Source organism: Oncorhynchus nerka, linkage group LG20 (assembly GCF_034236695.1).
Source record: "Oncorhynchus nerka isolate Pitt River linkage group LG20, Oner_Uvic_2.0, whole genome shotgun sequence".
Lineage (NCBI taxonomy): Eukaryota > Metazoa > Chordata > Actinopteri > Salmoniformes > Salmonidae > Oncorhynchus > Oncorhynchus nerka.
This window is the reverse complement of record NC_088415.1, coordinates 23,670,664-23,814,842: the sequence shown is the minus strand read 5'-3', so window position 1 is coordinate 23,814,842 and position 144,179 is coordinate 23,670,664. Positions and strand designations below refer to the sequence as shown.

The following is a 144,179-nucleotide window of genomic DNA, read 5'->3' as shown; positions in this document are numbered from 1 at the left end:
GTTGCTTCCAGAGGGGGTTTGGAACTCGGTAGTGAGTGTTGCTACCGATGACAGATGATTTTTACGCGCTACCCGTTTCAGCACTCGGCGGTCCCGTTATGAGCTTGTGTGGCCTACCACTTCGCGGCTGAGCTGTTGTTGCTCCTCAACGTTTCCACTTCACAATAACAGCACTTACAGTTGACCAGGGTAGCTGTAGCAGGGCATAAATTTGACGAACTGACTCATTCAAAAGTGGCATGACGGTGCCACGTTGAAAGTCACTGGGCTCTTTAGTAAGGTCATTCTACTGTCAATGTTTGTCTATGGAGATTGCATAGCTGTGTGCTTTGATATACCTGTCAGCAGTGGCTGTGGCTGAAATACCCGAATCCATACATTTGAAGGGATGTCCACACACTTTTGTATATATAGTGTATGGCTGTAATGCTTGATAATGTGCGGTACCAGTCAAATGTTTGGACACACCTACTCATTCAAGAGTGTGCAAAGCTTTCATCAAGGCAAAGGGTGGCTACTTTGAAAAATATAAAATAGATGTGTATTTGTTTAACACTTATTTGGTTACTACATGATTCCATATGTGTTATTTCATAGTTTTGATGTCTTCACTATTATTCTACAATGTAGAAAATAGTACAAATAAAGAATAACTGTTGAATGAGTAGGTGTGTCCAAACTGGTACTGACTTGTACTCTATGTGAAATGAACAAAGGTGACCTAAATATTGACCAACTTTTATCAAGATGCCCACACAAGAAAAAGCATAGAACTGTAACCAGCGCCTGCAACCTGGTTCAGGTTATCAGTCAACCTCAGGGCATTTACAAACAGCACAGGAATGAAATCTTCCACACGTATTGATCACATCTTTACTAATGCTACTGAAATCTGCTCTAAAGCAGTTTCTAAATAAATCGGATATGTTGATCATAATATAATAGCCATATCTAGGAAAACCAAAGCTCCAAAGGCTGGGCCTAATATAGTGGATAAGAGCTCATAAAATAAGTTTTGTAGTGACTCCTATGTTGAATATTTGCTGGTCTGTGGTGTGTAATGAGGAGTCACCGGACACTGCCCTTGACACATTTACGAAATAGTTTATTCCAGTTGCTAATAAGCATGCACCCATTAAGAAAATGACTGTAAAAACAGTTAAATCCCCATGAATTGATGCGGAATTTAAAAATGGTATGGTTGAGAGGGATGAGGCAAAAGGAATGGCAAGTATATTTTAATAGGGTCTGAATACTTATGTAAATAAAGTATTTATGTTTTATATTTTTTATACATTTGCAAACACTTCTGAAAAGCTATTTTCACTTTGACATTATGGGCTGTTGTGTGTCAATTGATGAAGAAATAAATACATTGAATCCATTTTAGAATAAGGCTGATATGTAAAAACATTTGGGGAAAAGGAAGGGTACAAAACAAGTGCCACAATTTAGATCATTTGAAATGTATTCAATATACTTCAATACTAGTACAATACAAATTAAATGGACATTAAAGGGATTTATAATTGTTCCAATTTAGACCATTATTAATATGCTTAAGTATGTTTATCACAGATATACTTAAATATGTTATTGAAGTATAATTTAAGTAGATATATATTTGTATTATTATCCACTTTGGAAGTCTGGCTGCACACCAAACTGAACGAAAAGAAGAACTGTACTATGAAACAAAGATAAATTATATAATTATAGTAAAAAGCTTTGAAGAACCTTAAATTAAACTTGGCTCCATCATTCATTGAATCAGATGGCTCATTCATCACAAAACCCACAGATATTGCCAACTACATTTTTTATTGGCTAGATTAGCAAACTTAATCATGACAAGCCAACAACTAATTCTGAATCTACACATCCATGTAAACTGACCAAATAATGAAAGACAAGCATTGTAATTTTGAATTCTGTGAAGTGAGTGTGGAAGAGGTGAGTTTTTTGTTGTTGTCTATCAACAGTGACAAGCCACCGGGGTCTGACAACTTGGATGGAAAATGACTGAGGATGATAGCGGACGATATTGCCACTCCTATTTGCCATCACAGGAGGTTGGTGACTGTCACGAACCGGCTCAAAGCCCGTAACAAAGGGAGACAACGTGGAGATAAGGAGTAGCAAAATATATATTTATTAACTAAAGCAACTAAGTATAATATACAATGGTGTGTGTAATCAGTAATCAGTAGTGTAAGTGAGTGTTTTGCATGCATGAATGTGATAATGCAGGGTGTTGAAAGGTGCCAAAGCAAACAAACAAAAGGCCACCAAGAACCACAACACAATCTACAAAGGTGTCTGCATGGAGAGAGTCTCTTCCATGAATGTGGAAGAGGTCTATTTATCCTGGGAGACACCTGGCCCAGGTGTTTCCCATGTAGCTGACGACCCTCTCAACTCCGCCCACCGGCATCCTAATAAGGAAACAAGAACAAAGACAGAATACGGCAGACAGAGTGGGAGGGTCGTCACAGTGACACCTTAATTGGGGAGGACGGGTTCGTGGTAACGGATGGAGCGGAATCAGTAGAATGGTATCTAATACATCAAACACATGGTTTGATGCCATTCCATTCGTTCCGTTAAAGCCATTATTATGAGCCGTTCTCCCCTCAGCAGCCTGTTTTCCATCTCTTCAACCTAAGCATACAGGATGGTGTGTGACCTCAGGCTTGTTTGACCAGATACAATGCTATTTCACAGTAAACAAATGAACAACAGATGTTCAACATGCTTAAAGGGAAGGGCATTCAACATGTACTGCACTTATACAAATGACTGATGATTGGCAGAGAGAATTTGATAATAAAAACATTGTGGGAGTGGATTTGTTAGACTTCAGTGCAGCTTTTGAGAAAAAACCAAGCCATGAGGTCAAAGAAATTGTCCATAAAGCTCAGAGGCACAAATCTGGGGAAGGGTACCAAAATAATTCTGCAGCATTTGAAGGTCCCCAAGATCCCAGTGGCCTACATCATTCTTAAATGGACGAAGTTTGGAACCACCAAGACTCTCTAGAGCTGGGGAAGGAGACGAGGACCAAGGTGCAGCGTGGTAAGTGTTCATATTTTAATAAACACTGAAAACAAAACAATAAACAACCAACGAACAGTCCTGTAAGGTGCAACACAACACTAAACAGAAAATAACCACCCACAAAACACAATGGAAAACAGGCTACCTAAATATGGTTCTCAATCAGGGACAACGATTGACAGCTGCCTCTGATTGAGAACCATACCAGGCCAAACACAGAAATAGAAAATCATAGACAAACTAACATAGACAACCCACCCAACTCACGCCATGACCATACTAAAACAAAAGACAAAACAAAGGAACTAAGGTCAGAACGTGACAAGATGAGTAATATCAGATATGTAAACATTATTAAAGTGACTAGTATTCCATTCCTTAAAGTGGCCAGTGATTTATAGTCTATGCCTATAGGCAGCAGTCTCTAATGTGCTAGTGATGGCTGTTTAACAGCCCTCACCTCCTCCCTGTAGGCTGTCTATTCATCGTTCGTAATCAAGCCTACTACTGTTGTGTCGTCTGAAAACTTGATGATTTAGTTGGAGGCGTGCTTGGCCAAGCAGTCATGGGTGAACAGGGAGTACAGGAGGGGGCTGAGCACGCACCTTTGTGGGTTCCCAGTGTTGAGGATCAGCAGAGTGGATGTTTCCTACCTTCACCACCTGGGGGCGGCCCGTCAGGAAGTCCAGGACACAGTTGCACAGGGCGGAGTTCAGACCCAGGGCCTCGAGCTTAATGATGAGCTTGGAGGGTACTATGATGTTGAATTCTGAGCTATAGTCAATAAACAGCATTCTTACATACTGTAAGTATTCCTCTTGTCCAGATGGGATAGGGCAGTGTGCAAAGTGATGGCGATTGCATCGTCTGTGGATCTATTGGGGTGGTAAGCTAATTGAAGTGGGCCTAGGATGGCAGGTAAGATAGAGGTAATTTGACCCTTGACTAGTCTCTCAAAGCACTTCATGATGACAGAGGTGAGTGCTACGGGGCGATAGTCATTAAGTTCAGTTACTTTTTCCTTCTTGGGTACAGGAACAATGGTGGCCATCTTGAAGCATGTGGGGACAACAAACAGGGAGAGATTGAATATGCCCGTAAACACACCAGCCAGCTGGTCTGCGCATGCTCTGAGGACACGGCTAGGGATGCCATCTGGGCCGGCAGCCCTGCAAGAGTTAACACATTTAAATGTTTTACTCACATCGGCCACGGCGAAGGAGCACCCACAGTCCTTGGTAGCGGGCCGCGCTAGGAGGTGTTTAGCCTGACTGGAAGCAAGACGTCGGTCTCGGTGACGTGGCTGGTTTTCCTTTTGTAGTCCGTGATTGTCTGTAGTCCCTGCCACATACGTCCCTGCCACATACGTCTCGCGACTCCACTTTATCTCTATACTGACGTTTAGCTTGTTTGATTGCCTTGGAGTGAATAACTACACTGTTTATATTCTGCCATATTCCCCATCACCTTGCCATGGTTAAATACGGTGGTTCACGCTTTCAGTTTCGCACGAATGTTACCATCTATCCACGGTTTCTGGTTAGGGTAGGTTTTAATAGTCACTGTAGGTACTACAGCGGGTTGTGTCAAGAACTGCATTCAGCTTGGTTTTTCACGCTCAACAGTTTCCTGTGTGTATCAAGAATGGTCCGCCACCAAAAAAATATATCCAGACAACTTGACACAATTGTGGGAAGCATTGGAGTCAACATGGGCCAGCATCCCTTTGGGGGGGTGCAAGTCAATATTAGGAAGGTGTTCTTAATGTTTTGTATACTCAATGTATTATCTGCCAACGCAAACACTAACTTGTTTCTGAGAAGTACGTATCAATGTAGAAGGAATAGGAGTCTGAGTGTTGGCACTGAGAATAGTGGGTCATGTGTAAAGTAGAGCCACATGGAGTACGAGGGGCAGGGAGAGGATGCCATCTGCTAAGACCAGAAGCCACTGTTTCCATGGCCAACTCCACCATCCGGCTTGGGACATGTACACTAACTCTGTACTCACAAAGAGGGGCAAAACTGAGTTATCTAGTCAAATGAAAGTGGCAAAGTTCAGTGGGACAGTGGAGACTCCTTGAAAAGCGAGTTTACAAGGCAGGTTAGGTCCGTACAGCGTAAGGGGGCATTCCTCAGTCATGGACAGACCCGACACAAAACACTATCTCTCCTGTATGTAAACCCAGACCACAGAGAAGGATCTTTCGTGGGAACGGAACACTGTCTCTCTGGCTGGTATCCCACTCATGCGAGGCCATATGGTGCTTACAGTATGGAATAGCTGGCTAAGCCAATCAGAGCCATGCTTCGGGCCTTGGAATCCCAGCACACAGGTTACCATAACAATTATATCAGTGGATGTGAGTGGGTTCTTTGAGTGTTAATCCTCGGACAGGGCGTTCTGTTTTTGTCACTTTGTCTCTATCCCTACACTATAGAGATGACATTAACAGGAGAGTTGTCAGTTTATGTGTGATTTACGGGTTTCCCTAACATGGTTGCATTTAGAACAGTGTTGTGAGCGAGAAATTACAAACACTATAATAATGCTAGATTTGTTTTTATAATGTAAAAATAGACAAAGCGTTTTATTTAATGTAACGATACATAAAAACAAAAACAATTGCTCTCATTGATGTGAATGGATGAATAGAACAGTGGAATCTTGAGATTTCTGTTTCGTGAATCCTTACTCTTCCATGGCCCATTGTGGTTAGTTCAGTCAAACAGTACTTCAGTGTTCTCTAGAGAAGAGAAGTGGGATGGAGCATCATAATACAATATTCTGTCTGTTCCAGTCTGATTTACAGTCTTTCCACTCTCTCTTTGTGTCAGCTTTCCACTCCTTCACTGTGCATTTACAGTAACAAGGACCAAACTACTAATTTCATTTCCTCATGAAAAAAAAAATGGTTTGAGATGCCACATACTATTTGGGATCTGTAATGCATCTTCTTCCTAGGAGTAAATTGTTTGGCTTTTAGATCATCTGCAATAAGGATCTTCTTCTGCCTCTTAATCTTTTTAGGGTATTATTCTCAACTTTCTGCATGACATTATTTTCGCAACCTAAGGTGTTCTTACTTGATTATTAATAGTGTGTGCTCACATCAAAGACAGACAATGATTGTCATGTCAATTTGTCCTACCTTTACCTAAAAAGGATCACCTCACCAACATGTTTTGAATATCCAGACATGATACCCTTATATTTTTGTGCTTTTGTCCTTTGGAACACTTCCAAGACAATACCATGTAGTCGAGAGGGTAAAACAGGACTCCTATAATCCCAAAGGCCTGCTACTTTCAACTAAGCTCCATTTCCATGTGGGAGGTAGTGACATTGTATGATTAGTTATCTCCTCAGAAGTACACTATAAACAACTGAACTACAGTTGAAGTCGGAAGTTTACATACACTTAGGTTGGAGTCATTAAAACTTGTTTTTCAACCACTCTACAAATTTTTTGTTAACAAGCTATAGTTTTGGCAAGTCGGTTAGGGCAATGTCTTGTGCATGACACAAGTCATTTTTCCAACAATTGTTAACAGACAGATTATTTCACTTATAATTCACTGTATCACAATTCCAGTGGGTCAGAAGTTTACATACACTAAGTTGACTGTGCCTTTAAACAGCTTGGAATATTCCAGAAAATCATGTCATGGCTTGAGAAGCTTCTGATAGGCAAAGTGACATAATTTGAGTCAATTGGAGGTATACCTGTGGATGTATTTCAAGGCCTACCTTCAAACTCAGTGCCTCTTTGCTTGACATCTTGGGAAAATCCAAAGAATTCAACCAAGACTTCAGAAAAACAATTGTAGATGAACCAACACAAGTCTGGTTCATCCTTGGGAGCAATTTCCAATTGCCTGAAGGTACCACTTTCATCTGTAACAAACAATAGTACCAAGTATAAACACCATGGGACCACGCAGCCGCCATACCGCTCAGGAAGGAAACGCGTTCTGTCTCCTAGAGATGAACGTACTTTGGTGCGAAAAGTGCAAATCAATCCCAGAACAACAGCAAAAGACCTTGTGAAGATGCTGGAGGAAACAGGTACAAAAGTATCTATATCCACAGTAAAACGAGTCCTATATCGACATAACCTGAAAGAAGAAGCCACTGCTCCAAAACCACCATTAAAAAACTAGACTACAGTTTGCAACTACACATGGGGACAAAGATCATACTTTTTGGAGAAATGTCCTCTGGTCTGATGATACAAAAATAGAACTGTTTGGCTATAATGACCATCGTTATGTTTGGAGGAAAAAGGGGGATGCTTGCAAGCCGAAGAACACCATCACAACTGTGAAGCACGGGGGTGGCAGCATCATGTTGTGGGGGTCCTTTCCTACAGGAGGAACTGGTGCACTTCACAAAATAGGGGGCATCATGAGGATGGAAAATGATGTGGATATATTGAAGCAACATCTCAAGACATCAGCTAGGAGGTTAAAGATTGGTCACAAATGGGTCTTCCAAATGGACAATGGCCCCAAGCATACTTCCAAAGTTGTGGCAAAATGGCTTAAGGACAACAAAGTCAAGGTAATGGAGTGGCCATCATATAGCCCTGATCTCAATCCTATAGAAATTTGTGGGCAGAACTGAAAAAGCATGTGCGAGCAAGGAGGCCTACAAACCTGACTCAGTTACACCAGCTCTGTCAGGAGGAATGGGCCAAAATTCACCCAATTTATTGTGGGAAGCTTGTGGAAGGCTACCCAAAACGTTTGACCCAAGTTAAACAATTTAAAGGCAATGCTACGAAATCCTAATTGAGTGTATTTAAAATTCTGGGGATGTGATGAAAAAAATAAAAGCTGAAATAAATTATTCTCTCTTACTATTATTCTGAAATTTCACATTCTTAAAATAAAGTGGTGATCCTAACTGACCTAAAACAGGATTTTTTTACTAGGATTAAATGTCATGAATTGTGAAAAAGTGAGTTTAAATGTATTTGGCTTAGGTGTATGTAAACTTCTGATTTCAACTGTACATGTAAATGTCAAGTCATTCTTGAAATGAAAATGAATTCATTCATTGTGAAATAAATCATAAAATATACAACTTGAGCCAGTTTTGATACACCAGGGAAAAAATTATGCTCCAACAGGAAATTTGAATTATCATATGGATTATAATTAATTGAGATTTATGTAGGGATTGATACATTTTTCATTAGGCAAATTAAGTCTAAAATTTCAAGGAGGAAATTACAAACCTTAGAATACTTTTTAAAACTAAAATACACTACAAGTTTGCATTTCCTGTTTTGCAGGAAATTTTTTAGCTATAAAAAGCAATCTGTATAAAACAGTTGTTATATCATGTGGATTGCTTTCATAGATCCATCATTTAGTTACCCTTTCCCTAGATCGTACACGTGCCATGTGATGACGTGCATCATCATCATTGATATTGGATCAATCAGTGGATCAATGGTGTGCACACACTCTGGACACAACCACTGTCAGTCTCTAGCTCCATGACAGCCAATTGGATAACAGCATTCCACACACACACGCACACACATTACATAATGTTGATTGATCACTGTCAGAGGTCATTGTTACAGGGGTGTAAGCATCAGGCACAATAGGAAAAACAGGTCATACACATCCTCTGTGTCTCTGAAACACAGATATATTACCCAACATGGCTCTTTAAGACATATAACCACACTGCAGTGTGTCTCAATGAGTCATCGGGCCTGTCTGAGTCACTCCCCAACCCTGCCAACTGCCTCTACACCACACCCAGACCCATTCATTCACAGTCACACACGACCAGCATGGCCAAGGGTCCTCAGATACAAATGCTGTGTTTCTATAAATTGCTAAATCTGTGAAAAAGCAGAGCTTTTAAAAACAAATTGCAACGGAAATGTATTTCACATATTCCTCCTGCTTCGATGAGTTTTATTGTACTCTAAACACACACACACACACACACACACACACACACACACACACACCCTGACTTACTCACAGGCCTTGTATGAATACTCCACAGTTACAGTAATATCAGAAAGAAAATGTCCCCAGTGGTTACTGCTGCCAAACAGCTTTCTTAGGGCCTTTCATTCATCCAGCCTTCAAGTCAATGTAAGATCTTAGTAATTTAGACCTATTGTAAGAGTGTGTCTGTCTGTATGACTTCCTTCTGTCTGTCAGACTCACCATCCAATCATTCTTCACATTCTCTATCTTATTGACTTCAGTCTGACCTGATTCTGGCTTTGTTTTAATCTTCTCTTCTCTTTAAACAGATTGAACATTTTATATATATTTTTTGTCGTTAATATTCTATTAAAGTGTTTGAAATTACTATCCTTTTCTTTGAAAGTAGGGCCTACACCTTGACCTCATTGTAGCTCACATGTTCATGTCTGAGGTTTGTATTACAGTTCTAGAGCGGTTACACTTGTTTTTAACAAAGTCAAATAACATCATTGTGTATTATGATATAGTAATTGGATATCATTACACTCGGGGACTGACATGCCGTCTTCCATCAATGATGATTATGGCCTCTCAGTGATTGAATGTCTTTCTACTGACACTTAGTGGTAAGAAAGATAACCGCACGATGTTGATCTTCTGAGCATTTAAAAAGCATGTCTGTCGCATGTGTATTCACCAGGACAGGTTTTGCCCACAATTAATACAAATTAGAGAGGCAATATCTATAGATGAATTTGAAGTTAGTGCATGTCAATGATTGTGACTACAGCAATCTGAAAATCTATTTATAGTTATTCAGTTAGTAGGGTCTTACATTTTCTGAAAAGGAAATTCCTTGCTCCTTAAACAGTACCCCAATATTTTCAACACTCTATTGAACTGAAATATCCAATCCAAGACAATGAGAACACTTGATGTCAGTATAGTACACTAACACAATGTCTCACAGGCTTAAGTATAGAGCATCTTCTTCTCTGGACTGGTCCTCTGCCTCATAAGGGCTAAAGGCATTTGATTGTTAACTTGATAGTCAAGTGATTGCCATCATCTGTGTTAATTGTCTGCACACACCTGGTTTCTATGCCAATGATAATTGCATGTGTCACATGATCGGGCAAGAAAATACATCAGAAAATATATAAATCAGTACCTAGTACAATTGTCGTTTTTGTTTAGTTTAATGTTAGTTTATTTAGTTAATTACAACCTGTAATTTAAATGGATTTTTACTTGGATTTCATGTAATGGACATACACAAAATATTCCAAATTGGTGAAGTGAAATGAAAAAAATTACTTATAAATAAATGTAAATCTGAAAAGTGCTGCTGCGTCTGTTTTAACCTCCTTTGCTATGAAGCCCCTAAATAAGATCTGGTGTTACCAATTACCTTCAGAAGTCACATAATTAGTTAGATTGCACACAGGTGGACTTTATTTAAGTGTCACATGATCTCAGTATATATACACATGTTCTGAAAGGCCCCAGAGTCTGCAACACCACTAAGCAAGGGGCACCACCAAGCAAGCGGAACCATGAAGACCAAGGAGCTCTCCAAACAGGTCAGGGACAAAGTTGTGGATAAGTACAGATCAGGGTTGAGTTATAAAACAATATATCCGAAATGTTGAACATCCCACGGAGCACCATTAAATCGATTATTAAAAAATGGAAAGAATATAGCACCACAACAAACCTGTCAAGCGAGGGCCGTCCCACCAAAACTTATGGACCAGGCAAGGAGGGCATTAATCAGAGAGGCAACAAAGAGACCAAAGATAACCCTAACGGAGCTGCCAACCTCCACAGCGGAGATTGGAGTATCTGTCCATAGGACCACTTTAAGCCTTACAATCCACAGAGCTGGGCTTTACGGAAGAGTGTCCAGAAAAAAAGCAATTGCTTAAAGAAAAAAATAAGCAAACACATTTGGTTTTCACCAAAAGCCACGTGGGAGACTCCCCAAACATATGGAAGAAGGTACTCTGTTCAGATGAGACTAAAATTGAGCTTTTTGGCCATCAGGGAAAACCCTATGTCTGGTGCAAACTCAACACCTCGCATCACCCTGAGAATACCATCCCCACAGCATGGTGGTGGCAGCATCATGCTGTGGACAATGACCCTAAGAATACTGCTAAAGCAACACTCAAGTGGTTTAAAGGGAAACATTTAATTGTCTTGGAATGGCCTAGTCAAAGACCAGACCTCAATCTAATTGAGAATATGTGGTATGACTTAAAGATTGCTGTACACCAGTAGAACCCAACACTCCATTGAACTGGAACAAGGAGCTGGAACAGTTTTGCCTTGAATGATGGGCAGAAATCCCGGTGGCTAGATGTGCCAAGCTTATAGAGACATACCCCAGACTTGCAGCTGTAATTGCTGCAAAAGGTGGCTCTACAAATTATTGACTCTGGGGGCGATAGTTATGCACGCTCGAGTCTTCTGTCTTATTTCTTGTTTGTTTCACAATCTTCAAAGTGGTAGGCATGTTGTGTAAATCAAATGATACAAACCCCCCAAAAATCTATTTAAATGTTGTAAGGCAACAAAATAGGAGAATGCCAAGGTGGGTGAATACTTTCCCAAGCCACTGTAAGCAGACATGCACTCATAATTAACTGTAGTAAATATAAAGCACCCACAAGCTATGGGTGTCTGAAAACACAATCATCGCAGGATGAACGAGTGATGAATTTCCGGCCAAGCGTGATCCACAATCATTCCTTCCTTCCTCGTCCCTTGCCCTGCAAGTTTATACTCGTCAGACATCATGACACGTCATCAGAAGTGCCCACTTAATTTGAGGGCTGAGGGGATAGGGTGTGTCTTTTAAGTGTTTGGACCACAGCCTGGGACTTATTTACATTGTGGTCTTCTTGAAATAAGATGACAGTATGACAGCGAGGTTAATAAAACACAAACATACTAGAAGAACATATATCTCATCATTGCGGTTACATCATAGGGGACATTCATATGGGCACAGCAGACATCAGTTTTTTCTTTATTTTAAAGCTGCCCAGAGAGGACGTTGTTTTATGGGAAAAGGCAAATCATTCCACTCTGAGGCTCCAGTTTACAAGATAGTACCTTTCCCAGCATTACTCCTGAACCTGTAGAAGCACACATCAGCTACACCTGATCTGGTGCTGTGATTGTGTGCATCCCTAACATGGGGAAAGTAATCCGTTAGATGTCTTTGCGCAGAACCGTAAATACTCCTGTAAACCAAACCCAGTCTAATCTGGGACACCCCAGCCTCTACAGGCAGCCAGTTGAGCTTCTGAAAGCAGCTCCTGCCTATGTGAGTAAGTGGGCTCAGCTTCAATACTACCCTGATCCGTTTCTTCTGGAGCTTCCCCTTCATAAACTTATATAAACACCCAAATAGAATGCCTGATCTAGATTATATATGAAAATATATATATATACACACAACACCACTAGGTGAGTGTATCAAACACAAATAAGAGGCAAGATACCAGTAACAGAAAACACTTCAATAACCATTCTTCATTCTTCATTCATGCCTGATGGAGAGTTTTTAAATAGAACATCCACCTACATTCTGTCTGGAGAAGACTTCATTCAAGATGAACACCCCTGCGTGAACCTTTTTATCTGCTGTATAGCACAGAAGGATATGGAGGAGACGGGGTGACCGGCCTCGGAGAAATGACGTGCGTTAGGGGACTTAGGTTCATTTCTCCTTACAGCAGTCCTGTGTTCTATAATATGTGTTCTTATCGGGCGACTGGTTTTGTCCAGATTCTGCTTATTGCATGGACAAGAGAGGAGGTATTTGACATCAGAAGAGCTGCAGGTAAGGAGCTGTTTGATAGTGTATTGTGAACAGACACAAATAGCGTGTATTGTTACGTTGTGTAACTAGATACTGGCCCTCCGACCATATGACTGCTGGAATATGTTCAACCTGCCACATAAACCCTGCAGAGAAGATCCTATGTGTGGCATCAAAATGTACAGTGAAATCAATTGAAGAGCGATGTGAATACATCAGAAGGGAGTGTTGGAGTAAAAAGTTCACAGGTTATGATGAAAGATTCTTACCAACTAAATATATGACCTTATTGAGCGTTAGCCCATTGTATACTTTTTAAAGTAAAGCTCGACAGCCCAAAACTCTCCATTGAAACAAACACTTTCAAACTAATATGATATCAGACAAACCAGATGTTGCTTTGGCTAACTCATTTATTACTTGAGTGTACATTCTTGGCATATGTATGGTAGGTACATCCAACACAGGCTTTCCAGCAGAGTAACTAGCCCTGAGAGAATATGTTAAACATACAACCATTGCATTATACCTTGTCTGCACTGTGGCTACATCACATTTGGTATCGGTGTTGATGTATTTGATTGGATCCCCGTTAGTAGTTGCGATAGCGGCAGCTACTCTTCCTGAGGTCCACACAAAACATGAGACATGACATAATACAGAACATTAATAGACAAGAACATCTCAAGGACAGAACTACATACATGTACATTTAAATGTAGGCTTAGACTACTAATGGGCTGAGTCTAATTACAGGGACTTCTACGAACAGATGCACTGTCCTATGACTAATAGGATGCATTTCAAACAGCATTCTGTCCGGCAACACAACGTCAACAGCTTTGAAAAAGAAGAGATGTGTAAACTGTGCACATGGCATTTGAAATAAAACAGTGATACATGGTTCAAGTAGCCAAACTGAAGTGATATGCGAGTTATGTTATTCTTTTCGGCTGCTTACATTTAAACAAATGCAGTCTATGGACACCAAAACGAGTTACAAACTGTATTGAAAACAATGCAAGAAATGGTCGTTCTAAAAATACGTAAGCAATTAGATAGATTGATTATTCAACTAAATCGTGCAAGTCGTTCAGAAGTTCTGCCGATGACATCCAAAAGTCAGCCTCCGGTTGTCAACAGATGTCTGTGATGTTGATGTGAAACGCAAAAATATCATCAAGGGCCAGGGGACTCTGTCGTCTATTGATGTTCTTTATTCTACTCCTTTCATGAACTCTAAAAACTCTGGAATGAAGGGGGGAGGGGAAGGGGAGTCATTTAGTCAACTACAATCTTAATTGAACACAAAGAAAAAACGATTTACTCACTTTGGTCACTACACTGCTTTACTTGTGAATAATATGTTACCATGCATCATTTATATTGACAATTTCCTTTCCAGCAGTGAAATATCCATGTTTTCAATTGCGTCATTATCATGAATGCAAGATCAGAGGAAGGAATGCTTCTGTCTCCATAGTATGTCATTGTCAAAACCTCACCGTCGTAGTCGATTTTCCCATCGTTGTTCTTGTCTCCGTCCTTCATGAGCTCCTCAATGTCGTCCTCAGTGATGGCCTCCCCTGTGGCCTCCAGCATTACCTTCAGCTCCTGCAGGTCTATATAGCCGTCCGCATTCCTGGGGGCATAGGAGAAGAGGATTATTTACACTGCTTTACAAATCTGTTCCTGCTGGGACCACCCATACAAAAATGCATGCACGCATGAATGTAAGTCACTTTGGATAAAAGTGTCTGCTAAATGGCACAAATGATTATTATTATTATATATTTATTTACCTGGCTACATGACTGTTTCTGTATTTAAAAGGCTTCATAGTTGCCAATGACAAGTAGGCTAAAAGAGAAACTAACTGTCACAACAAGCTACAACTATAGTGTACATTCATGTGTATCTCTATCCTGGTGGTAGAATTGCACCAACTGATCCAATAAATCTGATTTACAAAAAATGTGTAGTTATCAAGAATCATCTAAGGCAAAATTTCTCTTTTTTGGATATAAAAATCTTAAATGTTCAGCTGGAGTCTGTGAAGTGAGTGCTGCCATATATCAACCATGTGGGTTCTGCACATTGGTGATAGCAGGGTAAGGTACTCCTATAGAGTATTGAACATGTTAGTCCTGGTGAAAAGCACTGTATAAATATAATACGCTATAATCCATCCATAAACTGTGGGTTAGTTGGGTAAGACTATGAAGAGTTACTTTTCCAGAGTTCATCCCCCTTATGAGTCTCCTCATGTACTTATGAGGATAAACATACTTGTCAAACATGCAGAAGAGATCTGCCAGTTCCTCCTCTGTTTTCCCTTTGCTGTCGTCCTTCATGCACCTCACCATCATCACCAGGAACTCATCAAAGTCCACAGTTCCACTGCCTGCAAAGACACAGCAACAGGATGATGTCGCACAACGTTTTGGGTCAAGGAGCCTGTCTTTGATATATAGACCTTCATTTGATTACTCTTTTTTTGCTGAGAATTTTCCTGCACCGCAGGAAATGCATATGAGCTTTGGGATTTACATGAATTCACTGAAAACCCTCACCAACACATGGTTATATTAACCGTATTGCACTTTTCATGTAGCCTACTTTTGGCCAGCTAATAGCCTAACCACTGATCAAGCATTATTATGGACTAAACGTTATAATCCTGTTGCTGCAGGACTAGGAGCCTACCGTATGAGCTAAACTACTTCTATGCTCGTTTCGAAGCAAATAACACTGAAACATGCATGAGAGCACCAGCTGTACCGGAAGACTGTGATCACGCTCTCCGCAGCCGATGTGAGTGAGTGCCAGACGATTACCAGGATGTGTACTGTGAGCATGCGCTGACCAACTAGCAAGTGTCTTCACTGACATTTTCAACCTCTCCCTGTCCGAGTCTGTAATACCAACATGTTTCAAGCAGACCACCATAGTGCCTGTGCCCAAGAACACTAAGGTAACCTGCCTAAATGACTACCGACCCGTAGCATTCACGTGCTTTGAAGTGGTTTGAAAGGCTGGTCATGTCTCACCTCAACACCATCATCCCAGAAACCCTAGATCCACTACAATTTGCATACCGCCCCAACAGATCCACAGATGATGCAGTCTCTATTGCACTCCACACTGCCCTTTCCCATCTGGACAGAAGGAACACCTATGTGAGAATGCTATTCATTGACAGCGTTCAACACCATAGTGCCCTCAAAGCTCATCAATAAGCTAAGGACCCTGGGACTAAACACCTCCCTCTGCAACGGGATCCTGGACTTCCTGACGGGCCGCCCCCAGTTGGTAAGGGTAGGTAACAACACATCCACCACGCTGATCCTCAACACAGGTGCCCCTCAGGGGTGCTTGCCTAGCCCCCTCCTGTACTCCCTGTTCACTCATGACTGCACGGCCAGGCACGACTCCATCATTAAATTTGCCGATGACACAACAGTGGTAGGCCTGATCACCGACAGTAATGAGACAGCCTATAGGGAGGAGGTCAGAGGCCTGGCCGTGTGATGCCAGGACGACAACCTCTCCCTCAACGTTATCAAGGCAAAAGGAGATTATTGTGGACTACAGGAAAAAGAGGACCGAGCACACTCACATTCTCATCGACTGGGCTGCAGTGGAGCAGGTTGAGAGCCAAAGTTATTTGGTGTCCACATTACCAACAAACTAACATGGTCCAAGTACACCATGACAGTCTTGAAGAGGGCACGACAAAGTCCTCAGATCCTCAAAACTTTCTACAGCTGCACCATCGAGAGCATCCCGACTGGTTGCATCACTGCCAGGTATGGCAACTGCTCGGCCTCCGACCGCAAGGCACTACAGAGGGTAGTGCAAACGGCCAAGTACATCAAGCTTCCTGCCATCCAGGACCTCTATACCAGGCGGTGTCAGAGGAAGGCCCTGAAAATTGTTAAAGACTCCAGCCACCCCAGTCATAAACCGCTCACTCTGCTACCACACGGCAAGCGGTAATGGAGCGCCAAGTCTAGGTCCAAGAGGCTTCTAAACAGCTTCTACACCCAAGCCATAAGACTCCTGAACATCTAGTCAAATGGCTACCCAGACTATTCACATTGCCCCCCCTCCCCTCTCCACACCACTGCCACTCTCTGTTATCATCTATGCATAGTCACTTTAATTAACTCTACCTACATGTACATACTACCTCAACTAACCGGTGCCCCAGCACATTGACTCTGTACCGGCACCCCCCTGTATGTATTATTTTTTTACTGCTTCTTTTAATTACTTGTTACTCTTGTATCTTATTCTTGTTCGTTTAGGGGCTCGTAAGAAAGCATTTCACTGTAAGTTCTCCTACACCTGTTGTATTCGGCGCATTTGACTAATAAAATTTGATTTGATTTTACTTTTGATTATTTTGCTGTGACAATATAGGTCAAATTAAGATCCTACATCTGTAGCAGTTACATGTCACGAGATACTCTACTCAGCCATGTGATGTTTTTCATTCGTGTGTTTACGGTCTTACAAAGAACAGTGTACAACTGTCCCTGCTGAGGCATGAATTGGCCTTTTGATGAGCAGACCACTAGTGCTTGTCTTTGTTGTGTACCATTCTTGTCCACGTCTGATGAGCTCACCAAATACTCTCATACGTGAATCATTATGGGAACTATTGATGGGAAATAAATGTGCCTATTGTGATCATTTGAGTCTCTCTTTCATGTGTGTGTGTTTACCATCTTCATCCACCTCATCGATCATCTCCTGCAGCTCCTCGGGGGTGGGGTTCTGCCCCAGCATCCTCATCACCTTGCCCAGCTCCTTGGTACTGATGCAGCCGTCCTCCGCATCCTGGATAAAGATGTCAAAGGCCGCCTTGAACTCTGGAACACACAGCACAGCACAGGACCATATTTCTAATTCTTTTCCACCCCTCTGTTTCCATGACCAGGTCAATGTGTGGGCTACTGTAGTGTAAAAAATTGTTTCTCAGTCAATCATCTTATTTAATCCTCCTGAGAAATCTAACGTTTACTTTTAATTTTGGCCTGAAGGAGAGAATGGTACACATTTTTAAGCTTAATATTGTTTTAGATGTGATTCAATTGAGCGAAACTTGAGGATATATCCCACATAGATTAGCAAACCATAATGAAATACAAATGAATACATTTTACATACCGTTTTTCTGCTCGTCTGTCAGCTGCTCTACCTATTTAAGAAATGGAACGTTTTCAGAAGCAATTGAATCAATGTATTTTATGGAATCCATTCTTTAACTACAGTTGTACATTACTTTTACAAACCCAAATCATAACGTCGATTTACTGTTTTTACTGCATAATGTCTTATTTTTCATTCTTGCAATAACATGTATATGATACCTCTATTACCTATGTTCTTCCATTAATTTGAATGTTTTTTTGTGGAGTTTTCAGATTACTCTGTGAGAAAGGTCCCGTCCTAAATCATAAACAGTTGATAGAGAAATCTAGTGTATGAAAAGAATCGTTCAGAGGACTTCCAGTAAACTCCAGAGCGCAGAACCCATTCTCTGGAACAGTTCACCTCAAATGTTTCTGTAGTTTACACATAGCTTATTCACCCACCAAAGGTACAGTTTTGTTTGGTCCTTCACACTTGGTCATCCATCCTGGAAAAGCTACCACAAATGTGAGAGGGCGACAGCTGCTTATGTAAGAGTTCATTGTCTGTCGTCCACCACAAATGAAACACACACTCTGAACAATGTCCATCCAAACATCGATACACACACACACATTCCAGTGTAAATCACTTAAGTTCGACTCCTCTAGCTGTAATTTCCAGCTGAGACATGCGTAGTAGTCCAGGCCACCAGCCACCTGGCAACAGGCAGGGATAGCTAGGCAGATAAACATAAAGCCCTGCCAGCGCCTCACACAGATAATGGGGGGGGGGGGTATCTAGACCTGAAGCCCTCCTCTGACATCACAGAAACACACATGGAGGAGTCTGAGCAACTGGCCTAAATTAGCCTATGAAAAGTGGGACTGCTCCATTTGTAGTCATGAATTAACCCACAGTGTGGACCAAGGTCTTGTCCTGCTTCTGGCCCTGGAGTGCTCCTATCAACCCTGATAGGCTTCAAGAGGCACGGCATCTAGATGTATGGCGTCTCGCCTCACTCCTCAAAAGCTGTTGTTGTGTGTGTTCGTTTGACAGACACAGTTTGTTATGGAAGTTGAATTATCTGAGCAATATCAGAATTACAAATTGCTCAATTCTTGGACATTTTGCTGGGGAATATCCATATGTATATCATTTGAAATAATTGTTTATCCTAAACATTTTTACCCTCTATATTTTTTAAAAACTAAGTATTACAGGCACCTTTCATTAAAATCAATGGTGAATCCTGAAGTGTTCATTTGATATAGTAACCAAACTTTACACAGAAATCTGACAACAATTTTGACTTAACTTGGCAGAGACCACATAACCAAAAACTTGTCTCACCTATCACTGAAAATCCCAAATTGAACATATTTCAATCAATTCCTATATTATGACGCTCCGTACCAAATACAAACACTTTCACTGTCTCCCTAAACAATGTGCCCTGTTGTAGGAGTGAAGGGGGACATACCGCTGCTTTGTAGATGTCGTTCATGGTGGCGGCTTGACTTGGCCACTGCCCGTCTGTCCGTGGGGTGTAGTGGCAGAGAGGAGGGAGTTAGACCACAGCTAGGAGCAGGACACTGGCCCCATGCTGGGAGGGTTTTATAACTGGAGCCTGGCAGGGCCTGGTCCCTCCCTACCCTGCTTGCCTGTCCAGCCCTCTTGGTGTCTCACGTGCATCTGTGTGTGTATGCGTGTGTGTAACAATAACCAGGCTCAGATAAAAATGAGCCAACTCTTAGGGGGCACACTTTGGAATGGAATGAAGTGAAGGGGAATGCATGGCGAACCCTAATCTCCAGGGAGGCGGCTAGAGACACTCAACATTCCACCATTAAACTGTGACCAGAGGGGCAAAGGAGAGGGCCAGGGAAGGCAGACCAGAGCAAAAGGGGGCTTTGGGACAGGAGTGGGCAGAGGGTGGGTAACTGAACAGAGCATGGGGTTCAGGGAGGTGAGATGGGGCGGGGGCACGAGTGGGAGGCAGGGTAATTCACACAGGTGTGTGTTTGTGTGTTGTGGAGTGGGAGGGGTCTGTGGGATATAGACGTGTGCATCAGAGGAGGTTAATTGGGGAGGATGGGCTCACGGGAATGGCTGGATTCCATGTGTTGGATGCCATGCCGTTTACTCAGTTCCAGACACTATTGTGAGTCATCCTCCTTTCAGCAGCCTCCACTGGTGTGCATGTGTTTGTGAGTGAGCACGTGCATGTGTATGTCTGTGTGTGTCACTAATACACATTTAACTGACAAGGGTTTTGTCCAATTTTATATTATCTTATCTGACACGGTCCATTCAAAATGTCAGCTAACTCCCTCCAAATTGTACAGTTAAATGTCAATGTCCTCTAATGGATGAATGTATACATTGTCCTACTCATTGACTAACAGCATTTTACCAAATAGTCAATGTCCTCTAATGGATGAATGTATACATTGTCCTACTCATTGACTAACAGCATTTTACCAAATAGTCAATGTCCTCTAATGGATGAATGTATACATTGTCCTACTCATTGACTAACAGCATTTTACCAAATAGCATTTTGAAGAAAAAAAAAAGGTTTAAAAATATAGAGTTTACAATATATTTAATTATATCATACGTGATTGTGGGCCTATGAAGCTATATAAACTACATACAGTCAGTCAGCAGAGGGCAGTGTTGACTGTCTTGTTTTAATAGAGATGTTGTTATGCAGGTAGGTGTGCAACAGAATATTCCATTTATCAACAGGGGGCTCAAGTCAGAAATCTGGGTCAAATACAAGAACGTGAATTTGCCTAAAACCATGTGAAAACATGAATGAAATAAACACCTTATAATAGACTAAGGAAGATCATTCCTTTGTGCATTGTATATCATGGGTAGGTCTACAGACAAGCCTATTGTGGATGTGGAATGAAACAGTAGCACCTCAGCTCACCCCTCTGGACACATCTGAACCACAACAGAGTCAACCATTTTAGCCACAAAATATCCTATATATTCCTGCTACTGTGCTGCACTCTTTGCTATGCCACTGTGTTGGATAGGAAAGGACAGTCACTCCAAAGGCATCATACATGTACCACATGTGCCTTGTCAATATCATCCATTTGTATGCACACACCATTTCTTCTACACAGGAATATTACTCAGAGATAATGAATATGACCATCAGCATTCCCTCATAATCTTGCCATGCGTGATGGCTCTAAGACCCACAAAGTATGACCGTATTAATGAAGGTATAGTGCTGAGACAGGGACTTTGAGTTATTGGTGATCCTGCTGTGTTCTAATGGGATGCTAATGGGGACTGGCACAGTTTATGAACATCGTAGCACAACAACACAACAGCAGCCCAGAGAGAGAGAGCTTGACGCATCTCTCCTCGTACAACATTCACAGAGACAGAGGCCACACTGAAGCATCACCATCGTTCACTTTTATAGATGTTTCATAGCCGGACCCCACACTCTAGAAACATCACTCACCTACAGAGCATTCACACAGTGAGAGACAGGTTGGAAACACCATCATCACTCATGAAGACTAGCCTCAGTCACATACAGAGAGCCTGCACTGAACTAACATCATCACTGACATCTACAGCTTTCGTAGAGATAGAGCAGCCTGGTCCCATTGACTTTACGTAACATAGTAAAGTAAATCTGAATCACTCGAAGTAGTATGATATGTTACGTTTGGTATGGCTACTTAAGACAAAAACGAAAGTAGGGTGGTTGGTCGGGGTTGCTGGATGGGCATGTAACGCGAACGTCTAGCAACCCACAGGTTGCAAATTCGAATCTCATCAAGGACAATTTTAGCTAATTAGCAACTTTTCAACTACTTACTACTTTTTAGCTACATTGCAACTACTTAGCAGGTTAGCTAACCCTTCCCCTAACCCTTTTAGCTAACACCTAGCCTAGCTAACATTAGCCAGCTAGCTAATGTTAGCCACCTAGCTAGAATTTGTAACATATCATAAGTTTAGCAAATTCATAAAATGTAGTATGTTTTGCGAATTCGGGACATATAGTACGTTTTGCAAATTTGTTCCATTTAATACGGATTGTAATTTGTAACATATCATACAAAATTATTGATGGACATCCACAAATAAATACATAACATAATAAATTAAATGGAGTGTCTCGATTTTACGTACAGAATAATACAAAATGCTCTGAGACCAGGTTGCACAGAGGGAGAAAAACCCTCACCAACAAAGAAACTTCACAGAGAGAGAGACTGATCTGAAAAACATCAGTGATATATGTATCCATGGCTCTCACAGACAGATAGTTCTCAGTGAGACCCTGCCTGAGTCCAACAGCCATCACACTTTCTAGTGTGACAATACACAACATCGATATGAAGGAAACAAGGAACAGAATCTCAACATATATTTCTATAGAGAGAAGATAATATTGTGGTTATGTGTGTAATAAGGCTAAACTCAGGGCTAACTAGAATAAAGGATTATGGGAGATTGAAGCAGGGGATGCTGTCATTCCTATCTCTTCAGTCTTTCCTATTTGCCCTCAAAACGCATCATGACAATTTTCACAGTGATACGATGCAAGAAGTCCCCATTTTACCTGCTGCACCTCCCACCATTGACATGCAAGGTAAGCTGTGTGTCCTCATTGGTGAGGTTGGTTTCCTCTCCTGTTTGTTATCATCTCCCCTCAAAGCATGCTGATGAGTCTACAGTATCCACCAGACAGATGACCTGAGCGTATGTTGTTCCAGTATTAATGAGCATCTCTACAGGGGGCAGTAGATTCTAATGTAAAGCCTATCTCTCTCTCTGACTGAACCAGAAACACAGAGAAAGAAGGAAGTCTATCTACAGTGGGTTGGCATGCTGACAGAGCCTGGAGAAGCCCACATCAAAAAGAGCATATGGAGGGCCGTTTTCACTGGAGCACTCCACCAGTTTCCTCTTACAGAGGAAGGGGCTGCTGACGAAAGAGCTAGCCATCTCTCCACACACCGTAATCAGACAGCACATCTCAAATCCAAAATTCACTGCACACCGCTTGTTGAGAGGTTGCCATAGAAACTCTGCTGGGTTGTAGCGGGCAGAAAATGAGAGATGAGTGGGGCTATTCCTCCCCCTTTTGTACACACATACATATGTGCAAATGCACGCACACACACACGCACAAGCACACACACGCACACACGCGCACACACACACACACGCACACACACACACACACGTCATTAGCACAGACAAATGCACACACGCACACAAATGCACACGCATGCACAGTCCCGATGCACGCACACACACAGGTTTTGCAGTCATTATTTATTCCCTCATAACCTTAATGAGAACCATTTATGCAGATGTTATGGATGACTTAAAACACATGTCCAAATGATTATATTTCATGCGTCATAGTGAAGATAAGAATGAACTTCATTGGGTGCCTTGGCTTAGGTCGGATCAGGATAGGAATAGTATTCAGGGTCTACATTAGCCTAGACGGCAAATCGGTTGTCGTATGGTAAATCGTATGATTTACTCTGTCATTACATTACATTACATTTACATTTAAGTCATTTAGCAGACGCTCTTATCCAGAGCGACTTACAAATTGGTGCGTTCACCTTATGACATCCAGTGGAACAGCCACTTTACAATAGTGCATCTAAATCTTTTAAGGGGGTGAGAAGGATTACTTTATCCTATCCTAGGTATTCCTTAAAGAGGTGGGGTTTCAGGTGTCTCCGGAAGGTGGTGATTGACTCCGCTGTCCTGGCGTCGTGAGGGAGTTTGTTCCACCATTGGGGGGCCAGAGCAGCGAACAGTTTTGACTGGGCTGAGCGGGAACTGTACTTCCTCAGTGGTAGGGAGGCGAGCAGGCCAGAGGTGGATGAACGCAGTGCCCTTGTTTGGGTGTAGGGCCTGATCAGAGCCTGGAGGTACTGAGGTGCCGTTCCCCTCACAGCTCCGTAGGCAAGCACCATGGTCTTGTAGCGGATGCGAGCTTCAACTGGAAGCCAGTGGAGAGAGCGGAGGAGCGGGGTGACGTGAGAGAACTTGGGAAGGTTGAACACCAGACGGGCTGCGGCGTTCTGGATGAGTTGTAGGGTTTAATGGCACAGGCAGGGAGCCCAGCCAACAGCGAGTTGCAGTAATCCAGACGGGAGATGACAAGTGCCTGGATTAGGACCTGCGCCGCTTCCTGTGTGAGGCAGGGTCGTACTCTGCGGATGTTGTAGAGCATGAACCTACAGGAACGGGCCACCACCTTGATGTTAGTTGAGAACGACAGGGTGTTGTCAGGATCACGCCAAGGTTCTTGGCGCTCTGGGAGGAGGACACAATGGAGTTGTCAACCGTGATGGCGAGATCATGGAGCGGGCAGTCCTTCCCGGGAGGAAGAGCAGCTCCGTCTTGCCGAGGTTCAGCTTGAGGTGGTGATCCGTCATCCACACTGATATGTCTGCCAGACATGCAGAGATGCGATTCGCCACCTGGTCATCAGAAGGGGAAAGGAGAAGATTAATTGTGTGTCGTCTGCATAGCAATGATAGGAGAGACCATGTGAGGTTATGACAGAGCCAAGTGACTTGGTGTATAGCGAGAATAGGAGAGGGCCTAGAACAGAGCCCTGGGGGACGCCAGTGGTGAGAGCGCGTGGTGAGGAGACAGATTCTCGCCACGCCACCTGGTAGGAGCGACCTGTCAGGTAGGACGCAATCCAAGCGTGGGCCGCGCCGGAGATGCCCAACTCGGAGAGGGTGGAGAGGAGGATCTGATGGTTCACAGTATCGAAGGCAGCCGATAGGTCTAGAAGGATGAGAGCAGAGGAGAGAGAGTTAGCTTTAGCAGTGCGGAGCGCCTCCGTGATACAGAGAAGAGCAGTCTCAGTTGAATGACTAGTCTTGAAACCTGACTGATTTGGATCAAGAAGGTCATTCTGAGAGAGATAGCGGGAGAGCTGGCCAAGGACGGCATGTTCAAGAGTTTTGGAGAGAAAAGAAAGAAGGGATACTGGTCTGTAGTTGTTGACATCGGAGGGATCGAGTGTAGATTTTTTCAGAAGGGGTGCAACTCTCGCTCTCTTGAAGACGGAAGGGACGTAGCCAGCGGTCAGGGATGAGTTGATGAGCGAGGTGAGGTAAGGGAGAAGGTCTCCGGAAATGGTCTGGAGAAGAGAGGAGGGGATAGGGTCAAGCGGGCAGGTTGTTGGGCGGCCGGCCGTCACAAGACGCGAGATTTCATCTGGAGAGAGAGGGGAGAAAGAGGTCAGAGCACAGGGTAGGGCAGTGTGAGCAGAACCAGCGGTGTCTGTCTCCTTGGTTGAAGGGTTACTCTGAGTCCGTCCGTCTCTCTCTCATATATCTATCTATCTCTTTCTCTCTCCCTCTCTCCTCTCTCTGTCTCCTTGGTTGAAGGGTTACTCTGAGTCCGTCCGTCTCTCTCTCATATATCTATCTCTCTTTCTCTCTCCCTCATCTCTGTCTCCTTGGTTGAAGGGTTACTCTGAGTCCGTCCGTCTCTCTCTCATATATCTATCTATCTCTGTCTCCCTGGTTGAAGGGTTACTCTGAGTCCATCCGTCTCTCTCTCATATATATATATATATATATATATATATATCTTTCTCTCTCCCTCACTCCCCTTTCTCTCTGTGGTGTATTCAGAGTGAAGGACTAAAGGAGCTGTGGCTTGGGGCACTTACATATCTCTGTACGGCGAGCGCTCCTCTAGCCAGCATTTACCACTCAGAGGGGAGCCTGTACTCTCTTCGCTCTCAAACAGTGGCAAACATTAGCCTCAGATGAAGGGATTTGGCTTTAGAGGAGAGGGGTATATCTCTCTCTCACTCTCTGTCTCATTATCTTTCCCATTGCTGTTTGATGGCTCATGGTTACAAGGTTTGCATTAAGGGGCTTACTGTCATGCAGTTTTTCCATTGGCTCTCTAATGAGGCAATGGCCGCATTACCCTGCAGGTTGGCATTTATTCAGATGACTCATGCACTGGAGACAACTCTGCATGGTAGTCACTAGCAGGCACAGCCAAAAAGTCATAAAATCTGATTTTAAATGTATCCGTAACCTTAACCCTAACCTTAACCACCCTACTAATCTTGTGCCTAACCCTAACCTTATGCCTAACCCTAAACTTGTTTTCATACATTTTTACGATACTTAACCGATTTGGACTTTGCAGCTGGCCCGTATTGGGGAAATCGCTCAGCTCTGCCTCTAGGACAATAAACGTCAACCTGTCATTACCCAGACTGACAAAGCCACTCACTGTCTCCCCTGCCTGGTTTTCCAGTCCAGCGGACCACCAAGTCCCTAACCCACCCTCTCCTCTGCTTTGTCGGTGGTGAGACAACCAGCAAAGACAGACAGACAGCAGCTTCAGGTTATGTCCATGTGAGTGTCTTTATAGGGAAGTGTTGGACTGCAAAATGAAACACTACTGAAAAATGTACTTTTTAATATGAATGTTATAATCATCAGATGTAGTATTCTAATGAACCAGTGTCAAAAGCATTGTCTCCAGAGGGCTTCTTGCTCTAAACTGTCTTTGTTGATATTTGTGTGATAAATAAAGGTTACATTTAAAAATGTAAAAAATATACAAATATTTGTGTGAGGAGGACCTAATAAACGATACATCTCTCTTTCTTCAATGTACTGAATGTTGATAACTATATCAAAGATGTGTTTTCCTCAGTGAGCTGTTTGCCTGTGTGTGTTTGTGCCCGTGTGTGTACATATGGGTAGTATGTATGTGACTGACTAATGAGTTTGGATAAATATAGGTCTGAACAAGGATGACACGCTCTTTTTTCAGTGATCAGTGGTCTTCACAGTCATGCGAGTGTTGTGCGTCATCGTCATGACGGTGGGTTCAGTACACCACTGCCCCCCAGTTACAGACTTAACACCTTATCACCCGCCTCTCATCTCTCTGAGAGTAAAGTCCACATCTCCCTCTCTCAATTTCAATTTAAGGGGCTTTACATTGCCAAAGCAAGTGAATTGGATCATAAACAGAAGTAAAATAAACAATAAAAAATGAACAGTAAACATTACACACACAGAAGTTTCAAAATAATAAAGACATTTCAAATTATGTCTATGTACAGTGTTGTAGTGATGTGCAAATAGTTCAAGTACAAAAGGGAATAGAAATAAACATAAATATATATGTTTGTTCTTCACTGGTTGCCCTTTTCTTGTGGAAACAGGTTACAAATCTTGCTGCACCCAATAGATATGGGAGTTGGATTTGTTTTTCGAATTCTTTGTGGGTCTGTGTAATCTGAGAGAAGTATGTGTCTCTAATATGGTCATACAGTACATTTGGCAAAAGGTTAGGTAGTGCACCTCAGTTTCCATCTCATTTTGTGGGCAGTGTGCACATTGGCGGTCTTTCTGAATAGCAAAATAGCTTCTTCGCCACATTGTCTGTGTGGGTGGACTATTTCAGTTTGTCAGTGATGTGTATGCTGAGGATCTTGAAGCATTCCACCTTATCCAACTGCGGTCCCATCGATGTGGATAGGGGGTTTGCTGTTTCCTGAGGTCCACGATCATCTCCTTTGATTTGTTGATGTTGAGTGAGAGGTTATTTTCCTGGCTCAACACTCCCAGAGCCCTCACCTCCTCCCTGTAGGCTGTCACGTCATCGTTGGTAATCAAGCGTACTACTGTTTTGTCGTCTGCAAACTTGATGATTGAGTTGGCCAAAAGTTTTGAGAATGACACAAATATTCATTTTCACAAAGTCTGCTGCCTCAGTTTGTATGATGGCAATTTGCATATACTCCAGAATGTTATGGAGAGTGATCAGATGAATTGCAATTAATTGCAAAGTCCCTCTTTGCCATGCAAATTAACTGAATCCCAAAAAAACATTTCCACTGCATTTCAGCCCTGCCACAAAAGGACCAGCTGACATCACGTTAGTGATTCTCTCGTTAACACAGGTGTGAGTGTTGACGAGGACAAGGCTGGAGATCTCTCTGTCATGCTGATTGAGTTCGAATAACAGACTGGAAGCTTCAAAAGGAGGGTGGTGCTTGGAATCATTGTTCTTCCTCTGTCAAACATGGTTACCTGCAAGGAAACACGTGCCGTCATCATTGGTTGCACAAAAAGGGCTTCACAGGCAAGGATACTGCTGCCAGTAAGATTGCACCTAAATCAACCAATTATCCAATCATCAAGAACTTCAAGGAGAGCGGTTCAATTATTGTGAAAAAGTCTTCAGGGCGCCCAAGAAAGTCCAGCATGTGCCAGAACCGTCTCCTAAAGTTGATTCAGCTGCGGGATCGGGGCAGCACCAGTACAGAGCTTGCTCAGGAATGGCAGCAGGCAGGTGTGAGTGCATCTGCACGTACAGTGAGGCGAAGACTTTGAGGATGACCTGGTGTCAAGAAGGGCAGAAAAGAAGCCACTTCTCTCCAGGAAAAACATCAGGGACAGACTGATATTCTGCAAAATGTACAGGGATTGGACTGCTGAGGACTGGGGTAAAGTAAATTTTCTCTGATGAATCCCCTTTCCGATTGTTTGGGGCATCCGGAAAAAAGTTTGTCCGGAGAAGACAAGGTGAGCGCTACCATCAGTCCTGTGTCATGCCAACAGTAAAGCATCATGAGACCATTCATGTGTGGGGTTGCTACTCAGCCAAGGGAGTGGGCTCACTCACAATTTTTCCTAAGAACACAGCCATGAATAAAGAACGGTAGCAACACATCCTCCGAGAGCAACTTCTCCCAACCATCCAGGAACAGTTTGGTGACAAACAATGCCTTTTCCAGCATGATGGAGCACCTTGCCATAAGGCAAAAGTGATAACTAAGAGGCTCGGGGAACAAAACATCGATATTTTGGGTCCATGGCCAGGAAACTCCCCAGACCTTAATCCCATTGAGAACTTGTGGTCAATCCTGGACCAGGATTGGGTGAACAAACAAAAACCCACAAATTCAGACAAACTCCAAGCATTGATTATGCAGAATGGGCTGCCATCAGTCAGGATGTGGCCCAGAAGTTAATTGACAGCATGCCAGGGTGGATTGCAGAGGTCTTGAAAAAGAAGGGTCAACACTGCAAATATTGACTCTTTGCATCAACTTCATGTAATTGTCAATAAAGGCCTTTGACACTTATGAAATGCTTGTAATTATACTTCAGCATTCCATAGTAAACATCTGACAAAAATATCTAAAGACACTGAAGCAGCAAACTTTGTGGAAATGAATATTTGTTTCATTCTCAAAACTTTTGGTCACGACTGTAGACCCTGCCACGTACGTCTTGTGTCTGAGCCGTTGAACTCTGTCCCTATACTGACGTTTAGCCTGCTTGATTGCTATGCGGAGGGAATATCTACACTGTTTGTACTCAGTCTTCTTTCCCAGGTTAAATGAGGTGGTTTGTGCTTTCAGTTTTGTGCGAACGCTCCCATCTATCCACGGTTTTTGATTGGGGTAGGTTTTAACAGTCACAGTGGGTGCAACATCTCCTATGCACTTCCTGATAAACTCATTCACCATATCGGTATATGTGTCGATATTATTTTCTGAAGCTGGGTGTAGACCTCTGTGGCTATTATTGATGAAATTTCTTTCGGGAGATAGTACGGCCTGCATTTGATTGTGAGATATTCTATGTTGGGTGAATAGAAGGACTTGAGTTCCTGTATGTTATCACAATTACACCATAAGTCATTAACCATAAAATATATTTTTTCACCCGTCTGCTTCCCAGAGAGATGTTTGCGCGATGTATTGAGAACACAACTGGCTTTACAGAGTCAGACAGTGTATCTCGAGAGAGCCATATTTCCGTGAAGCAGAGTGTGTTACAATTCCTGGTAACTCTCTGAAAAACAACTCTTGCCTTGAGCTCATCAACTTTATTATCCAGAGATTGGACATTAGCAAATTTGTTGTGCAGGGTGAATACGTGGTCTGTCGTACAGTAATCTCTCCCTCTCTGTCTCTCTTTCACTCTTGTTCACTCACACACAAACGTACACACTTACAAATGTATGTATGCACACACACACACACACACACACACACACACACACACACACACACACTCACTCACTTACTCTCTCACAACTAATGACTAAGCTGTGTACTAAAAACTAAGTAGCCTTCACAAATGGTCGTCCTCATGCAGTCAGGTGAGATTGCAGAAGAAGCCTTTACCAGACAGATAGCGCTCAGAGGAAGAAGTCTTTACCAGACAGACAGCACTCAGAGGTAGAAGTCTTTACCAGACAGATAGCACTCAGAGGTAGAAGTCTTTACCAGACAGACAGCGCTCAGAGGTAGAAGTCTTTACCAGAAAGACAGCGCTCAGAGGTAGAAGTCTTTACCAGACAGACAGCACTCAGAGGTAGAAGTCTTTACCAGACAGACAGCACTCAGAGGAAGAAGCCTTTACCAGAAAGACAGCATTGAGGAAACGTACTCATAGACACAAGAAAATAATGAACATGTATGCTCCTCCTCCTTTCACTGCCAATCACTTTATTTTAACATCCCGACATCCCAACCAAGCATATTGTTATAAAGAGGAAAATGTGCAGCTTGGGTTTCTTACATAACAGGAATACTTTCATGTCTGCGGCAACAAATCTTCCAGACAGACAAAATCAAATCAGTTGAAAGAACACAGCTTCGAAGTAACAACGCTTTGGCTTTGACAGCTACAAAAGCAATAGAAGCAAACAGATGATCATTTACTACAAAACACACGTTTCTGTTAGTACCTCAAGATAAGCCTCTGATAATAGTGCTCAGTTTTACTGAGCAGGTTTGGGTTGTGTTCCTGTAATTGTGTAACCATTCTAGTAAGTGCAGTGTAACAAGTATTGTTATCACTCAGTTTGAGTCTTAGGGGATACTTGTTACACTCCTACCTACAAAAAACAATTATTCTCACAAGAATAATTACTCAGTCGTAAGAACAGTGAAAAGTAAACCGTTACCTCAGGAGCTTGTATAGGAAATCAGTGACTGTGGCTGGTTAGTCTATCATCCAGTTATCACCACTGCACAAATAAGCGAAATAACACAACATTAGATTGAAATGTTGCTGTGCTTTGATCGATGTCAGCTGTTATCATGAAGGAATGTACTACAGATCAAGGTAATTTCCTGTTGATATGAGCTCTAGTAGAAGGAATGCCAGGCTCCAACAACATGTACCGTAGAAAATGTCAGCATTATCTGCTGTGTGAGGTCACTTGCACATGCCCAGTGCTAATACAATTCATGAGACCCACTGGGGATTAAATGCATGGAAGAAGCCCATTTAGAAGAGGAATTGGTCCTGGATTTGTGGGACTTAGGACACACATTGGTACACAAGTGTTCCACACACACCCAAGTGAGCACGAACGCACACACACGGCAGTACGCTCACACACACACACACACTTACCACCGTTTTGTCTCCCCATTATTTTGTGCCAAATTGAGTCTACAGCGCATTCTGGCTTAAAGAGGAAGAAAACACCTATGCATCCGTCTGTGTGGCTTAAGTTGTGCCTGGGGCCGCCCAGGCTTCAGTGGAGTGTGCTGTGATTTGACAAGGCTGATGATGAGAGACACTGTAAATATCCGGCCCCTCATGTGATTCACTGCTTGGCCTCAAGGAATCCTCTGAAGGTCAATGTTTCATGATGCCATTGCCAACAACTAAATTAAGTGACTCCATCCCTGCTCATACATATGTCCTATTTTATGGGATGGATGGATTCAGCATTGTTTATTATCAAAGGTGTTGTATGGCACTCACACACTACACTGCTCATTCTGCCTTTTACAGGAGCACACCATATACACGTAGGCGCACACACACACACACACACACACACTACACTGCTCATTCTGCCTCCTACAGGAGCACACCATATACACGTAGGCACACACACACACACACACACACACACTACACTGCTCATTCTGCCTCCTACAGGAGCACACCATATACACGTAGGCACACACACACACACAGCTCATTCTGCCTCCTACAGGAACACACCATATACACGTAGGCACACACACACACACACACACACACACACACAACAATGCTCATTCTGCCTCCTACAGGAGCACACCATATGCACGTAGGCACACACACACACACACACACACACACACACACACACACACACACAAAAACACATACACGCTCACACAAAGACACACACCTTGCCATCTCTGTCTTCAGTACACACACAAGAAGGCACATGGCATGCACTAACAGCCTCTGGGTCCATCTCATCATGCACATCATGTCTGACCATGACAACAGTCGCTGAACATACAGTACGTGTCTCCATGATGCTTCACACGAAAAAAATTATGATTCACATTCAATATCTGAACACACACACACACTCAAACACACAGTGTAGTGTGACGTGATAAATGGACTAACTGGATTTGGGTTAAATGTGCAGAAGGGAAAAAAACGAACACATTTTGTGAATAGGATTACAAAATTGCATTTCCCCATTACTAAGACTCTCATTTCAGACTAGTATTTTGGAATCCAAAAACTGGAGGAAGATAGACTGGGGCTACAGCATCCTTTTTAGTGAGAGCCACTGAAATGGTATCTTTAAATCAAGCCATTGATCTTTCCATGTCCTCAGAGAAATAATACACTCATAAACATCTACAACCCTTTAATCCAACTGATGCTCATGAGAGAGCGAAAAAAAAATACAATAAAAGATTCAATGCATTGAAATTATCAATCTGCAGATGAATCCAGTCTTTGATATTGATTATTGCTCAGGCCTCAAAATGCTTTGTGAAACGACCATTGTAATTCCTCATTTTATGGAGAACAAAATTATGTTGGTGAAGGTCCATCGCTAGCTAATTTGGTTTCCATGAATGTCATGTGAAATCTACTGAGTAGACAAAACACCTGCTCTTTCCATCACATAGACTGACCAGGTGAATCCAGGTGAAAGCTATGATCCCTTATTGATGTCGCCTGTTAAATCCACTTCAATCAGTATAGATGAAGGGGAGGAGACAGGTTAAAGCAGGATATTTAATATGTGATACAATTGAGACATGGATTGTGTATGTGTGCCATTCAGAGGGTGAATGGGCAAGACAAAAGATCGTTTGATTGGGTATGGTAGTAGGTGCCAGGTGCACCGGTTTGTGTCAAGAACTGCAATGCTGCTGGGTTTTTCACAGTCAACATTTTCCTGTTTGTATCAAGAATTGTCCACAACCCAAAGTAAATCACGTCAACTTGACACAACTGTGGGAAGCATTGGAGTAAACATTGGCCAGCATCCCTGTGGAATGCCTTCAACACCTTGTAGAGTCCATACCCCGGGGGTGCAACTCAATATTACAAAAGGTGTTCCTAATGTTTGGTATACTTCGTATATGTTGTTTTTTTGTGTCCATATGCACCATTGGCTCAATCTAATATTAATTAGAGGGGATAATTGATCACTTTAATCAGTTAGTTGTGATTTGTATGGAGCTGTCGCTGTTTACACATTTTTGCATAACTCTCTCAAAACAATTTGAAAACTTGAGATGAACCAGAGAACCCACTTATGGAAATATAAAAAACATATTTGAAAACAGGTGGATCAGAAGGTAGATCACCATGACAAAGATACAATTACTGTACATACAGCTAACATCCAAAGGGACAAAGAATTAAATGATTTAGTATTTTTTTATTAGTAAGATTAACCATCCCCATCTGAGCGCTGTAGAAGAATAGAGCACAGAGAGCAGTGCTCTAGTCTAGCAGCAGACAGGAGAGCTCTTACCTCAGTGGCCCAGCTGATTAACTCCTGAGACTGACTGTGAAGACTGACTGATAGACATCTGGCCCAGCTCCAACAACCTACAGATGTTGGATCTTAATTTGATCAATCTTTTGTTGCTGAGAATTTTCTTGTGCCGCAAGTGAGCTTCGTGAGTTACATAAATTCACTGCAAACCCACACTAACACAAGGTTGTACTGCACTTTACATGTAGCCTACTTTTGCCCAACTAATAGTCTAACCACGATCAAGCAACATTATCGACTAAACGTTCAAATCCTGTTGCTGCAGGATTTCTTTGCAATAACAATATTGGTCAAATTAAATCATGCACCTGTAATTGCAGCAGGATTAATTAAAGATATTGTCATAATGCTAATTTCACCAATGAGTCAATGATTGACAAGGAACAAGGAAACGAACCCCAACAGGTCATTGTCCATTTGGAAGACGCATTTGCGACCAAGCTTTAACTTCCTGACTGATGTCTTGAGATGTTGCCTCAATATATCCACATAATTTTCCATCCTCATGATGTCATCTATTTTGTGAAGTGCACCAGTCCCTCCTGCAGCAAAGCACCCCCACAACATGATGTTGCCATCCCTGTGCTTCACGGTTGGGATGGTGTTCTTCGGCTTGAAGCATCCCCCTTTTTCCTCCAAACATAACATTATGGCCAAACAGTTCTATTTTTGTTTCATCAGACCAGAGGACATTTCTCCAAAAAGTACAATCTTTGTCCCCATGTGCAGTTGCAAACCATAGTCTGGCATTTTTATGGCAGTTTTGGAGCAGTGGCTTCTTCCTTGCTGAGCGGCCTTTCAGGTTATGTCGATATAGGACTCGTTTTAATGTGGATATAGATACTATTGTACCTATGCAACTTTTCAGGAAGTCAGGAACCAATATACTCAGTCAGTTAGGAAAGCTAAGGTTAGATTTTTCAAATAGAAATGTACTTCCTGTAGCACTATTTCCAAAAAGGTTTTGGGACACTAAAGTCCATGGAGAATTAGAGCACCTGCTCCCAGCTGCCCACTGCACTGAGCATAGGAAACACTGTCACCATTGATAAATCTACGATAATCAATCATTTCAATAAGCATTTTTCCACGGCTGGCCATACTTTCCACCTGGCTACCCCTACCCCGGTCAACATCTCAGCACCTCAGCACCCCCTGCAGCAACTTGCCCAAACCGGCACCCCCCCCCCCCCCCCCACACACATTTCTCCTTCACCCAAATCCAGACAGCTGGTGTTCTGAAAGAGCTGCAAAATCTGGATCCCTACAAATCAGCTGGGCTAGACATCTCTTTCTAAAATTATCTGCCGAAATTGTTGCAACCCCTATTACTAGCCTATTCAACCTCTCTTTCGTATCGTCTGAGATCTCCAAAGAATGGAAAGCTGCCGCGGTCATCCCCCTCTTCAAAGGGGGAGACACTCTAGACCCAAACTGTTATAGGCCTATTGTAACGGGGGGGGGGGGTAGTCAGACCGAAGCGCAGCGTGGTAAGTGTTCATATTTCTTTATTAAACTGAACACTGAATAAACAAAGACAACAAAGGGAAAACCTGAAACAGTCCTGCAAGGTGAAAAACACTAAACAGAAATGAACTACAACCTAAGATGGCAACACAGGCTACCTAAGTATGATTCCCAATCAGAGACAACGATCGACAGCTGTCCCTGACTGAGAACCATACCCAGCCGAAACATAGAAATACACAAACCTAGACATACAAACCTAGAATGCCCACACAAATCACACCCTGACCAAACGAACATAGAAACATACAAAGCAATCTACGGTCAGAGCGTGACACTTATATCCATCCTGCCCTGCCTTTCGAAAATCTTCGAAAGCCAAGTTAATAAACAGATCACCTACCATTTTGAATCCCACCGTACCTTCTCTACAATGCAATCTGGTTTCTTAGCTTGTCATGGGTGCACCCAAGCCATGCTCAAGGTCCTAAACAATATCATAACCGCCTTGGATAAAAGACAGTACTGTGCAGCCGTCTTCATCGACCTGGCCAAGGCTTTCAACTCTGTCAATCACAGCATTTTTATCAGCAGACTCAATAGCCTTGGCTTCTCAAATGACTGCCTCGCCTGGTTCACCAACTACTTCTCAGATAGTTCTGAGTTCATTGTGTCAAATTGAAGGGCCTGTTGTCCAGACCTCTGGCAGTCTCTATGGGGGTGCCACACGGTTCAATTCTCGGGTTGCCAAACCCACTGGCTCCAGGTCATCTATAAGTCCTTTCTAGGTAAAGCCCCACCTTATCTCAGCTCACTGATCACCATAGCAACACCCGTAGCACGCGCTCCAGCAGGTATATTGCACCGGTCATCCTCAAAGCCAACACATCCTTTGGTCTCGTTTCCTTCCAGTTCTCTGCTGTCAATGACTGGAACGAATTGCAAAAATCTCTGAAGCTGGAGTCTTATACTGTATCTCCATCTCTAACTTTAAGTATCAGCTGTCAGAGCAGCTTACCGATCACTGTACCTGTACACAGCCCATCTGTAAATAGCACACCCAACTACTTCATTGATAAAATAATTTATATGTCTAAAGATAATGATTAAATAATTTCACTCTGAAACCATATAATTGTATGAAATTTATTAGAATCATAAAACTAAAATCTGATGATGTGTGTAGTTATAGTCAGAATTAGAACAAGGACCTTTTGTTCCGGTTTAGTATGTAAGCAGGGTGCAAGTGTGAAACAAATGATAAGAGGAGCTATCGACAGACAAGCTGTACTACTGTGATATCAAGACATTCTGTCTCCACCCGTGGAGGGGAGAAAATGTTAGGCTTGCAGAAAATTATGAAACATGTTGCAGATTTAACAATGTATCTGTGTAGTGGAAAAACACTGACTGTCTGAGCAAGGCGTAGCTTAAGATTTGAGTGTGTTTTAAAGACTGTGTTTGCATTCTTGACTTTAGAACGTTCTCGTGAATAAATGTTTTGAATATTGTAAGCTTGGAAATCTGTTTCATTCAACCAGAATCTTACAAACTCTGGGTTGCAGACTGAGTAGATTAATTGAAGTTTATGAACATTGATAACAAAATTCTCATAACACTCATCCACATATTATTACTTACCTCTTGCTCTTTTGCACCCCATTATCTCTACTTACCGATCATCATCATCTGCACATCTATCACTCCAGTATTAATGCTACATTGTAATTATTTTCTCCTCTATGGCCTATTTATTGCCTTACCTCCCAACTCTTCTACATTTGCACACACTGTACATAGATTTTTCTATTGCGTTATTGACTGTACGTTTGTTTTATGTGTAACTCTGTGTTGTTGTTTTTGTTGCACTGCTTTGCTTTATCTTGGCCAGGTCGGAGTTGTAAATGAGAACTTGTTCTCAACTGGCCTACCTGGTTCAATAAAGGTGAAATAAAAAACCTGTTTCCTCCAGCACGGTCCTTTGCTGCTTTTCGGGGATTGATTTGCACTTTTCTCACCAAAGTATGTTCATCTCTAGGAGACAGATCGCGTCTCCTTCCTGAGCGGTATGACGGCTGCATGGTCCCATGGTGTTTATACTTACGTACTATTGTTTGTACAGATGGACGTTGTACCTTCAGGCGTTTGGTAATTGCTCCCAAGGATGAACCAGACTTGTGGAGGTCTACAACTTTTTTCTGAGGTCTTGGCTGATTTCTGTAGATTTTCCCATCATGTCAAGCAAAGAGGCACTGAGTTTGAAGGTAGGCCTTGAAATACATCCACAGGTACACCTCCAATTGACTCAAATTATGTCAATTAGCCTATCAGACACTTCTAAAGCCATGACATTATTTTCTGGAATATTCCAAGCTGTTTAAAGGCACAGTCAACTAGAGTGTGTAAACTTCTGACCCACTGGAAATGTGATACACAATTATAAGTGAAATAATCTGTCTGTAAACAATTGTTGGAAAAATGACTTGTGTCATGCACAAAGTAGATGTCCTAACCGACTTACAGAAACTATAGTTTGTTAACAATACATTTGTGGAGTGGTTGAAAAACAAGTTTTAATGACTCCATCCTAAGTGTATGTAATCTTCCGACATCAACTGTATATGAAATAGTGCCATTGTCACGCCCTGACCTTAGATATCTCTGTTTTTCTATATATTTTGGTTTAACTACCCCGAGAAAATATTTGGGGGGGCACATGGAGCCAGTCAGGGAGTCGAGTGAGGAGCTCAATGCAAGACTCCGGAGAGAGGTTCTGGCATTGAGAGCGCTGCAGAGGGGGCGTCCTGAGTTGTGTGTCATCAGCCCGGTGCCACCTGTACCGGACCCACGCATCAGGTCTCCAGTGCGCTTTGACAGTCCAGTACGTCCTGTGCCTCTTCCCCACACTCGCCCTGAGGTGCGTGTCATCAGCCTGGTACCACCTGTACCGGTCCCACGCATCAGACCTCCAGTGCACCTCGACAGTCCAGTACGTCCTGTGCCTCTTCCCCACACTCGCTCTGAGGTGCGTGTCATCAGCCCGGTACCACCAGTGCCGGCACCACGCATCAGACCTCCAGTGCACCTCCACAGTCCAGTACGTCCTGTGCCTCTTCCCCACACTCGCCCTGAGGTGCGTGTCATCAGCCTGGTACCACCTGTACCGGTCCCACGCATCAGACCTACAGTGCACCTCCACAGTCCAGTACGTCCTGTGCCTCCTCCCCGCACTCGCCCTGAGGTGCGTGTCACCAGCCTGGTACCACCTGTACCGGTCCCACGCATCAGACCTCCAGTGCACCTCCACAGTCCAGTACGTCCTGTGCCTCCTCCCCGCACTCGCCCTGAGGTGCGTGTCATCAGCCTGGTACCACCGGTGCCGTCACCGCGCATCAGGCCTCCAGTGCGCCTCCACAGTCCAGAGCTTCCGGCGACAGTTCCCAGTCCAGAGCTTCCGGTGACAGTTCCCAGTCCAGAGCTTCCGGCGACAGTTCCCAGTCCAGAGCTTCTGACGACAGTTCCCAGTCCGGGGTCTCCAGCGACGGTCTCCAGCGACAGTCTCCAGCGACGATCCTGCAGTCTAGAGTCTTCAGCGACGAGCTGCAGTCCAGAGCCGCCGGCGATGATCCACGGTCCGGTTCCACAGAAGCGGAGGGATCAGCGTAAGGAGGGGGGTCTGTGTCAGAACCGGCGCCGCCACCGAGGGTAGATGACCACCCGGACCCTCCCCTATAGGTTCTGGGAGTCCGCACCTTTGGGGGGGGGGGGGGGGGGGGGTACGGTTACACCCTGACCTTAGATATCTCTGTTTTTCTATATATTTTGGTTAGGTCAGGGTGTGACTAGGGTGGGTACTCTAGTTGTTGTATGTCTATGGCTTTTGTATGTCTAGGGGGGTTTGTATGTAAGGTTTTTTTGTATGTCTAGGTTTTGTATGTCTAGGGTTTTTGTATGTCTAGGGTTTTTTGTATGTCTAGGGGTTTTTGTATGTCTATGTTGGCCTGATATGGTTCCCAATCAGAGACAGCTGTTTATTGTTGTCTCTGATTGGGGATCATATTTAGGCAGACATTTTCCTCATTTGTGTGGTGTGATCTTGTCTATGTTTAGTTGCCTGTCAGCACTAGTTTGTATAGCTTCACGGTTCGTTTGGTTGTTTGTTGTTTTTGTTCATTCATTAAAAAGAGAATGTCCGCATACCACGCTGCGCCTTGGTCCGATCCTTATGACGAACGTGACAGCCATTATTGTACTGTTAATAATTATGATCATATTTATTTTACAGTTATAAGAAATGTGAAATCTTTTAGTAAGTCGTTTATAATAAATCCGGCTAAGAATATAACAGAGATGAAACTACTATTGTTGCAATGGCTAGATTATCACGTTTCACTTTTGATGAACAGGGGATTTCATAATATTTGTACTCTGTTCTTGAGCTTGTGTGCTCAAAGGTGAGTACAACTCAACAATGTTTTTTTTTCCAGAAAGGTGGGTTCCAGACCTTTCTAAAACTATTAAACATCTTCAGTTATTGTTTAAAATAATTACGTTTGGGTATGTCTATTTATGCGTAAATCTACATTTTGCCCTATCTATCATTCAACCACTTATAAAACACTGCATGCCCCACTGTGGCCAGAGATTCCACTCAGCCAGATCATTCTAATGCTGGCCACACTTTTGGCACTGTTATGAACAGATCTATGGTGAAAGCCACAAGAGGAGGAAGGGTGGTTTTCTTGAGGGCAGACTCATCTGTTTGTAAAGGCCGCAAATCAGGACGATGTTACATGTGAGTCCCATCAGCCAGTCAGTGTTTATGCCAAAGCATGGCTGACGTGTGAATGGTATGTCAGTGAATATATTACTGTGTACGATGTACTCGACTGTGCACTGTTTATGGTTTCATCTACCCTCTTAACCCGCCCCGAAACAATAAAGGAACACAAATGCCAAAATGTTTGTTTTATATTTCACCATGACATGTCAAACATTATACTGTAAGGACACATATAGTAAAAATGCAAACATAAAGTAAATATATTGTGCATATGCAAAGGAAGAAAAGTAGGCATTTTTGTACGTCTGTACTGTATGTTAGATCAATTGTGCGGAATAGATAAAGAAACTGTCAAAATACAGTAAAATCCAAATCCTACGTCAAATAACAAATTGCGAAAACAAAATCAGATATGTCTGTTGTTTTGGTCCGGCCACAGATTTTCATCAACATCACAGGCGATATTCTCCTTGGCCAGACAGCGGGGGAAATATCTTCTGGCATGACGCATCCACCCCTGACAGGACTGGAATGTCACCACAGGCCTCCTCCATGGCCTGGAGAAGAATCATACGTTCATGGGGTTTGCGATCAAACATCTTCTACCGCCATGTTGAAATGAACTCCTCAATGGGGTTGAGAAATGGGGAATATGGTGGGAGATAGAGAATTGTAAAAATGAGATGGTCATGGAACCAGTTGCAGACCTGAGCAGCCCGATGGAAATTCACATTGTCCCAAATTAGCACCTACATTTTCTGCTTAAGTTCACCTGGCCCACTCTGCTCTGGCTGAAAAAGCTTGTCATGTAAGGTGTTCAGGAAATGAAGGAGATGGGCAGTGTTGTATGGTCCAATGGTGGAGGACCCCATTGTGACTCATAGCTGGGCATATGGTGACATTTCTCCTATGCTGGCCAGGTACAGTTTCTCAATGATGGCGTGTTGACCAATGATGTTCCTTCCTTTCCTCCTCGTCTTCGCTAATTTGAATCCAGCCTCATCTATGAATATGTTCCTAGGGGATCGGACTTGCATCCAATTCCATGATTCTCTGAAATCACAGAAAATTGTTGTATAGTAAAGTTCACTGGCAACATCAGTGAGTTTCTAATGGTTCAAGAGTGTAATACTGGTACATGACTTACTTTCACATATTTGTACCGGTTATCTTTCACTTTTTGGGAATTAGTTTCAAATGGGACTCTGTAGATTTGCTTCATCCGGAGATGGTGTTTCTTAAGGAGTTCTGGCTATTGTTGATAAACTCAATCTGATACTATGGAAGATAGCAGGGATTTATTATTTTCATCTGCTCAATGGCAGCCTCTTGTTCGTCTGTAAATAGACGCCTTCTTTCAAATGCACAAAAACAAAATAGCATACAGTACAGTAAACACAACAGTAATACAGTATACAAGATACACATGTTACAAAGTAGTATAGCTCCCAATTCCATGCATACAGTAATACATGAAACATTTACTTTGTTTCCCCTTACAGTATGTATTGGAATCTACAGTTTTTACTGTGCTTTATGTTGTGTTCCTGTCAAGTAGTAAAAGTACTAGACAGGCCCAATATCTGCAGTACAAACCTATTCTAATGTTGGAATGTCCGGATGATGGATACTACGGTGAAGCGGCTTAGCCTCTCTGAAGCTCAAATCATGGTCCACTACTCCTACCTCCATCTCTACCTCTACCTCTACCCCGCCTGCACCCCCATCTCCACCTCTACCTCTATCTCTACCTCTACCTCTACCCCGCCTGCACCCCCATCTCCACCTCTACCTCTATCTCTACCTCTACCTCTACCCCGCCTGCACCCCCATCTCCACCTCTACCTCTATCTCTACCTCTACCTCTACCCCGCCTGCACCCCCATCTCCACCTCTACCTCTATCTCTACCTCTACCTCTACCCCGCCTGCACCCCATCTCCACCTCTACCTCTATCTCTACCTCTACCTCTACCCCCGCCTGCACCCCCATCTCCACCTCTACCTCTATCTCTACCTCTACCTCTACCCCGCCTGCACCCCCATCTCCACCTCTACCTCTACCTCTATCTCTACCTCTACCCCGCCTGCACCCCCATCTCCACCTCTACCTCTACCTCTATCTCTACCTCTACCCCGCCTGCACCCCCATCTCCACCTCTACCTCTACCTCTATCTCTACCTCTACCCCGCCTGCACCCCATCTCCACCTCTACCTCTATCTCTACCTCTACCCCGCCTGCACCCCCATCTCCACCTCTACCTCTACCTCTATCTCTACCTCTACCCGCCTGCACCCCCATCTCCACCTCTACCTCTACCTCTATCTCTACCTCTACCCCGCCTGCACCCCCATCTCCACCTCTACCTCTACCTCTATCTCTACCTCTACCCCGCCTGCACCCCCATCTCCACCTCTACCTCTACCTCTATCTCTACCTCTACCCCGCCTGCACCCCCCCATCTCCACCTCTACCTCTACCTCTATCTCTACCTCTACCCCGCCTGCACCCCCATCTCCACCTCTACCTCTACCTCTATCTCTACCTCTACCCCGCCTGCACCCCCATCTCCACCTCTACCTCTATCTCTACCTCTACCTCTACCCCGCCTGCACCCCCATCTCCACCTCTACCTCTATCTCTACCTCTACCTCTACCCCGCCTGCACCCCCATCTCTACCTCTACCTCTACCCCGCCTGCACCCCCATCTCCACCTCTACCTCTATCTCTACCTCTACCTCTACCCCGCCTGCACCCCCATCTCCACCTCTACCTCTATCTCTACCTCTACCTCTATCTCTACCTCTACCTCTATCTCTACCTCTACCTCTATCTCTACCTCTACCCCGCCTGCACCCCCATCTCCACCTCTACCTCCATCTCTACCTCTACCTCTACCCCGCCTGCACCCCCATCTCCACCTCTACCTCTATCTCTCTCTGCCAAGTTTGCTTCCTTTGTTCTCCAAACACAGGAGTAATCACCTGTGGCCTTTTTATCCATACCAAAGGTCTGATTGCAAAGTGAACATTTACGCCACTAGTGTTTGCACATGTGAAGATTGAAATTATTCAATTGGTAATTGAGCTTAGCTTGTTGAACACACAAATGCTTTCATTTGCACACAATAGGTTTCAGTTGATAAGGTTGTGCCAAAGGTAGAGAATTGTGTGTTGTGTTTTGGCAAATGTTAGTTATAGAATTACAATCTGAGTGTAAAGCAAAACATGTGCCAGATTTGGTGCTAAATGAGTTACAGGTTTGGGTCATTGGGCCAGTTGAAGTGTGTAAACCAACTGTAATGATAACCCTAACGATGCAGATCCGTTATTGTGCCTACTGCAGTCTAATATTGGGAGTAAATACGATTGGCTCTATCTCTTCTCCGAGGAGATGTGGAGGGGAGGGGGGAGGGGGTTGAGGGGTTGAGGGGTGGGTTGCGATGGATTAGGGTTGACGTCAACAGCACATGTAAATGTGATTCTCCAAGCTTTATGTAAAAGCCCTGAATTGGAAGCTTAGCTGGGGAATTTGTCCACATGCTCCGGCTCATTGTTGTCAGCGCTGGGAGGATTGCGTGGTCTCACTGATGGGCTGGTGGACCAGCACACTCAGCTTTGAAGCTGATAAACCTTTTAAAACCATGACCAATATATATTCCTCACGAAAGGCAAAGAAAATGTGCCAATCGTAAAACTACAAAAATGATTTCAACAGCCATAAAATGGGGTCACACGAATGTTCTTATGACTGTTTACTATTACGTTGCCAAATAACTCAAATAATGTAGACATAGAGGTTCCCTAGTCCTTTATGTAAGTAATTAGCATAATCATTAGATGATACTGTAGGTCTGCGGTTCTCATGGGTGAGGTCATAACATCAACACACACGCAGTATTACATCTGTTAGGCAGGAGCCCATCGAGTCCCTGGTCCTGACAGCAACAAGATGGCAGCCACCAAAAACCAACATGGCTGCCAAAAACACGCTTGTTTGGCGTTGCGATTGACAAGGTTCAGAACATATTTGCTCCGCAACCTGTGTGTAAGTCCGAGCCCCAGACATTGATGCATGGCACAAGTCAGGCAGGCAGGCTGCAAGAGCGAGCCTTCCAGTCAGTCAGTTAGTCAGTTTCCATAGTGATGAGGGTGAATAGGGGGAGATTTGCAGGGGCAGTGTGGAGCGGAGACATTGGAGACTGTTAAAATTCCTTTTCAGACAGCTCCATGTCTCTGCTCCTCCATATAGCTCTTACTTGGAGGTGATGCTAACCCCTCGCCCCCCTCGACTCTTCCCCCTTGTCCGATCCCAGCTCACCCCCTCTTCCAGCTCTCTCCCTGCTCTCCATTTCTCCCTGCTCTCTCACCCTCTCCCTGCTCTCCCCCCTTGTCCCTCTCCCTGCTCTTCTCCCTCTCCCTCTCCCTGCTCTCCCTTCTCTCCCTCTCCCTTGCTCTCCTCTCTCTCCCTCTCCCCACTCCCTGCTCTCTCCCCTTTCTACTTCTCCTGCTCTCCCCCCTCTCCCTCTACCTCCTCTCCCTTCTCCCCAGTCCTACTCCCTGCTCTCCCCCCTCCCTTTTCCTGCCTCCTGATTGTTGTCTTCAACCATATTTTGTTGTTTTCGCAAGGGGGTAAACGGTAGAAGAAACGCATTATCAGAAAAATTAGGTAAGAAACAGAAGATCAAGTACTATCAGAAAAGGTAGCAGTAGCAGTAGCAGTAGCAGTAGCAGTAGCAGCAGTAGCAGTAGTAGTTGTAGTAGTAGTAATAGTACTAGTAGAAGTAGCAGTAGCGGTATAGTAGTAGTAGCAGTAGTAGCTGTAACAGTAGCAGTAGCAGTATCAGTAATAGTAGTAGTAGTAGTAGTTGTAGTAGTAGCAGTATAGTAGTAGTAGCAGTAGTAGTAGTGGTAGTAGTACTATGTAGTACTAGTAGTATGTGTATTAGTAGTAGTAGTAGTATTTTGAGTATGGGTAGTAGCAGTAGTAGTATGTGTATTAGTAGTAGTAGTATTATGAGCATGAATAGTTGTACATGTAATACTAGTAGTAGTATTATGAGTATGAATAGTAGTATGTGTAATAGTAGAAGTACTAGTAGTAGTATTATGGGTATGAGTAGTAGAAGTAGTAGTCGTGGCATTGGTAGAAGAAGTAGTACTAGTACTTTTTTCGTTTTAGCAGTTATTAAACTAGGCAAGTCAGTTAAGAACAAATTCTTATTTACAATGACGGCATACACCGTCCAAACCCAGACGATGCTGGGCCAATTGTGGGGCTCCCAATCACGGTTGGTTGTGATACAGCCTGGATTTGAACCAGAGTGTCTGTAGTGATGCCTCAAGCACTGAGATGAAGTGCCTTAGACCGGTGCGCCACTCGGGAGCCCCGAGTGGTGGTGGTGGTAGTAGTAGTAGTAGTAGTAGTAGTAGTAGTAGTACATGTAGTTGTAGTAGCAGTAGTAGTAGCAGTAGTAGCAATAGTAGTAGTTTTAGTAGTAGTAGTAGTACATGTAGTAGTAGTAGTAGTAGTAGTAGTACATGTAGTAGTAGTTGTAGTAGTACATGTAGTAGTAGTATCAGTAATAGTAGTAGTAGTAGTAGTACATGTAGTAGTAGTATCAGTAATAGTAGTAGTAGTAGTAGTAGTACATGTAGTAGTAGTATCAGTAATAGTAGTAGTAGTAGTACATGTAGTTGTAGTAGCAGTAGTAGTAGTAGTAGTAGTAGCAGTAGTAGTAGTAGTAGTAGTAGTAGTAGTAGTAGTAGTAGTAGTAGTAGTAGTAGTACATGTAATAGTAGTAGTAGTAGTAGTTGTAGTAGTAGTAGTAGTACATGTAGTAGTAGTAGTAGTTGTAGTAGTAGTAGTAGTACATGTAGTAGTACTACTAGTTGTAGTAGTAGTAGTACATGTAGTAGTAGTACTAGTTGTAGTAGTAGTAGTTGTAGTAGTAGTAGTTGTAGAAGTAGTAGTAGTAGCAGTAGTAGTAGTGTAGTAGTAGTACATGTAGTAGTAGTACTAGTTGTAGTAGTAGTAGTAGTAGTAGTAGTAGTAGTAGTAGTAGTACATGTAGTAGTAGTAGTAGTAGTTGTAGTAGTAGTAGTTGTAGTAGTAGTAGTTGTAGTAGTAGTAGTTGTAGTAGTAGTGTCGTAGTAGTAATAGTAGTGGTAGTAGTAGGAGGAGGAGTAGTAGTAGTAGGGGTAGTAGTAGTGTAGTAGTAGTAATAGTAGTGGTAGTAGTAGGAGGAGGAGTAGTAGTAGCAGTAGTAGTAGTGTAGTAGTAGTAATAGTAGTGGTAGTAGTAAGAGGAGGAGTAGTAGTAGCAGTAGTAGTAGTGTAGTAGTAGTAATAGTAGTGGTAGTAGTAGGAGGAGGAGTAGTAGTAGCAGTAGTAGTAGTGTAGTAGTAGTAATAGTAGTGGTAGTAGTAGGAGGAGGAGTAGTAGTAGTAGTAGTAGTAGTGTAGTAGTAGTAATAGTAGTGGTAGTAGTAGGAGGAGGAGTAGTAGTAGCAGTAGTAGTAGTGTAGTAGTAGTAATAGTAGTGGTAGTAGTAGGAGGAGGAGCAGTAGTAGCAGTAGTAGTAGTGTAGTAGTAGTAATAGTAGTGGTAGTAGTAGGAGGAGGAGTAGGAGTAAATATGGAAATAGCCTGTAGTGACGACAGCTGGAGTGATATTAGTAGTTGCAGTAACACAGCTTTATAAATAGCTGCAACGATTAGTAAGTCAGCATCAACACAAGTATTATTAATGATATTGTTAGTCTAGTATTAGTAGGATTTCATTGGGCGGTAAACTCAGTTACATGATCCATTCAATCTTTGACGCAGATTTGTATTTTGATGTATTTCTGTGAGCCTATATTATTCCTCAACCTCAGAACTGTAATCTTGAACATCATTGGAGTTTTTGTAGAACTTAATTAAACATGTTCAATTGTAGCAGCACAGCAATCCCACAAGAGAGAGACATATAAAAAGAGGGAGACTGAAACCATTATGCTGTTGCCTAGCAACACATGTACAAAATGTGAAGCGATTTAGTGCCCCCATACTGGTTTATCGTGGAGGTCATATGTTTCCTAAACCCACATAAATGTGTGCTGGCTATTAGATGGGATTGTGGGGAATTCAACACTCAGGGCTGTGTCTCATTGCTAGGCTACTACTGTGGACATTGATACAGTACGTCAATGACCACAACTTTGTGCTCCCTTTAAACTGTCTTACTTAACAGATGTGTGGAGGCAGGTATGATGTTTCCTTTTTGTTGAATGACAAATGTTGCATCAAAATGCTTATCATCAGAGACGAGCAGACAGTCTTTTTGTAGCAGAGGGATTTGGCTAATTTGCATTTAAGGTGAAATCGGAGCCAAGAAACAAATCTGATTGACGCTTCCCTCCATACTCCCTGAATATGATTGGTCAACCTACTCCTTACGGCTTGAACACAGAGTTCAAGACTATTTTAAGCTATGGTATATAAGAAAGCTTTTTTGTTTTCATAAAACTGCCCTCAGCAGCTCTGTGTGTGTGTGTGTGTGTGTGTGTGTGTGTGTGTGTGTGTGTGTGTGTGTGTGTGTGTGTGTGTGTGTGTGTGTGTGTGTGTGTGTGTGTGTGTGTGTGTGTGTGTGTGTGTGTGTGTGTGTGTGGGTGCGTTTGTGTGTGGCGAGACAGAGCTGCTGAGGCATCCACTTCGCACCAATTTAGGTCATGCTAAACAAATGGTACTGGAGGAGGCACAGACGAATGGGAGAATGTATTATTTGTTTGAGAATATTTAATTTCTTAGCATGTTTACTGAGGTATATCACCACTAGCAGGGAGTTCATTTTGCGTTTGAAGGGATGTTTATATTTAATCAGCGGTGTTGTATGTGTTGAGACCAGTTCAATGGAAGATTCTCCTTAGCAGGGGTTTTCCAGGGATAAGCTCTTATACCTTAACTTTCAAAAACATAAAAAACTGAGATCTGTGTAAATTTTTGGCAGTACAGAGATAAACAAGTCTGTAACAATATAAATAAAATATGTGGAATGCTTATGATTAGCATACTAATGACTCATCATCATGGTAATCAGCTTGTTTGTGACCTCAAATTGCTGATTGTTGAAAGGAAGTATTGGGACAGAAAAATCTAACTGAAGACTGAGTGTGAGATGCTCTGATCTCACATCAAGCACTGTACAGAACAATACAACACAGATGTGAATGTAAGGTTGTTTAGAAATATGAAGGAACAAATATCAATCAAATGCATTTGTTACACTGTTGGCATCATCATGGGTGAAGGAATTATGTAACATCATTGGAGTTATATGGATGTTGACAATGGCGGGATCAAATCTAACATTAGCATTTTAATCAAAAATAAAATCATTTTCAACAAGCTTCAATTTTAGACGCTGATCATTTTACTTCCAAGATTATAGATAAACCCTTTCCGATGTGTCAATATTAACATTCAATCATTTACAGAGGTTATCTTTGTCAGTTGAATGGTCTCATTGTTGAATTATTCAATGTATTCAAATGAGAGAAAGCTTATCTACATTTCCAAATCCTCTATCTTTGCATTTAATCATAAGATGTTTATTATTTGGTGGAATTTTATTGGCATTAGCCATTTTCACAGGTTCATACAGTAGGTTCATACATTGATATATTTGCTTGCTGTAAAATGCAATCAGTAATCACAGATCATTTAATAGGATAAACTATAGAATAGAAAATATACCATTTTGTCATTTTCACATATTCCGTTATTGAAATAATTGACCTGGCACACACTGATCATAGACTTGTTCAGTATGTCTTTGTGTATAAGAGGGGAACAGAAGACCTCATGATGTTGGTAATGATCAATCACCGAAGATGATCACATAATGCCAATACATGTAAGGGCACTGCATATAATCTCCAGCTAATGGAACATGCATAATGGAACATGCAGGGGGATTCATGGAGTGGAACCACACAGCCATACTGCCTAGTCAAAGTGGAACCCTCAGGGCTCTGAGAATGGAACCCAGAGTTGAGAGGAATAAAAAACCAAAGGGTTCAGAGGTCAATAGAGAGAGCAGGCATGTCACCAGTGTCACCAGTCGTTGACATGTCTTTGTGTTGTACCAGCAGTAGTATAAATACGTGTCAGGTTTCACACTCCATGTCAGGAGGGCAGGCAACCCAGATGGGATTTTAATGCTACATTTCATGTGTTATCATTTAGTGGGTTAGTTCACCCCTCATTGGTTTACCATCTGCTGCCCTCTCAGCCACTCTGTTTTCACTGTCTGAATAGGATGTGAACATTCATACTCCACTGTACTCTACTCTACCACCATAATGCCCCTGATCTTACTGGGGACTCACTTCTAGCAATGGACTACATTCACCACATTTTACACAACTTAGTAAAATGAGTTAAATGTCTTTCAATAGAAACTGTCTCACAAATTTATCTCACCATTTTTTTATATGGATAAAATACTGACATTTTAAACTATTTAAGGTAGTATTATGACAAAATAAAATAACAACAAAGTAAGAACTCTTCTTTGTTTTGTGAAAAATATGTTGCAGGGAATGCCGACAAAAATGACTTAACCTGGTATGCTTCAACAGAATTCAGGCAATAATAAGAAATAGCTGTCAACCACAATCTCATCAATTATGCAGTGTCTATTTTACCCCAAAAACTTTTTTCACTGACCTGATATGGGGAAAAAATATTGATATATATGTATATAAAAAAACTTGATCTATGTATGATGATAAAGTTTTCTTCCTCTTTCGGAATACTTTCAATGCAGTTGATTCTTGACCTGCATCAGGGTACAATAATATTGTAATATAGGACTTACCACTGAAGTCAAAACTTGTTTTTGTGAAGAAGTCCATAGAGGCTAATGTTGTTTTCCTTTTGCCTTATTTATTTCTATGGTTACAAAACAATATTTCAAAAGAAGATACTTCATCTCAAACTCCGTTTGGCTTTTGCTGTATTCAGGTTTACGACAACCACATCTGTAAATTGTCTTGCAGTTTCAATTGTACAGCTTGAAGCCACACATTTATTTCAATTTGTGAGTTAAATTATTCTTCACAGGGTAAGTTTATTCCTCTTACATCATCCGTTCATTTCTGGAGACGGTAGGCTAAATCGATTACAGCCCTCCCTTTATTGACGGGGCTCGCTTTTCACACTTGTCAGAAAGCAGACATCCGCAGACTGGCCTCAGCTTCCAAATATGCTTATCGTGCAAACACTCCCCTCGACCTGTTTGCATTTTACACTCCGAGATTACAGTTCATTTGAGTAGGGTTGGGCTGTGTTGGGGTGACATATTTGGGGGTTGGGGGCTGGGAATAAGGTGTTTTCGAATTTTCCTCAATTTGAAGATCGTGACATTGTAAATTTAGTGTCAAATAAGGTGGTCAATAGGTTATTGTCCACTTCCACTTCAAAGGTGCGATATCGTTGGATAACCTTGCTTGTTAGCCTAGTGGTGAATCTCAAGTCAACTAAATCTGACCACTGCTTTAGAATTTGTCAGAATTTGCCCATTAGTAAAACAGAGAAAACAAAATGTCATGAAATATTGAGAAAACATGCTCCATCGCGATGTCAGTGTTGGATGTGTACAGGGGGGTCGACTTTCAGATGACATTGACGCTATGTAGATGGGAATTGAGCTCCCCCCCAACGTTTCTGGTTGTTGACGTTAGACAGTCGCGAAGCGGCTGCTTCTCGTGTTGATTTAGCCACCTCGTCAGCACCGCGCGCCGCTGGACAGCTCCCGGCAGCGGGATACGTGTGCGCTCTCCTCTAGGACACTTGTGGTGCTTGTTCCAAGTCTTTTAATGGAAAAACAATATCTTTATGTTCCAAGTAAAACTGGAAGTTTACAACTTCAGAGGGAATCTACGGATACCTCGTTTCGAGATTTGTGGCAGACAGCACATCCTCGGTGGCAGAGAGCGCAGCTTCATTGTGAGTAAATTAGATTATTTGATGTGTGTGTGAATTCCCTACCAATGCGTTTCCCGGTTTGACAATTACGTGAATCGTTTATAGTCAGGGATAAAGCAACAAGCAAGACGATGATTTAACTCGTAGTTTAACGTGACATAATGACTTTAGGTAATTAAGAAAATACACCTTGTTTTATAGCCAATTAAATGCAGAATAGACGGCTCTCCTGGTTGATTGAATGGTTCATATAACTGTGTACATGTTTTTGTCATATAGGAGTGCGTTTGGTTCTCTATTCCTCGAATGTCATTTGTGCAGCCTGGTGCGTAAATCTTTACGCTTTGGGTATTCCTTTGTCTCCCCAATGCATTTGTGATCCAGTTTGGTTGAGATATTGCTGTCGTTTTTTCTGTCTACTTAAATCAGTGCATAGGTAGTGCATAGGTAATTAGTAAGCGTATCTGCATGTGTCAGTTGCACGGCGTAATTGTTGCTCTTTCAGATTGGATGTGCATATGTAATTGTCGAATGTTATGTTGCGATGTTGCGTTTTGCGCGTGAGCTCGGTGGCTTGGATAATAACAATGTCTGAAAGTTGTTTTCTTTGCAAGTAATGATGCATTCGGTGATGTGCATTCTCGACATTGGACTGTATTCATTTGCCAATTGTGTTGGTTTGATTGTAAGAATATTGTGGGTGGGAGAGGTAGGCTTCATAGCCAATAAACAATCTACGTACAAACCTATCGTATGCGTTGTTATATGGGTGGAAAAGTCCTGTGCCATCATTAATGTGCCATTGTTCTTTTTTATAGCATTCTTGTGTTTTAGACTCTGCATTGCATATATTTGGTCAGACGTTTATTGGTGTCTAGAGTGGAGTCGATCGAAAAAATGTAACTTTCAAAATGTATTTTATTTTCAGTAATTTACAAAAGCCAAGGTGTGTATTGAACAGTCCCATTCTGTAGCAAATTTATTGTAAACGTAATCATGTTGTTTAATCAATTTCCCAATTTGAGTGCGCACACAAAAACCGACCAATCACTGTATTCACCGATTCCAGGTTAACGGCAACAGACTGTCCCTATAGCCTTCACCTGCTTTCAAACATTTGGTTCAGAGGTTTTGGCCAAAAACCGCGAAGCTGCTGTCTGCGTGGACTGGTGCTGAAGCTCCCCTTTCAAAGGCCAGGACCACTGACACATCGAAAGACATGGCTACCAACGGCACCAAAGCAGATGGACAAGTAACAGAACTTAACGAAGTGGCAACTAATGACAAACCCAAGTCACTGGACGTGAAAGGGGAAAATACCAAAAAGGATCTTCCCGAAAGAGAAACATGGGGAGGGCGATTCGATTTCCTTCTGTCGTGTGTAGGTTATGCAATTGGACTGGGCAACGTATGGAGATTTCCATATCTCTGTGGAAAAAACGGTGGAGGTAAACACGATTTTTAAAAAGTCATATCACCTACATATAAGCTTATTTTACTCTTAAGTAGGCCTAAGTGCTTAGTCAATATTGAGAACCCTAATTATTATGAAAAGTGATTACCACAATGTCCCTTGTGTAAGAGCACAGACACGCATTTTTCATTTCCTAATTGAATTAGCTTCCACAGTGTAAGTAACATTCAATTGCTTATGTGTCGTTTTATTTGGAACATTTATATTTGGTTTGATTTACTTGTGTCTATGCAGGAGCCTTCTTGATCCCCTATTTTTTGACACTCATATTTGCTGGGATGCCCCTGTTCCTGCTGGAGACGGCCCTTGGTCAATACACCTCAATTGGTGGGCTTGGAGTCTGGAAACTGGCTCCTGTATTCAAAGGTATACATTCTACTCATGCAATGCTCTTACTGTATGTCTAAAAGCATTTGTTTTGTATCAAATCAAATTCCTAGTAGTCAGGTGGTCCCTTGTGCACCGATCTTTATGTTCTTCTGTAAGTCTCTATGAATATGTTGGAGCATTAGAAGCATGCACAAAAAATGTCATCAATTTCCATCTCATAGGTGTTGGCCTTGCAGCAGCTGTCCTGGCCTTCTGGCTTAACATTTATTACATTGTCATCATTGCCTGGGCCATTTACTATCTCTACAACTCCTTTACCACTGTAAGTACCACACCTTTACCACCTACAACTCCTTTACTACTGTAAGTACCACACCTTCACCACCTACAACTCCTTTACCACTGTAAGTACCACACCTTTACCACCAACAACTCCTTTACCACTGTAAGTACCACACCTTTACCACCTACAACTCCTTTACCACTGTAAGTACCACACCTTTACCTCCTACAACTCCTTTACCACAGTAAGTACCACACCTTTACCTCCTACAACTCCTTTACCACTGTAAGTACCACACCTTTACCTCCTACAACTCCTTTACCACTGTAAGTACCACACCTTTACCACCTACAACTCCTTTACCACTGTAAGTACCACACCTTTACCACCTACAACTCCTTTACCACTGTAAGTACCACACCTTTACCTCCTACAACTCCTTTACCACAGTAAGTACCACACCTTTACCTCCTACAACTCCTTTACCACTGTAAGTACCACACCTTTACCACCTACAACTCCTTTACCACAGTAAGTACCACACCTTTACCACCAACAACTCCTTTACCACTGTAAGTACCACACCTTTACCACCTACAACTCCTTTACCACAGTAAGTACCACACCTTTACCTCCTACAACTCCTTTACCACAGTAAGTACCACACCTTTACCACCTACAACTCCTTTACCACTGTAAGTACCACACCTTTAACACCTACAACTCCTTTACCACTGTAAGTACCACACCTTTACCTCCTACAAACCACATGGGGATGAGACAAACATGTGTTCCAGCTTTGATCTATGCTCTCTGAGGATTGTAACATGCTTGTTGATGCCATGTGAGATTTCTCATTGTGTCAAGGAGGAAAGCATACATTACCCTTCCGTTTTTTACGTTATCCTTCTGTTTTTCAGGAACTTCCATGGAGCTCATGTGGCAATCCATGGAACACAGAAAAGTGTTACTCAAACTACAGTATAGTTGATAACACCAATCTTACCAGCGCGGTGATGGAGTTTTGGGAGTAAGACACTAGCTGCTTTAAAAAAAATGTTTGCTTCAGCTCAGCATTACAGTACCCTGCATGGCTGCTTGAGAAGTATAAAAGGACATTTCCTTTGCTGCAAAGCATTCTCCCAGTCTGTATAATAGTCTTATTGTTACTCTCTCTGATCTTATAGGCGCAACATGCATCAAATGACCGATGGCTTGGAAAAACCAGGGCAGATCCGAGCTCCACTGGCAATAACACTGGCCATCGCTTGGGTCCTAGTGTACTTCTGTATCTGGAAAGGGGTGAGCTGGACTGGCAAGGTAAGAGATTGGTTTCTCATGGCTGATTTAGGTGTATGCAAAAGCTCTCTGTCATCCAATGTGTGACAGTGATGCAATATTAATCGTTGTCATATCACCTTAATTAATCATTTATATTGCACTGACTATTGCCCAGATAGACTTTTAGAATGAGAGGAGAGACATCAAACCCTCATGTTCAGTAATCATATTCAGGCTCATGGGCCCTTCTCTAATTCCAATTCTACTGATACAGAAAATTGGGGAGAAATTTGATGATGAGGAGGAGGAGTGAACAAGCCCTCTAAAATCAGTTTGTTTCCCATTTCTCTCTCCCTCAGTTGGAACAATGTTACTCCCTGGTGTTGCTACGATTTGGAAATCGAATGTGTCATGTGATCATAGAAAATAACATTTGTTGTGGTCACAAAACCACAACATTTCTTGACTGGATTTCTGTTATTTATTTTCTTCTCTTTTTTTCTGTTCTCTGTGCGAGAGATTGGAGGACAATAAATCCATTGGTATTCCTCTCTAAAGAAAAGGCCTTTGTTTAAGAAGAGACTGAATTGCAAATGTGTTAATTCAATGGCGTATAGCGCATCTGCACTTGACAGTGTTAACATGCATTAATTTCCAGCTGATGGTGACTCATTTATTTGACTTTCTAGGTTGTGTACTTCTCGGCCACGTACCCCTATTTCATGCTTTTCATTCTGTTCTGCCGTGGAGTGACTCTACCTGGAGCTATGGATGGAATTCTCTTCTATATCACCCCTAACTTTGAAAAACTAAAAGAATCTGAGGTACTGAATGAATTTATCATTCTTTGTAAGACAAATACCTGTATGGGAGTCATTCATTTTCAGCCCCTTTGTCAAACAGCTAAATGGTTCTCTCCCCTTGTCAGGTATGGCTGGATGCTGCCACTCAGATATTTTTCTCCTACGGTTTGGGACTGGGCTCACTGATAGCTCTTGGCAGCTATAACCCTTTTAATAATAATGTTTACAGGTAAGATGGAGGTAGACTTCTATTAAATGGAAATATAATGTATCAGACAAGACCTGAAAAGGCAACAATTCGACCAGTATACCTTAACAGTAAATGTGACTGTAAAGTGGACCTTACTATCAGCCATGTACAATGAGAAGCCTAAATCAATGTTATTACAATCGATAAAGTATACTGAACAAAAATATAAATGTCATTATTTTACTGAGTTGCAGTTCATATAAGGAAATCAGTCAATTTAAATGGATTTCACATGACTGGGCAGGGGCACAGCCATGTGTGGGCCTGTGAGGGCATAGGCTCACCCACTGGGGAGCCAGGCCCAGCCAATCATGAGTTTTCCCACAAAAGGGCTTTATTATAGACAGAAATACTTTTCAGTTTCATCGGTTGTCTGAGTGGTTGGTCTCAGACGATCCCACAGGGGAAGAAGTCGGCTGTGGAGGTCCTGGGCTGGTGTGGTTAAACATGGCCTTTTATTGTCCCCAGCACAAGGTGCACCTGGGTAATGATCATGCTGTTTAATCAACTTCTTGATATGCCACACCTGTCAGGTGGATGTATTATCTTGACAAATGAGAAATGCTCACTAACAGGGATGTAAACAAATTTGTGCACAACATTTGAGAGAAATAAGCTTTTTGTGCATATGGAACATTTCTGGATCTTTTATTTCAACTCTTGAAACATGGGAACAACACCTTTACATGTTGTGTTCATATTTTTGTTCGGTATGCTATAATTCAGTCTCATATGGGGCCCTTCATATGGCTTTGGATGTGGTAGTATACATCAAATAAAATTAGCCAACAATTTCACAACCTCTTCCCCAAACAGCACATCCATGGTTCTAGGTCACACAAATTGCTCATCAGTTATACAATGATGCAGACTCAGCTTGCGTTTATTTCAATTCACTTGTTGTTTATTAGCGACCCAATATTATTTAGCTACAGGCCACACTTTATATGATGCAATTAGGTTTGTAAATAAGGATTGATTTTGGAAAACTCAAATAGGGGCTTGACATTCATTAGAAATGGACATTGCATTATTTAATATTTAGGTATTACTGTGACATTACATTTCTTTGGAAAAAATAACATTGTTCCCCATTGGAATGCTATACAAAAAGTAAATTGCACATATTTTTACAATCTCAGTGCACACCTTATGCGGCCAATATAAATATGTTACTAAGCGGGGATATGTTTTCCACTCAGAAATAATAAGGAATAAGCTCTCTCTCTCCTGAGAAGGGCCTTTTTAGGAATCCATGATGATGTTACAAAAGAGATCACAGATCACCTTAAGCTCTGACAACAGGACGTTTTCATGTTTCCTTTCCCCAGAGACTCTATCATAGTGTGCTGCATCAACTCCTTCACCAGCATGTTTGCGGGCCTGGTCATCTTCTCTATTGTGGGCTTCATGGCGAATGTGACTAACAGACCAATACAAGAAGTCGCAGCTTCAGGTAAACTCAATGCTCCCTCAGAGCACAATAGGGGAGTAATGTTGTCTATTCTGACTCCTGCTCACTGCCTCAATCCACACAGAGAAATGTAGCCCGGAGAACAGAGAGCTAATGTGGTGTGTTGTGTGTTTGGTATGCAGGTCCAGGCCTGGCTTTTCTGGCATACCCCGAGGCTGTGACCCAGCTGCCTATTTCTCCTCTCTGGGCTATCCTGTTCTTCTCCATGCTGCTGATGCTGGGGATTGACAGTCAGGTAAGGCTGTTTTCATTGACTGCTCCCAGATCTGTTGGGGCTTTAGCCCAATCCTCTCACTATTGTTGTCATGCCTTGTCAGGGGAGCTGGCTAAAGCACCTACAGATCTGGGACCAGGCTACTTAGGTTCTGACCTAAATGTGTTAGCACAGGTATATATGACACTGGTTTTCTCTGGTCTCTCCACGGGAGAAGCACACTGGCTAATATATTTTTTTCCCTAGTGGACAGATACACTGTAGCTGAGCCTTGACTTTTACTGTCAACTCCTTTTAATGCAACTATATCACCTCTCTCTCTGCCCCCGGGTGCTCTGTTCTCATGCTTTCAGCTTGTGTATGATATTTGGGTAGCCTAACTCTAAGGCCACTGAGTCTGCTAGCAATTATGCTAAATGCTGCTACTCCCGTTTACACAAAACAGATCAATCATAACATTGCACACTTGCGCTCTGACTATTTTTGTAATGGAAATGTAATGGTTCAACAAGATAAATGGCTATTTGACATGTTACAGTTATATTTTCGAGGTCGCTGCCAAAATGGGGTTGCTAGTGCTTAAAAACAAATGGAAATACACTATATATACAAAAGTATGTGGACACCCCTTCCAATTAGTGGATTAGGCTATTTCAGCCACACCCGTTGCTGGCATGTGTATAAAATCGAGCACACAGCCATGCAATCTCCATAGACAAACATTGGCAGTAAAATGGCCTTACTGAAGAGCTCAGTGATCTTCAATGTGGTATCGTCATAGAATGCCACCTTTCCGACAAGTCAGTTTGTCAAATGTCTGCCCTGCTAGAGCTGCCCCGGTCAACTGTAAGTGCTGTTATTGTGACCTGGAAATGTCTAGGAGCAACAACGGCTCAGCCGTGCAGTGGTAGGCCACACATGCTCACAGAACAGAACCACAGAGTGCTGAAGCTTGTAGTGAATAAAAGTAGTCTTTCCTCGGTTGCAACACTCACTACCAAGTTCCAAACTGCCTCTGGAAGCCACCTCAGCACAATAAGTAAGTTTGAAGAACTTGGCCATGTACTGTTATAATCTCTACCCGGCACAGCCAAAAGAGGACTGGCCACCCCTCAGAGCCTGGTTCCTCTCTAGGTTTCTTCCTAGGTTCCTGCCTTTCTAGGGAGTTTTTCCTAGCCACCGTGCTTCTACATCTGCATTGCTTGCTGTTTGGAATTTTAGGCTGGGTTTCTGTATAGCACTTTGTGACATCAGCTGATGTAAAAAGGGCTTTATAAATACATTTGATTGATTGAATAACTGTTTGCCAGGAGCTTCATGAAATGGGTGTCCATGGCCGAGCAGCTGCACACAAGCCTAAGATCACCATGCGCAATGCCAAGCGTCGGCTGTAGTGGTGTAAAGCTCACCGCCATTGAACTCTGGAGCAGTGGAAACTTGTTTTCTGGAGTGATGAATCATGCTTCACCATCTTGCAGTCTGATGGACGAATCTGGGTTTGCCAGATGCCAGAATACTACCTGCCCGAATGCATAGTGCCAACTGTAAAGTTTGGTGGAGGAGGAATAATGGTCTGGGACTGTTTTTCATGGTTCAGGCTAGGCCCCTCAGTTCCAATGAAGGGAAATTTTAACTCTACAGCATACAATGACATTATAGACGATTGTGTGCTTCCAACTTTGTGGCAAAGGTTTGGGGAAGGCTCTTTCCTGTTTCAGCATGGGAATGCCCTCGTGCACAAAGTGATGTCAATACAGAAAAGTTTTTTCGAGATCGGTGTGGAAGAACTTGACTGCCCAGCACAGAGCCCCATCGAACACTTTTGGGATGAATTGGAATGCCGACGGTGAACCATGCCTAATCACCCAACATTAGTGCCCGACCTTAAATTGCTCTTGTGGCTGAATGGAAGTAAATCCATGCAGCAATGTTCCAACATTTAGCGGAATGCCTTCTCAGAAGATTGGAGGCTGTTATAGCAGCAAAGGGGGAACCAACTCCATATTAATGCCCATGATTTTGGAGTGAGATGTTCAGCAGGTGTACACATACTTTTGGTCATGGGGCGGCAGGTAGCCTAGTGGTTAGCGCGTTGGGCCAGTAACCGAAAGGTTGCTAGATCGAATCCCTGATCTGACAGGGTAAAAATCTGTCATTCTGCCCCTGAAAAAGGCAGGTAGGCCATAAATGTAAATAAGAATTTGTTCTTAGCTGACTTGCCAAGTTAAATCAAGGTGAAATTAAAAGATAGTGTACTCAGACCTCTTGACTTTTTCCACACTTTGTTACATTTTGCCCCACAAGGGCAAAGTGAAAACAGGCTTTTAATTATTTTTTGCAAATTAATTCAAAATAAATATCAGAAATACTTAATTTACATAAATATTCAGACCCTTTGCTATGAGACTCGAAATTGAGCTCAGGTGCATTCTATTTCCATTGATCATCCTAGACATGTTTCTACAACTTGATTAGAGTCCACCTGTGGTAAATTCAATTGATTGGACATGATTTGGGAAGGCACACACGTGTCTATATAAGATCCCAAAGCATGTCAGAGCAAAAACCAAGCCATGAGGTTTAAGGAATTGTCCGTAGAGCTCCGATGACAGAATTGAATCGAGGCACAGATCTGGGGAAGGGTACCAAAACAATTCTGCAGCGCTGAAGGTCCCCAAGAACACAGTGGCCTCCATCATTCTTAAATGGAAGAAGGTTGGAACCACCAGGACTCTTCCTAGAGCTGGCCAAACTGAGCAATCGGGGGAGAAGGGCCTTGGTCAGGGAGGTGACCAAAAACCTGATGGTCACTCTGACAGAGCTACAGAGTTCCTCTTTGGAGATGGGAGAACCTTCCAGAAGGACAACTATCTCTTCAGCACTCCACCAATCAGGCCTTTATGGTAGAGTGGCGAGACGGAAGCCTCCTCAGTAAAAGGCACATGACAGCCCACTTGGAGTTTGCCAAAAGGCAACTAAAGGACTCTCAGACATGAGAAACAAGATTCTCCCGGTCTGATGAAACCAAGATTGAACTCTTTGGCCTGAATGCCAAGCGTCACATCTGGAGGAAACCAGAATCCGCTCATCACCTGCCCAATACCATCCCTACAGTGAAACATGGTGGTGGCAGCATAATGCTGTGGGGATGTTTCTCAGTGGCAGGGACTGGGAGACTAGTCCGGTTCGAGGGAAAGATGAACAGAGGAAAGTACAGAGAGATCCTTGAGGAAAACCTACTCCAGGGCATTCAGAACCTCAGACTGGGGTGAAGGTTCACCTTCTAACAGGACAACGACCCTAAGCACACAGACAAGACAATGCTGGACTGGCTTCAGGACAAGTCTCTGAATGTCCTTGAGTGGTACAGCCAGAGCCTGACTTGAACCTGATCGAAGGGATTTCTTTATTTCTACTATTTTCTACATTGTAGAATAATAGTGAAGACTATGAAATAACACATGTGGAATCATGTAGTAACAAAAAAAGTGTTAAACAAATCTAAATATATTTTATATTTCAGATTCTTCAAATAGCTACCCTTTGCCTTGATGACAGCTTTGCACACTCTTGGCATTCTCTCAATGACTACCTCATGAAGCTGGTTGAGAGAATGCCAAGTGGGTGGGATGCACTGTATATATATATAACACTGTATATATATATAACATGGTGGTCCATGTATATATTTACAAAATTAAATGTATATATATATTTTTTTTATATAGTTAGTTGGATAATATGTTGGCTATTACAATGTATGCTTTCCATGATCTGAATTAATTCAATATAATCCATGAATATCCGTCATCTTGGTTACATGGTTATCATACCATACATGGACCACCATGTTATAAATAAACAAATGTATATTTGCCCAATCAGTAAAATGAATGTACAACAGTGATACTATCCTTCTAGGGATCCATGTCCCTGTAATTTCCAATTACCAGTGCACTTTTTTGGTTATTTTTTAGTAAAAAAATAAATAAATAACAATTTAACAAATTATGCAGTTGATAAAAATGTATTTATTGTGAAAGAAATTACAAATAGGAACAAGATTATCAATTATAGATTAAACATGAAGTGATGCCTTGCATAGATACTAAGGAAAGTACTGTAAATATCTCCCCTTTTTAGCTGAGTGTCCCCCATTTTGTGTGTGTTTGTAGTTCTGCACAGTGGAGGGCTTTATAACAGCTCTGGTGGATGAGTTTCCCAGGGCACTGAGGGGCAGGAGGGAGCTCTTCATCGCTGCTGTCTGCCTGGTCTCCTACCTGATCGGCCTGTCCAACATCACACAGGTACAGCACATCACAGCACACCACATAACATCTCTCTCTCTCTCTCTCTCTCGCTCTCTCTCTCTCTCTCTTTCTCTCTCTCTCTCTCTCTCTCTCTCTCTCTCTCTCTCTTTCTCTCTCTCTCTCTCTCTCTTTCTCTCTCTCTCTCTCTCTCTCTCTCTTTCTCTCTCTCTCTCTCTCTCTTTCTCTCTCTCTCTCTCTCTCTCTCTCTCTCTCTCTCTCTCACGTCACTGTGTCAATTCCACTAATGCCATTGACCAGTTAAACCTCCAAGCTCAATGATACAGTAGTTGATAGAAAATGTGAATTACATTGGATAACACTATTGCGGTTTAATTTAATTTATAGAAAAAAAAAATTTGTTTAGACCATTCTGTTTATTTGATTACACATGCTGTTGAAATCGGATCCCAACACTCATTTTTCCATCTGAGATAAGGACATTGATATAATGTAGAGACCACAGACCACTGCATATGGGTTCTTTTGGTACTATGACTCATCCATCTGTGTTGTGTCACTAGGGAGGCCTGTACGTGTTCAAGCTCTTCGACTACTACTCTGCCAGTGGGATGTGCCTGCTCTTCCTGGTCTTCTTTGAGTGCATCTCCATATCCTGGTTCTATGGTAGGTAGAGTCTCTAGGCAACATCAAATACACACAGTAGCTACATTATTGCAGTGAATAGTATACATCAGAAACACCCTATTTCAACATGACAAAATGACCTGTTACAGTGATATATCCTCAGGTAAGATTTGTGAAAAAGAAATTAAAGCGTTTTCTCTCTGTTCCTAAAGTGAGGGGATGAACAATGAATGAACTAGATGGTCTAGGTACAGTTGAATGATAGAATAACCTCACACCTGTCCAAAGACATCAGTCCAACTTCAACTCTGCTAACGTGTCCTACACTACACCAACTCTCCTTCCTCATCACAATTCACGGCAGACTAGCGGTAAATTGGAAGAAATTGCATTTGAATACTTTGATCATGCATTCATTTGGCTCACAGGTGTGAACAAGTTCTATGACAACATCCAGGAGATGATTGGCTACAAGCCCTGTATATGGTGGAAGCTGTGCTGGGTCTGTTTCACTCCTCTCATCGTGGCTGTAAGTAGTACAACCATACACATCCAATAAAACATCATGACATGAAAAATGAAAATAACCAATAACATCAATAATGATAATAGGGACCACAATGGAAATAACGGCCAACTATATTGTGCAATCCTGGTCACGTAAAAAAAAAAGAAGCTTTGTACTGTGTGTATATATCTATTATTTTTTACTGTCAAATAAAATAAATCAATCAGTCACTGACCTGCCTCAAGCAATTCTGAGACAGAGACAGAAAGTGCCTAAGAAGCTGTGGTGTCGGGATTAATAAGGATCGTACCATGTCTCCCACAGGGGGTGTTCCTGTTCAGTGCAGTCCAAATGGTTCCTCTCACCTTGAACAACTACGTGTTCCCCGCCTGGGGCCAGGGAGTGGGCTGGCTCATGGCTCTGTCCTCCATGGTCCTCATTCCCGGTTACATGGTCTACATGTATCTCGGACTCAAGGGCACCTGGAAAGAGGTAAGTGACACGATAATGATTATGATATAGTTCTCCCGTTTCTCTAAGTGCAAGAGAATCAATTCAATTTGGTGATGATTGATATGTAACCTTAATGATAAAAAACAAACATGTTTAAGAACTAGTAAAAATATAATTTCAGTCAGGTTCTCCTCTCTGGACATGTTAGAGTTGCACTCATTTTGTTGTGAATTTTTCTCAGCGCCTGCAGATAATGTTTCAACCGCCTGCAGTGGTTCGACGGCCACAGGAGAATGGGCCTGAGGCAGTGGTTGCGGAGACCAACATAGCTAGTCCTTCTAACCCGGCCAACCCAGTTAGCCCTGCCAACCCAGCAAGCCCTGGCAACCCAGCTAGTTCTGGCAACCCGGTTAGTTCTGGCAACCCAGCTAGTCCTGCCAACCCAACTGCTACAAGCCCGGTTGCTGCAGCCCCGGCCAGCCCAACACCTCCAGGCATTCCAGTTACTCTGGCTAGCCCTGTGAACCCAACCAGTCTGACCGTCCCAACCGTCCCTACCGTCCCTACCGTCCCTATCACTCCAGCCAACCCAACCAGCCCTACCAGCCCACCACCCAATCCAGTTAGCGCAACACCAACTGAGCCAGCCATCCCACCACTCAATATAGCGAGCTCAACCAACTCAACCAACCTAACCAACGCAGAGGCCAATGTCTAGACAAGGCAGAACCCTCATGGAGAAAGTGCAGTCAACGTCGAACATTACCAAGGACTTCCAAGATTTTAATTGATTCACCTACCTCCATGGGCAATATCTGATCAAACCGGATTTAAAAATCATGTTTAATTTTTCTGCATTTGTAAAGCCAACACACTGATGTTTTTTTTATTGGTATGCATTACAAATACAAAAATCAAAGACTGTTAGTGTTCACAAAATCTACTGTAATCTGGGTAAAAAAAAATAAGTAAGCATACTGTGTAATACTGTGAGAGAAAAAAAACGATTGAAAATGTAGAATAGCAATTTGTTGAATATCTTCATGAACCAAGTAAATACAGTGTGACTATAGTAGAGATGAAGTTCTGGTGAACAAAATGGTCGGGGTCAAATTATTGTGGTTGTTTACTAAGCCTTACTTGCACTCTGTGGGGCTGATTACAGGCCACATGGCAATGAGGGAACTCTGATGAAGAAGCACAATGCCAATAAGAAGTTTAAAGTCTATGAACCCTGGATTTATCCAGTATTAATGTTGCAAAATATTTTCTGTGTGAGAGAGACTGTTATTTTATCACCATTTTTTGTATTTTTTTAAAACTTTTATGTGATTGAAACATTTTTTGAATTATTTTTAGGATGTTTTCTACTATCAGTGTTGTGACCGAGGACCAAAATTGTAGGCAGACGAAAGCAAGAACTATCTATGCCATGCAGTGTTCAGTTTGCGAAGCACAGGGTATCAAAAACGTACATAAAATGCAAAAGCACAGGGTATAGAAAAGTGATTTACAAACATTGACTATCCCTTAATGCTGACAGTCAATCCTGTTTACTTTTTTGCATGCTTTCCTCAGTACATCAGATAAAATTCCAAAATGTCTCCTGAAAGATCCAAAACGAGAACAGAGAAGGCTTTGAGCCAGTTATCAACCAATTTATGCCAAGCCATAGTCTGTTTGCATGACTCGGCTGATCTCCAGAAAATCACTTTGTATGCTAGAAAACAATATTGGACCAACTCTATGTTTAAAGATAGTCCTTTTTTGTTCACTCTTATGTGTAATGATCAATTATAGTTTGATCAGTATGTATTCAGCAATACATATGTAGATGTATAGGTGCAGGCCAGTAGAAGAGTGGTCTGTTTCTAATTGTCTTTTCGTTGTCTTTGCTTTACTATTGAAAAGCACAAAGCTTTAACTTTTGCCATGGCATGTTAAGACAATGCTAGTTTGCTTCTATGGCAGCTATAGTGAAAAGCATTTGGTCCAACAAAACAAGTTTACTTTGAAAAGCAAAACAACTAAGTGAAAATGTGAAATGGCTACAGTTCATGTCCTGTCACTTTTGTATAAAGTTACTCTACCACAGTTTTCTCTGGAACCTTGTTGTAAAACTGTACTGTGTAAAACATGTAACTGTGAATGTTTGTAATACATTGGAAGTTATTGTCTAAATGTTGAAAAAAATTCGAAAGGAGTTGCTGTTTTCTGCAATAATGTTTTCACAGAAACTAAAGCACATATCTTACAGAAATATACAAAATGGTGATGACAATGAAGACATTGACGATTATATTAAAAATAGAAACTATGTCTAGTAAAAAATGATATTGTTTTGTATATTTTTAACAGTCTCACTGCCTAATGTACAACAAAATATAAACATGATATGTATTTAAATGGTGTCATATGATAAAGCACGATTGTCATGTTATAAAAAAAGAAAAAGCTGAAAAAATAAAGAATTATAGAAAATATGAATAACTGTCCTGCATTTGTTGATTACTGTGCTCAAGCAAAATGTAGTGTTTGCTGTATAGTAGCTTTTGATGTTGTGAAATTAGGTCACCATAATAGACCTCTCAAATACTAAACAGAAAACATCAGGAACACCTGCTCTCTCCATGACAAAGACTGATCAGGTGAATCCAGGTGAAAGCTATGATCCCTTATTGATGTCACTTGTTAAATACACTTCAATCAGTGTAGATGAAGGGGAGGAGACAGGATAGAGAAAGATTTTTAAGCCTTGAGAGAATTGAGACATGGATTGTGTATGTATGTGTGCCATTAAGAGGGTCAATGGAAAAACAAAATATTGAAGTGCCTTTGAACGGGTTATGGTAGTAGGGTGTCAGGCGCACCGGTTTGAGTGTGTCAAGAACTGCAACGCTGCTGGGTTTTTCACACTCAATAGTTCCCCATGTGTATCAAGAAAGGTCCACACCACTCAAAGGACATCTAGCCAACTTAATACAACTATGGGAAGCATTGGAGTCAACATGTGCCAGCATCCGTGTGGAACACTTTCACATTGTCCAAGCCCCGGCAAATTCAGGCTGTTCTGAGGGCAAAAGGTGGTTGAACTCAATATTAGCAAGGTGTTCCTAATGTTTTGTATGCTCAGTCTGAATCAAACCTCTGAGTAGTAATTGGCAAGTGTTTTGAATCTCTAAAAAGAGAGACTAGATATTTGTCATGATATTTGTAATTAATAGATTTACACACTTAAGAAAATGCAATCTAGAAAAAATTATGTAAGGATTTGTAGCAAATATATAGCAACAACGGAAAAGCATATAAAGGCAATTGTTAATTACTATTACCTTGGAGGTGTACTATAGAACCAGGTGGGAGACTAGAAATGCAATATAAATCCATTGTTCAGTATACCGGGGAAAGAAATCCTGCCAAAGGTAACAGTAGCCCAGGCCAATGTTTTCACTACAATAAATCATTTCTAACCAAAACATTTTACTTTTGGAGAGTTTAGAACAACCATGAAAAGACAATGAGAGCAAAATGTCTGAAACGTTCCCTTGTGATGTACAGTAGTGTTTCAGAAACCCAGTCTGATAGCGAAGCCTCAGCAGGCTAGAAAAACATCACCAGAAAACAGCTCTGGCCCCGGGACCTGGCGTGCCGACCCGCCTCATCTCTCCAACCTTTTACAGCTGTGTGTGTGTCTTCCTTCATTCTCCCCAACCTCCTGCAGTTGCTGCATCCATTAGCTTCCAGTGTGATAAACGAGACTGCACCAGCTGACACCACAACAATGACTCGCAAACAATGAGACATACCCTCTAGTAGCTTGTGGCAAATTGTGTGTGTGTGTGTGGGCGTGCATGCTTGTGTGTGTGTGTGTGTGTGTGTGTGTGTGTGTGTGTGTGTGTGTGTGTGTGTGTGTGTGTGTGTGTGTGTGTGTGTGTGTGTGTGTGTGTGTGTGTGTGTGTGTGTGTGTGTGTGTGTGTGTGTAACTTCATATCAAATTGGGAGTTGAATAATGCCCATAATGGCACTACATATAAACTTGCCGATGATGGATGGCTTAGAAGCCTCCCTATTCCCAGTAGTGTAATTTAGCATCATTACCCATGAAAACCAGTCACCGCTGAGGCCACTGAAGCTGATGTCTTATGTCCACAAAGACAATGGATCATCGTTCTCAGCTGGGGAGGACACAAGAAGGAAGCTCTTGATTAGTTGGAAGCAATCTAGCAGAACACAGTTATTCTTCTGTTTCGAAATCAAAATTCAGCATTGCAGCATCAAATTGTGATAAATATAACACAATTTTCATTGGAAATACAAGTCTTTCTCCATATAGAGACCCATAAATGTACATACATTGACTGTTAATACAGCATATATTTTACCATACATACCAGTGGAGGGTGCTGAGGGGAGGACGTCTCATAACAATGGCTGGGATGGAGTCAACGGAATGGTATCAAACACATGTTTTTCTTTGGTTTTCATGTGTTTGAAGCCATTCCATTCACTCCATTCCAGCCATTATACTCCATTCCAGCCATTTGTATGAGTCGCTCTCCCCTCAGCAACCTCCATTGATACAAACAGTGGCTTCAGAAAGTATTTAGACCCCTTGACTTTTTCCACATTTTATTACATTACAGCCTTATTATGAAATAGATTTTTTTATTCTCTCAGCAATCGACACAGAATACCCCATAATGATGAAGTAAAAACAGGTTTTTGGAAATTGTAGCACATGTATTACAAATAAAAACAGAAATACCTTATTTACGTAAGTATTCAGACCCTCCACCAATCAGGCCTGAGTGGCCAGACGGAAGCCACTCATCAGTAAAAGGCACATGACAGCCCACTTGGAGTTTGCCAAAAGGCACTTAAAGACTCAGACCATGAGAAACAAGATTCTCTGGTCTGATGAAACCAAGATTGAACTCATAGGCCAGAATTCCAAGAGTCACGTCTGGAGGAATCCTGACACTATCCCTAGAGTGAAGTATGGTGGTGGCAGCATCATGCTGTGGGAATGTTTTTCAGTGGCAGGGCCTGGGAGACTAGTCAGGATCGAGGCCTCAGACTGGGGCGAAGGTTCACCTTCCAACAGGACAACAACCTGAAGCACACAGCAAAGACAACTCAGGAGTGGCTTCGGGACAAGTCTCTGAATGTCCTTGAGTGGCCCAGCCAGAGCCCAGACTTGAACTGGATTGAACATCTCTGGAGAGACCTGAAAATAGCTGTGCAACAACGCTCCCCATCCAACCTGACAGAACTTGAGAGGATCTGCAGTGAAGAATAGGAGAAACTCCCCAAATACAGGTGAGCCAAGCTTGTAGCATCATACCCAAGAGGATTCGAGGCTGTAAGCACTGTCAAAGGTGCTTCAACAAAGTACTGAGTAAAGGATCTGAATTCTCATGTAAATGTGATATTTCAGTTTTTTATGTATTAAGAAATTAGCAAAAATGTCTACAAATTAGCAAACATTTCTAAAAACCTGTTTTTGCTTTGTCATTATGGGGTATTGTGTGTAGATTGATGAGGGAAAACAACCATTGTGGAAAAAGTCAAGGGGTCTGAATACGTCCCGAAGGCACTGTACACATGTGACAGACATGACTTATACCTCCACATAAAAAATACCACACTGAGGACCGTAGGACCCCATCGGACATTCCCCCAGACAAAAAATGGTGTATGTGTCCTCTGCTTGGACATCAAGGGATTGAGACAAGGATGTTCGAAAAGGAAAGGTGAGAAGGGGTAAAAAAAAATGTTGGTTGGTGTTTAGCATTTCTTGGCACAGTCGGTGGTGAGACTATTTTAAAATGTAAAAAAGTGCTAGGAGTGTGGCCGCAGGAGAGGACACTGTATGAGCAAACTGGTGATCCATGATGCTTTTATGAAAGGATGACAGAACGCTGGGGTTTAGAATCTCACACAGGCCACTATGATTAATCCTCATAGCCCACTCAGAAGAGGAAAAATCATTCTGCTGCTAGGATCAAAAGACTGATAATTATGAGGCTTTCCTTTTACAGTACAGCATACACAAATCAGAAGCAGCCTCTGTTCTTGAACATATCAATACGGAAGTGGTCAGATGACGCGGATGCTACACTACAGAACTGTTTTGCTACCACAGACTGGAATATCTTCCGGGATTCATCTAATGGCATTGAGGAGTACACCACCTCAGTCATCGGCTTCATCAGTAAGTGCGTCGACGACGTCGTCCCCACAGTGACTGTACGTACATATCCCAACCAGAAGCCATGGATTTCAGGCAACATCCGCATCGAGCTAAAGGCTTTCTTATAAGAAATCCCGCTATGCCCTCAGACGAACCATCAAACAGGCAAAGCGTCAATACAGGATTAAGATTACGCTCGTCGGATGTGGCAGGGCCTGAAAACTATTACGGATTACAAAGGGAAACCCAGACGTGAGCTGCCCAGTGATGCGAGCATACCAGACGAGCTAAATGCCTTTTATGCTGGCTTCGAAGTAAGCAACACTGAAGCATGCACGAGAGCACCAGCTATTGTGGATGACTGTGTGATAACCCTCTCGATAGACAATGACCTTTAAACAGGTCAGCATTCACAAAGCAGCTGGGCCAGACTAATTACCAGGACGTGTACTCAAAGCATTTGCGGACCAACTGTCCAGTGTCTTCACTGACATTTTCAACCTCTCCCTGACCGAGTCTGTATTACCTACATGTTTCAAGAAGACCACCATAGTCCCTGTGCCCAAGGAAGCGAAGGTAACCTGTCTAAATGATTACCGCCCCGTTGCACTCATGTCAGCAGCCATGAAGTGCTTTGAAAGGCAGGTCATGACTCACATCAGCAGCATCCTCCCAGAAACCCTAGACCCACTCAAATTTGCGTACCGCCCCAACAGATCCACAGATGATGCAATCTCAATCGCACTCCACACTGCCCTTTCTCACCTGAACAAAAGGAACCTATGTGAGAATGCTTTTCATTGACTACAGCTCAGCGTTCAACACCATACAACCCACAAAGCTCATCACTAAGCTAAGGACTCTGGGACTAAACACCTCCCTCTGCAACTGGATCCTGGACTTCCTGACGGGCCGCCCCCAGGTGTTACGGGAAGGCAACAACACATCTTCCACGCTGATCCTTAACACTGGGGCCCCTCAGGGGGGTGTACTTAGTCCCCGTCCTGTATTCCCTTTTCACCCACGACTGCGTGGCCAAACATGACTCCAACACCATCATTAAGTTTGCTGACGACACAACAGTGGTAGGCCTGATCACCGACAATGATGAGACGGCCTATAGGGAGGAGGTCAGAAAACTTGCAGTGTGGTGCCAGGACAACAACCTCTCTCTCAATGTGAGCAAGACAAAGAAGCTGATCGTGGACTACATGAGAAGGCGGGCCAAACAGGCCCCCATTAACATCGGCGGGGCTGTAATGGAGCGGGTCGAGAGTTTCAAGTTCCTTGGTGTCCACATCACCAACAAACTATAATGGTCCAAACACACCAATACAGTCGTGAAGAGGGCACAACAAAACCTTTTCCCCCTTAGGAGACTGAAAAGATTTGGCATGGGTCACCAGATCCTCAAAAGGTTCTATAGCTGTACCATCAAGAGCATCCTGACCGGTTGCATCACCGCCTGGTATGGCAACTGCTCGGCATCTAACCGTAAGGCGCTACAGAGGCTAGTACAAATGGCCCAGTACATCACTGGGGCCAAGCTTCCTGCCATCCAGGACCTATATACTAGGCGGTGTCAGATGAAAGCCCATAAAATTGTCAGAGACTCCGGTCACCCAAGTTATAGACTGTTTTCTCTGCTACCGCATGGCAAGCGGTACCGAAGCGCCAAGCCTAGAACCAAAACGCTTGTCATCAGCTTCTACCCCCAAGCCATAAGACTTATGAACAATTAATAAAATCGCCAGCGGACAATTTACATTGAGCCCCACCCCCCTCCCTTTTTGTACACTGCTGCTACTAGCTGTTTATTATCTATGCATAGTCACTTCACCCCCACCTACATGTACAAATGACCTCAACTAACCTGTAACCCCACACACTGACTCAGTATCGGTACCACTGTATATAGCCTCGTTATTGTTATTCTTATTGTGTTACTTTTTATTGTAACTTTTTATTTTAGTCTACTTGGTAAATCTTTTCTGAACTCTTCTTGAACTGCACTGTTGATTAAGGGCTTGTAAGTAAGCGTTTCACGGTAAAGTCTACACTTGTTGTATTCGGCGCAAGTGTCAAATAAAGTTTGAATTGATTTGATGTATTATTACCACCTAACCATTTCATTTTTGGGACATATCCAAGATGGCTCCTAAGATTTCTGGTCGGGTCACCAGATTTCTAATGTGGGCTCTTTTTTTGTTGTTGTGATGGTTCCTATTCTTCTTCTAGGCTTGTGTTGTGTTTGCCCCTGACTTCCGTCTGACTGAGCAAAAATACATTAATGAATAACTCATCTTTACAGATGCATGAGTCTACATGTCAATGTAATCAGAAGATGTTGTGCTCTTGGATTTTCCAGCAGAGGGGCTGAGATCATTTCAAGCATGCTAAGCCTCTGCATACATAGACCTTTGCTTCCAATCTCAATAAGAACCAAGCTGAAATAAACTTGTTTATAAAACATGTATTAAAACCCTAGAATCTTAGCTGATTTCAGCATCTTCACTGAAGCTGTGCTAATGCTGTGTTGATATGCATTTACTCAGCACAGTGGTGTCTGGCTTCGGAAATCAGTGGAGGCTCAGGGGAACGTCTGAAACCTGTTGGATCAGATATTATCATGATGCAGCAGCTACAGCATGCTGTGGTTACTTTTAGGCTCCAGGGCTCAGAGGCAGTATTCTTCAGCACAGAGGTATCAGAGGCTTATAGCAGCCATGCCAAGTAGGTAACCCAGTCATCCACTACAACTCATGGGAAGTTAACACACGGGCCTTAAGAATATGCAAAGGTCCTTTTTAACAAATCCACTTCTGAAGATTATGCATCCTCCAGAAATGAGGGAGGAATGGAATCTACCCATCCCCCACCCCATTGAAAATTGGTTGCCTCAGACCAGCTCTTACTACAGGGGAAGGTATACTCAAATATTGTCCCTGTTTGAAGCACTTGATTAATGTTTGGAGCATAAGTAGGGGCCACATAAAATCAATTCCTGGGCCAAAAATAGCCCCCGGCCGCATGTTTGACACCCCTGCCCTAGACTAGCTTCTTCTATATGTGTAAAAATATTGCTATTGTTTGGATAACTCTCTGGTGAATATGTTACCATCTTTCTCCCAGTTGATAAAACCTAAAACATGTTTTCTCAATAAATAACCTGACTGTTAGCTGAGCCCAGGAAGATACTTGGTAGGTATCGAACCCTCTGCAGATGGTTTAGAATTAGTCTATATCAGAGAAGGGGAATTTTAATACACAAAAAAATGAACATTTTTATTAATCAGAAGGTTGTCCCCAGTGACCTTCAGTTTGTTTTAGCTCGTCTTGTCTTTTGTCACAGCTTAGGACATCTCCCCAATGTGCCAGGGGCTTATCGAAGAGTCACTGTAGATTATGGCTTGGGTCAAATGCCGCATGCAAATGAGGCACATCAACAACCAGGCGAACTGAACAAAAATGCAGAGGAAAGCAGGTTAATTCCTGGGATGAAAGAACAGCTAAATGACTTTACGGATTGGTATTGTGTTCTCCTCCTGCTATCTGGAATAGCAAAGCAATAGTTTCACTTTTTTGGCAATGTAAATGTATTGTGTTTTTTAATTTCCTATTATGTATAAAATCACAGTGTGTGGTAGCAGAGGTATTTGTATGTTTGGGAAATATGTAGTCATACGGTAAAATTACAAAACCTACAAGTGCCATCTTTCTGTAACTAGGAGGGCCTTCAGGATAGGCTTGGGCTGGGGGCTGCAGTGAATCAGAGCTCTGATGTGGCCGATGCTTTATATTCCTATCTGTCAGAGAGGCTCAGGGCCCTGCCCATTCACAATCCCCAAGTCAATGGATGGTTGAGTAGGACCAGGAAGGGCAGGCAGGGCCACAGCAGGCAGTCTCCCCAGACCAAGCCCCCTCTCCAGGGGCAGATCAGCGCCAGCCCAAGCCTCTCCTAGAGCTACGCAGGAGCCAAGACTCTAATTCAGGAGCACACTGGAAACAGCAGGATAACTGGACCCACTCCAAAGTGGGGAATGGGAAGCCAAGACAATGTTTATATTTGTATTTATTAAGGATCCCTATTATCTGTTGCCAGAGCAGCAGCTACTCTTCCTGGGGTCCAAACTAGGCAAAAAATACAATCAAATAAAACAGTACATATAACATTATTACACCACTACATATTTAAAATACAACACTTTTAATACCACCATAGATACGTGTGTGTAGAGTGTGTGTGCTGGTGTGTGTATGCATGGGTGTGTTCCTGTGTCTATGTGTTTCCTCACAGTCCGCATTGTTCCATAAGGTGTAGTATCAGTTTTTAAAAATCTTTACTGCTTGCATCAGTTACTTGATGTGGAATAGAGTTCCATGTAGTCATGGCTCTGTGTAGCACTGTGAGTTCATTCTGGACTTGGGGACTGTGAAGAGACCACTGGTGGCATGTCTTGTAGGGTATGCATAGGTGACTGAGCTGTGTGTTAGTCATTTAAACAGACAGCTCGTTACATGTCGTCAATAGCTCTCAAAAAGACTAGTTATGATGCAGTCAATCTCTCCTCTACTTTGAGCCAGGAGACATTGCCATGCATGTCATTGATGTTAGCTCTTTTGTCTTTTGTTTTATTTAGGACTAGCTTATTACTTGCCACCCATTCTGAACTGACTGCAGCTCTTTGTTAAGTGTTGCAGTGATTTCCCTTGCTGTAGTAGCTGATGTGTATAACGTTGAGTCATCAGCATACAGAGATACATAGGCTGAACTCAGTGCCAGTGGCAGGTCATTAGTAAAGATTGAAAAAAGTAACAGGCATAGACAGCTGCCCTGGGGAATGCCCGACTCTACCTGGATTATGTTGGAGAGGCTTTATGTGTGCTGGCACTAAAACACACCCTCTGGTCACAGTCGATCCACGCTATAGCAGGGAATGTAAAGCCATAACACATGAGTTTTTACAGCAGCAGATTATCATTGATAATGTCATCAGCTGTACTGAAGTCTAACAAAACAGCTCCAACTATCTTCTTATTATCAATTTATTTAAGACAATCATCAGTCATTTGTGTAACTGCTTGTTACGAATCCCTTTTGGCCCGACAGTCTAGGGGGGATGGTAATGAGACCCGTAACATAACTCATGCAAATTATTATTGTGACAAAGTAAAAGTGTGCACGAAATAACCACAACAACAGAAATCTACCGTCAAACTCTAGGTTTATTTATAAACACACGGTAATGGGGGGAGCAGGAAAAGGGGCTGAGCTGGACCCAAGGAAAGAAACAATAAGCATCCAAAACACCCCTAAGCTAGACTAGCCTACTTTAACAACAGCTAACTAACTAACCAAAAATACAGTGGGTGGTCCGCCCAGTTCTAACTAGTGTATTTAACAAAGTTCACCTACGGGTAGTGTATGCCAATGGGCGACTTGTCTTGGTTTCCCCCTTTTCCCACCAGCAACAAACAAACACCATAACCAAAAACAATACTCACAGGTGATGACAAAGTGCTATGAGGTGCTTAAACAAAAGAGAGGTTAAGACACAAAGCGAGAGTGAAACACAGAGACCTACAGACATGGCATTTACAGAGAGATTGAGCTAGAGATTGAGCTAGAGATTGAGCTCTAGAACAAACAAATGATGGGGTTTTTAAACCATGGGGAAGGAACTGTGATAGGGTAGGACATAGGAGGAGGTGTGTCTTCTGATTGATGATTGATTGTTGACTGATTGGGGAGTGATGATTTTCACCTGTGAGGGGAGAAGGAGAGAAAAGAAACACACACACAGGATACACACACACAGGATAACTGTATCCGTAACACTGCTGTACATGTTGAGTGCCCTTCCCTATAAGCGTGCTGAAAGCGTGTTGATCATTTGTTTACTGTGAAGTAGCATTACATCTGGTCAAACACCATTTTTCCCAAAAGTTTACTCAGGGTTGGTAGCAGGCTGATTGGTCGGCTGTTTTAGACAGTAAAGAGTGCGTTGTGCCCTCAACCGGCCTTCGCCGGACGTCGGTGAAGACGCTTCTGCTACCCCCGGCCTGCTATCTTTATGTATGCCGTGTCTCCCGCTTGCTAGCGTAGTAATGACTACCTAACGGCTTCCCTGTTTCATGTATTGTTTTGAAACGGACCCTATGATCACCTGGCTACATAGCTGATGCCTGCTGGACTGTTCATTAATCACGGTACTCCATTTTGTTTATTTTGTTTATCTGTCGGCCCCAGCCTCGAACTCAGGCACTGTGTGTAGTTAACTGACCCTCTCTGCACATTCATCGCTATTTTACCTGTTGATGTTGTCTTAGCTGATTAGCTGTTGTTGTCTTACCCCGTTGTTGTCTTAGCTAGCTCTCCCAATCAACATCTGTGATTGCTTTATGCATCGCTTTATGTTTCTCTCTATTGTCAATACGCCTTTTATACTGTTGTTTAGGGTAGTTATCATTGTTTTGTTTTACTGCGGAGCCCCTAGCCCCACTCAACATGCCTCAGATACCTCTTTTGTCCCACCTCCCACACATGCGGTGACCTCACCTAGCATAACTAGTGCCTCCAGAGATGCAACCTCTCTCATCGTCACTCAATGCCTGGGCTTACCTCCACTGTACCCTACCATACCCTTGTCTGTACATTATGCCCTGAATCTATTCTACCACGCCCAGAAATCTGCTCCTTTTATTCTCTGTCCCCAAGCACTAGACGACCAGTTTTGATAGCCTTTAGCCGTACCCTCATCCTACTCCTCCTCTGTTCCTCGGGTGATGTGGAGGTTAACCCAGGCCCTGTGTGTCCCCAGGCACTCTCATTTGTTGACTTTACTGTAACCGTAAAAGCCTTGGTTTCATGCATGTTAACATCAGAAGCCTCCTCCCTAAGTTTGTTTTACTCACTGCTTTAGCACACTCCATCAACCCTGATGTCCTTGCCGTGTCTGAATCCTGGTTTAGGAAGGCCACCAAAAATTTGGAGATTTCCATCCCCAACTGCAACATTTTCCATCAAGATAGAACTGCCAAAGGAGGAGGAGTTGCAATCTACTGCAGAGATAGCCTGCAAAGTTCTGTCATACTTTCCAGGTCTATGCCCAAACAGTTCGAGCTTCTAATTTGAAAAATTAATCTCTCCAGAAATAAGTCTCTCACTGTTGCCGCCTGTTATAGACCCCTCTCAGCTCCCAGCTGTGCCCTGGACACCATATGTGAATTGATTGCCCCCCATCTATCTTCTGCTAGGTGACCTAAACTGGGATATGCTTAACACCCCAGCCGTCCTACAATCTAAGCTAGATGCCCTCAATCTCACACAAATTATCAAGGAACCAACCAGGTACAACCCTAAATCCGTAAACATGGGCACCATCATAGATATTATCCTGACCAACTTGCCCTCAAAATACACCTCTGCTGTTCAATCAGGATCTCAGAGATCACTGCCTCATTGCCTGCATCCGTTATGGGTCCGCAGTCAAACAACCACCCCTCATCACTGTCAAACGTTCCCTAAAACACTTCTGCGAACAGGCCTTTCTAATCAACCTGGCCCGGGTATCCTGGAAGGATTTTGACCTCATCCTGTCAGTAGAGGATGCATGGTTGTTCTTTAAAAGTGATTTCCTCACCATCTTAAATAAGCATGCCCCTTTCAAAAAATGTAGAACTAAGAACAGATATAGCCCTTGGTTCACTCCAGACCTGACTGCCCTCCACCAGCACAAAAAACATCCTGGAGTCAGAGCAGTTCCCCACCAGCTGCAACCCGTTCCATAATCAAGACCTCTACAAATACTCAGTCCTGCCACTTCCACTCTGCCAGATCGTAATCTCTGTTCAGTCAGTGATGCTTCTAGCTATTTATTATTATTTAAGATCCTGTATCCTGCTGTGCCTGTTTCCTTGCCTGACGCTGTTTCTCTTCTCACTGCAGTTTTGCCGCTCTGAGTCTGGCTCCTGTCTCCTGTTCCACCTCTCACCAACCCGCTACCCTGTTCTGGGTTCAACTCAACACCCCTCCCTTGAATTCCCCTCCGGACCTGTTTACCCTGTCCCAACCCAGCTCACTCCAACCTCAGCCTACAACTCATCCGAGCTTCCCTGGATCTCCCCTTCATCTCTCCCTGTGTTACAATACATATCTTGGTTCATTCATCCCTGTTTCCTGTCCCCTGTTCTGCTCCGCCTAACAAAATCCATGTTAATCGAGAATTTCAATAAGCATTTCTCTATGGCCGGCCATGCTTTCCTCGTGGCTACCCCAACCCCGGCCAACATCTCCGCACCCCATGCAGCTACTTGTCCAAGCCACCCCCAGCTTCTCCTTCACCCAAATCCAGATAGCAGATGTTCTGATAGAGCTGCAAAACCTGGACTCGTACAAATCAGCTGTGCTAGACAATCTGGACCCTCTCTTTCTAAAATGATCCCCCGTAATTGTTGCAACCCCTGTAACTAGTCTGTTCAACCTCTCTTTCGTATTGTCCGAGATTCCTAAAGATTGGAAAGCTGCCGCGGTCATCCCCCTCTTCAAAGGGGGTGACACTCTAGACCAAAACTGTTACAGCCCTATATCCATCCTGCCCTGCTTTGCCTTTCCAAAGTCTTCGAAAGCCAAGTTAACAGATCACTGACCATTTTGAATCCCACCGGACCTTCTCCGCTGTGCAATCCAGTTTCCGAGCTGGTCACGGTTGCACCTCAGCCACGCTCAAGGTCCTAAATGATATCAAAACCGCCATCGATAAAAAACAGTACTGTGCAGCCATCTTCATCGACCTGGCCAAGGCTTTCGACTCTGTCAATCACTGTATTCTTATCAACAGACTCAACAGCCTTGGTTTCTCAAATTAGTGCCTTGCCTGGTTCACCAACTACTTCTCAGATAGTGTTCAGTGTGCCAAATCGGAGGGTCTGTTGTCCAGACCTCTGGCAGTCTCTATGGAGGTACAACAGGGTTCAATTATGAGGCAACCCTTTTCTCTGTATATATCAATGATGTCGCTCTTGTTGCAGGTGATTTCTTGATCCACCTCTACGCAAACGACACCATTCTGTATACATCTGGCCCTTCTTTGGACACTGTGTTAACAAACCTCCAAACGAGGTTCAATGCCATACAACACTCCTTCCGTGGCCAACAAATGCTCTTAATAGCTAGTAAAACTAAATGCATGCTCTTCAACCGATTGCTGCCCGCACCTTCCCGTTCGACTAGCACCACTACTCTGGACGGTTCTGACTTAGAATATGTGGACAACTACAAATACCTAGGTGTGTAGACTGTAAACTCTCCTTCCAGACTCATATTAAGCATCTCCAATCTAAAATTAAATCTAGAATCGGCTTCTATTTCGTAACAAAGCCTCCTTCACTCACGCTGCCAAACATACCCTCGTAAAAATGACTATTCTACCGATCCTCGACTTCGGGGATGTCATTTACAAAATAGCCTCCAACTCTCTACTCAGCAAACTGGATGCAGTCTATCACAGTGCCATCTGTTTTGTCACCAACGCCCCATATACCACCCACCACTGCGACCTGTATACTCCTGTCGGCTGGCCTTCGCTACATATTCGTCACCTGACCCACTGGCTCCAGGTCATCTATAAGTCTTTGCTAGGTAAAGCTCCGCCTTATCTCAGCTCACTGGTCACCATAACAACACCCACCCATAGCATGCGCTCCAGCAGGTATACAGTATCTCACTGGTTATCCCCAAAGCCAACACCTATATGGCCGCCTTTCCTTCCAGTTCACTTCGCTACTATGGCCTGTTTATTGTCTTACATCCTTACTCCATTTGCACACACTGTATATAGATGTTTCTATTGTTATTGACTGTACTTTTGTTTATCCCATTTGTGACTCTGTGTTGTTGTTTTTTGTCGCACTGGTTTCCTTTATCTTGTCCAGGTCACAGTTGTAAATGAGAACTTGTTCTCAACTGGCCTACCTGGTTAAATAAAGCTGCAATAAAAAAAATAATTAAAAAGCATGTCTGTAAACACTCCAGCCAGCTGGTCTGCGCATGCTCTGAGGAAGTTTAAATGTTTTACTCACGTTGGCCACGGAGATGGAAAGCCCACAGGCCTCAGTGGCACTGTAATGTCCTCAAAGCGAGCAAAAAATATTTTTAATTTATCTGGGAGCAAGACGTCGATGTCCGCGACGGGGCTGGTTTTCTTTTTGTAATCCGTAATTGACTGTAGGCCCTGCCACATACGTCTCATGTTTGAGCCATTGAATTGCGACTCTACTTTCTCTCTATACTGATGCTTTGCTTGTTTGATTGCCTTGCGGAGGCAATAGCTGCACTGATTGTATTTGGTCATGTTTCCAGTCGCCTTGCCATGATTACAATCGGTGGTTCGTACTTTCAGTTTTGTGCGAATGCTGCCATCAATCCACAGTTTCTGGTTAGGAAAGGTTTTAATAGTCACAGTGGGTACGACATCTCCGACACACTTGCTAATAAACTCGCTTACCGAATCAGCGTATACATCAATGTTATTGTCTGAGGCTATCCAGAACATATCCCAGCAATCTTGAAGCGTGGAATCCGATTGGTCAGACCAGAGTTGTACAGACCTGAGCACAAGCTCTTCCTGTTTTAGTTTCTGTCTATATGCTGGGAGCAACAAAACGGAGTCATGGTCAGATTTTCCGACGGCAGGGCTTTGTATGCATCGCGGAAGTTAGAGTAACAATGGTCCAGAATGCTACCAGCTATGTCGCACATTTGATTTGCTAATAGAGTTTAGGAACTCTTGTTCTCAGGTTAGCTTTGTTAAAATCCCCAGCTACAATAAATGTATCCTCAGGATGTATGGTTTCCGGTTTACATAGAGTCCAGTGATGTTCTTTCAGGGCCGACGAGGTATCTGCTTGGGGGGGATATACATGGCTGTGACTATAATCGAAGAGAATTCTCTTCTCTAATGTGGTCGGCATTTGATTGTAAGGAATTCTAGGTCAGGTGAACAAAAGGACTTGAGTTCCTGTATGTTTTTATGATCACACCACGTCTCGTTAATCATAAGGCATACCCCCCCGCCCTTCTTCTTACCAAAGAGATGTTTGTTTCTGTCGGCGCGATGTGCGAAGAAACCTGGTGGCTGTACTGACTCTGACAACATATTCCGAGTTTTCTAAGGACCTGAAGCGAGGCGACCATCTCTGTCGGTGCCATGTTTAAAAAATATATATATAATAAATAAATAAAATATTTTTTGTTTTTAAGTCTCAGACACCGTTGCGGTCTGAGGGGGGAGCTAAGGAAGATCTGAACCCGAGGATCCCCCTTTGTTGGAAGGGTAGAGGACTACGGCATGGCAAAATGTGATTTTATAACACTCTTCCGTAATAGTGTAGTGCCCCAAAGTATACAAAAAGTATTGCAACATACAGACAGACGTTAATTGATTGTTTGTAAACAAGGATGGAGTTTCATAAAAATATATAAAGTGTAAACTAAAAAAAATATATATATATATATATAAAAGCCACTCCGACAATATGTAGAGTCAGGTCCAAAAAAGACGGTATATTCTACAAATACTGAGCTGCAGTGCAATCAGAAAGTATTCACACCCGGTCACTTTTTCCACATTTTGTTGTGTTACAATCTGAATTTTAAATGGATTAAATAGGGGTGTTGTTGTCACTGGCCTAAACACAGTACCCCATAATCTCAAAGTGGAATTTTGTTTGTATAAAAAAAATATATTAATTAAAAGCTGAAATCTCTTGAGTCAGTAAGTATTCAACCCCTTTGTTATGGCCAGCCTAAATAAGTTCAGAAGTAGAAATGTGCTTTAAAAAATTGCATAATAAGTTGCATGGACTCATTCCATGTTCAATAATAATGGTTAACATGATTTTTTTTATGACTACCCCAAGGACCCTGAAGCTAAAGTCCCTCAATCGAGTAGTGAATTTCAAGTACAGATTCAACCACAAAGCAGTAATCGCCACCAAAGGTGCTTCTACAAAGTATTCACTCGGGGGTGAAATTACTCATGGAAATGGGATATTTCTGTATTTAATTTTCAATAAATATGACATTTTTTCAAAAAACATGTTTTCACTTTGTCATTATGGGGTATTAATCCATTTTTAATTTAAGCTGTAACACAACAATATGTGCAATAAGTCAAGGGGTATGAATATTTCTGAATTCACTGTATATCATATACAAAAAAAGGGGGAAATTATATTATTTTATACTAACACAATTGTTCAGACAAAGATTATATATTTTTTATTATTCTCAAAAAGATAAGGCACCCCTATTTTCAATATCTCACCTTGCGAGGATAACTGAGCCTTTTACTAAAATGTTTTATGAAATTGGAGAAGACATTGGGAGGGTTCTTAGACCATTCCTTCCAGATCCTTGATATCCTTTGTCTGTGCTTATGGACAGGCCCAATTCAAACTACAGTCCAGAAACTAAAATGTCCATTGTAAAATATTGCTTTTGAGGTCAATTAACCATTTCTCTGTGCATTTTGATGTGTGCTTGGGGACAAGTTTCAGTCTCCTGGCAGAGACAACAAGGTTTTTGGCTAACATGTCCTGTTTTTTTGGGGTAAAGTTCATGATGCCGTTAACCTTAACAAAGGCCTCAGTACAAGTGGAAGATAAATAGCCCCATAACCATATTTTACAGTAGGTATTGGGTTATTTTCTTCTTATGCATCCTTATATAGATACCAAACCCACCACTGATGTACGTGGCTAAAGAGCTCTATTTTCATGTCATTTGACCATAGCACCGGTTCTAATCCAGGTGCCAATGTCGTTTAGCAAAGTCCAGGCATTTACGTTTGAAGGATGACATGAAAATAGAGCTCTTTAGCCACGCACACCAGTGTTAGGTTTGGAGTCAAACTAAGGATGCATAAGCAGAAAATAACAGTGTTGGCAGTGTTGTCCATAAGCACAGATGAAGGATATTAAGGATCTGGAAAGATTCTGTATGGAGAAATGGTCTCCCAATGTCTTTTCCAATCTCATAAAACATTCCGTGCCATTATCCTCACAAGGTGAGGTATTGAAAGGTATTGAAAACAGAGGTGGCAATCATTTTGACCCCTATCTTTTTGAGAAAAAAACATATTATTTGTTAAACAAAATAATACAATTTTCACATTTTTTGGAGCATACAATACTCAGTATTTGTATTATTTATTTTATACAGTCTTTTTTGCTCATCTGTACAAATAATTTTGGACCTAAGTGTACATCTCCCTGTGCGGTGGAAGCAGGGCCGTCAAGTTCCTGTGGGCTGTCAAACACATCCCCTCTGCGGGCGGAATGCGGAGTGTGCCGCGTCAGACCCTATCACTCTGCCTTGCCACTGACCAGCCACTTATGTATGCTGTGTGCACCACTGGATGCCAAAACAGACACTGTGAGGTGGGATAACAGCTCCAGCTCTGAAACCCTGCCCTCCCCCATTTCCCCACAACCGGTTTGATGCTGCTGCACATCCCACGGACCACAATGCACCACTTCGAGTGCCGGGTCCTGAAAAAACTTTTCCTGGTTCACCTGTAGGTACACTGAGGAACAGCCCCCCTTGCTGAGGCCCATGCTTTATTCCATTCAACTGGACCATTACCGCCCCATTAGAGGAGAGTCTCTACCTCCACATGGGGGTTTTAGGAGAGATTAGAACTGCTACGATACCACTGTTCTGTGGAGGGGATCAAATACCTTTCCTCTCCTTAACGCATATGCAAGGTTCACGGTTGGGGATACTGGAGCACACCAATTTTAAGCTGAATGCATACTGTGCAGTATGTCATTAAAAAAACAACTACCCAAAGGTTAATGGTTGACTGTATATGCAGCTTATTTTTTATATTTTTTATTTAACCTTTATTTAACTAGGCAAGTAAGTTAAAAACTTCTTAGGGTTGCAATCCCGTTAACGTGTTTTCTATCCAATACTAATATTAATATGCATATATTAGCAACTGGGACTGAGGAGCAGGCAGTTTACTCTGGGCACCTCTGGGCACCTTTCATCCAAGCTACTCAATACTGCCCCTGCAGCCATAAGAAGTTTTAAGGACAAATTCTTATTTGCTATGACGGCCTAACAAAAGGTAAAAGACCTCCTCCTGCGGGGATGGGCGCTGGGACGTAAAAAAAAAAGAAAAGAGAGAGATACCACAACACTACATAAAGAGAGACCTAAGACAACAATATAGCATGGCAGCAACACATGACAACACAGCATGGTAGCAACACAATAAAATAACAACATGGTAGCAACACAACATGGCAACAGCACAAAACAAAGTACAAACATTATTAGGCACTGACAACAGCACAAATGGCATGAAGGTAGAGACAACAATATATCACGCAAAGCAGCCACAACTGTTAGTAAGAGTGTCCATGATTGAGTCTTTCAATGAGGAGATGGAGATAAAACTGTCCAGTTGGAGTGTTTTTTTGCAGCTCGTTCCAGTCGCTAGCTGCAGCGAACTGAAAAGAGGAGCAACCCAGGGATGTGTGAGCTTTGGGGACCTTTAACAGAATGAGATGGGTATACAGAGATTCCCAGTTTACAGAGAAGTATAGAGTGCAGTGATGTGTCCTATAAGGAGCATTGGTGGCAAATCTGATGGCTGAATTGTAAAGAACATCTAGCAGCTCGAGAGCACCCTTACCTGCCGATCTATAAATTACGTCTCCGTAATCTAGCATGGGTAGCATGGTCATCTGATACAGGGTTAGTTAGGCAGCTGGGGTGAAAGAGGAGTGATTACGATAGAGGAAACCAAGTCTAGATTTAACCTTAGCCTGCAGATTTGATATGTGCTGAGAGAAGCACAGTGTACCATCTAGCCAAGTACTTGTATGAGGTGACTACCTCAAGCTCAAACCCTCAGAGGTAGTAATCACACCTGTGGGGAGAGGGACATTATTTTTACCAAACCACATGACCTTTATTTTGGAAGTGTTTAGAACAGGGTTAATTGGTTTAACTGAATGTAACGGTCCTGTAGTGCCCTGTATGTTTCCTGTATAAGTATTCCGCTCCATTCCAGAGGACCTGCTCCCTGGAGTGGAATTATTATTTTTTGATTCTATGTCCTCTGGCGTCCTCCATGCCCCTTGGTCCCAAATATATTTCAATCCTCATGAGCCTGCGGACAGGCACAGCCTCCCTGACAGTGTTTGATGCTGTTTCTCTCTCTCTATCTCTCTTCCCTCTCTCTTCTATCTCTCCTCGCTCTCTTCTCTCTCTTCTCTCTCTCCTCGCTCTCTCTCTCTCTTCTATCTCTTCTCTCTCTCTTCTCTCTCTTCTCTCTCTTCTCTCTTCTCTCTCTCTTCTCTCTCCTCTCTTCTATCTCTTCTCTCTCTTCTCTCTCTCTCTCTTCTCTTCTCTCTCTTCTCTCTTCTCTCTCTCTCTCTCTCTTCTCTCTTCTCTCTCTTCTCTCTCTCTTCTCTCTTCTATCTCTCCTCGCTCTCTTCTCTCTCTTCTCTCTCTCCTCTCTCTCTCTCTTCTATCTCTTCTCTCTCTCTCTCTCTCTTCTCTCTCTTCTCTCTTCTCTTCTCTCTCTTCTCTCTCTCTCTCTCTTCTCTCTCTCTCCTCGCTCTCTTCTATCTCTCTTCTCTCTCTCTTCTCGCTCTCTTCGATATCGCTTTTCTCTCTCTTCTATCTCTCATCTCTTTTTCTTTCTCCCTCTCTTTTCTGTTTTTCCCCATCCCTTTCTCCCCTCTCTCTATTTTTCTTTATTTCTCTCTCCTTCATTCCCTCTCTTTTTCTCCCCTCCCCTCTCTTCTGTTCTCTTGATGATAAAAACCTGTAGAAATAGCCGGGGGGGGGAATAGAGCAGCAGCAAAAAAGGCTTTTGTTGTGCATCAAAACTAAACTGTATGTCTCTCTTGGCTCATACACACTGTCCCCTTTTGGAGAAAATGTCAGACCTGTTTATTTAGGTAGGTAAGAGTGTTTGCACGTTGAGTCACACAAGGTAACTCCTCTACAATCTCCAGAGACCATCCCTTCATTTGAACATACAGTATAAGTACATGTAAATCAATGGGAGAAAAAGACCACATGAGGAGGTTTAATATCTCAGCATCCTAGGCCTCTTTATTACATCTCATCCTGTCCATCACATCTCAACCTGGCTGGCTGTTTGCTATAGTCAACCTCTGATCGTTTCCCTTTTGTTCTGTTTGGTTTGCAACATGAAGGGGAATGATAGAGCATATACTGGAGCAGCCTACTGTATCGTCTCAGGATTCTGGAGTCTGATAAAACAAAGTAGCCCTGGAAGAGGAGAGGAAAGGAAGAAATGGGGAAGAGAGCGATGTTCTGTGGCAGATTGTTCTCTTTGATCTGGAGTGCAGTGAAAGGAGGTCATTATGTAACCGTCTTCAGCACACACATGGCTGAGTGTGTGACTGCCAAACAGAGAGAGAGAGAGAGAGTGAGAGAGAGAGAAAGAGAAATAGAGAGAGAAATAGTGAGAGAGATGGAAAGACAGAGAGACCGACAGTGAGGCAGAGGAAGATGGAAGACATGAGAGGAGCAACATTTCTGCTCATATTGGCGTTGGGTCACTTTCCTTATTAAGGTTGTTTAGTGGAGCAGCTGTAACATGGCCCCTAATGAGCCTGATAATGAGACATCAGAATGCCCCTTAGTGATGGTTCAATGTTAAGTTCCGCTGTCTCAATACAGCATCCCTTTCTGTGGCAGTCTTTACCAAATAATACAAGATCGTAGAATTACAGGGGAGTGCTGATCTGGTAAGATATTACAAATATATGGTTTCTGGCTAATAACAAAAACATACTGACTGATCATGATGATTTGTTCATCTTAATTGGGGACAATTCATTATCTTGGAGAGAGGGGGGCAAACGGTAAAGGCCAAATCTTGCTATTGTATAGCAGATGGGTTTCGTAATCAATCATTCAATAATAATGAATCATTCTAAATCTGAAAATTGTGTGTCACTTTTATCCTTTGGAAATGGCCTTTCCCAAACACCATATTGTCCATAAACCTCTATCAATACAGGCTGCTAATTGTCTTGTCTAATGTACACCACAAAGGAGGACAGAGATGTACAATACACAAGTGCTGAACTGAACCAAGCTGACACAGTAAGACTTTACATTAAGCTTATTCTCTCGGGTTGGAAATTACAAAGGTATTAATAGATCCTGACAAATCAATGTTACACTCTCACCATACAGAGAGGATAACAAAGGGAAGCTGTCTTCACTGATGGAGGAATGAAATGAGGGAGGGAAGGAGCGATTGGCAGAGTGTGGTGGTGGTGGTGGTGTATGGTGGTGTACAGTGGTGGTATATGGTTGGGTTGGTGTATGGTGGTGTACGGTGGAGGTGGGGGTGTACGGTGGTGGTATATGGTTGGGGTGGTGTATGGTGGTGTACGATGGGGGTGTATGGTGGTGTACGGTGGTGGTATATGGTTGGGGTGGTGTATGGTGGTGTACGGTGAAGGTGGTGGTGGTGTACGGTGGTGGTATATGGTTGGGGTGGTGTATGGTGGTGTACGATGGGGGTGTATGGTGGTGTACGGTGGTGGTATATGGTTGGGGTGGTGTATGGTGGTGTACAGTGGAGGTGGTGGTGTATGGAGGTGTACGGTGGTGGTGTATGCTGTATGGTAGTGTACGGTGGGGGTGGTGGTGTACGGTGGTGGTATATGGTTGGGGTGGTGTATGGTGGTGTACAGTGGGGGTGGTGGTGTATGGTGGTGTACGGTGGTGGTATATGGTTGGGGTGGTGTATGGTGGTGTACAGTGGAGGTGGTGGTGTACGGTGGTGGTATATGATTGGGGTGGTGTATGGTGGTGTACGGTGGAGGTGGTGGTGTACAGTGGTGGTATATGGTTGGGGTGGTGTATGGTGGTGTACGATGGGGGTGTATGGTGGTGTACGGTGGTGGTATATGGTTGGGGTGGTGTATGGTGGTGTACAGTGGGGGTGGTGGTGTATGGAGGTGTACGGTGGTGGTGTATGCTGTATGGTGGTGTACGGTGGGGGTGGTGGTGTACGGTGGTGTACGGTGGTGGTGTATGGTGTATGGTGGTGTACGGTGGGGGTGGTGGTGTACGGTGGTGTATGGTAGTGTATGGTGAGGGTGGTGGTGCATAGTGGTGTACGGTTGGGGTGGTGGTGAATGGTGGTGTACAGTGGTGGTGTATGGTGGTGTATAGTGGTGGTGTATGGTGGTGTCCGGTGGTGGTGTATGGTGGTGTACGGTGGTGGTGTACGGTGGTGGTGTACGTGGTGGTGTATGGTGGTGTCCGGTGGTGTATGGTGGTGTATGGTGAGGGTGGTGGTGTATGGTGGTGTATGGTGGTGTACGGTGGTGGTGGTGAATGGTGGTGTACGGTTGGGGTGACGGTGTACGGTGGTGTACGGTGGGGGTGGTTGTGTACGGTGGGGTTGTACGGTGGTGTACGGTGGTGGCGTATGGTGGTGTACAGTGGTGTACGGTGGTGGTGTACGTGGTGGTGTATGGTGGTGTACAGTGGTGTACGGTGGGGGTGTGGGTGTACGGTTGGGTATTGTGGTGTATGGTGAGGGTGGTGGTGTATGGTGGTGTATGGTGGTGGTGGTGAATGGTGATGTACGGTTGGGGTGACGGTGTACGGTGGTGTACGGTGGGGGTGGGGTTGTACGGTGGTGTACGGTGGTGGTGTATGGTGGTGTACGGTGGTGGTGTACGGTGGTGTACAGTGGTGTATGGTGGGGGTGTGGGTGTACGGTTGGTTATGGTGGTGGTGTATGGAGGGGGTGTACAGTGGTGGTGTATAGTGGTGGTGTAAGGAGGTGTACAGGGGTGGTGTATGGTGGTGGTGTATGGTGGTGGTGTACGGTGGTGGTGTATGGTGGTGGTGTACGGTGGTGGTGTATGGTGGTGGTGTACGGTGGTATACAGTGGTGGTGGTTGTTGGTGGTGTACATTGGTGGTTTATGGTGGTTTACAGTGGGGGTGGTGGTGTACGATGATGTACAAATGTGGTGGTGTGTGGTGGTGTATGGTGTGTACAGTGGTGGTGTACAGTGGTGTTGTATGGTTGTGGTGTGCGGTGGTGTATGGTGGTGTATGGCGGTGGTGTACGGTGGTGTACAGTGGTGGTGGTGTACGGTGGTGGTGTATGGTTGTGTACTGTGGTGTGAGGTGGTGTGCGGCCCACCGACACTGAGACAGCCTGACAGGTTCTGTTTCTGCTCATTGGAGGACTGTTATCCGGAGTGAACGTGTTGTCTTCCTTCCCCTCCACTGAGGTTATCTATTGCCAGCAGTCCACATGACACAATGAATGAGTCTCCTACATGGTTGGCTGGGGACAGGCAGAGGCACAGAGAGACCCTCATCAGGTCAGCCTACTGAAGGTAATTCACAAGTCCTCTCAACCCCCCTGTACTGGACCTATACACACATCACTCATCACACATCCCAGTCACGTGGGGTTGGGATGGCGGTAAATCACAGGGTTAGATCTCCATATATTTCCCCATTCATTTGTGACCCATAGGGACCGCTTCTGTGGCCACTGCGTTTGGAAGATGACATGCCTTGTAATCGGGTGTGTTGGGCTGTCAGCTCAGGGTGCATGATCTTGCCAGCATGACTCAAGTCTGCCCGTGAGCCGCTTCCTGCGCTTGTGCATCTACTTCAGTTGCTTGTATGATCTATTTTAGATTCTCTAGCCCAAGGATGTGTGTGCATCCTAACAGCAGATAGCCAAAGAAAAAAGAGGGGTAGGGGGGGTAGATAATGTTCAAATCATCTACAGGCAATCATGCAAATTCCCCGTCTGTGGTGCACTCAGGGATGTAGATAGCAGAGCAGCCCTACTTCCTCATCAGCCACAGCAAATGTTTAATTATGCAAACGAGCGAGATCTCTATCAGCCCTTTGCACACGCCAACATGGAGGCTACACATACGCCAACGAGTCATTTTAACCTTTAGAATTTCAACTGATGTATGTCTTGACCATGTCTGAGAGCGGGAGTCCATGGTGGTGCAACGATAGTAGGAGACAGGGTCAGAGGACCGGTCCTCTTTGTCTCTACTGCAGATGTCACACACTATGCAGCCTTCGCACACTGAAGCAGCCAGGCCTGGGTTTGGCTTGACCCTGAAGTGTCGTTCTGATTTAGACCCTGTTCTCTGTGTCTGCTACCAATGTGGCCTGATGGCTGTGCCACCATGCAGGGGATTCGCCATACTCTGTGTGTCTGCCATTTGGGTTTTTACATAGAGGAGAAATGTGGATCTTCCTCTCCTCTTGTCGCAGTAATCCCTGGGGAGCGGGCTTCCTTGGAAGGCTTGGTGTAGTGGGAGCACTGCGGTGACATTGTGTTGTTTCTATGGTTGGGTCTAATCTCGTGGAGGCAGGGGTCTATTTTCTTTTATTGTTTGAGGGGCTTTAGAGCAGCTTTGAGCCTGAGGGGCGAGAGCACAGAAATCCCAGGGATCTTCTCCCAGTAAGAAGATGTGGGTTACAACGAGGGGTGTTGGGCAAATTCAAAATTGCCATAACTAGAGGGGCTTTGGTTTCTAGGCTACATAGAACTGCCTAAATCCATTGCCCCCCAAAAAACGAGGCCATCAGAAAGATTCCACTTGAATTATAAAATCGAACAATAAATGTGTTAATCCTATACATTTTCCCACTGTACGCTTGCATCGTTGTTTGACAAAAATATCAGCTACGATAAAGAGCTAAATTAAACTATCTCTCCAGCAGCAGCAGTATCAAACACAACCCCAGAGCTGGGAGAATGACACCTTCAGTACTCTACCTACCTTTCATGCAATTATGCTTTGTCACCTGCATTTGTTTCAGTGGAAACCACATGTAAGAATAAATAATATGAGAGATGAGAGATGTTTCATTCAAATCAGCCTTCCCAGAGTGATGTACATTTTCTTTGTTTAGTCTCTGGGGAGTGGAAGGAGTTTCATGGTGACGTCTGTATCGTGGTTCATTACTGCCATCTGGTGGGGGAAGATAGAATGTGTGTTTGCTCATGTCAACGCCATTTATATTATTGAGTCAGGAATAAAGAAAGATATCATCATTTAGAAGCAGTCATGGAAACCCTATAAAACAGTTTTACTACGATTGCCACCCGAGTCAGCGACCTCACAGGGAAAACTTATGAGCCAATTTGACCCTTTTTACTGGGAAAAATCCCCCAGAGTAGCTTCTCCAAACAATTGCAAAAGAACCATTAAAAGGGAGGGTGTAACCCCACCAACAGTAAGAGGATAATACAAAACAGATGTTGTGGTTGTGTGACACGCTGTTTTGGCCTTTCAGCCAAAGCCTACAGTTATACATAACACTGCTGAGATGTAAAATGTAGTCTATTTCATGACGTATGTCTCTGTAAACACTACTAGCATTTGAAAAGAGGTTAGTTACACACCACAAATACTGTAATTACACAAATATAATATAGTTCATAACATTATGATATAAAGGCTCAAATAAATATTCAACAACAATTTGGTTCACCAGGCAGAGTAAATTAACTTCAATTCAAATCAGTTTGCCAAAAGAGGACACAATTCTATTCTTGCAGTTTGAATAATATATTGTCCTGAAAAAACCCATCCCTCTTAGAGGACAGTGTTTGTTGAGCTCCCTCATACTCTGGCTTCCTCTGTGGCCTTTCACTTTCCACTGACTGACCACAGCTCCCCCAACGCAGTTCTCCTCTGACATTTCTAAATAAGCAGCAGCATTATGAAGTTTGCCAAAAGCCCGATGGTCAAATGACAGGGTTGTGATTGGACCAGCATCAGCCTCCAGACTTCACCATGGGCGGATTCTACTCGTTAATACTGTTGTGGACCAAACAGGCCTAAAACACCCTAGAAACTCCTGCCTTCAACTGCCCCATCCCACTGGCCCAATTATTCATGTGAATTAGATACATTTCTCTTCTTCTTGATGTTCAGACAAGGGACTTGCTTTGGAGATTTATGTTCAACTTCCTAACATTATTTCACTGAAGAGGCTTTTAAATGATGGGGGTCTCTTGTTTAGACAGAGATAGTGTTTAAGACAGAATGATCACCCCTCCCTGACAGCACTGAGAAACAACAATCACACAGCACAGCTGTAACTAGTTACTGTATGTTACCACCACACCCATGAGGCCAAATACAACTTTATTTATAAAAAGTAAACCCAGAGCTGCCTCTGTGGCTGGTTTCATGGCAATGGGCTGGGTCCTATGCAAGATGTATAAATGGCCTCAAGTCTGAATCACATTGTTGGACAAGGTTTGGTGACCCAAAACAAAAAACATTCACATACTGGACTGTGATAGAGCATTTAAAGTTTATTTAGGACAAATCAAGTTTTAAAAAAAACAGTGGTATATTCTTCTGGAGAAATAAGACCAAAAATGAACAAAATACAGATGAACAAACCGTCTAAAAGGCAATGCAGTTTCCCATGTTAAGAGACAAGTGGAGGAGTTAGTTCCTGCAACTTGTTGTTTAGAGGCACAAGCAGTCAAATACCAATTAAATAACATTGGAACATTAAACCCCAACATACCACTGAGATTCAACTTGTGATAAACCCTTACAGTTCCACTGCGGTACAGAAACAAGCACAGAACCTGCAGCAGAGAACCTGCAGCAGTAATGTCACCCTGACATCACGCCAAGAGAACCTTATTCTTAGAACGACTGGTGTTCCTGCACTTATCAAACCTCAGACAACTCTGGAAAAAGATCAACTTTTTTGATAGATACAAATGCATGGTTAGAGGATCATGAATATCCAATGGCTACATATCATGAGTACATTGTTCTGTTAAAAAAATTCTCTAGGATCATTACGCACGGCGCAATGATAGTCTTTCGATATCAAAGTAAAAAATAAAACGGGAATATGAGTTTATATAGTCATTTTCAAAACAGTGTAGAATATAGGATGCAAGTAAATATAATATAATTTTTTCACAAAGAGCTGACTAAAACAATCTCAATGCACTATACAATTTTCTATCAGTGTTAACTCATGTTTACTAAAGGAAAACACTACAGAAAGGTCATTCATCCTCAAACTGCCTCTATAAAGTACTTTAGATGTCCTTCTACTCCCCTTGATTCTGTTCATGTTTTTTAAAGTCCCATACAGTTTACACTATAAAGAGAACCTATCCCTCTTTCCTCAAAGCTTACTCTTACCAGATCCTATTTTAGACAACAACAAAAATATTAAGCTGGGTAGTGATGGTGGAATGTTCATGCCAAGGCTTTCGTTCAAGGCCAGCCATGATACATGTGGGTAAAGTCATCAGCATTTTCATTTAGGGGAAATAAACATTACACTTTCCAAAGTGAAGAATGTCAAGTAGACATGCTCATTGAGAGTCAATTTAACAAAAGAAAAGTTAGTCAAAATGTATTCAACAGTATTCAACTAAACATCAGATTGGAATAAATAAAACCACAACTAACGGCATTATGGTGAAGATAGTCAACTCTAAGACAGGACTGGTCTACATGTTAAATGTTGACTATTCAGTCATGCGTCTATGCCAAAGCATCCCGTACCAACCACATAATAACAACGTAGCCTATTATACTGCATTCAGACAGCCTTGCCAGAGGCTGCGATTTGTAGATGGATGCTAGTGTATACATATTCTAATGAAAATCACATACAAAAAATATATATTGAGTACGACTGTACCAGCAGTAAGTATTTCTAAAATGGTTACTGACAAAAATAAATTCTGAGGGTAAATAGAATAGAATAACAAGGCTTATTATAATAGATACCAGCTATTTGAAACATGCACCTATGTAAGCAGAATACTATAATTATTACTAACTGTATCTAGGAAATAAACTAGTGAGTACTAGAAGAACAAAAAGATAAAAACAAAAAATGTCAAGTTCACAAAAGAGAAAGTTAGTCCAGTTCTGAATAGTTGGAGAAAAAGAGAGAGAGAAACATTGTGACCAGGGGGAGACGAGAGCCTTGATAGCATTACAACTGTTAGTATTGTTAAAACAAACAAAAACGCACTCTTACAAATGTACTGTATGCTCCAAATGAAACAGGTATGCTGTTACCACTACCTCAATCTAACACATAATAGTGCAAATCAGAGCCGGCCTTCCTTTCCAACTAAAAACACAAACACAGGGTCACGTGGAGAGTTAACGGAGATGGCAGGAGGATGAAAACAGAAGAGAAGCATGAAGCAGCAGGCAAGTTCTTTGGTTAATAAGAAAGGCATGAGGGAGTTAAGACCGAACAGTGTGCCTTCTCAAAAGGACTAATTAATTGGTCATTTTGGGAATCTCTGTCAGGGTAAGTGTTAAAAATATATAAAATGATACACCTCAAATAAAAACAAGCTGACATCAAGGCTGCCAATACGGGTCCTAGAGAGCTCCTCAAATTGATATTTCTGCTTTCAAAATGAAGAATTTGAACACTTGGACTCAAACCAAAACTACCCTATCTGAACAAATGTATCAAATCCCCGCAGATCGGAGTGTCAGTCAAACAATAAGAGCAGGGAGAACCCCCCAAGGTCTGTAAAAGGCCAGCTTTGGTGTATAATACAGTATTAAAACTGGAAATTCATTGTCTTGTCTAGCGTTGTTCTGAGCTCAGGGAAGTCAAGCTTGACAATGAATGGTATAGGGAGGTCAATCGGTGCACTTGTCTGATGCCACAGACAAAGAAATGGTTGTGGTTCACCATTCAACAGTGAGGGAGATCCGGCCAGTGTTTCAGGAGTTGGCCTCTGGACTGTGGGGGTGTCCCCCCGGCCCCTTGGACTTGATCTGGAGCCAGGTCTTCCCCAGGGCCTTGGCAAAGTGGTCGTCCACCGAGCCTGTGATGGACACAGAGTTGGAGACGGGCTCGGGCTCCTTGTAGTTCTTCCCCAGGCTGCGGCGGAAGTGCTCCTCGATCACAGGGTCAACCGCAGTGTTATCTGGGATTACAGAGGAACGGAGAATAAATCAACATGTTAAAGTGGGGCATGGTAACAAAGATAAAAATGATCAAATTTATGCACAGATTTATCACGTTAGTAAGGTAATGTGGTGATAAACATTTACCATCAGCCTTCCTCTGATCCATGGGTGGGCTGGGGCTGTGAGACTTGTGGCAGTGAGACAGGTTGCAATTGCGATTGCTTGCAGGAGCACAGGTGATCACAGAGGGACGATTCTATAAGATATAAACAAACACGTTAGCGACACACAATACGAGACTGTATGTAAGGCGCAACTGACCAATACGAGACTGTATGTAAGGCGCAACTGACCAATACGAGACTGTATGTAAGGCGCAACTGACCAATACGAGACTGTATGTAAGGCGCAACTGACCAATACGAGACTGTATGTAAGGCGCAACTGACCAATGCGTGAATGTATTTCGGAATTGTCAGAATTACCTGTGGTCTGTCCACAGGGCCGGGCATGGCAGGCCTCTCTGTGCCACCCAATCCAGAGTCTATGCTGTTTTTAGTCAGAGCCAGAGGCTGGTCCATCGCATAGGAGGGGATGGAGGCATACAAGTGGTTGCCATGGAGGCCGTTGGAGGAGGAAGTGATGCACTCCACCGGGCTGTGGCCGAGGATCCAAGGGTCGTTGCGGTTGTCTCCGCCGGCAGGCTGTCCCCTTGTTAAAGAGAGGACAAGTGGCAGATTACCCCCGACAGCCAGACACAGACCACCAACTGCTCCAGTTATTCATAGGCCACTTTAAATCAACCCCACCTTAAAGTCAGGAGATTGGGCCTTATAGACTGTCACTTAATGAGGGTGCAGGGATTCAGTGCAAGGAATTTTTAAAGAGCAGTAGACAGTGTTTACTTACGACACGCTTGTCTCTTCGGCACATGTAACTACGCTGAACAAGAAATATAAAAGGCAACATGTAACGTGTTGGTCCGATGTTTCATGAACTGAAATAAAAGACCCCAGAAATTTTCCAGACGCACAAAAAGCTTATTCCTCTCAAATTGTACACACATTTCTTTACATCCCTGGTAATGAGCCTTTCTCCTTTGCCAAGATAATCCATCCACCTGACAGGTGTGGCATACCAAGCTGATTTAACAGCATGATCATTATAAAGGTGCACCTTGTACTGGAGACAATAAAAGGCCACTCTAAAATGTGCACTTTTGTCACACAACACAATGCCACAGATGTCTAAACTTTTGAGGGAGCATGCAATTGGCATGCTGACTGCAGGAATGTCCACCAGAGCTGTTGCCAGAGAAATGAATGTTCATTTCGCTACCATAAGAACGCCAAATTAGGGAACTTGGCTGTACGTCCACCCAGCCTCACAACCACAGATCACGTGTATAGTGTTGTATGTGCGAGCCGTTTGCTGATGTCAACGTTGTGAACAGAGTGCCGCATGGTGGCGGTGGGGTTATGTTATGGGCGGCAGGCATAAGCTACGGACAACGAACGCAATTGAATTTTATCGATGGCAATTTGAATGCACAGAGATACCGTGACGAGATCCTGAGGCCCATTGACATGCCATTCATCCGCAGCCATCATCTCATGTTTCAGCATGAGCTGAAGCTGAAAATGTCCCAGTTCTTCCATGGCCTGCATACTCAGACATGTCAACCATTGAGCATGTTTGGGATGCTCTGGACTGACGTGTAAGAGAGCATGTTCGAGTTCCCACCAATATCCAGCAACTTCGTACAGCCATTGAAGAGGAGTGGGACAACATTCCACAGGTCACAATCAACAGCCTGATCAACTCTATGTGAAGTAGATGTTGCGCTGCATGAGGCAAATGGTGGCCACACCAGATACTGACTGGTTTTCTGATCCACGCCCCTACAGATGCATATCTGTACTCCCAGTCATGTGGATTCCATAGATCAGGGCCTAATGAATTCCAATTGACTGATTTCCTTATATGAACTGTAACTCGGTAAAATCTTTCAAATTGCGTTTCTATTTTTGTCCAGTATACATGCACACTCCTCGTGTGCACAATATTTATCTGATTTTCATGCCAGCAAAGGTTTGGATGCATTTGACATTAAAATATTGTAATGTAAAAAAATATATTTCAAAGTACGTAACAATAGATTAAGACATACATGTTTATACTTACAGTTGAGCAGCAAACAGTCGACTCATTTTGGTCATGTGGTTGTTGTCACAGTCAACGCAGTCGTCTACTTGCTCCTCGCCATACTTCCTTTTGCTGGGGCAGATGGGGGGAGGACCGGTCCTCATGTTGGTCATTGGAGAGGGCAGCGACGGCATCCTGGACTCACCTGTGAGAGAAGATTCAGCTGTAGAGAACACTGTTTATACTTTGCATGCAAACCAAGGTGGTCATGTCTCAATAATGTAGAACTACAGAGTATTCAGAACATTTTAAAACACTAAATCAGTAATACTAGGAGTTTGCCATGCTCCCCCACGTGATCTAGTTACCTGCTGTGACCATTACCTGAGAAATGGGGACTAGAAAAGGTTTAGTCGATTAAACTCAAATCCACGATTTACGATGGAGTTGAGCGGCAACTAGTGTGGGGGGACTGGAGCTCCAACGTAGTTTTTCATCAGAAACGGCTGATTTACGCACCCAAAGAATAGCCCACAATTACACACATTGTTCTGTGTAATCGCGGGATATTCTTTTGGTGCTGAAATCAGTAACTAGTTTTTGATAAAAATCTTCAATAAATGTGACATTGGAGCACACACAGTAGTCGCCACTCAAATCCATTGTAAATCGTGGAATTGAGTTTAGTCGGCTAGACAAGGTTTAGCTTTACCTTGTCTGTCAAGCCTTGCAGTCACACTAGCTAGGTTTCCATCCAATTGGTGACAGATTCATGCAAATATTCTATAAAATGCATTAATAAAATATGCAAATTCTCCTACCAGAGATGCGTTTCCACCAAAATGACTTCTTGCGGATGACGTGATGACATAGTGCACGTAAAAATGTTCTGAGCTTAAATTGCTATGTACCGAATACAAGTTAAATGGGTTTCCATCTCATTTAAAAATATATATATATTTTACCCCCAATTTCGTGGTATCCAATTGTTAGTAGTCACTATCTTGTCTCATCGCTACAACTCCCGTAACGGGCTCGGGAGATACGAAGGTCGAAAGTCATGCGTCTTCCAAAACACAACCAAGCCGGATATCCCTACCGGGATCCTTGTGTGCCACAGCTAACGCTGCGATGCAGTGCACTAGACCACTGCACCACCCGGGAGGCCCTGGGTTTCCATCTCATTTTAACCTTACTGATGGTTTTGTCACAAAAAAAATGTGCGTTATACACTGAGTATACCAAACATTAGGAACACCTTCCTAATATTGAGTTGCACCCCTACCTTTTGCCCTCAAAACCTCCATTCGCTGGGGTATGGACTCAACAACGTGTCGAAAGTGTTCCACGGGGATGCTGGCCCATGTTGACTCCAATGCTAACTACAGTTGGATCAAGTTTGTTGGATGTCCTTTGGGTTTTGGACAATTCTTGATACACACAGGAAACTGTTGAGCATGAAAAACCCAGCAGCGTCGCAGTTCTTGACAAACCGGTGACGTCTGGCACCTACTACCATACCCCGCCCTTAAATCTATTGCCTTGCCCACTCTGAAATGACACACATACACAATCTGTCTCAAGGCTTAAAAATCCTTCTTTAACCTGTCTCCTCCCCTTCATCTACACTGATTAAAGAGGATTTAACAAGTGACATCAATAAGGGATCATGGCTATGTCATGGAAACCAGCAAGTGTTCTTAATGTTTTGTATACTCAGTGTATATCAAATGTGCCCACTCTAGAATTGGCTCTAGCCAACAGCTTGCAGATATGGAACGCAGAGTGGGTCTTCGCGTGTCAAAGAATACATACACGTCAAATAATACGATTTGACGCGTTAAATAAGCTTTTAATTTGACCCGTGAAATAACACAATTCTATTAGAGAATGATGTGTGTGCTGAATTTGCACGTGCAGGCTAAGCACCACCACTACTATCAGTAGCACTGTCAAAGATGTACATAAGAAGTCTGTAAACGAACACACACCATACACGAACGATGTGTTTACAATGCCACGTTGGTAATAAGGCATTTGTTCGACCGCTTTAGCTTGGTACCCATGTAGCACCAACACAACTAGCATGACAACAATGAGCAGTAGAAACCTCAGTCATTTTCATTCATCTTAGAAATGATTTAGGCATCCTTGTGAGTAAGTAATAGCTAGGTAGCCACTTGTTGTTCACCTACTGAAACTGAACTCCCTTTTTCAGGACCCTGTCTTTCAAAGATAATTCATTAAAATCCAAATAACTTCACAGATCTTCATTGTAAAGGGTTTAAACACTGTTTCCCATGCTTGTTCAATGACCCATAAACAATTAATGAACATGCACCTGTGGAACGGTCGTTAAGACACTAACAGCTTACAGATGGTAGGCAATTAAGGTCACAGTTATGAAAACTTAGGACACCGAAGAGGCCTTTCTGCTGACTTTGAAAAAGAAAGATGCCCCGGGTCCCAGCTCATCTGCGTGAACGTTCCTTAAGGCATGCTGCAAGGAGGCATGAGGACTGCAGATGTGGCCAGGGCAATAAATTGCAATGTCCGTACTGTGAGACGCCTAAGACAGCCACACAGGGAGACAGGAAGGACAGCTGATCGTCCTCACAGTGGCAGACCACGTGTTAACACCTGCACAGGATCGGTAGATCCGAACATCACACCTGCAGGACAGGTACAGGATGGCAACAACAACTGTGTGAATTACACCAGGAATGCACAATCCCTCCATCAGTGCTCAGACTGTCTGCAATAGGCTGAGAGTGGCTGGACTGAGGGTTTGGCTTGTAGGCCTGTTGTAAGGCAGGTCCTCACCAGACATCATCGGCAACAACGTTGCCTATGGGCACAAACCCACCGTCGCTGGACCAGACAGGACTGGCAAAATGTGCTCTTCACTAACGAGTCGTGGTTTTGTCTCACCAGGGGTGATGGTCGGATTCGCGTTTATCGTCAAAGGAATGAGCGTTACACCGAGGCCTGCACTCTGGATCGATTTGGAGGGTCCGTCATGGTCTGGGGCGGTGTGTCACAGCATCATCGAACTGAGCTTGTGTCATTACAGGCCATCTCAACGCTGTGCGTTACAGGGAAGACATCCTCCTCCCTCTTGTGGCTCATTCCGACATGTCCCTCCAGCATGACAATACCACCAGCCATACTGCTCGTTCTGTGCGTGATTTCCTGCAAGACAGGAATGTCAGTGTTCTGTCATGGCCAGTGAAGAGCCCGGATCTCAATCCCATTGAGCACGTCTGGGACCTGATGGAAAGGAAAGGGTGAGGGCTAGGGCCATTCCCCCCAGAAATGTCTGGGAACTTGCAGGTGCCTTGGTGGAAGAGTGGGGTAACATCTCACAGCAAGAACTGGCAAATCTGGTGCAGTCCATGAGGAGGAGATGCATTGCAGTACTTCTAGTGACACCCCATCCTGTGAACGGGACCGTTGTCATCATCTGACACCAATTAGCATAACGCAACGGGCATAAATATTACTAGAAAATATTCCTATTCATGAAAATCACAAGTGAAATATATTGAGACACAGCTTAGCCTTTTGTTAATCACCCTGTCATCTCAGATTTTCAAAATATGCTTTACAGCCAAAGCTAGACAAGCATTTGTGTAAGTTTATCGATAGCCTAGCATAGCATTTTGTCCAGCTGGCAGCAGGTAAACTTGGTCACGGAAATCAGAAAAGCAATCAAATTAAATAGTTTACCTTTGATGAGCTTCGGATGTTTTCACTCACGAGACTCCCAGTTAGATAGCAAATGTTCCTTTTTTCCCCAAAATATTATTTTTGTAGGCGAAATAGCTCTGTTTGTTCTTCACATTTGGCTGAGAAATCGCCTGGAAATTGCAGTCACGAAAACGGCGAAAAATATTCCAAATTAGCTCCATAATAACGACAGAAACATGGCAAACGTTGTTTATAATCAATCCTCAAGGTGTTTTTCAAATATCTATTCGATAATATATCCATCGGGACAATTAGTTTTTCAGTAGGACCGATTGGAGTAATGGCTACCTCTATATTTTACGCAAGAATCTCTCTGGGAGCATCAGGTAACCACTTGCGCAATGTAGCTGCCTACGGGTATTCTTCAACATAAATGCGTAAAACTACGTCACAATGCTGTAGACACCTTCGGGAATACGGATAAAGAGTAATCTGGTTGATAGCCCATTCACTGCTCAATAGGGACACATTGGAACGCAGCGCTTTCAAAACATGAGGCACTTCCGGATTGGATTTTTCTCAGGCTTTCGCCTGCAACATCAGTTCTGTTATACTCACAGACAATGTTTTTACAGTTTTGGAAACTTTAGAGTGTTTTCTATCCTAAACTGTCAATTATATGCATATTCTAGCATCTTGTCCTGACAAAATATCCTGTTTACTAGGGGAACGTTTTTTTTCTCCAAAAATGAAAATACTGCCCACTAGTCACAAAAGTTTAATGCAACTGGTTGCCACACCAGATGCTGACTGTTACTTTTGATTTTGAACGCCCTTTTGTTCAGGGACACATTACTCAATTTCTGTTAGTCACATGTCTGTGGAACTTGTTCAGCTTATGTCTCAGTTGTTGAATCTTGTTATGTTCAAACAAGTACTCACACATTAAGTTTGCTGAAAATAAACACAGTTGACAGTGAGAGAACGTTTCTTTTTTTGCTAAGTTTAGCTAGCCAGCTACTTAACCCGGGTGCCCAAAGCTAACGTTATAAGCAGCCAGCTAGCTTCATCTGGCTAGTGAGGCTCGACCGGACCGGGTTGTGGTGTGAAGCTAGCCACAATAAGGATTAGGCACAAAAGTGGAATTTGAGGTTTACCTTCAAAATAAAAGTAGCTCTTTGAAAGTGACGCAGAAGGTTACAATTGGTGGAATCGTGACATATTTAGACTAGATAATGTTAAACAAGGTTGGAATGTGAAGCAATGAAATGGGGTATCAGTCTACTCGGTGACACCCACAGAACACAACTGTGAAGAGTTTATGCAAATATTAGCTTTGTAGCTCTAATCGTGGGATTGTGACTGTGTGAAATCACCTCCCCAGTCAGCCTATTGTGTGTATTGACATTCATTTTGCACTGTACAGCTTTACACGAGATATTTTTTCCCAAGGTCCTCCTCAGAGTTATCAGACTCCAAAACGCAGTATTATTTTTCCTCAGGAATAGTGTTCAATGCACATAGTAGGTTGACAATAAATGTGGTTCAAATCACAGATATTCAGATTCCCGCAATAAGAGCCAAGACGCTAATGCTATCTGGGTGTCAGAGTAGACTGATACCCCATGTCATTGATCCACAATCCATAGGTAAGGCTGTACAGTGAAATAGGTATGCCCCCCAATGCAATGCTAATGTCTAATACATCCAGTGTGATTTCAGCAGATTTGTCAAATTTAACAAATTGTCTTTTACTGATTTTATATAACAACATTCCAACCTCGTTTAGCATGATCTATTCAATTATGGCATAATTCTACTATTTTGAATTCATTTGCATCACTGTAAATGACATACTTTTATTTTGAAGGCTAACCGCAAAGTCCACTATTGTGGCTAATCCTTATTATGGCTAGCTTCACACAGATGGGTCCAACCACCATTAATCAAATAAAAACTGTCTTGTAAATTATGGTTAATTTAAATGATGACAACTAGCTATATAGTTAGCTAGCTAACTATTGCTACTGAAACAGATGATGTCGTGTTGCTATGTGTTTGGGGAAGAACATTGTTTTCACCCATCAGCTAGCTAGCTTTTTTTTATGACCAGCACTGTAGGTGTGCGAGACAACTTTACCAGCGTCATAGCATAGGTATTGATGTATCCTTGTGACATGAAATACGAGTCAGTGTAATCAATGTGTAATAACTACGTAAAAAAATGTATGAAATTATTATGTGACGTGCAGTCATATTCAGATCCTGATTGGTCAATAAGCTTATCTGGCACGTCAAATAGTGTTGTTTGAAACGTATCTTTTTTTGACACGCAAAGACCCAAACGGTGTTCCATACACTGATACAGTGCGGGTATAGCCTACGTGAGATTATTATGGACAAAAGAACGACATTATTTTAATTTGTCAAATGGCTGCCAAGCATCGATCATGTTCACCACAATAAGACCCGCTCCTTTATTGAAAAGGAGAATAAAGATTATCACCTTACACTTTCACCACCCATTGAAGTTGAGAATTTGTTGTTAACTGACTTGCCTAGTTAAATAAAAGGTTAAATAAATGTTTTTACATAAAAGTTCATCAGAATTTATTTTATCTGTATCCTAATAAACTGCATGTGTTCCCGAGTTGTAGGACCACACAACATGCCATCGCGTGACTCCAAGTTTACTTCGTTATGATGGTTATTATATCAACATTTTCACCGCCATTTCTCACATAATTAATTTGACAGACAATAAGATCCCACATTGTCATGCGTATTTTGTTTTACCGACAAATTTGCTGTTTCAATCATCAGGCCTGTCTTTACATGTTTTATCCGACATGTACTTTACTCGAATAAGAAGGTTGGATGGAAACCTGGTTAGAATTTTTTAGTGGTTACCAAACTAATCCAACACATTCAATTGTGCTTTTAATGCTAGTTAACTAAACACACGGTATGGTTTGTTTGGTGATAATGGATTGATCAACAAATAATGGGGGAAGCCATAGCATAGATAGCTGGCTAACGTTAGCTAGCAGTGGTGTAAAGTAGCCTACTTAAGTAATAAATACTTTAAAGTACTAAGTTACTTAAGTCGTTTTTTGGGATATATGTACTATTATTACATTATTTTCACAAATTTTACTTCATTACATTCCTAAAGAAAATAATGTACTTTTTAAGTAACTTTTTAACATTTTCCTGACATCCAAAAGCACTCGTTACATTTTGAATGCTTAACAGGACAGGAGAACACCCCTACTGCCTCTGATCTGGCGGACTCACTAAACACAAATGCTTCCTTTGTAAATAATGTCTGGGTGTTCGAGTGTGCCCCGGCTATCAGTAAATTTAAAAAATACATTAAAAGAGTGCCGTGGCTATCAGTAAATTTAAAAAATACATTAAAAGAGTGCCGTCTGGTATGCTTAATATACGGATCGTTGGCTACTGTAGTTAGTTTGCCACTATTGGCCTATTTATTGCCTTATACCTCCTTACTTCATTTGCACACACTGTATAGATTTTTCTATTTGTGTTATTGACTACGATTGTTCATCCCATGTGTAACTGTTGTTTTTTTCGCATTGCTTTGCTTTGGCCAGGTCGCAGTTGTATATGATAACTTGTTCTCAACTGGCCTACCTGGTTAAATAAAGGTGAAATAATAAAATAAAATTAACGTTAGTGACTAACCATCAGCTAGGATTAGGCCGATAACAGATTTAGCTAGCTATTGAAAATTAGTATCTTACCTTCGTAGTGTAGTCTCCCGATATTGTTGTTCATTTTGTCCAGGAACTGATAGTTCAACAGGTCCATTCTCGTGAAAACCATTTACTCGTACTGGCTACTTGCTAACATCAAAGTTAGCAGCCAGCTAGCCAGCTAGCCAGTAAGTGTCCGTCCTAGAATATAATATAAAATATTAGCTAGTAGCTAGCTAAGGTTAACCAACTAGCTAGCTAGGTAAAGATAACGTTCGATTACACGCGTTGTTGTACCAAATACACAACATTGGCTAGCTAACGTTATAGCTAATAGTTTAGCAACCTCTAAGATCTAGCTAGTCAATGCATCCATGTCAAATGGCCCTCTTCGCCTGTAAACATTTGATAACTGGCTAGGCTAGCTAGCTAACTACGTGGTAGTAAGCTACTAAGAAACTAAACTAGTACAAGCAGCTAAAGATAGCTAAGAAGCTAACTCACTTTTTCAAAGTTGGTAAAAACCAAAAAATACAAACTTACAATGTGTTCGAGGTCCAGATCAAATGACCGATAGTCAAAACGAACTGTAGATAGATGTTCTGAAAATCAGTTGGCTGGCTCCATCGGTATTATGTATTTTTCCGCAAACAGTTTTCAGACAAAAGGGACGTTGCGCCACATCTCAGACTCAGCCTATCTACACAGTGAAGCTGCTAACCAAGCTAGTTAGCTAGCCAACTACCCCTGGTGACTATCTTCTCTCCCACGACCCCATTCAATTTACTGCAAGGTTCTGTGCGTCAGGCCCGACTGAACCAAGGGGCCACACAAAGGGAGGACTTTGACAAGCAAGAGAGATGTACAATCTTCGGTAACGCTTCACTTAAAGCAAATAGAATATTTTTCACTTGAAGCAAATATTTTTCCCCCTGAGAGATGATTGTTTTTTGTATTTAGATTAGTGATAAACCTAGTGATTGTTTAGTTTCGACATCTGGGGGGGAGCTGTTTTAAAACATTGTGTAATTTTCTATGTTGAGTGTTTACAGTGAATATTGAGCACACATTTTACTCTTAAAAATGTAATTTCTGATATAGGGAGTTCCCATAATTTTTTGGTGTTTCAAACATTTCGCCCCGCAATGGAAAATGTTAAAAACCTCTGCTTTAACCTTTATTTTTTTTGTTTAAAATCATCTTTATTAAAGCAATTTTTAACATTTTACAAACATAATAGGTTCAACCATATAATTACAAATCTGTTTTAACATCAATACATGGGTTCATTATTAGGCTACTTAACATGATTTTTTAAATTTTTTTATTTCACCTTTATTTAACCAGGTAGGCTAGTTGAGAACAAGTTCTCATTTGCAACTGCGACCTGGCCAAGATAAAGCATAGCAGTGTGAACAGACAACACAGAGTTACACATGGAATAAACAATTAACAAGTCAATAACACAGTAGAAAAAAAAAAAAAAAAATTACATATTTAATAGTGTCCATGTACGTTTTTTGTAGGTCAACTTGTTTTTTTTGGACAGTAACCCGGCCTAGACTCCCCAAGCACATAGGAAGGATCATATTCTCTGGAAGGATAGCACCTTGACAGGAACCAGGACTCAGAGGGGTCTGCACTATGGATGGTATGCAACGCATTATCTAAACCCATTATAATCCTATGGGAATGGGATCCTCGCTACAAAATAAACGCCAGGTGAAATATGATACCATAGGCCTATGGGTCATTAGGCCTAATGATATTGTATGTTTAACTAGAGATGTTGCATAAAGATGACTGGATTATGTGTCTGCGTGTTTATAATGAAGACATTAATTTAGAGACAAAACCTAGCAACCTTGTCAAGAGGTTCGGACCTCTTGGTGTAATTGTTGACAGTCGCTGGACCTGGTTTTGAGTCCCGTTTAGGGCTACCCCACAAATTTGCTGTTGGTGTCAGAGGTGGGATAGTGCCTGTGAGGCCTTCGGAGATGCGTGTTCACGTGAGGGAATTGGTATGGAGACGCTTTGGGACATGCAGTTCTGAAGGAAAGGGGTAATGTAGCAACTTTGTCATGAGGTTCGTAACCTCTTTGCATAACTGTTAAGGTTTTGGCTTGACAGTCACTGGACGCGGGTTCAAGTCCCGGTCGGGGCTACCCCCTGAATTTGCTACAATATATTGTATAATGTTTGTAGGCTATGTGTTTATTGGGCTGGGATGATCATAATCATTTACTAGTGTTGTTTGTAGAAGTCTCTACCCTCACATCAACCACTGTGTTCCTCCTACTCATTAAGACATGTGTCCTTCCTTTCTGGATAAATTAGGTCTGACCACAATCTCTACAATTATCACCCTACCTGAGAGAATAGCAGATTTCTAATGCCAGTTTCCATGGAGATACATTTTCTGTCACTTGTTACAATGCATTCTACACTTGGTGCAGCGTATAGCTTAGAGCTGTGGAGGAGCAGCATGACATTTAATGACATTGCCTGAGGGAAAGAGCACCTCTGAGGCCAATGTGTTAGGTGTGAGAACAAGATTCATGCCCTACTATAATAGTGACGTAAAATACAGTACAGCGTCATCATTAGTCTAGTGGTTTCCTTCGTATTTCACAGTACATCATTTGTCTGACAATGGCTTTTAAGGACGTTATCAAACACTCAAGACAGAGCAGGGAATTCATTATGATATCTCAAGTGAACAAGAAGCCTACATACAAATTGGCAGTAGGCGCAGTGACATACAGCATTTAACCCATGTTAAGGTTTTGCATTTAATGTCTTAGGTCTATATTTTCTAGTGAATTCGTTGATCAATTCCAAGAGTAATGCATTTTCTAAATATTGACACCGCAATATGTACAATTGATAAAATGGGTTACCAGCTAATACAGCAATACCATACACATTTTTTATTGGAATCTAAGTCTTTTTAATTTGTGTATGCGAACCATTTGTATTTTTTATCAACTTTTGTCAAATAGTATTACAAATACTCCCCCAAATATTAAACAGTGCTGCAGTATATTGTATACTATTTGACTATACTAATTCATATTCTTTTACACCATCAAAGCCATAGAAAAGACTGATGATCAGTAGCCTATCTGAAAAGAATAATTAGAGAGCATGGTATTATGCGAATGAATCTAATGGCAGCAAGAGCAAAGCTCCGGCAATCATACATTGTGCAGACCTCTACACACCCACATTAAAAACCATGCTCGTCATGTGCAATAGTAAAGATAGGTCAATGTTTCCAAAAATACTGTGTTTAAAACACCTCTAGTGGGAAATCCACATGGATGAATCAGAATGGCTGCATGGGATCTTTCCTCAGCTAAATTAGCTGCTTAACGGGCATGGGGAGGAATCCATCACATGGCAACGTGAAGGAGGGGGTTAACACTACAGCATGCGCTGGTGTCCCAGAGGACTGCTGCTGCCACTTGCCTGCCTCTCCTTCTGCAAGCCACACTGAGAGCAGACCAAACAGCCATTTTCTCTCTCCATTCTCATAGTTTGTATTAGGCATAGGCAACTGCGGACACAGAGATAACATAAGAAGAGAGAGGGTCAGGCTGTGTTGGAGGTTTCCTCTATATTACTACCTCGTGCATTTCCTTTAGAAACCTCTCTTCCCCTTTTTTTTGCAGTGGTATGAAAAGACGTGATGCCTGTGAGGCAGTACATAATGGGGGAGGGGTAGAGGAGGCAGACACGACACAATACGAATGAGTGGGAGTAGGGAGGAGAGAAGAGGGAGGGAGAGAGTGAGCATTTCTTGCAGTCGTTCAGGCTAGCAGAGAGGCATGCGATTGGCTGAGGGGGAGAATAGCGTCACGGCCACAGTGAGGGGAGCTCTGAGGATGCACGGCTGAGCTGGGAGGAAACATTACATTCACTGGGAGTTTGCATGGAGAAGAGCTGAGCCTTCAACCAGCTGCACCCTGGGAAGTGGCGCCTTCTGCAAATTAATCAGTCCCTCAGGTGACATCATTTGGCGTCTACCGTTCCCCTAAGGACTCTTCACATCCAGCCCTCGTTGATTCGTCTGTTCTGTTTGCTCAACAGCCCTCCATCTTCTCCAGCCATGAACTACCTGCGCCGACGCCTCTCTGACAGCACCTTCATCTCCAACCTGCCCAATGGCTACATGACAGACCTCCAGAGGCCTGACCCTGCTCAGCCTCCACCCCCAGCTACAGCAGGCCCAGCCAAGTCTCCCACGGCTGGGACCACGCCGCCCGCCACCTCCCCTACCCCCTCCCCTGCCCCAGAGAGGAAACCCCAGCAGTCCCAGTCCAGTGGGGCAGGCTTCTTCAGCTCCATCACCAACGTAGTCAAGCAGACTGCGGCCTCGGCAGGACTGGTGGAGCAGACCACGGTCACGACACCCAAGAAGTTTAAGATCCTCCTGGTCATCGACGAACCACAACAGGAGTGGTGAGGCAACATGCTGTGTCTTGCTGTAAAATGATGTAATGTAATTATGTGAATTATTGTGTTGATGTATGTGTTGTTTGTCTTCTGTAACATTGGAGCGGCTCTTGGCCAGGTCACTGGTGTGAAACTGATAATCTGCTCAGGTTCCTTCTTGAAAAGAGGAGCTCTCAGATGGTCCTGGCTTGTGGTAAAGAAAAGGTTAAAACAACCTGTCAGCCAACAAGTATGGCGTCCAACTCCGCTTATAAGATTTGAACAGGTTACTGCTGTGGATGGTCTGATGCCAGTGCAGGTCGCTCTAATAACAAAACACAGATGCAGCTACTCAGGAGGAGACGAGGAAACAAAGTCCACTGACTCACCATGTTAATGACATTACAGCATCAGGGAGTCTTTTTATGGCTTGCCTCATCCAAATACGGTGGTTTCCTGCAGTAATTGACAGGCATTCAGGGGTTTATGCCCTTTTTGACATGATTGAAATTTCAAAATGACAGATTGGCCTTGCAGCAGGAGGAACATTCTATATGTTTTGAGGATGTTTGACTTGGTATTCCAAGAAACCCATGTGAATTCTGCTGCTATTTTTAATATTAGGTCAGTTTCTTGCAACCACCTGTGAGCATGCGCCAGACTTAAACCCATTTAATTAATGAGTCTGATCAACCCAATGTACTCTAACATGGCTTTGCATCATTGTTGAGAAAGGCAATTTCATGATATTCAACAGCCAGTGAGAGCATGGGAAAATGCATGTGTGTTTTCTCTATTGAGTAAAGACTGCAGTGCTTTCCAGTCATCAGTGAGGTTTCCTTTCCCTTCCCGCTCAATGATAGGATCCCTGGTCACATGACCACCTGTCCACAATTACAGAGAGTCAATCCACATAATTTATCTTTGGCCAATCATGCAAAGACAACACATGGCATCATTGTAGGAATAGGTGATACATAGGCTAGTAGTAGCAATAGAAATGGAGCTAAAAGGGATGGTATGTGTGTGCTCTGCGTTACAATGCTAGTTCAGACGGACACCTCTCTTTAATGCTGTGTGTTGAGGAGGCAGGCAGGAGAGAAGGCAGATCATGACATGAATCCAAAGAGCTGATAGCATATATTAAAGGCCTAATGCAGCTGTTTTTTGTGTCAATATCAAATCATTTCTGGACAACAATTAAGTACCTTGCTGTAATAGTTTTGCATTAAAATGGTCAAAAAGAAACAGAAATAGCTTCTTAGCAAAAATAACTGTTTCTCAAGTAAGAATTTTGCTAGGATGATCTGGGATTGGTCTGAGTAAGGAGGGGGAGTGATATGTAATCAGAAAACTAGCTGTTATTGGCAGAGAGGTTTGGAGCTCTCTTTGTTATTGGTCTATATAAACTTATACTGCCTGGTGATGTCACCAGTCAGGCCAAAACTCCACCCATGCAAACCCTGCAGATTTAGAAGTATGTTTCATCAGCTGTTGTACAATATGATACAAAACACAGGAACACTGAATTCTGCACTGGGCCTTTAAAGGGATGGCACAGCAGCACTGACAGGTAGCTATTGCCTCACCTAAGAGCTACTTTACATCAAGCCTCTTTTTCCAATGTTCTGTAAAATGTATAGCAACTGCAGTGTTGTGAGTGAGAGGGTTTACTTATTATATACTATATGGTGGAAAGGCGGATTTATGCAGTAAGGAATTCTACAGAACCTTTCAGTGACAAGCAACAAACTTACATAACTGTCTGCACAGCATCCCACGTCAGACATCCTTCTTCATATCGCATATCCTGCTTTGAAGAGGTAATTGCGAGATATATTGTAGATAGTGGGCCTACATTATCACATAGCAGAGTCCTGAAGAAGGTAGCATGAAGATGTTTTTACATTTTGTGATTCTTGCTATGTGTTTTGTCTTGTGAATTCAAATTAACTAGATATATTTGCATCAGCTGATTTTCCTCAGACATGTGCAGCTATATACAGTGGTCTATATACAGTGGTCTGTATACAGTAGGCTATGTGCAGTAGGCTATATACAGTGGTCTATATACAGTGGTATATGTGCAGTAGGCTATATACAGTGTTCTATATGCAGTGGTCTATATGCAGTGGTCTATATGCAGTGGTCTATATACAGTGGTCTATATACAGTGGTCTATATACAGTGGTATATGTGCAGTAGGCTATATACAGTGTTCTATATACAGTGGTCTATATACAGTGGTCTATATACAGTGGTCTATATGCAGTGGTCTATATACAGTGGTCTATATACAGTGTTCTATATACAGTGGTCTATATGCAGATGGAAACTGTAGCCTGAGGGACACATCTGCATTTGGATGACATGTTGCTTTCTGGAGAGTGGCTATTCCATGAGTCCTGTGTGTATGTATGATTCATCTCACCATGCAAAATGGCTGCTATCACAAAAACAAAGGCAGAGTGGACAGATTCCGTTTATTGGCATATGGCATACTGCAGATGCATTTATGATATTGATGTGTATGTTGAATCATTGCAAGCTCCTTTTAACAATAATGATCGCTATGCTTGCACTGCAGATATAACCTATAGCCTAAGTAATGCTAGATATTTGAATACACGTCACATTGTGTCACTTCTGAGGGTGCCCATTAAGGTAATAGAAACCCAGATAAATCCTAGTAAGATCATACTCATGTCATTTTAAATGATGCCATGTCTTTTGGCTCCACATAACAGCAGACAGTCAACAACCTGAGAAGAAATGTAATCATTGTTTTCTTATGGGATATGGGAATGCATCTATAATCATTCAATGTAATCATTGTTTTCTTATGGGATATGGGATTGCATCTATAATCATTAAATGTACCTGGATTGTTTTCGGTCTAATACCACATACAGTAATGCGAATCATGACCGGACTATCTGCACTGACTCCATTTTGCACTGACTCTATGCACACTCACAGGACTATCCACACACTCACACATACTTACACTAACATACACTTACATACACACACACACATAACCCACACACATATACACACGCATACAGATGCACACACACACACACACACACACACACACACACACACACACACACACACACACACACACACACACACACACACACTTTCACACATGTACACATTCACTCATCATATACACTGCTGCTAATTTGTTTTTTAAATATTATTATAATTATTATTATTATCTATCCTGATGCCTAGTCACTTTACCCCTGCATTCATATACAGTACCTACCTCAAACACCTCATACCCTGACACATTGGTATGGTATTGGTACTACCATTCTTGCATGTTTTTATTTCTCTTGTGTCTTTACTCAATTATTTTGAACACTGCATCGTTGGGAAAGAGCTTGTAATGAAACATTTCCCTGTAAGGTCTACACCTGTTGTATTCACCGCATGTGACAAATAGCATTTGATTTGACATCAAAAGACTGGAATTTATCAAAAGGTCAACAGTTATGGAAACATTGAAGACATCTGAGTAAATGATGTTACCTTTCACAAATCATCTGTAGAGCCATCAGCTGAACGATCTCTCCAGCTAAGCATTTCATTGTTAGTCTACACTTGTTATTTATTAAGCGTGTGACGAATAATACAATTTGATTTGATTGATTTTGATTTGATTTGAAGCCTCTCCTGGCATCGTTGGCTGTTTCCCTGTTTCATGTTTCCGCCACTAGAGAGACCTGCCACTAGCTCCCAATGCCTGCCTCAGGCTCAGCATCACGGCTACATTACATGTGTCTACAATAACAGTGAGTCAGTTCTGAGGCCCTCTGAACTTTTATACTCTTTGGGATTGGTGACAACAGCGATGTGTTCAACAATAAGAGAGCTAGCTAGGGAACGTTTGTCTCTGTCTGATTGCTCCATTGATTGTGTAATTTCTCGTTACACTTTGGCCTTTTAGCTTGCGGTTGTATTTCATAAGGATGAGCTGTTTCTGACTGTAGGGTTTTACTTTTGTGTCGACATTAGCTTGTCTTTCGGCACCCAATAAAATATATGTATTAGCATGTCTGGTGGTGATTCATTGTTCATTTAGTTTACTGATGTCACCATGAAGAGCATAGGCCCAATTACAGATATGGATGTGATGAATACGTAATCAGGTAATTGTCTTTGAGTCTAGAATTCTGGAATACAGGATATTCTGTTTGAACAAGAATAGTATTTAACCCATAAAATGATCAGATATCTACGTCAGACAATATATTACAACTTTAGTGTTTCCAGCATCTCCTCTATTTTCAGATCTGATCGTTTTTAGTCTGGCCAACCTCATGTGATATCAACTCTGAACTCTTGGCTAAAGGGGGTTTGAGGGTTGTGTTTCAGTGTGGAATGGGCTGTTTCTGGGTCAGAAATGTTGTGCCCTGTGCAAGAGATAAAGACAGAGGCTGACAAGCCGCAGTATAGTAGCCTTAGGACAGAGACTGAAATGGAATCTGACAGGAATACTCACACAAACAGAAGGCTAAGCTAGGCTATGACCACTGGTTTCAGGCCTCAACACAAACCTGCTGCTGATTATTATGGTAGCAATGCGCTAACATCTTTCACAGTTTATGTCCTTATTATTATAGTTATGAATGTTGTTGCTGACAGTCCTTGTTTCTTGGCATTATCACTTCAGGGATTTAAGAAACCTTTTCTCCTACTCAACTATCTTAATAAGACTGTTGATTAGTTGTTGCTATGGAGAGCTAGACAAATTAACTTGCTAGAAACCAAACAGAGATGAAAACAGAATGTTCTGAAAATGTGATAAACTGGAGAATAGCACACTAGTATAATAACCAAAGCTTGCCTCAGTGACAGTGATTGTGCCAAATCATCCCTCCATTAGTGTGATTATATATTTAGCTAATCTAATGAAAATTGATTTAGAAGTAATTGCTCTAAGAATGGGTCAAATAATTCACAGTGTCAGGTTCTCTGTGAAAATGCCATTTGTCTTTCTGGGGCATAGCAACTGTGATATTCTAGCTTTTTTGTGAATACATCCTGGCTCCTGTAGTCATATGAAAGGGCATTTTTTTCAGCATGATGACACTCTCCCACTGTGTACCACATATATTATGCTGTCCTTGTAGGAGAGATCATGGCTCTAGGACTGACCCCAGGCCTGTATATCAGGTCGACCATCTGACACTGCTGCCTTCAAATGCCTCTTATGCTAGCTTTACATTTACATTAACTCCTCTTTCCATGTACGCCATGAAGTGTACAATTCCCTTGTACAAATATGTATATCTGCATCTGCCTTCTGTACATTTAGCATGACTCCGTGAACGACTGTGTATGAAGGCAGTACCGTGGTGTCAGAGGTTGTCGAGCTGGAGTTGATCTGTCTAAGATGCACTACAGCCAAGGGCCCAGGACAACACATTATTTGTTATTAAAGTGTTATCTAGGGAACAGTCTTCCTTTGTGAAACCCTGACAGAAATGGGACAGCACTCACTCACAGAATGGCTGCTCAGTGCAATATCATCCTGCCTCAGAAGGAAACATCAAACAAAGCAGCACTTCTATTCCCTAGCTGCTCTTTGCCTGCTACCTGTTGGAAGTGGCATGGCAATTTCCCCTCGACTGACAGACTTTCAAATAGCTTTAAGATTGCATACTCACTAGTGGTTCTATATTGACTTTGTGCGTTGTAGGAATGAAGCATGTAGGCGAGATCACCATTACCATTATGCTGGAGGTATCACAAATATGGCATGCTGAAGACGCCTCTTCAGATCTTATTGATATACTAGCATGGTGAGATGAGTTGGACTACTGCTTGAGCTTCTCTGTTTCTTAGGTTTGGAGATAACGTAGAATAAAAGTAATTTCCTGAAGTCAGAAATAAACACCGATATATAGGAGATTATAAACTGGGTTGTTCGAGCCCTGAATGCTGATTGGCTGAAAGCCGGGATATATCCGGGATATATCAGACCGTTTACCGTGGGTATGATAAAACACATTACGTTGGTCTAATTACGTTGGTAACCAGTTTATAATAGCAATATGGCAACTCAGGGGTTTAAAGTATATGGTCAATATACCACAGCTAAGTGCTGTATCTAGGCACTCCGCGTTGGGTTGTACATAAGATCAGCCCTTAGCTGTGGTATATTTGCCATATACCACACTCACTCAGACCTTATTGCTCAATTAGAGTGGCAATCAGAAATAGAAGCTTCCCCTAACCTTTGATAAACGATCAGATGGTTACAGTTAGGATTGGGTCTGTCTTGTGACAGGAATGCTGTGCTATACATCACAAGGTGGACAAGGACAGATGGAACTGTCTCACTTATCAGACAAGTGTCAGAGGTTTGCTCTTGCCTCTTACAGTAGAGAGACAGCGATAGCCATTACTCATTCACTCAGTGTCGTAAAGTGGAGGTCACATACTGACTAGGAAAATGAAGACAAAATATGCCTGTTAGTCAGGGTTTGCCTTTGTTTGACATATTAATCTAAAACAACTAATCAACAAAGGCAGTTAGTCCCAGCCACTCTGCCGTCCTGCCCAGCCCTCTCTCTCTCTCTTTCTCTCTCACACTCATAATCATTAAAAGTCTATCTAATTAACATAACACAAAAATCCCCATAAAAATCTGTCAATTTAAGACAGAGATGTTTTTTTGCATGAGCTGCGTCTCAATCCACTGTATGCGCCTGTGTTGGCCTTCCGCATCTGGGGTGGAACGTGGCAGAGCTACAGCGCTGTTTGTAAGACCAGGAGACATCCCGAAAAGGGGTCTTTTCACGAAAACATCTGTAGCGTCCGAACTCATATGACCACTCAATGAAAAGACGATACTTTCACGAACGCGATGGTGCTTCTCCGTTTTGCTCTACGACCCCCACAAGCCCAACAGGACCCGTCTGAAGCCGGTAACACAGATCTGTGTATGGAGGTAGTTTTGCTCTACGACCCCCACAAGCCCAACAGGACCCGTCTGAAGCCGGTACCACAGATCTGTGTATGGAGGTAGTTTTGCTCTATGACCCCCACAAGCTCAACAGGACCCGTCTGACCGGTACCACAGATCTGTGTATGGAGGTAAGACCCCCACAAGCTCAACAGGACCCGTCTGAAGCCGGTACCACAGATCTGTGTATGGAGGTAGTTTTGCTCTACGACCCCACAAGCCCAACAGGACCCCCATCTGTGTATGGAAGCTCAACAGGACCCGTCTGAAGCCGGTACCACAGATCTGTGTATGGAGGTAGTTTTGCTCTACGACCCCCACAAGCCCAACAGGACCCGTCTGAAGCCGGTACCACAGATCTGTGTATGGAGGTAGTTTTGCTCTACGACCCCCACAAGCCCAACAGGACCCGTCTGAAGCCGGTACCACAGATCTGTGTATGGAGGTAGTTTTGCTCTACCACAGATCGACCCCACAAGCCCAACAGGACCCGTCTGAAGCCGGTACCACAGATCTGTGTATGGAGGTAGTTTTGCTCTACGACCCCCACAAGCCCAACAGGACCCGTCTGAAGCCGGTACCACAGATCTGTGTATGGAGGTAGTTTTGCTCTACGACCCCCACAAGCTCAACAGGACCCGTCTGAAGCCGGTACCACAGATCTGTGTATGGAGGTAGTTTTGCTCTACGACCCCCACAAGCCCAACAGGACCCGTCTGAAGCCGGTACCACAGATCTGTGTATGGAGGTAGTTTTGCTCTACGACCCCCACAAGCCCAACAGGACCCGTCTGAAGCCGGTACCACAGATCTGTGTATGGAGGTAGTTTTGCTACGACCCCCTACAGGACCCGTCTGAAGCCCCAGATCTGTGTATGGAAGCCCAACAGGACCCGTCTGAAGCCGGTACCACAGATCTGTGTATGGAGGTAGTTTTGCTCTACGACCCCCACAAGCCCAACAGGACCCGTCTGAAGCCGGTACCACAGATCTGTGTATGGAGGTAGTTTTGTACCAACAAAAAAAGGGGTTAAATATGTGTCCAAAAAAGATAACATATCCTGAGTTTTCCTATACTGTAGATATAGGAAAGAGACTTCAAAACATTATTCCTTATGATGTATTTTTTGACTGTCTATTTGGCCATTTCTGAATGTGTTATTCAATGTGTTTCTATGGGCCTTAGTAGTAAAGGCCACATTCAATATTTAATCAAATCAATACTTATTTTTTATATAACTACAGGGGTCCTAAAATTCTACATCAAATAGCTAAATGATCCATGGTATGACCATCTTAAAATAATTCCATATGTTAGCTTAGTAGCTGCTACCCCCCCCCCCCCCCACTCACTCACTCAGTCTTTGCTGTCCCGTCTTGGACTTGGGCATAGATCATTTGAGTATTAGAGCTATTACAGGACATTGGTATGCACCATTTGTTTTTTATTGTCCTTACGAATGCTTCTTCACATAATATGTTCCTTAATATTTAAAGGGTAGATGGTAATTATACATTCATAGGACTATAATGGATGGCTGGATAAAAGCTCTCACAGACAGGAGCTGTACTCCTCTAACTGGAGTGAACTAATACTCGTCAGGAGCTGCATCAGACTGTCCTCTTCTAGAGGACAAACCTCAACCTTCATCACAATATCAGCCTCCTTCCTCTATCTAGATCTCCAACTACTCATCACTATGGGAACCACACTGATTTATAAAAAATGTAAAAATGTCTATACCTACAGAGCACCTGTTGTTCTGAGCACAGGTCGTTTTCCAGACATTTTACATGGATCACTGTGAAATATCTAGCCACTGTATTGCTGTTATTGATAGAGACATTATGCTCCTACACAAGTGGCATGTACTTCATTCAATGCAGGAAGGTGTTATTCGCATGTGCAGTGGTCAGGGTGGTCAGGGTTTAATCATATCTGCGTCAATGCATAGGCCCATGTAAAGTAACCAGCTGCTGTTTGAACCTGGGCCTCCTGGTCGCAATAAAACAGTGTTAACTTGCTGCGCTAAATCCAAAGCATTAGCTAGGGAAACTAATGCAGGTATTCAGGAGTCAGCGACGGTTACTCATCATGTGAGTGTGATTCTGAACCCCCTCCGCTATACACATACATTCAGTACATCCTCCACAAGTAGGAACTGAATCAGGGAGACAGTCGTGACACCCATTCATTACACCAACACTGACCTATCTAAAATGTCAGACATTGTCATTGTGGTTCTGTCTCTGAGTCGTGTCTTTGGCTGCACCACATATATCCATGTATCATAACACAGATCATCGACAGGCTTTTCATTCCCTGTGTCTCTGCTGCTGTGACTCGTATTCAGATGATTATTTTCTCCACAGCCACAGATAAATCCCCGACTCAAATTAGATCAGCAATAAATTATTCAGCCAGTCCTCACTAGGGTGTGTTTAACATACGGTACTGACGTGAAACAAACAAGTAGCAGATATATCAAATCATTTTTCCCATTGTATTTTTCTTCTGCTAGTAGACTTTGCTGCACACTGCTATGTGTCATTTCAATAGAAAGTGGAAATATGCTGGTCATTGAAACCTTGTATGGCTCTACTGTAGGCCTAATTGCATCACATTTAGGTTACTTTGGCCATTGAGAATAGAGAAGGTTTGTCATAAGACTATTTGGGTTTTTAGACCTCCATAAAGAACAGCCATTTTGTCATCTTTAGTGGAGGAATATCCCATTGAAATCTGTACACTACTCTACAGCACGGTTCCAGTTGAGGTTTTGGCCGTTGAAAAGCTTGACATAGTTCATTGGCTAGGAGCAACACCGTGGCAACATTGAGGAGAGGAGAGGCAATGCTTTCAACAGTCCCCTGACACTTAGTTTGTTTCAGGTCAGTAAGATTGTCTCCATTGATTAACCTCCCTTCCCGTCGCTCATCACTTTAAGAGCATGGTGAAGGTCTCCTCTCTTTGTCCGTGGGGCGGCAGGGTAGCCTAGTGGCGTTGGACTAGTAATCGGAAGGTTGTTCAAACCGAGCTGACAAGGTACAAATCTGTCGTTCTGCCCCTGAACAGGCAGTAAACCCACTGTTCCTAGGCCGTCATTGAAAATAAGAATTTGTTCTTAACTGACTTAAATAAATCAATCAATAAAAAAATCAATAAATGCACTGTGTGTGGGTTCAATAATGGCCAGCCTGCCTGTCTGCAGGGAATGAGTGCCAGTACCTCTGTATAGACATAGCTCGATGCTAAGCAGATATTAACACTGGATGCGCTCAGTAGACTAAGATCCACCAGACTAAGATCCACCAGACTAAGATCCACCAGACTAAGATCCACCAGACTAAGATCCACCAGACTAAGATCCACCAAACAAACACGTTTTTCATCCATTTTATGGAATTGTAAAATGTATCTCGTTCCGAGGGCTTTTGACTACAATGCACCATTCAGTAACGATCCACTAGATGGAAGCAAACGCGGGGGAACACGGGGGACTACTTACATTTCATAAAGGACAAAAACAAATCAAAACATAAAGTGATTAGTAGTGAATATGTCACTACCTTGACTTTATCAATTCTCCATGACATGTTTATCTGAGGGGAATGTGTCACAAGACAGAATGTTTGGGTAATGGTGTGGTGTGTATTTAATGTCTTTGCTCCATAAAATCCATATTGATGCATTTTAAAGTCAATGAAGTGTCTTATTCAATATTTGTGATTGTAAATTGATGGAAGGCGTTCACAGAGAAACGTGATCACAGAGAAACTCAATAGCAGAAGGATCTATCAGTGTTATCTCATCATGTCCTCTAAAGGTTCATCAATTATCTTCCCTGTTGCCTAGGGCCAAACTCTTCAGAGGGAAGAAAGTACACAGAGATTATGACATCAAAGTCGAACAGGTAAGCCTCATTTGGCAAACTGCATCGATTTACTTTTGGCACCTGTCTCAGATAGAGTTGTCTACATAGACACTGTTATTCCATTGCAGCCAATACATATATAGCTCCACCCACCAGCCTCCTCTGATCTGTGCCGTATTCATAACTATTGATATACGTTCAGTTAATCAGATGGATCTGTATGTTTTTCTACCATGCAGGCTGAGTTCAGTGAGATCAACGTCATAGCTCACTCCAACGGGTCCTGTAATGTGGACATGCAGGTTCTGAGGAACGGTACCAGGGTGGCCAGGTGAGACACGTGCAGATGTGCACACACACACACACACACACACACACACACACACACACAAGACACACACACCACAAGACACACATACCACAAGACACACATACCACAAGACACACACACCACAAAATCATTGGCACTTCACCAGTGCCCTTATAGACTATTTTTCATAAGCAACACACTCAATACTCCAACATGGAATCTGAAAATGTGCCATGGTTCACTTTACATGTGAAGGTCAACCCAGTTTTAATTTCTCTCTGAAGCATCTGTGTATTTATGTTTTACAGGTCATTCAAGCCTGACTTTGTCCTCATCCGCCAACACGCCTTCAGTATGACCCAGAATGAGGACTTCCGTAACATGATCATTGGTCTGCAGTATGGGGGCATCCCCAGTATCAACTCCCTGGAGTCCATCTACAACCTGTGTGACAAGCCCTGGGCGGTAAGGCAGACCGAAGGCTGGCTGCGTGCAATGCGTGAGACTTGTTTATTTGTGTCTTAAGTCAGTGGCATAACTTCACTAATGGATGTCTGTTTGTCTCTAGTTTGCACAGCTAATAAGCACCTACAGGAAGCTTGGTGCAGAGAAGTTCCCTCTGATCGAACAGACCTTCTATCCCAACTACAAGGAGATGGTAAGAACGTAATCATGTCTTCTGAAATGTAGCCTTTAATGTGGACTTGTTTTTCTTCATTGTATCATGAAACCAGGCATAAAACAATCATGTCTGATGTTTTATCACTCAGGTTACCATGCCAACGTTTCCTGTAGTTGTGAAAATTGGACACGCTCACTCGGGAGTAGGGAAGGTAATAATGTTATTAAGGCTTGATGTTGTTATTCTGTAGACTGTGGGGCTGCTAGTGGAAGGTGGTGTGTGTTGTGTCCAGGTGAAGGTGGATAACCACAGTAAGTTCCAGGACATAGTCAGTGTGGTGGCTCTCACCCAGACCTACACCACCACAGAGCCCCTCATCGACTCCAAGTACGACATCAGAATTCAGAAGATTGGCAATGACTACAAGGCTTACATGTACGTACTATTCCCCATTTTGTATTCATGATTATTCCTCTGTTGTAAGCAAATGTAAACATCTGGGAACCTTTAAATGTTCCACATTTAGCATAAGGATCTGACTTTTTTTCCAATAATCCAGAAGTGTAATCGAATTAATCCAAAACTATTGAATTTGTGAATCCTTGAATTAACAATCAACAGGGACTTTAATATGTTTACCATTTGTATAATGTCTCATACATTATAGGAGGACCTCAATCTCTGGCAACTGGAAGAGCAACACAGGCTCAGCCATGTTGGAACAAGTGGCCATGACTGACAGGTATGAGTCCTTAACAGCATCACTGACAATGCTTCCGTTCTAAAAGGACAAGACAAGGGAATCTCAGACAATGGCCTGTCTCATTACCAAAGTCAATTAGCATTCATGTAGCTCATTACGCAACAATGTAAATGGCTGTATTGATACAAGTTAGCACTCTGTACTGTGTTCTCTCTGAATGATACAAAATTGATAAGCAATTTGAGTAATTACACTCCTACATGCAAATTATCTCTATTAAATAGCATCACACTTCTTCTTGACTGTGACACTATGTAAGACCACTTAGTGTCAGATCTGTACTCCTTGGCCTGTGTTCAGGTACAAGCTGTGGGTTGACACCTGCTCAGAGATCTTCGGAGGGTTGGATATCTGTGCTGTCAAAGCCATTCATGGAAAGGATGCGAAAGATTACATCACTGAGGTAGGTGTTCCCTAGTAAGTGTACAATTCACAGCTCCTGAAATATTGCAGGAATTTTTATGATTAATTATTTAATTATTCAGCTGCTCTCAACACCCTGAGGCAGTTCTCTTATTAAATATTTTGAAATATTCAACATCTTTGTTAACCAATGTATTATTCCATATCCTTGTTAGGTCGCTATCTGGTTGTTATGGGAACAGCAGCCTAGACATGTTTCACAGATGGCACAACTGTTGAGAACATGGGATGGTATCCAAACATAGTTCCGAACCATTCAGTTAAACCTTCACTTTAACCAAATGTGATTCACCATCTACTGTCCTTCCTCCATAACCTACTCCACGTCCATCTTCTTTTCCTCTAGTAATATTACCATCTTCTGTGTGTGTCAGGTGGTGGGGTCGTCCATGTCGCTGGTAGGAGAGCATCAGGCAGAGGACAGGCAGCTCATCACTGACATGGTGATAGCCAAGATGAACCAGGCAGTAGGACGGACACCCGCGGGGTCCTCTAACAGACCAACCACCATGCAGCCATCACAGGTATGGTGCAGTAGGCTACATACACCACTGTATGGGAATATGATCAGTCATAGTCTCACAGGCTTTGAGGAAATCCTGTTTGAGAGCCTTCACCTGTATTACAGTTCAGTGTATAACATCCATATTACTGTGTCTTAGTAACTAGTGTATAGCTACATTTGTTTATAGCCTTTGTGTATTGTCAGATTTGTATAAAACAAACATTGGATCCATATTCTTGTTTGAAAAGTACATTGTTTAAAGCAGTATGAAAACAGAACTGTGTCATAAGGACATTTAACTGTAGTGTCTCTGGGAGTATCACTTAGTTTTATGTGTTTGCAGAGTGGTGGCCAGAAGGACCTGGTGGTTGATCCCAAGACTGGCGCTACACGCCCTCCTCAAGGTTGTCTGCAGTACATTCTCGACTGTAATGGCGTTGCAGTGGGGCCAAAACCCGTCCAGGCCAACTAATTAGCCCGCCAGAGAGGAAGTCTATGTAATATTGAAATGATGATGACGTACATTAGCTGAACACAAAGCAGAGAGGAGGGGAGGGGGTTGGGGAGAGACGGTAGACGGACTGAGATGTGGCTGGTGTTAGCTTGGTCCAGAATGTACTGCTGGCATGGACAGTGTTTTTCCTCTATGCAGTGTCAAGATGTACTGTCCATGTGTTTCCCTGTTGATTTAGTGTGCTTGTAACGGTCGCCTCTGTTTCTCTGTAGCCGTGGTTTTCTTTGGGGCTGTTGTTGACGGTGTAATAAGCAGATTGTGCCTACACTGAGTCCAGTGCTGCTGTGTGTGCCCAATGTTTGATTCAGTCCTCATTCATAATCTGACCTCCCTCTAAACCCCCCTGTTTATTTCTCCATTTTGGTGTGTACTTTTAGATATTGTCAAACTGGTTTATCGTGCAGTTTGACGTTTGTGTATATGTCAATATGTAAATGTGTGTGCGTATGACTGTATTGGTGATTATTTTCATACATTTACTAATATAATAGGTATTTCTTTTTGGTTTTGCATGAATGATACGAAGGAAGGTAACAGTATGTTTTTAAATGTCAGATGATCAATCAGGATGTTTCTTTAGTGACATCACTGGTATAGTTCCAAACTACTGTCCCTGTGATTTATGCATTGTGAATGTGTCATAATATGGAATACATATTGTATAAGTTCTACATAAACAACCAAGTGTTAGTGCTAAGGAAGCTGATGAGCACACCAATACATACAGCCAGATCACATCTAAGTAGACCTTCATTGATCAAAGGGAGGTTCGAGACATGAAACGTAGTTGCTGTTCCTTTATCCATTATTAGCAGATAGACTACCCATACTACGCTCAGTGAAGGTTGCTATTCAACCGACTCCTAGCAAGACAGTTCTTTGACGGTTTTATAAACGGTCTCTATGCACAGAACACAGCCATAGATGTCTTCATGTGTATGAGGACAAACATATTAGATAACTTACAAAATTACAATAGACGACTACTAGCTTTTGAGAGAAAATAAATATTTGACTTTTGTTATCACTCAGCACTTGTAATCACAGTCCCCCAGTGTAAATCTACGGGATTGGTTTGTGGCAGCTGCAGTTGGAGCAGGACAGAGGAGAGCTTGTGGTCGAGTTCGTTAGAGAGTAACTGTGATAGTAGAATGCTCTCATTAAGATTTATTAACAGAATGACTCTAGAGGTGTGTCCATTATCTAATAACATTACAGTAATAACCATTTCCTCTTAGGCCTATGATGCATGTGTTTGTGATGTTTCAGGAAGTGAAGTAATCCAATTAGTCCTGTCACTTTCAATTATGTTGTCAAGTAGAAAAACTAAATTGTGCTTCAGTAAAATAGTCAAGGTTTTACATAATATATTTAAATGATTAGGTATAAGGTTTCTGATATCACCATACACATACGGTCCAGGCTTAATATCAATGACCGTAGTGGCGTTGCCGTGATGATGGTGATGCTGCTGTGTATTGCAGTGATGATATGCGTGGAGTTATGCTTATGTTACTGCCATTTAAAGATTCTTTGACATATTTGCCTTATCATACTCCTACTGAGTTAATGGAGAGTGCAATATATATATGTTTTTAACTTTATATTCTTTATATTTTTAGTACCAGATCTTCTACCATAATCTATTCATAGAGCTATATTCACAAGTGGGATGCAAACGTTTTCCCAAAGCTAACACGGTTGTAAGTGAAAAACACTTGCATTAAGTAGTAGTTATTAGAAGCCATGCATGTGTCCTATTTGGTGAAACTAAGAATACATCTACATCAAGATAATTGTAAATGTGTGTCCCATTCTAAAACACTTTGTTACTAACAGAATTGTACAAACAAACTATGTTTGGCAAGCTCAGTGTGCAAGTTATTTTCCTAGGTGTATGAAATAACATTGTGTCTGTGCAGATAGCCTAACCCAGTGAGTAACCCTGTAAAAGCCTTGCCTGTGGCTTTATGCTTTTGTGTTTTGATTTGTGGAGTAAAATGCCATGACGCTCTATCCATCTACAAAAGTGAGGATAGAGCAGCGCCACCAAGGTCCTTAATAGTTGCATAGTGACATAGTTGTTGTGTAATTGATTGATTTAAAGGAGTTATTGTCGGGGGAAATGTAAATTCAAAATCAGCCATCCTGCCCAGGTGAAAATCCTTTGCTCGTTGAGATTTTCATACCTGCAGGGTTGCAGCTATTTGGGACCAGGGTTGCTACTACCTGTTAAGTGTGCACTCTTGGAACTAGTGTTGAACTGTTTGAAAAAGTCCAGTACAGATAACAATATATTATAGAAACATACCCCACGTTGATATTTTCCCCTTGTCACTGGCAATAAAGCTTCCTTTGCAATATATGTTCAGTCTGTTTTGCCGTATTTGTTATGGTTATATAAAAAAACTAGGCCTATATCAACGAGCAAATCAGCCTATATTGTGTCACTATGTACAGTATATATATTGGAAAGGGAGACTCCTTTAAAATGTCAGTTTATAGAAAGATATGTGGAGCAAGAAGACCAACAAACACAGGCGAAGAAAGGCCTACTAATCGTAGTCAAAGTATGTATTTATCATATTATTAAAGTTTGGAAAACCAAATAAATGAGCAAACATATTGTTTTGTCAAAACCCCTCCATCTATACCCTCATGAAGCATGTGCACCCCACATTGCATTGCTTCTAATGCATCACAGATATCTGCATTATTGTAATATCATATCCTCCCTGCTTTGTGTTTCTTTATCTTGTAACTTTTACCTCCTCCATTGACCAGTGTTGATTTTAGACTGTCTACTGTTATTGTCACATGGTTTTAGGGACAAAATGACCAATACAAATGTGAAAAGGGTACAGACTAAAATTCAAAGCCTTTGGTATATGATTCAATATACTCTCTCCACTGCAAAAGTGTGATCATATCATTAAGTATTTATTGTACTAAAATTAGAGGGCTGTCTGGAACCCCAAGGATCCCTATTACAAAGTCCCAGGCCTGCTCCAAAGTCATCGCCTAAAGCTTCTGCTAAAGACTCAAGCCAGAGGCCTACCTCAACAACACAGCAGCCCCATCCCCAGTCAGCGAGTCAGGCCAAGCCCAGACCAGGAGGACTGGATGCTCAACAACCACTACCACCACCTCCAGCACAGCCTGCACAACCAAGACAGCTCAACTCAGCACCTCAGGTCCAACCCGAGTCCCAGGCTCCTCCACAGGCCTCAGTCCAACCCCAGCCTGAGCCACAGGCCCAACCCCAAAATGAATCACCGACTCAGGCACAAGTGAAGGCCACCAGTCCTGAGAAGAACCAGCCTCCAGTGGTAGAACAGCCAACAGTAGAGGAAAAGGCACATCCACCGCTGAAGTAAGAGCACATTGGCAGCAACACTTTGAATATACCTAGTTTTGACGTAATTACAAGGTTAAACCAAACATAATAGCCTGTATCTAATAACTATAATACACTACAGTCAATTGGTGATGTTATTTGGCTTTTGGCTTACTACTTCTTCTGATTATAATCACTATAAAAAAAAATCTGTCAATCTCAGTCCCTGACCAATGCCTTTGGCCTGAAGGAAACATCCTTCTTTCGCACAGCCAGTGAAGACGTGGCCAAGGCCGAGACCATGCGCAACTTGAGGAAGTCTTTTGCAGGTCTGGCTCTCTGACTAGACACAGTGCAGGTTGACTAACCCTGAAACAGAGGGAATGAAAAGTGGTGTAACGAAACCAGTCTCTGTTTCATTGACCTCTGTATCACAGTGTTCCAATAACCTTCTTCCTGTTTATCTAGATACATATATGCTATTTCATTATAAGAATATTGAGTGTGCTCAGAGGTCAGGTAAACAACATAGCGATGCGGGCTAAGGTTACAATCAATGACATGATTTAAGGGGTGCTAATATTTGTCCTGAGATGTACACTATCGTTCAAAAGTTTGGGGTCACTTAGAAATGTCCTTGTTTTTGAAAGAAAAGCACATTTCTTGTCCATTAAAATAACATCAAATTGATCAGAAATACAGTGTAGACATGGTTAATGTTGTAAATGACTATTGTAGCTGGAAACAGCTGTTTTGTTATGGCCTACAGAGGCCTACAGAGGCCCAGTATCAGCAACCATCACTCCTCTGTTCCAATGGCACCTTGTGTTAACTAATCCAAGTTTGTCATTTTAAAAGGCTAATTGATCATTAGAAAACCCTTTTGCCATTATGTTAGCACAGGTGAAAACTGTTGTCTCGATTTAAAGAAGCAATAAAACTGGCCTTCTTTAGACTAGTTGAGTATCTGGAGCATCAGATTTTGTGGGTTTGATTACAGGCTCAAAATGGCCAGAAATAAATAACTTTCTTCTAAAACTCGTCAGTCTACTCTTGTTCTAAGAAATGAAGGCTATTCCATGCGATAAATTGCCAATAAACTGAAGATCTGGTACAGCACTGTGTACTACTTCCTTCACAGAACAGTGCAAACTGTCTCTAACCAGAATAGAGAGAGAAGTGGAAGGCCCCGGTGCACAACTGAGCAAGAGGACAAGTACATTAGAGTGTCTAGTTTGAGAAACAGATGCCTCACAAGTCTTCAACTGGCAGCTTCATTAAATAGTACCCGCAAAACACCAGTCTCAACGTCAACAGTGAAGAGGCAACTCCGGGATGCTGACCTTCGAGGCAGAGTTCCTCTGTCCAGTGTCTGTGTTCTTTTGCCCATCTTAATCTTTTCTTTTTATTGGCCAGTCTGAGATATGGCATTTTCTTTGCAACTCTGCCTAGAAGGCCATCATCCCGGAGTCGCCTGTTCACTGTTGAGACTGGTGTTTAGCAGGTACTATTTATTTAATAAAGCTGCCAGTTGTTCCCCCCACATTCTGAAATTGCATTGCAACGGTGTGCTTTAGGACCATGCAGATGCATCCAAGCGGTCAGGTAGACTGTTTGGAGTGTTTATCTGACTGAAAAATAAAATAAATGAATAAATAAATGATGCCCCCCCCCCCCTCCCCCCACTTCTAAAACCAAAGTTGTGCCCCTGATATTTATATACTATAGTATTCACTGTAGTGTTTTAGCAGACTTTACTGTAGTATTTACTGTAGTGTTTTTGCGGACATGACTGTAGTATTTCCTGTAGTGTCCTGTAGGACATTACTGTAGTATACTGTAGTATTTACAATAGTGTTTTTGTTTTATTATCTTTGACATAGAAGTGGCTGCTTTCTCCTTGAGGAAACCTACTGGACAAACACTAAAATAGCAAATGTTCTATGACCTGTAGGTAAATAGGACTGGAGTCTAGTTCAGTGCTTCTGCTCTTTTCTATAACCTGTAGGTAGATAGGACTGGAGTCTAGTTCAGTGCTTCTGCTCTTTTCTATGACATGTAGGTAGATAGGACTGGAGTCTAGTTCAGTGCTTCTGCTCTTTTCTATAACCTGTAGGTAGATGGGACTGGAGTCTAGTTCAGTGCTTCTGCTCTTTTCTATGACCTGTAGGGAACACAATATATGGTCTATACTTCGCATGTAGGTTTATCACTCATGGGTGGCACCCAAGTGACCGGACGCCTAAGGCAATTGTTTCATGAACGGCTCGCAATGGATATTAACCCCTTTGTACCCGCTCCCATAGTCTATAATTCTATATAACCTTGTAACACGTGTACAGGTAGACCAGAGAGGCCATCCCTGATTGACAAAGGATCAATTACCCTGATTAGAAGCACCTGGACTGTGCTCACCTGTGTTTCCTACAAATGTTGTTCTGATTGTAAGCTTTGAATCTGTACACTGAAGAAGGCAAAAGCAGAAACGTCTGTGTATGTTACTCTCCTGATACAATAAAATTATAAAAATGAAGAAGTAAGCTTTACACAAAATATTTTTGTAAAAAATGGTATCCCCGAGTTCATCTGGCTCTGGGGAAGTAGATTAAATCCCGAAGTATCCCTTTAAGCACTACATGATGTGGAGCATATTATTCTCGAGTATAATACAAAATTCTGTAGTAAGCACTAGACAATAGTAGTAAGCACTACACAATATATATTACAGGGTGTAGCATAGTATTCTACAGTATATTATATAGTAAGTACACATGATCAAGGGATACTATCAATCATACAGAATATTAAATATAGGCTATTTTAGTGGAATAGTAAATAAACATTTGTCTTTCAGGCTCCCGAGTGGCACAGCGGTCTAATTCACTGCATCTCAGTGCCAGAGGCGTCACTACAAACCCTGGCTCGATTCCAGACTGTTTCACAACCGGCCGTGATTGGGAGTCCCATCGGGCGGCGCCAGATTGGCCCAGCGTTGTCCGGGTTTGCCTGGGGTAGGCCGTCATTGTAAATAAGAATTTGTTCTTAACTGACTTGCCTAGTTAAATAAAGGTTCAATAAATTGTAAACCGTATTGTTTGCATGATTAAATCCACTGATTTGTTTCTACAGTCCTCCAGATTTGAATAAAGTTGCCATGTATTGATAAGCAAAGTGACTCTAGAGGCCTATGGTCTCTGCATTAGAAATGCAGAAGCAACCTATAGAATTCCATGTAAAGTGCTGTTTCTTGTGAGTTTAAAATTAATAGATTATACATGTAGCTACATTCGGACAGTTTATTAGGTACACCCATCAAGTACAAGGTCGGACCCCCCTTTTCCTCCAGAACAGCATTCTACAAGTTGTTCGGAAACGTTGGGATGTTGGTCGATGCTGACGCGATGGCATCACTTCCATCTCATCCCAAAGATGCTCTATTGGGTTGAGGTCTGGCCACTGTGCAGGCCACTCAAGTAAACTGAACTCGCTGTCATGTTCCAGGCAATGTTTTTCCACTCCTCAGTTGTCCAGTGTTGGTGATCACGTGCCCACTGGGGCCGCTTTTTCTTGCTTTTAGCTGATAGGAGTGGTCGCCTTCTGCACACCACGTTTGTGGCCCGCCTTTTAGCTGATAGGAGTGGTCGCCTTCTGCACACCACGTTTGTGACCCGCCTTTTAGCTGATAGGAGTGGTCGCCTTCTGCACACCACGTTTGTGGTCCGCCTTTTAGCTGATAGGAGTGGTCGCCTTCTGCACACCACGTTTGTGGCCCGCCTTTTAGCTGATAGGAGTGGTCGCCTTCTGCACACCACGTTTGTGGCCCGCCTTTTAGCTGATAGGAGTGGAACCCGGAGTGGTCGCCTTCTGCACACCACGTTTGTGGCCCGCCTTTTAGCTTGTATGATTCTTGTCATTCTCCTTCAACCTCTCTCATCCGCTGACTGGATGTTTTTTGTTTGTCACATCATTTCGGGTAAGCCCTAGACACTGTCGTGCCTGGCACCGACTATCATATCACGTTCAAAGTTGCTTAGGTCACTAGTTTTTCCCATTCAATCAAACATAATCATATCAAATCAAATGTTATTTGTCACATGCGGCGAATACAACAGGTGTCGACCTTACAGTGAAATGCTTCATTACAAGCCCTTATTAACCAACAATGCAGTTTTAAGAAAAAATACCTAAAAAAAGAAAATAAATAAAAGTAACAAATAATTAAGGAGCAGCAGTAAAATAAGAAGCGAGGCTATATACAGGGGGTATCGTTACAGAGTCAATGTGAAGGCTATATACAGGGGGTATCGTTACAGAGTCAATGTGAAGGCTATATACAGGGGGTATCGTTACAGAGTCAATGTGAAGGCTATATACAGGGGGTATCGTTACAGAGTCAATGTGAAGGCTATATACAGGGGGTATCGTTACAGAGTCAATGTGAAGGCTATATACAGGGGGTATCGTTACAGAGTCAATGTGAAGGCTATATACAGGGGGTATCGTTACAGAGTCAATGTGGAGGCTATATACAGGGGGTATCGTTACAGAGTCAATGTGGAGGCTATATACAGGGGGTATCGTTACAGAGTCAATGTGGAGGCTATATACAGGGGGTATCGTTACAGAGTCAATGTGGAGGCTATATAGAGGGGGTATCGTTACAGAGTCAATGTGCGGGGGCACCGGTTAGTCAAGGTGATTGAGGTAATATGTACATGTAGGTAGAGTTATTGAAGTGACTATGCATAGATAATAACAGAGAGTAGCAGCAGCATAAAAGGGGGGGGGGTGCAATGCAAATAGTCTGTGTAGCCTTTTGATTAGATGTTCAGGAGTCTTGTGGCTTGGGGGTAGAAGCTGTTTAGAAGCCTCTTGGACCTAGACTTGGCGCTCCGGTACCGCTTGCCGTGCAGTAGCCCCAGTGATGTACTGGGCCGTACACACTACCCTCTTTAGAGCCTTGTGGTCGGATACCAAGCAGTTGCCATACCAGGCAGTGATGCAACCCGTCAGGATGCTCTCGATGGTGCAGCTGTAGAACCTTTTGAGGATCTGAGGACCCATGCCAAATCTTTTCAGTCTCCTGAGGGGATTAGGTTTTATCGTGTCCTCTTGGTGTGCTTGGACCATGTTCGTTTGTTGGTGAGGTGGACACAAAGGGTCTTGAAGCTCCCAACCTGCTCCACTACAGCCCCGTCAATGAGAATGGGGGCATGCTCGGTCCTCCTTTTCCTGAATGCCTCGATGCCTGCTTTACATAGCAAGCCACGACCATGTGACTCACTGTCTGGAGCGATCCATTTTTGTGAACCGGGTGTTGTACCTAAAAAAAACTGTCCTGTGAGTTTATGTCTACTGTAAACCTATGGATTTATATGTACTGCTGCTCTGAATAGTCATTTACTTCAATATTCATATGAGAATTATACAATCTCATAAACTAGTCTACAGTAGCCTACATCATTCTACTATTCCAGTCTACCTATGAAATCAGATAATCCCTCAGTGCAACAGGTTTGTGCCCAGTGTTCAGTGAAGAATTACTCCAAAGTCCAACCCCAACTGAATAGTGAAGAACGAGTTGATGTTTTGTGTTGCAGATCAAGACAGGTCGGCTGAACTACATCAGTCTTGAATAATTCTGATTGCGTGAGAATGTAAAATGTGCTCCGACAATCTAATTTCGAACGGTGAACAAGTACAACTGTCTGTCAAGCCTATTCATGAACACAGTCTACAGTCTACATCTCATAAACTAGTCTACAGTAGCCTACATCATTCTACTATTCCATTCTACTATCTATGAAATCAGATAATCCCTCAGTGCAACAGGTTTGTGCCCAATGTTCAGTGAAGAATTACTCCAAAGTCCAGCCCGTAAATGGAGGCGGGACGGAAAATGGGAAGCCATGCAGTTTGCGAAGGGAATTATTCAAACACTGGTTGCGTGACCCACATGTAACCTGTCCTATTATTAAGCAACCCCGTGATCAAGAAAAAGGAACACATATTGCTGAATATGTGAATTAAGCTTCGTAAGTGAATAGTGAAGAACGAGTTGATATTTTGTGTTGCAGATCAAGACAGGTAGGCTAAACTACATCTTCCTTTAATAATTCTGATTGCGTGAGACTGTAGACTGCTATCTAGTTTCAAAAGGTGAACAAGTGCAACTGTCTGTCAAGGCTATTCATGAACACTACTGATAGCGGTTTTAAATCCATCAAAGGCTTTATTTTGTTTCATTTGACAATTTATCTTGACCTATTTGCATTTGGATTATAATAAGGATTTATTTTGTCAATTTATATGCTAGTTTGTCTGTAATTCGAATATATGCTACTGTCAACTTTTGACAGTTTGATAAATGTTTAATTTATTCCACCCAAGTTGTCAATTTATACAATTGTATTTTTATTATTCTATTATTATAAAGTAACTGCCTAACTCATTAAATCAATTGTGTAGTGGTTACTCAAACAGCCAGTAGAACTCAAATCATAAAAGTGATACTAACTCATATGTCATTTTTGAGTACTGTTAACAATTATTAGGTTATTGAGTAAATACATCTTTATTTATTTGTGTTCTGATCATCTCGTTGTTGAGTTTTACAAGTTATGATTGTTTAATAGTTTAAAGTCAATCTAACATGTATTAAATAAGTTGTTCATACCTGATTCTATTATGTTTTACGTCTTTACTTAAAATAATAAGGTAGTAATAAGACATTGATATTTACGTAAAAAAACACTTGATTATCTGTGTTGTGCTGATATAGAATTATTACGTTTTTACAAGTTATTAATTCATAATAGTGGCACGAGGCTCTTTTTTAAAGAATTGTGGGTATTTCAAAATGTTTAGACTTCATGGTACTTTCACACAATGTTGTATTAATGTTTGAAGAAATAAAAGTATATTTCTAAAATAGTATTAAGCAGTTTGTTGTGCTATGAGGTGTAGTTGATCACGATGAACGGATATCAAATTGACGTTCAATAATGAGACAAGCCATTCCCACCATCAACTCGGTAATGTTCACCAGTCTTAATGACAGAGGATAATGCTGCATCCTGTAAAGCTTACAGCTCTACCTCCAGTTACTGCTAGAGGAATGATCACTGTGCCCAACAATGCCTGCTAAGGGGGGTTAAAATTACAAATGGTCAAATACCTAAAACAATGTTAAACACTAAGACATGACCACTGAAAATGACTAATCAGAAATACTTACTACTTGAGATTTATTTTAATTTTATGAAGGTTAACAATTTAAGTAAAAGGGACCCTACATTTGTATGTTCATTACAACACATTTTCCTCTTCAAGTAACTTAAATCGTACATAATTTAATTTAGTCGCAAAAAGCTCATAAAACACATAACAATGAAGTATTTACAACTTTAAAAGATAATCATATGGATGGAGATGTCACTGTATTACTAGAAAGTATTGAATACTGAAATACTTTGAGTTAGGTTACTCGAGTGGTTCCAAGCAACGGGTTTCCACGACAAAGACTTTTTACAATGTAGTATCCAGACCTCAATATGATCAATGTAATTCTCCGGTGTTCCCTGTTTACCAACTTCTAACACACAAACCTTTTCAATCATACCACTTAGGTAACAAGACTGTTCCACAGGACTTTGTCAGTCTTCTGTTAAGGTATGTGTAGATAATTTGTCAGCACTCATCATTAGGGTTGCAAAGGAAGGGTATATTACTGGAAACGTTTCAAGTTTACCAATAAACTACTAGAATTGTTGAATTTTACAAGGATTTTTTGTAATCTATCAGAAGACATCTAGTGGCCCCTTTGGGTACTTAAACATTTTACTGGTGTCTGTAATTAGCTCTGGCCTTCTGTGTATCCTGATCATATGTCAAATATTTGATAAGATGATTTTCAAATCAAAAATAGGATGACAAAGCAGTAAAACATCATCCTAAATATAAACCATTAACTTAGTGAAAATGATTGATGTTTAATAGGAGGGTTTCAGCATTAAATATCCTTTATACATTATGCAAGACATGTACGTACACACACAGATATGCACGCACACACACACACACACACACACAAACACACCCACACATGCTGCCTATGAAAGTTTTCTCATTAATTTTGAAAGACTAGCTACAGATGACAGGCGGCCATTTATCATCCTACACTAAGATATGTTTTTTTTATTTAAAAAAAATTGTATCTTGATTTCTGCAGAGGGAGGGAGGGAGGGAGGGGAGAGAGAGAGAGAGAGAGAGAGAGAGCGAGACAGAGACAGAGACAGAGAGAGAGGTAGTTGTACCTGTCAATTCTAAAGGTCTTTCTTTGAGTTGAAGTGAATGTGGCTATGTTCACCTTTCTCACCTAATGTGAGAAAGTGGAGAAATGTTCTGAAATGGTACAGTACAGAAAGTTGTGTTGACTTACTGTGGGGCTGAGAGTACCTACCAGCGGGCCGCTTAGTTAGTTGTCGCTCTCTTATCTCTTAAACATTGCAATAAGCTGAATGAAAAGTGCATTCCTGTGTTTGCCCTGAATCTAATGTATAGATCCAAATTAGTGCAAATGTAGAATTAGTCCAATTGTTTTTCTTAGTTTTAAGAGGCTGAAGTTATAATAATTACACCCATTTATAGTAGCACTGGTAATGAATGGTTTGCCTCTTCTGTGGTCTCCTTGATAGCTTTATTTATAGTAAATTGAGAGATTCATACTGTTAGTTGACCTCTTCACTGTTGTCTTCTTATCCAGAGATGGTGACCTATAATGAGTTTTGAGCTGGGCACATTGGACCTGGCAGAGATGGACAACAGGATGAATAGTTCTGACATGAAGACCCTGTCAACCCTGGACCACCTTTACCTCTCCTCCCTAGAGCACAGCCTCAACAGTCCCCACCACCACAGCCCAGACAGAAACCACTCATTCAACGACAGCCCAGACATAAACCACTCATTCAACCACAGCCCAGACATAAACCACTCATTCAACCACAGCCCAGACATAAACCACTCATTCAACCACAGCCCAGACATAAACCACTCATTCAACCACAGCCCAGACATAAACCACTCATTCAACCACAGCCCAGACATAAACCACTCATTCAACCACAGCCCAGACATAAACCACTCATCCAACCACAGCCCAGACATAAACCACTCATTCAACGACAGCCCAGACATAAACCACTCATTCAACGACAGCCCAGACATAAACCACTCATCCAACCACAGCCCAGACATAAACCACTCATTCAACGACAGCCCAGACATAAACCACTCATCCAACCACAGCCCAGACATAAACCACTCATTCAACGACAGCCCAGACATAAACCACTCATTCAACCACAGCCCAGACATAAACCACTCATCCAACCACAGCCCAGACATAAACCACTCATTCAACGACAGCCCAGACATAAACCACTCATCCAACCACAGCCCAGACATAAACCACTCATTCAACGACAGCCCAGACATAAACCACTCATTCAACCACAGCCCAGACATAAACCACTCATCCAACCACAGCCCAGACATAAACCACTCATCCAACCACAGCCCAGACATAAACCACTCATTCAACCACAGCCCAGACATAAACCACTCATTCAACCACAGCCCAGACATAAACCACTCATCCAACCACAGCCCAGACATAAACCACTCATTCAACCACAGCCCAGACATAAACCACTCATTCAACCACAGCCCAGACATAAACCACTCATCCAACCACAGCCCAGACATAAACCACTCATTCAACGACAGCCCAGACATAAACCACTCATCCAACCACAGCCCAGACATAAACCACTCATTCAACCACAGCCCAGACATAAACCACTCATTCAACCACAGCCCAGACATAAACCACTCATTCAACCACAGCCCAGACATAAACCACTCATTCAACGACAGCCCAGACATAAACCACTCATTCAACCACAGCCCAGACATAAACCACTCATTCAACCACAGCCCAGACATAAACCACTCATTCAACGACAGCCCAGACAGAATCCACTCATTCAACCACAGCCCAGACAGAAATCACTCATCCAACCACAGCCCAGACAGAAATCACTCATCCAACCACAGCCCAGACATAAACCACTCATCCAACCACAGCCCAGACATAAACCACTCATTCAACCACAGCCCAGACATAAACCACTCATTTAACCACAGCCCAGACATAAACCACTCATCCAACCACAGCCCAGACATAAACCACTCATTCAACCACAGCCCAGACAGAATCCACTCATTCAACTACCCATACAACTACACATACAGTGAATACCAATGTAAGTCTACTGTAAGGGACTTTTACTAAATCTGGCATTTACTAAAGTGTAATAACTTAATGATCTATAAAGGTAATCTTATGTTAAAGCAATTGCCACACAGTCTTTTCTCTTGCCTGTGATGCTATGTATACAGATGTAGGATCTTAATTTGATCACCCTGTTGCAAGATAACTTTCCAGCAATGCAGGAAATGTAAAACATGCAGTGTATTTAAGGTTTAAAAAGGCTTCTGAAGTTTGAAAGTTTGACATTTCAGGATTATTTTCCAGCTGTAGCAAACAGGCTCAAATGAAGATCCTACATCTGTATCTCATTGTGTTCTCATTTGTCTTTGTTTAGGTTCGTTAAAAGAGGAGTCCATGTCCCCTCTTTGGTCTAGCAACTGTAGCGTTGTCAGCCTGTCCAGACCCACTCTTCACTCCAAGTCCCCCACTTACACAGACCCCAGCACTCTGCTCTACATTGACTGCAGAGTGTGTGGGGACACGGCCTCAGGCTTCCACTATGGAGTCCATGCCTGTGAGGGCTGCAAGGTAGGACTGAGACCTACCAAAATGAGGTTCTGGTGGCTTGACAGTATGTATGGCTATTGTGTTTGCTTGGAGCTATACAAATGCATTGTTACACATTTGAGCATAAAAACAAAACAAACGTCTTGCTATTTAACCTCCAGGGGGTCATGTATTAGTAAGGATTTAACCCTGACACATAAACACTCACCGTAAACCTTGTATTCATATCAAGCCCACTGTTTCCATTGATCACATTTATTTTTTAAATTCTGTAAAATAATTATAGTCTGTTGCTGCTTTATGATTCTACAATCTACATGTTCTCTGCCTTTCTCTTAGGGATTCTTCCGAAGAACCATGAGGTTAAAACTGGTGTATGACCACTGTGATCTGCATTGTCGGATTCACAAAAAGAGCCGGAATAAATGCCAGTACTGTCGCTTTCAGAAATGTCTGCTTGTGGGCATGTCACGCGATGGTAAGCCACACATCACACATTGTTGTGAAAAGTATATTTGCTTACCAATATTTTTAAGAGTCATGATTTGTCATATACAGTGCATTCGGAAAGTATTCAGATCCCTTGTCTTTTTCCACATTTTGTTACATTACAGACTTATTCTAAAATGGATTCAATTCTTTTTTCCCCTCATCTACACACAATACCCCTTAATGACAATACCCCTTAATGACAAAGTGAAAACAGGTTTATAGAAATGTAAGCACATTTATTACAAATAATAAACTGAAATACCTTATTTAAATAACTATTCAGACCCTTTTCTATGATGCTCGAAATTAAGCTCAAGTGCATCCTGTTTCCATTGATCATCCTTGAGATGTTCTACAACTTGATTGGAGTCCGCCTGTGGTAAATTCAATTGACTGGACATGATTTGGAAAGGCACACACCTGTCTATATAAGGTCCCACAGTTGACAGTGCATGTCAGAGAAATAACCAAACCATGAGGATGAAGGAATTGTCTGTAGAGCTCTGAGACAGGATTGTGTTGAGGCTCAGATCTGAGGAAGGATATCAAAAACATTCTGCAGCATCGAAGGTCCCCAAGAACACAGTGGCCTCCGTCATTCTTAAATTGAAGAAGTTTGGCATCACCAAGACTCTTCCTAGAGCTGTCCGCCCGGCATAACTGAAAACTCGGGGGAGAAGGGCCTTGGTCAGGAAGGTGAACAAGAACCTGATGGTCACACTGACAGAGCTCCAGAGTTCCTCTGTGGAGACGGGAAAGCCTTCCAGAAGGACAACCATCTCTAAAGCACTCCACCAATCAGGCCTTTATGGTAGAGTAGCCTGATGGAATTCACTCCTCAATAAGGCACATGATAGCCTGCTTGGAGTTTGTCAAAAGGCACCTAAATGACTCTCAGACCATGAGAAACAAGATTATTTGGTCTGATGAAACCAAGATTGAACTCTTTGGCCTGAATGCCAAGTGTCAAATCTGGAGGAAACATGGCACCATCCCTACAGTGAATCATGATGGTGGCAGCATCATGCTGTGGGGATGTTTTCAGTGGCAGGGACTGGGAGACTAGTCAGGATCAGGGGAAAGATGAACGGAGCAAAGTACAGAGAGATCCTTGATGAAAACCTGCTCCAGAGCACTCAGGTCCTCAGACTGGGGCGAATGTTCACCTTATAACAGGCCAATGACCAGAAGCACACAGCCAAGACAATGCAGGACTGCTTCAGGACAAGTCTCTGAATTTCCTTGAGTGGCCCTGCCAAAGCCCAGACTTGAACCTGATCCAAAATCTCTGGAGAGACCTGAAAATATATGTGCAGCAACGCTTCCCATCCAATCTGACAAGAGCTTGAGAGGATTTGCAGAGACGAATGGGAGAAACTCCCCAAATACAGGTGTGTCAAGCTTGTAGAATTATACCCTAGAAGACTCGAGGCTGTAATCGCTGCCAAAGGTGCTTCAAGAAAGTACTGAGTGAAGGGTCTGAATACTAATGTACACTACCGATCAAAAGTTTGGGGTCACTTAGAAATGTCCTTCTTTTCCATAAAAACACACATGAAATAAGTTGCAAAATGAATTGGAAATATAGTCAAGATGTTGACAAGGCTATAAATAATGATTTTTAATTGAAATAATAATTGTTTCCTTCAAACTTTGCTTTTGTCAAATAATTTGCATCAATTACATCCTTGCAGGCCTTTGGCATTCTAGATGTCAATTTGTTGTGGTAATCTGAAGAGATTTCACCCTATGCTTCCTGAAGCATCTCCCACGAGTTGGATTGGCTTGATGGGAACTTCTTATGTACCACATGGTCAAGCTGCTCCCACAACAGCTCAATAGGGTTGAGATCCGGTGACTGTGCTGGCCACTCCATTATAGACAGATACCAGCTGACTGCTTCTTCCCTAAATAGTTATTGCATAGTTTTTAGCTGTGCTTTGGGTCATTGTCCTGTTGTAGTAGAACCCTGGCTCCAATTAAGTGCCATCCACTGAGTATGGCATGGTGTTTTGCGAATTGGAGTGATAGCTTTCCTTCTTCAAAATCCCTTTTACCCTGTAGAAATCTCCCACTTTACAACCACCAAAGCACTCCCAGACCAGCACATTGCCTCCACCATGCTTGAAAGATGGCGTCAAGCACTCCTCCAGCATCTTTTCATTTTGTCTGCGTCTTACGAATTTTCTTCTTTGTGATCCGAACACCTCAAACTTAGATTAGTCTGTCCATAACACTTTTTTCCAATCTTCCTCTGTCCAGTGTCTGTGTTATTTTGCCCATCTTAATCTTTTATTTTTATTGGCCAGTCTGAGATATGGATTTTTCTTTGCAACTCTGCCTAGAAGGCCAGCATCCCGGGGTTGCATCTTCACTGTTGACGTTGAGACTGGTGTTTTGCGGGTACTATTTAATGAAGCTGCCAGTTGAGGACTTGTGAGACGTCTGTTTCTCAAACTACACACTCTAATGTACTTGTCTTCTTGCTCAGTTGGGCACCGGGGCCTCCCACTCCTCTTTCTATTCTAGTTAGAGACAGTGTGCGCTGTTCTGTGAAGGGAGTAGTACACAGCGTTGTACGAGATCTTCAGTTTCTTGGCAATTTCTCGCATGGAATAGCCTTCATTTTTCAGAACAAGAATAGACTGACGAGTTTCAGAAGAAAGTTATTTGTTTCTGGCCATGTTGAGCCTGTAATCGAACCCACAAATGCTGACACTCCAGATACTCAATTAGTCTAAAGAAGGCCAGTTTTATTGCTTCTTTAATCAGAACAAAAGTTTTCAGCTGTGCTAACATAATTGCAAAAGGGTTTTCTAATGATCAATTAGCCTTTTAAAATGATCAACTTGGATTAGCTAACACAAGGTGCCATTGGAACAGAGGAGTGATGGTTGCTGATAATGGGCCTTTGTAGGCCTCTGTAGATATTCCATAAAAATCTGCCATTTCCAACAACATTAACAATGTCTACACAGTATTTTTGATCAATTTGATGTTATTTGAATCGACAAAAAATGTGCTTTTATTTCAAAAACAAGGACATTTCTAAGTGAACCCAAACTTTTGAATGGAAGTGTAAATGTGATATTTCAGTTTTCTTTTTTATTAATTTGCAATAACATGGACTCTTAACAACATTATGAAACATTGTTGCTCCTAGGCAACGCCCCACTCCCTGCAGCACCAGCACACATTGAAATAGAATGAAAAGAATGGGTTTGGAACCTCTAATCATGGCAATTTGACTGGTAAACTCATGGGTACACTCGCAATGGCTGCATGGTATTGGGATTTATACAATGGGTGGGTCTAATCCTGAATGCTGATTGGTTAGTTAAAACTGCATTCCAGCTGATCTCTATTCCACAAGTTACCACTAGCTAAATCTATGATGTTAAAATGCCTATTTACTCTGTTCCATCTGACTGTGTAATCCACTGTCTCATCAGCCCAGCCAAGCAACATATAAACTTGAAAAAGCATCTAGACATTATCTCACATTTCTTTTAGACTAACATTTTGTTTTAAACAGCGGAGATTTGTATAAACCTTGCTGTCTGTCTCTCCGAATTTTGCAAAATTGAAACAATATTAAAATGAGATCTCCAGCTGTCCCATAGTAATGAACGTGTCGGGAGTCGGGACGAAACGGACAAGCAGGCAGCGTTTCTCAGCCAGTCGAAATCATCAATAAGCTGGCATAATTTTTATGGAGATATACAAAAAATATGTTTTAAATGTTGAAAAACATTCACATGAAACACAGCTAATTTGAGGTCTTTCCAGCTTCAGTTTGAAGTGATCATGTTACTGTAGCTGTGTTGTTGGCTAGCTCCTTTGAACAACACTGTCCTGACGAGTGAGCACATTTTCTATGCCAGGCGAAGTCGTGCCTCATTAGCTCATTGTTATGGATGTATCCAAATAAATGTCACTAGAAGACAGCTTAAACAAATGTAACATTTTGACTTTGTCTCAGACCTAACAACAATATATCCTCCAAACATCGACTTCTCTAGCATTATCACTTAATTAAGCAATAATTTGAATGAACATTCTACATTACCATGGAAATTATTGCTTAAAGTATTAATGCCTTTGAAGCCGATGTTTGGAGGATATTTTGGCACGGTTTGTCGGCCCTCAACGAACAACACCCGTGCCAATATATCCTCCAAACACCGGCTTCAAGCAATCATTTCCATGGTAATGTAGAATGTTCATTCAAATGATTGCTTAAGTGATGTTAACTGATGTGGCTCATGCAATGGAATGTATTTTTTCTAATGTAAGTTGAGTTGAATCAACAAATCACAGCACACATTGATGGGTACACTTTCTGCTTTTACTTCCTGCTTTTCTCCTATGGGTGCACTCGCAATGGCTGTCAGTCCACCCATTATGCCATTATTGACTTGAACGGGGACACCCGTTTTATTAATTATATTTCTATGGCAGCACAGTCAGGAGCGGAGTAGAGAAGAAAATGTGCGTCTTTATTTTTTGTTGCTATTCGAACGGTTATAAAGGTGACCCAGTCATTTGGCTGACCAATGACCGTCATCCAAAATTCCATGATTGTCACAGGCTTAATCAAGGATGTTAAACATATTCAATGTGAACTGTTTCAACAGCAGGTGTCTGTCTGAAACTGGGCCTTAAGTCTTTGGAAATGTTTCTACACGGCAGGATGAAGTATAGTCCTTCCTCCAACGTCTTTGTCATTGTCTTGTTTGGGCAGCCAGTGACGTGTAGAATTATTCAATACAGAAAGAGTCTGACTGGCACCCAGGCTAGAGTATAATGATTTTGATGTCCCCACGCAGCCATCCGCTTCGGCCGGATGCCCCTGGAGGAGAGAGAGAAGCTGCTGGCTGAGTTTATGGATGTGTCCCCCAGGAGCCCAGAGTCAGCGGACTTGAGAGCATTGTCCAGACAGCTGTGTCTGTCCTATCACAGACACTTTCCCCTGACCAAGAGCAGGGCCAGAGCCATCCTGTCTGGGAAGAGCCACGGAAACTCAGTAAGGGCCCGATTGTTACTTGAGATACTGTACAACTACATGCACATAATCTTTAAATTTTTGCATAAATGTTGCATTGATGTCAATGGAACATTTGTAATATGAGTCAGAACAGAGCCATTGAAAGCCACTTGACCTCTTTCTCTCTCACACACACCAGACATTCGGTTCTGTATATTTGAATATCACAGTTTTTGGAAAATGCACTCTGTCCTGATTAACTGGTAGCAAAATATCAGTGTACAGTAGGAAGCAGTAATATTGGGTCATCTCAGCTTGTCTAAGAGGAAATAACTAATAGACAGTTACTTATACTTTAGAGAAGCAGATATATTTTCACTAACCTAAAAGTCAGGATTTTAATGATCTTTTATTTCCTAGTTAGATTAACCCATTGTGCACCCAGCAAAGGGCCAAATACTGAATCACTACAAATTGCCAAGAAAATGAATGGCAATGGATGGCAATGCTTCATAATACATTGTTTTTAAGGGATGTCTCTCTTTTCTTCCAGCCATTTGTCATCCATGACATGAAGTCCCTGACAGCGGGTCAGGACTTTATAAACAGTAGACAGTTCCCTTTCCTGGAGCACCAGAGGTCTGTCCTGCCCCCTCAAGAGTCTGCCGGGGAGCTGGAGCTCTTCTTTTTCCGGCAGGTTCAGTTCCGCACCGCCGAAGCTGTACGAGAAATCATCGAGTTTGCCAAGAGTATCCCTGGGTTAACAGAGCTGGACATAAATGACCAGGTGACCCTGCTGAAGTACGGGGTCATCGAGGTCATGTTGATCATGCTGGCGCCGCTGATGAACAAGGACGGCACACTGTTCGCCTACGGACAGATCTTCATGACCCGGGAGTTCCTCAAGAGTCTGAGGAAGCCCTTCTGTGAGATGATGGAGCCAAAGTTTGAGTTTGCGGTAAAATTCAACGTGCTGGAGCTGGACGATAGTGATACAGCGCTCTTCCTCGCTGTCATCATCCTCAGTGGAGGTGGTGTTTTTCCGTTTTACATTTATGCATTTACTGTTGAAGTCAGAAGTTTACATACACATAAGTTGGAGTCATTAAAACTTGTTTTTCAACCACTACACAAATGTATTGTTATCAACTATAGTTTTGGCAAGTCGGTTTTGGACATCTGCTTTGTGCATGACACAAATCATTTTTCCAACAATTGTTAACAGACAGATTATTTCACTTACAATTCACTGTATCACAATTCCAGTGGGTCAAAGGTTTACAAACACTAAGTTGACTGTGCCTTCAAACAGCTTGGAAAATTCCCGAAAATTATGTCATGGCTTTAGAAGCTTCTAAGTAGGCTAATTGACATAATTTGAGTCAATTGGAGATGTACCTGTGGATGTACTTCAAGGCCTACCTTCAAACTCACTGCCTCTTTGCTTGGCATCATGGAGAAATCAAAAGATATCAGCCAAGACCTCAGGAAAAAAATTGTAGACCTCCACAAGTCTGGTTCATCCTTGGAAACAATTTCCAAACGCCTGAAGGTACCACGTTCATCTGTACAAACAATAGTACGCAAGTATAAACACCACGGGACCACGCAGCCGTCATACCGCTCAGGAAGGAGACACATTCTGTCTCCTAGAGATGAACGTACTTTGGTGCAAATCAATCCCAGAACAACAGCAAAGGACCTTGTGAAGATGCTGGAGGAAACAGGTACAAAAGTATCTATAGCCACAGTAAATCAAGTCCTATATCGACATAACCTGAAAGGCCGCTCAGCAAGGAAGAAGCCACTGCTCCAAAACCGCCATTAAAAAGCCAGACCACAGTTTGCAACTGCACATGGGGACAAAGATAGTACTTTTTAGAGAAATGTCCTCTGTTCTGAAGAAACAAAAATAGAACTGTTTGGCCATAATTACATCGTTATGTTTGGTGGAAAAGGGGGAGGCTTGCAAGCCGAAGATCACCATCCCAACCGTAAAGCACGGGGGTGGCAGCATCATGTTGTGGGGGTGCTTTTCTGCAGGAGGGACTGGTGCAGTTCACAAAATAGATGGCATGATGATGATGGAAAATTATGTGGATATATTGAAGCAACATCTCAAGACATCAGTCAGGAAGTTAAAGCTTGGTCGCAAATGGGTCTTCCAAATGGACAATGACCCCAAGCATACTTCCAAAGTTGTGGCAAAATGGCTTAAGGACAACAAAGTCAAGGTATTGGAGTGGCCATCACAAAGCCCTGACTAAATCCTATAGAGAATCTGTGGGCGGAA

General features: G+C 42.5%; 5 protein-coding genes across 14 annotated transcripts in view; 3 read left to right on the top strand and 2 right to left on the bottom strand.

Annotated features, from left to right (window-relative positions):
* Nucleotides 1-13,247: 13,247 nt before the first annotated feature.
* Nucleotides 13,248-19,600, bottom strand: LOC115102100 (troponin C, slow skeletal and cardiac muscles-like). Its single transcript, XM_029621683.2, has 6 exons — nucleotides 19,475-19,600; nucleotides 18,028-18,058; nucleotides 17,583-17,729; nucleotides 15,142-15,256; nucleotides 14,358-14,494; nucleotides 13,248-14,100 (listed from the first exon to the last, which is right to left on the bottom strand). Exons 1-6 carry the CDS (start codon nucleotides 19,496-19,498, stop codon nucleotides 14,069-14,071), a joined length of 486 nt encoding a protein of 161 aa, XP_029477543.1. The 5' UTR covers nucleotides 19,499-19,600; the 3' UTR covers nucleotides 13,248-14,068.
* A 31,245-nt stretch (nucleotides 19,601-50,845) lies between these two features.
* On the top strand, nucleotides 50,846-65,508 carry LOC115102099 (sodium- and chloride-dependent GABA transporter 1-like). 2 transcript variants are annotated; one of them, XM_029621679.2, is made up of 15 exons: nucleotides 50,846-51,093; nucleotides 52,142-52,520; nucleotides 52,781-52,912; nucleotides 53,098-53,198; nucleotides 54,080-54,189; nucleotides 54,347-54,479; nucleotides 55,130-55,264; nucleotides 55,369-55,472; nucleotides 56,825-56,949; nucleotides 57,090-57,202; nucleotides 61,357-61,488; nucleotides 62,013-62,115; nucleotides 62,505-62,605; nucleotides 62,909-63,076; nucleotides 63,279-65,508. In XM_029621679.2, the coding sequence occupies exons 2-15, from the start codon at nucleotides 52,292-52,294 to the stop codon at nucleotides 63,753-63,755; spliced, it is 2,163 nt and encodes a 720-aa protein (XP_029477539.1). In that variant the 5' UTR covers nucleotides 50,846-51,093; nucleotides 52,142-52,291; the 3' UTR covers nucleotides 63,756-65,508. The 2 variants fall into 2 exon arrangements, with proteins under 2 accessions (XP_029477539.1, XP_029477540.1); XM_029621680.2 differs by lacking the exons at nucleotides 50,846-51,093; nucleotides 52,142-52,520; nucleotides 52,781-52,912; nucleotides 53,098-53,198 and adding an exon at nucleotides 53,883-53,895.
* Nucleotides 65,509-91,609: 26,101 nt separating this feature from the next.
* On the bottom strand, nucleotides 91,610-104,548 carry LOC115102098 (transcription cofactor vestigial-like protein 4). Of its 4 annotated transcripts, none has more exons than XM_029621675.2 (7): nucleotides 104,338-104,548; nucleotides 103,843-103,995; nucleotides 96,425-96,608; nucleotides 95,150-95,182; nucleotides 94,726-94,951; nucleotides 94,385-94,496; nucleotides 91,610-94,257 (listed from the first exon to the last, which is right to left on the bottom strand). In XM_029621675.2, the coding sequence occupies exons 2-7, from the start codon at nucleotides 103,922-103,924 to the stop codon at nucleotides 94,052-94,054; spliced, it is 843 nt and encodes a 280-aa protein (XP_029477535.1). In that variant the 5' UTR covers nucleotides 103,925-103,995; nucleotides 104,338-104,548; the 3' UTR covers nucleotides 91,610-94,051. The 4 variants fall into 4 exon arrangements, with proteins under 4 accessions (XP_029477535.1, XP_029477536.1, XP_029477537.1 ...); XM_029621676.2 differs by having other exon boundaries at nucleotides 96,425-96,590; XM_029621677.2 differs by lacking the exon at nucleotides 95,150-95,182.
* A 5-nt stretch (nucleotides 104,549-104,553) lies between these two features.
* Nucleotides 104,554-124,592, top strand: LOC115102097 (synapsin-2-like). 3 transcript variants are annotated; one of them, XM_029621673.2, is made up of 13 exons: nucleotides 104,596-104,668; nucleotides 105,321-105,445; nucleotides 107,887-108,258; nucleotides 119,072-119,129; nucleotides 119,330-119,421; nucleotides 119,709-119,865; nucleotides 119,969-120,058; nucleotides 120,171-120,233; nucleotides 120,315-120,457; nucleotides 120,690-120,764; nucleotides 121,086-121,188; nucleotides 121,583-121,732; nucleotides 122,057-124,592. In XM_029621673.2, exons 3-13 carry the CDS (start codon nucleotides 107,906-107,908, stop codon nucleotides 122,183-122,185), a joined length of 1,413 nt encoding a protein of 470 aa, XP_029477533.1. In that variant the 5' UTR covers nucleotides 104,596-104,668; nucleotides 105,321-105,445; nucleotides 107,887-107,905; the 3' UTR covers nucleotides 122,186-124,592. The 3 variants fall into 3 exon arrangements, with proteins under 3 accessions (XP_029477532.1, XP_029477533.1, XP_029477534.1); XM_029621672.2 differs by lacking the exon at nucleotides 105,321-105,445 and having other exon boundaries at nucleotides 104,554-104,668; XM_029621674.2 differs by lacking the exons at nucleotides 104,596-104,668; nucleotides 105,321-105,445 and adding an exon at nucleotides 107,281-107,802.
* Nucleotides 124,593-131,478: 6,886 nt separating this feature from the next.
* LOC115102096 (GATA zinc finger domain-containing protein 14-like) overlaps nucleotides 131,479-144,179 on the top strand; it is a 15,855-nt gene continuing 3,154 nt past the window's right edge. The window contains exons 1-7 of one of the 4 annotated variants that reach the window (XM_065005329.1): nucleotides 131,479-131,599; nucleotides 133,193-133,235; nucleotides 134,329-135,892; nucleotides 136,235-136,428; nucleotides 136,747-136,885; nucleotides 141,729-141,925; nucleotides 142,440-142,917. In XM_065005329.1, coding sequence (XP_064861401.1) covers nucleotides 134,344-135,892; nucleotides 136,235-136,428; nucleotides 136,747-136,885; nucleotides 141,729-141,925; nucleotides 142,440-142,917 — 2,557 coding nt within the window. In that variant the 5' untranslated portion in view covers nucleotides 131,479-131,599; nucleotides 133,193-133,235; nucleotides 134,329-134,343. Of the gene's footprint in view, nucleotides 131,652-133,192; nucleotides 133,236-134,328; nucleotides 135,893-136,234; nucleotides 136,429-136,746; nucleotides 136,886-141,728; nucleotides 141,926-142,439; nucleotides 142,918-144,179 lie in introns of all 4 variants that reach the window. The other 3 variants (XM_029621669.2, XM_065005327.1, XM_065005328.1) reach the window with 3 other exon arrangements.

Excerpts from the sequence above, each read along its gene's own strand:
- LOC115102100 (XM_029621683.2), bottom strand. The coding sequence starts at position 19,498 with ATGAACGACATCTACAAAGCAGCG. Across the intron at positions 15,257-17,582 it reads CGATGAGGTGGATGAAGATG|GCAGTGGAACTGTGGACTTT; the intron begins GTAAACACACAC and ends GTGTCTTTGCAG. Across the intron at positions 14,101-14,357 it reads TGGGAAAATCGACTACGACG|AGTTTTTAGAGTTCATGAAA; the intron begins GTGAGGTTTTGA and ends CCTTCATTCCAG.
- LOC115102099 (XM_029621679.2), top strand. The coding sequence starts at position 52,292 with ATGGCTACCAACGGCACCAAAGCAGATGGACAAGTAACAGAACTTAAC. Across the intron at positions 52,521-52,780 it reads CTGTGGAAAAAACGGTGGAG|GAGCCTTCTTGATCCCCTAT; the intron begins GTAAACACGATT and ends GTGTCTATGCAG. Across the intron at positions 56,950-57,089 it reads ACAAGAAGTCGCAGCTTCAG|GTCCAGGCCTGGCTTTTCTG; the intron begins GTAAACTCAATG and ends TTTGGTATGCAG.
- LOC115102098 (XM_029621675.2), bottom strand. The coding sequence starts at position 103,924 with ATGGTTTTCACGAGAATGGACCTGTTGAACTATCAGTTCCTGGACAAA. Across the intron at positions 96,609-103,842 it reads CGGGAGACTACACTACGAAG|CTGAATCTTCTCTCACAGGT; the intron begins GTAAGATACTAA and ends TGTTCTCTACAG. Across the intron at positions 94,952-95,149 it reads GCCGAAGAGACAAGCGTGTC|GGGACAGCCTGCCGGCGGAG; the intron begins GTAAGTAAACAC and ends CTCTTTAACAAG.
- LOC115102097 (XM_029621672.2), top strand. Across the intron at positions 120,765-121,085 it reads CAAGTGGCCATGACTGACAG|GTACAAGCTGTGGGTTGACA; the intron begins GTATGAGTCCTT and ends GCCTGTGTTCAG. Across the intron at positions 121,189-121,582 it reads CGAAAGATTACATCACTGAG|GTGGTGGGGTCGTCCATGTC; the intron begins GTAGGTGTTCCC and ends TGTGTGTGTCAG.